The 144,179-nt window shown below is 38.0% G+C and overlaps 3 long non-coding RNA genes across 3 annotated transcripts; 2 read left to right on the top strand and 1 right to left on the bottom strand.

Moving 5' to 3' along the window:
- Nucleotides 1-32,489: 32,489 nt before the first annotated feature.
- LOC311513029 lies at nucleotides 32,490-39,242 on the bottom strand. Its single transcript, XR_014709632.1, has 3 exons — nucleotides 39,079-39,242; nucleotides 38,126-38,205; nucleotides 32,490-32,635 (listed from the first exon to the last, which is right to left on the bottom strand). It is a non-coding gene; the product is annotated as an uncharacterized lncRNA (long non-coding RNA).
- Nucleotides 32,972-34,574, top strand: LOC311513024. The gene is made up of 3 exons (XR_014709631.1): nucleotides 32,972-33,441; nucleotides 33,972-34,027; nucleotides 34,372-34,574. It is a non-coding gene; the product is annotated as an uncharacterized lncRNA (long non-coding RNA).
- Nucleotides 39,243-39,404: 162 nt separating the features above from the next.
- Nucleotides 39,405-126,373, top strand: LOC311513022. The gene is made up of 12 exons (XR_014709630.1): nucleotides 39,405-39,493; nucleotides 63,383-63,486; nucleotides 65,859-65,987; nucleotides 66,413-66,600; nucleotides 74,392-74,489; nucleotides 82,244-82,368; nucleotides 98,742-98,945; nucleotides 101,124-101,306; nucleotides 104,929-105,117; nucleotides 121,503-121,601; nucleotides 125,737-125,895; nucleotides 125,987-126,373. It is a non-coding gene; the product is annotated as an uncharacterized lncRNA (long non-coding RNA).
- Nucleotides 126,374-144,179: the final 17,806 nt, after the last annotated feature.

Here is a 144,179-nt window from a genome sequence, read left to right as displayed (position 1 = left end):
GTGACTGAAGCAGTGGCTGCTGGGTTGAGCAGGAGCAGCCCCCTGAGGCTGGTGGTCAGCCACCATTGTAGGAGCAGCAGTAGGTCTGGAGCAACCCACGGGTCTGGAGCAGCAGCCAGGCTGGGTCCACGCCACCAGGAGGAGCAATGGGGCTAGAGCAGCATCCAGAGTCAGCGCCCCACTCTCCTCCCTGGGTATTTTTAGTAAAAGTCAAGGACAGGTTGCAGGCTCTTTTTGTTTATTGCCTGCGACTTGTCTGTGACTTTTTTACTAAAAATATCTCTTACAAAATCTTAACCTTAACTGTTATAAAGAAACTCAGCATCATGAACATGGTGGCAGGATATAAAGTATCTTGCATTTTGTAGATACTGTTATCCTTATTTCTGGAAGATGATCGGGTATTTTTTTTCAGGATCATGAGGACAGTATAAAGCAAAGTAGGTTGCCAGTGCTTGAAATCTGTACTGAGTTTTGGTAGCACTGAAAGTGATATTGATAGAGTGGATAGATGATCTTTCTTGGTACCAGAAGCCATTAACTAAAGGGACTGAATCACTTAAGGGTTAAATTTTTTTTGAGTTTTTTGAGTCTCGATGGTGTCACTTGGTAGTGCATGGTTACTTGGTTTATATAAATTATTATTATTTAATTTATAGCATGTCATTACTGGTGGTTCTGTTAGATAGATATATGGTATCTCCCATGATTTGTTGTTTGGTAGTATTGGAGTTAATACTAGTGACTAGATCAAGCTGTAGAAAAGTGATGTCTGCATTAGCTTTGGTGAATTCATGTCTGAAACACCAAAAAAAAAAATTGTATTTGGAAAAAACATGGTTTATCATTGTGGTGCTACTAGTTTAGAGCTCAACTTAATGTATCTTCTGCAATTTGATGTTATTTTGGGATATGATTCTCAGCATGAAGCTGATCTTGAGGAAATCAGCAGAAGGGTAGGGGTGAAGAAAGGATTACAGTATTCCGTGGTAGGAAAAAGGGGAACTACCAACTGGTATGAACCAAGAGAGGACCCTGCAATCTGCATGACTCAGGATACAGAGACATCCTGTAATTTCTCCCCGTTATTAATAATACTGGTAAATGTGGGTGGGAAGAGAAGGAATTAGTAGGAAGCATCAACATTCAGTTTCCTTGTGAGGCCTGGTGGATGGGCTCTAGCAGGTTTTTTGCATTTCAAGGAGAGATGATAGACATTTTGCAATGGAAACATCCATTTGCAGGATATGGTAGTTGTTATATACTTTTAAAATGCACCCTCTGGATTTAATAATAATACCTAACACTTAAATAAATTTAAGTTTTGTACAAACATTAATCAGTGTTTCAACTAGTGCATCAAATTCTTACCTCTCCAAAAAAACAAAACAAAAATGACCCAAACAAACTCCAAACCTAGTGAAACTTGCAAAAGGAACATAATCAGCTCAAATTTCCTTAGTAATGTTTCCAACAACTTTTTCCACAGTTTTTCATGACTTTGTAGCCCCCTTCCTGTTAATTGGCCCAATATGAGGTTGCTCATGACACGGCAAGTCTGCCTTGCGGCTTTTTATACAACTTTTCAAAACTGGGCCTCAGGCTCCTCTGTGCGCTCGACATTGTGTGTTCACCTCAGACCAGACCCACTCAGACAGACCACCAGGAAAAAAGTTTTATTCTGTTCTGTTTCTTTACAGAATTATAGTTCAGCAGCCTCCTCTCTGCTTGTTTGCCTCATGCTCCCAGCTTCAGGAGTGCTGAAACTTCCTGCTGGGAAGGCAAAGGGTATTTCCAAGCAGGAATCAGGAAGTTCTCCCAACATGCCGCAGTTTGTAGTCCACAACTTGTAGTTCCCATTGCTGCTGCTGCAGCACACTGGATGTTGGGCTACAACTTAATAAAAGAAAAACAAAACTATACAATCAGGATTTTAAAAGCAAAAATCCCCCTACGTGTTTGCAACATCTTGTTACTAGCTTGCAACATAAATACAGAATCATTGTTGTAGGACATGACAACTTGGAAATGAAGGTTACTAGAAAATGGCTAAAAATTATATTTGTTTTTCATCATTTTCAAGTTGAGAGACATGCCAAATATTCAGTATAAATAATAAAAGGGTGTCAAGTAGGGGTGCTGGAAAACAAGAATTCTATTTGCAAAAAAAGTGAGGTTTCAGCCTTTTGTATTTGTTCCACATTGGAATAAAAAGTAAATCTTTCCAAACAAACAAACAAACAAACGAAAACACCTGAGAGAGAGAGCAAGAGTGAACAAGATTGAGACTGCCTGAGCAGAGAGCCAATAGGTTGTTGGTTAGGCAACTTCCTTAGGATATAGGAAACTCAGGTTCAAGTCCCTGCTCTTCCTGGTTTTCAAAAAGTGCTATCACCCACCATCTGAAAATCAGCCTCTTGCAGTTTTATCTCTATTTATCTTTATGTTGTAATATCTGATGGTATTTGTAACATATGTGAAGACATTTAAAAAAAATATGATATTGTTTTAACCTGATTGTGTTCCTTCGACATATTCAGCCTGTGCTTTAGAGGTGAGCGTGTGGAAGGATGAAAATCATGGATTTTGGTATATGTCACTTAAAGCAGCGCACGCTCATCTACAATTGTTTTCACCTGTGACATTTGCAGACAGGGCTGCAGGTCTGAAATAGATCTTTGGCCTCATCTCAGGATCCAGAGTAAGTGACTATAACACATCCATCAAACTCGACCAGAGATTCTAAGGCTGTGAGTCTTTCAGGGAGGTCACGAAAGTCACGGATTCGGTGACTTTCCAGGACCTCCATGAGTTCTGCAGCAGCTGCTGTGGCTGACCCTAGGGCTATCCGAGCAGCTTGGGTGGCCCTGGGGCCAGCCACACCAGCCTGATCCTGGGCAGCTGGTCCTGGGCGCTGTCCCGGGGCAGTGGTCCAAGACCAGCAGCGGAGCCCTGGACTGTCCCCCTCCCCAGCAGCAGTGGTGTCCGGGCCCTGGGCAGCACCCCGAGCATCAGCATCAGCAGGGCCCCAGAGCACCTCACCCCAGCAGTGGCAAGCCCTGGCCTCATCCCCCGCAGGAGCAGCAGTGTCTGCTGGAGCATGCCCCTCTTCTCAGTAGGAACACCCATGGGAGCACCCGCCACCCCTACCCCAGCACCTAAGATTTAGTTAGGGACATTTCTAGTAAAAGTCACAGGCAGGTCATGGACTGTGACTTTTTGCTTATTGCCCATGTCCTCTCCATAACTTTTACTAAAAATACCCATGACTAAACTGTAGTCTTAGTCATCACTACAGTCTGTTACACTTCGGGAGGGAGGAAAGATAGGGAAAACTTACCAGTGCTTTAATATGAATTAGAGTATTTATTTGGAAGAGCTATTTTGAGAATAGTAAATTATCAGTTTGGAGTATGATTCCAGGTTTTTACAACAAAATATCTCCAGCGGGCCTTAATTCAGAGATGCAAATTAATTTGGCAGTTTTAATTGTAAAACACTAAAATACATTGTCAGCTTCACTTATGAAATTCATCTACTTCTTTTTACTAATTTAAAATTTAGGTGAGTTTGATATTTAAAATGATCTTTTATCTATTTTCTTTTGACTGTCCTTCCTTTTCATTTGCAATTAAACAAGCATGAGTGTAAGCTCCCATGCTGCAAACATGAATAACTCCTCCAGCAATGGACAGGAATTGAAGTAGGGTATTAGCTGTGATGGTAAAAAAAGCTGGAATAATTTACATAAGATATATTCATTAGTAAATTTGTATATCATTTAGGAAAGAGTCTAACTAAGATCCTTATGTTACGTGAATCAAACCATGTTATCACACACTTGTATTATAAGAAAATCTACATAATTAATAAAGTATGTTATTTCATAATTTCAATAAGACGAGGTGACTTACAAGTAATTCCTATATTTTAAGCATGTAGGGCTTGTCTACACTGCCCCACAGTTCGGACTATGGAAGTGTGAATAGCAGTGTGCACTAAACTGCTGAACTATAACTCCCCTGTGTGGATGCTGTAGGTGTGAACTAAAGGTTCCTAGTTCGCATTAATGTAGTCCTGTTTGAAGAAGCAAAGATTTCATGTTAGGGTAGTGAAGTTATTTAAAGTTTATATAGATAAAAGGTATTCTCTCAGTCCCAAAAAGGGCCCATGACTATAACCCTGTGGATCTAATTCTGTGCATCCTGTGCACTGATACAAGGAACACTACCTTAGCATGCTGTCCTATGGCTTCCTTCCATTCTCAAAAGGTTTGGGCATCTGTTTCAGTTTCCCTGCTTAAATGGATCCATGCTGTCTTTTGAGGATTTCCCTTTTGTGAACTGCTTTCTCCTCTCCCTTCTGTTGTGTTCTCTTGGCTTTTTTTTTTTCTCCCTGTGGCAGCAACTCTTCTGGGTAAAGGTTTGGCAGCTCCCCTGCCATCTGTGAGACTCTCCTCAGTCACCCACAACATATAAAGAAAAGGAGTACTTGTGGCACCTTAGAGACTAACCAATTTATTTGAGCATGAGCTTTCGTGAGCTCACTTCATCGGATGCATGCCGTGGAAACTGCAGCAGACTTTATTTATACACAGAGAATATGAAAAAATACCTCCTCCCACCCCACTGTCCTGCTGGTAATAGCTTATCTAAAGTGATCATCAGGTGGGCCATTTCCAGCACAAATCCAGGTTTCCTCATGCAAGGTAGCCTATTTCCTCTTGTTTTTTCCTACCCCCCCTCCCAGATGTTCTGGTTTAACTTGGATTTAAACTTGGAGAGTGGTCAGTTTGGATGAGCTATTACCAGCAGGAGAGTGAGTTTGTGTGTGTATGGGGGTGGGGGGGATGTGAGAAAACCTGGATTTGTGCTGGAAATGGCCCACCTTAATTATGCACATTGTAGGGAGAATGGTCACTTTGGATGAGCTATTACCAGCAGGATAGTGAGTCTGTGTGTGTGGTTTTTGGGAGGGGGGTGAGTGGGTGAGAGAACCTGGATTTGTGCAGGAAATGGCCCAACTTTATTGTCATGCACATTGTGTAAAGAGTTGTCACTTTGGATGGGCTATCACCAGCAGGAGAGTGAATTTGTGTGGGGGGGTGGAGGGTGAGAAAACCTGGATTTGTGCTGGAAATGGCCCACCTGATGATCACTTTAGATAAGCTATTACCAGCAGGACAGTGGGGTGGGAGGAGGTATTTTTTCATATTCTCTGTGTATAAATAAAGTCTGCTGCAGTTTCCACGGCATGCATCCGATGAAGTGAGCTGTAGCTCACGAAAGCTCATGCTCAAATAAATTGGTTAGTCTCTAAGGTGCCACAAGTACTCCTTTTCTTTTTGCTAATACAGACTAACACGGCTGTTACTCTGAAACCACAACATATATAATTTTGTGTTGGGTGAGGAGAGGGAGTATCTCTCAGCCTCTTTCTCAGTAACAGCAGTCACCAATCTTGAAATGGTTGTGTCCGCTTGTCAATTTTGTACCTCTCTGGTTTTCTGAGTAGACATCCAGACGTGATGAAAGAGAAGCCACAAATCACACCTGATTTGGGGCCTCCCAAGCATGCTGTTTCTTCTGGAGTCTACTGGAGAAGCAGCACAGAACAGTGTTAATGGGTCCAGGTCTCCCCACCTAGAGCAGAGGTTCTCAAACTGTGGTCCGCGAGCTCCATTTAGGTGGTCCACAGATAGTTCCCTCTAAGGTGCACGCCTGGGCGGCTGCACATGAGAGAATGAAGGGCCACCCACCTAATTAGTGGAGCCACACAGGCGTGGCTCCATTAATTAGGTGCTTGGACCCTGGAGAAGATGCACATGTAAGATGAGTGGTGGCCTTGCGGGGAATATGGGGTAGGTGGTAGGGGGAAGTGGGGTGAAAAGAGGGGGTGGGGGGAATTTGGGACATGCAGGGCTGCAATAGCCAGAGAAAGAGGCGACTTTCCCCAGCTTCAGGGGTGCGGCTGCCAGGCAGAGATGGCCCTCCTTCCCAGCCCAGCTTGAGGGCTACTGCGGCAGGGGAGAGAGGGCACATCCATTGCATTAGAAAGGTAAGACTACTGATATTAAAATATGAGTTGTGTGCTTTTATTTGTAGAACAAAAAAAGTTAATTATTATTAAGGTTGTTTTATATAGCGCTTTTATCCAAAGCACTTTACAATAGTTAGCTAACGGTACAAACAACATATGGAAAGATCGTTAAGTGGTCAGCCAAAGACCCTCAGCAATTTTAAAGTGGTCTGTGAAAAAAAAAGTTTGAGAACCACTGACCTAGAGGTTATGGAGGAAGCTACCATCTTTCCAAGAGTTTCAAATAAAAGGTTTGGGTTAGGTTGGCTGTGGTTCACAAGAGTGGCAAAGGCTTAGTGCAAGTGCTTATTTTAACCAAATTGGTTCACCCGTGCCTTCCTTTTTTAAAAAAATAAAGGGCCAGATTCTCAGTGGTGGCTGAGGGGTGCGTGGTGCAGTTGAAGTGGGGATGGTAGGCAGGGGATTCACAAGTGCATTTTGCACTCCACAGTTTTGGGGCTGTTCTGCATTAGGCTGTTCTCCCTGCACTAGCTGCCAGAGGATCCTGTTAAAGGAGATGTGGGGATTGTTGGGGCACAAGGAAATCGGTCCCAGTTTTCTGTATGTTAGAATGAAGAATTGAGCTGTAACATGGTGTACTTGCACAATGAACCAAGACAATGCAATCTAACCACTCTGCTTCATATAATGTTGTTATTAGGGTGCTGTAAGATTATGTTAACCTTGAAGGGGCAGGACAAATGCTGACCTAAATTTTGAAAGTACACACTTCCAAGTGGAGCCTGGGCAAGGACAGACTGGCACACACCCAAAACAGAGTTACACATGCAAACTCAGCTGAGCAGTTATGATACTATTCACCAGAGTGCAGTGGCACCAATATATGCCAACTAGTTCGTTGCACTAATCTGTAAAGAAAACACTTTGAATATGAAAGATACTACATACAATCAAACAATATTAGCAATAAACAATTTTAATATTATCATTATATATTTATTAGTTCATGGTTTATAGCTTTGTATTCCTGCCAGGCAACTATGAAAAACATGCTCTATACATGATGATACATACTGATAAATCATAATGTACAGAGATGAAAAAGATTTTTTTAAATGATCTTGCTATATTGAAATATGCCCTGTGACCTCTTACACATTCACCAATATATTAGGAATTTCAGAATGTACTTTGACCTCTATGTTTGCACATAACTTGTTGCAGTGAAAAAAATTTAAAACATTAGGAACTTATAAAAGGACTTTCCTATTTAACATCTCCTTTTTAGGGTATGTGATGGTTTGTTCCCAATACAATAGCAGTACATTTGTGGTTGTATCTTTGGGCAAAAGCTGCCAAATGTGGCAACAGTCAAATGTTTAATTTAAGGCCTGCAAATCTTGCTAGCATTACTCTAAGTTTAAAATGTGTTCTGGTCATAAGATCTATGGAGTAAATTCTTTTTATTTCTATAGCCATGTGAAAAAATGCATTAATTTTGCACCTTTTACATCATGATATACTCTGTTCACTAGTTTGTCTAACAAGCCAAACCTCTGATCAGCTTTAAAGAAGTGAGCTATTATTGAAAAGAAAAGGAAAGGTTAAGGGAGATGGGAACCAATACAAAAATGTGGATCAGGTAAAAACGGTTTTTAAAAATTGCATCTTTTGTATAAGGTCTGGGAGTAGAAATATTTTTAACGTCCAATTTGTTGCAAACCCCCAGGTTTAGAACATATATTTGTAGTGTGTCAGGTTTTGTGTTTAAAACTCAATCTCTGGTGTATAGAAAAGCCATTTAATTTTAGATCACATGTATATATTTTAAAATGTATTCTATTTTTTTTGTGAATTTGAGGCCTCTGCATGTTAACTAAGGCAATCCAAATTTGTAATAAAGGGATACAGAAATTAGTAACAATAAATCTGTTAAAGAATGCTAAAAAAAATCCAAAATAAACTTTATTTGAAGTGTGGAATAAAATACATGATGGACTTCAGTAACATACAGGTTTTATCAGCACTCATTTGAGATAATCTATATAACTCATTCTTATCTTCATAACTCATCCTTATCTTCATCACTCATACTAGAGGAATCCTAAACTGTCAATAAGGTGTTTATACAACTACACACGCATGGATTTAATATTTATCTCTATCTATATGGCATATAATGGGTATGTGTATGCATGTGTGCGTCCACATGTATTCTCCTAAATTAATTTGACTGGCAGTAAAAAATATGGAAACAATAAATGATTGATATTGGAATAGGGATTTGTGAAAATGTACTAATACACAAAGACAGGACTGATTATCGGGCCTGGTCAAAAAGCTGGTATTTGTTTTCCTCCACAAAGATGTTTCAACATGAAATATTTGATTAAAATGTATAGCCAGCTTTAGAATTGTTTAGAAATTAGAGGGGAAAAGGCAAATAAAAAATTGTCAGTGTCAAGGTTCCTCCCCCACTCCCCCACTGTATTTTGCCAGTGAGATTGTAAACACCTTCTTTGAGAAGCCAGGATGTGATGGCTCTAAAAGAAGTATATTTTCAGCCTCTGCTGAAAATTCCATCCCTTGACACTGACAAGCTATCAAACTATTAACCAGTGTCTAATCTTCCTTTTTGGTTAAGATTATGGAGAAGACTGTGGCAAAATAACTCTGACTATCCTGATGCTTCTGAGTCCTAGACTACTGATAGTCAGGGTGTCAGCTGTCTGATGGCACAAAGACAGGTCTCATTTTGTAGGTTCCTTAGAGACTAACCAAGTGCCACAAGTCCTCCTTTTCTTTTTGCGAATACAGACTAACACGGCTGCTACTCTGAAACCTGTCATTTTGTAGGTTGATTTTCTCATGGTGATGGATAGAGATCAGGAGTCCTTGCTGCAGGCTGTGAAAAATCCTAGTGTCCTAAAGCCTAAGACAAATAGATCTGCTGTCTGGTAAAGGTATCAGGTTCCTTGCCCTCTAAACAAGGGCGATGGGGAGGCTAGGTGTGGGCTGACTGACAATTGGGCAAAGTAGCATTTAACAGCTAGTGAAGGGGAGGGGTCGAAGGTGGAGGGACTGAGTAAAATCATAGGGTTCAGCTGCCCATGAGAGGGAAAGTAGATGAACCTACTCAATATCAGCTGAGGATCTGGCCCACTACTTTTTTAATACCAATTTTTAAAAAGTATATTTCATCCCAAAACAGTCACCATAGTTATGTCCCAACATAATTCTAGTTTTCTATCAGTAATCCCAAACACAAATTCTTTTTCTCACAGAGACACACTCAGCTATATGTACATTAGTAACATTGCTCAACCTCAAATACAAATGCATATACCTAGATAACTTTCACATACATATATAATTTGCCATCAATCCATCATGTTGTCAGTTTTTCTATTAAGACACAGCAATTGTAAATACTTTCAAGGATTGTCACTTGGTAAATATAATCATTGATAATGACCGTGATTCAGGAGAGTCTTTCTTAAGCATGTGTCTAAGCACATGAATAATTCCATTGATTTTAGTGGAACTGCTAATGAGTTTAAAGTTAAGCACATGATGCTTGAGGTACCTTCCTGAATCAGGCCCAACAGCATCTCTCAAAAGAATAAATTTAGATTCCAGAATCAAGTTTTTTTTAAAAAAATAAACAACCTAAATTAATAAAAGAATATAAAAACCCATTGGTTGGGATTAAGATTGTTGTTTTCAAGCATATTTTCCAAATGTAGATAAGATTTCAGGTTTAGTTCTAAGGTAACATCATTTTCAGTAAGGCTGTGACAAAATAATTTACACTGCTAGCAAAAGCAGCTAATAAACAAATTTATTTTTCATGGGATATATTGAAAGTAAATATTTCAGTTGAAATACTAGTCCTACTGAAGTCAAAGGGAGTTTCTTGATTTCAGTAGGGTCGCTTGTATTCTTGGATCATTTTTTTAACTTGTATCCCACAAAAAACAATGGTTAACTTGCTGTAGAAATGGTTGACAATTTGTCTGGGAACAAAAGTATTAAAAATTCAGTTTGCTCCTGCCTTCCTAGTACCACAGTAATGAGAGACAGATCTCCAGATTATAGAATGTTGTGGGGAACTGACTACGGTTGGTTGGAAGATGTGCTTTCTGCCTCTTCCCCCACCCCTCCCCTAACAAATAAAATGTGTTGATGAAAATGAAAAAAAAAATAGTTTTCACTGAAATTTGCCATGGAAAAGTTCTACTTTTCAGTGAAAAACCAAACCTCAGAATATTTCAGCGGAACCCTGAAATATTTTGATTCTGAAATGCTGCTGTGGTGGTTCATGAACCCATTCTCTTCTATACGGCCCAGGCTCCCTGGTTGGACTATAACTCCCCCATGGTCTTCCCTCATGGCTGGGGAAATGGTTGCATCATGGGAATTCCTTGCCATGGTGCATCGTGGGAGATGTAGTTCATCTTGGAAGTCCTTCTCACACAGAATTGGGACATGAGGAAACTGACTTACCACTCCCATGAGGCACTGCAGCAGGAACTCTAACTTGAAATAGTTTGGTTTTCAGGTGACATATTGTGGTATTCGGGCATTCGGGGATTTTTTTGACAAAAAATTGAAAATTTTCACAGAAATTAGATATTTTTCACCAAAAGTTTTTGTTTAGTTGAAAATCCAACTATGCATCAAAAAACATTTTAACAAAAAATGTTTAACCAATCTTAATACTGACTCATGAATATGGGATATCAGTTTTCTCTCTTGCTGCTTTCTTCTTTTCTCATGTGCTTTTCTATTCCCTGCCTTCTCTCTCCCCATCCACTTGATTCATATACTTTCTCCCTTCTTCCAGGGCCAATTACCCTTTCTACTTAGTTTTCTGGCACTTTTTTCCCACTTCCTTTGCATTTCTTAGTATAGGTATGCTGCTCGTGCAGCTCTCACACCTGACAGACTGCTGCTCTTTTCCCTTTGTCTGGAATATATGCAATGTGATTACAAAGAGCAGTGTGATATGAAGCATCCAGAAAAATGGCCATAAAGTAGAATGTCTCATAAAAGTAGCGCACTTGAGAAATTAAGTTCTTGTTTGGATGCTTTAAAGGCACATTTGACTGTAGGATTTTAATAAACTTGAAGGGAACATTATGTCTGCACTGCACAGGTTATCTTCCCCATTGCCCTTCTGCTTCTAATACAAAAAACAATTTTGCATAACTTTTCCTATGGCAGCATGTTAAATACCTTTGTGTTTTACCTGAATTTTGTTTTGCCAGTGGCTAAAAACTGTTTTCTAAAAGAGTTCATCGTAAATTGTTAAAATGTTTGTGTTTGTAGCCAAGAGAAAACAAGAGTAGGGTAGAAATTTTGTTCCTACATAAAATCTGTCAGGTTTTTTTTTTTGGCAGCAACATTGTGTTTTATTTAAAGCCTGATTGATTCTTAAAGGATTGCTTGACATGTAATGTAAATGGTGTTATAACCTAAGATCAGGAAATCCTGCTCTCTGAGTGGATAAATGTAGTAGTCATACCTCATGAGGATATTCCTAACCATGGGTGCAGTGAAGTGTATACTGAGTATACCCAATATTTTGGTCACTTTGAATGCTCTGCTGGGTCAAAATATTGAAATGACAGACTTCAATCCTCAGCCTAGGTTATTTATATAAATAAAGCATTCCACCACTCCATCTCTCTGTAATAACAATGAAATACATGAAATGTTCATGCTCCCTTATGGGGCCAAGGCAACAATATTTCTGAAATAAAATTGTGAAAAGAAAAGAAGATATTTTTCACTTCTCAGGTTACATGGCACAGAGAACTGTTATGCCAAAATAATTTGATTCTTATCTCTTTATTTTAGCTGTAGAATTTACAGCATTTGTATAATTCTGGTGTGGTCTCATAAATTCTTTAGTGTTATATATACAACAGCCTAAACCAAGGACTTTTTTTTTTACTCTCACGTACCCTAGGAGCTATATCTTTGCTCTCTGTTTCCCCTTTCTGCTTGTTTTTGACAAAGATGGGATCAAAGAGAGAGAAGACATAAGCTAATAAAAAATTTCCTCTCTGTTTAAGTGAGACAAACACACTTTCTGTGCTTAATGGGAAGCCATTAAAAAGTCAACAGTTATTCAAGCCATGATATCTGACACATGGTAGTTATTTCCTATTTCAGGTATAAAGAAATTCTGTGGTGTGTTAAATACCACAATTTGGTACACATTGACTTTTAAATGGCAAGCTCGATATTCATTACCTATTTTTATATGATAAAACCCATCTCCATGCCTGAGATTTCCCACAATAACAATTGTTATTAATAAAGAACCCTACAAAATGTAACATAAACCTGAATGCTTCACTGTCATTTGGTATGAAAAGTGAGAATCAGCCAATGTTTAACTGTAATTGTGAGGTGCTCAGATACTATTATGATGAATGTGGTATAAATCTGCTTTTGGCAGATTTATCTATTACCTGCTAATAAGTTGTTGTTGTGCCCCAAAATGGCTGTATTCTACTCATGGATCCTGGAAGATTTCCCAAGATGGCTCAGCAAAGCTCCAGTGTAGCATATATAATTGTAATATGTGCAATTCTTAAGTCACCACTACAACATTTTAGTAACATATCATAAGCTGGACCTTAGATCAACAAGTGCACCAGACCATTATGCCAATAGCAATGTGTTCCATTTGCAACAATGTGACTTTTGACTTTCTCCTTTTATTAAAATATTCAGGAAGGCGATGACTTCCCATGGGTTGCCATTCATCTCTTGATTTTTATTTTTGAAAAAATATAAGAAAACTCAGGGAAAGAGCTGGATTTAAATGTTGCTTAGGTCAGAAGTTAGGTATTGTCAGGCCAGTCTGTGGTTAATGCTTGTTTACATCACAGAAAAGAAAATGAAAAACCGGTGTGGTTCATGTCTTTTGGATTAGTTTTTAATAAAAAGTACATTTTCCTGTCACTCAGAAGTTGGGAAATGAAAACATTAAGATTCTTATAGTAATGTTAAGGTAGCCACTTGTACATATGTACTATTTTTTGTTTCTTTTGTTATTTTTAAAACATGTTTATGATGTTACCATTTGTTGGGCTTTTCAGGGCATGAACTTTGTCTTTCTTTGTGCTTGCTAAGTACCTAGTGCATTTTGGACATTATCACAATCTAAATAGTAGTAGTAATAATAATAATAATAATATAATGTAAGAATAATTAAAGTATATGATGTGCAACCTAATTTAAATTAATATGAGAATCATATTTTCACTTCCTAACTTCTGAATGTTGAGTATTGAGCAGTAACCTAAAAGTTTAGTTAGTGTAAGTTTTGCATTTAAATTCAGTAACACACACTTTAAAAAGAACGACTTTGAACTAAATGTGCTAGACTGCAGATCCCTCCAATGCAAAGCATAAAAAGCAAAGAAATAAGTAGTTTAATTAATCCAGCACCCTATCTGCACTCCACTCTTCAGTTCTGCTTCTTAACCTTTGCTGCCTCCCCTCCACCACCCATTGCGGACATATCTCCACCCTCCTGAGCAACCAATGTGAAGTTTGACCATAATTATAATACACCAACACACACATACAAACTGCAGTTCTGTAATTTCTACATTAAAATTACTGCTGCGTTTAGAACACTCACTAAAAATATAAATCGCCCATTGTGCCTGGCAGTGAGATTTTATTAGACTCTTAATTAGACTTTATTAAACTCTTAACTTCAAATAAGATTACTGCTCAAAGCAACCTGTCTTGGCAGCAGTTGAAGGGGGAAAGCAACTGCTGGCCTGAGTTGTCATCTTTCCTCACTTTTGATCCTCAAATCAGAGCATTACCATGCATCCCAGGCTAACCTCAACCTATTTTTAAATCCGAGGCCCTACCTGTCCAGCATCCGTTCCAGGGTGTAACCAAGACTACAGGCCCATGCAGACAAATGCACAGGAGAGCTTCGATCTCCATGCTAATCCAGAACTCTTTTTCCTATTAATTTTTTAAAAAATTCCTGAGAAAAATAACGGCATTTTTACCAGCTACACTGATAACACAAATGCACCCTCGGTTATGCCAATGCATAACCGCATCTGATTTTACCAATTAGGAAATTGATACCCTTTTAATAATTAACCCAAGGTAAGGGACAGAGGGGAGAGGGGTTTTTGTATTGTTTTACAGTGGAGGGAGAGCTTGATACTGCTTTATATGGTCAAGTGCCTTCTGGACTATCTTAATACTTGCTATAAGAACAGAGATTAATCAATAGCAGCTCCCCCTTTGTTAGGTAGGATTGCCTTTGGCTGGCAGGCTCAGTGACTCCACCTGGGAGAGAGGCCTGCTCTCCCAGTTCTCACCCCACAAACAGACTCTGGCTGTAATGATCTTTTCAGCAGTATCTCAGAAAAACCTGTCTTATAGCCTCTGATTAGGAATCTGATACCTAACTCTCTCATCCCAATAGAAACCACCTAGCGAATTATATGAGATATGGCATAATGAATGATTGTGTTCAGAATTATGGCTGAATGTTGTCTACTGCAGCATATGCTGGTGAGATTTATTGCTCTTGGAGTATGCTGCTCAGTCATTTTAAGTTTCCCTAAAAAATAAAATACAATAACTAAAACCTTTGAACGGTATTTGGTGGTTGGTGGTTACACAGTGCACACTCTGTCTTTTTAAAACAAAATGAATTTAGATGGGTAAGAGCAATAAGCAAAAACACCGTTCCCTGGTGTTTTGAATACATGTGTGGATTTTTCTTTGTAATTTTTTTAAAGCTTTGCTGTATTTATTGGTTTTTTTGGCCTTCCTCTTTCCCCCCATAACTCAGCTGCCTTTTCAGCAGCAGTTTGACTCCAGTTACTTTCAATTGGCTGCTGTTTTGCATGTTAAGGGCCAGATTATCACTGGCTCATATGACAATGAGCAGCAGCATAGGGGGAAATCTGGCATCTCTTTTCTTCCTCTGTGGGCTACCTGCAGCATTGATATGACATTTCAGGATGCAATCCAGACCAGTGAGGGGCTGTGTCACCCCTGTCCTGCAAACTTAGATGCCTGAGTATAGCTGCAGCCTGCCAGCAACATTCCAGTCACACTCTGCTTCTGCAAGCCTTGATTACCACTTGCAGGGTAACCCCAACATACTCCCAGTTCCAGATTTTCCCCCAAAACAAGTGTTCTACACTGTCCAGCCTTGTCCTGGACGGTCCAGGTATATTAGGACTGTTGCCCTTCTAAGGGGATCAGTGTACAACAATTTGCTACCATAAATGGAGTTACCCACACAGTACAGTTTAAAGACAACGTTGGATTAATTTTAAACAAAGAATAAAGCAAGTTTATTTAACTACAAGGAGATAGGTTTTAAGTGAGTACCAGCACAGGGCATTAAAGTCAGAAATGGTTACGAGAGAAATAAAGATAAAATGTTTTCTAATGCTAAAATGTAACAAACTAGACTTGGTTCAAGATAAAATTCTTACCACATGCTTGCAGCAACAGGGCTGACCAAACTTCAGGTCCAGATCTCTCCCAAAATCAAATGGGCTAGTTTCTTTTGTTGTCTTAGGTGAAAGAGCTCAGCGATGGATAGGAAGCAATAACTTAGGTGTTTTTGCTCCTCATTTTTATAGTTCAGTCACCCTTGGAAATGCATTTTCCTGAGGGTTAACGCTAGATAATTTTCATTCCTTCTCTGAGGATGGAGGCAAGAAGTCTGATGGTGAAGTTTGCTAAGATGCAGCTCTGTTTGTTCCTGCCCCCCTTCCTTGCCAAAGAATGGCCACCTGACAGGTGATTGCCCATCAACTTTGATGACACCTGGCTAGAGGCGTCAGCTTGTCCTTTGTCTTTGAGAAACTGGTTTACCAACTCCTCACATTTGTCTGGTAAACACACTTCAGTCATGATTTCAGCTTATGTTCATAACTTTACATATAATGTAGCTACATACATTTCACCATGATGATATTGACCAGCAAGTTATTAGTTTTCAAATAATACTTCACAAGGCATATTTTGTACCAATATTATTACAGTGATATGTAGGGTGTGAATACAGGGCTGCATTCCATCACAATGGGCCACTGCATGGGAAAGGGCTGCAGAGTTGCTGTGCCCCATTCTGCACAGGTGGGAAGGACAAATGTGGAATCGTGAAGCATTGACCCTCCCCAGTGAAGCTGAGCAAGCATGTGGGAGAGAGGGTAGGTAATCTGCTACTGGTATAGATTACTGGCCCCCGGTGCAAAAACAGAACCAGAGAGGGAATGAGGATTCAGCTTCTGGGGTGGCACAGTTACCAACTGTTTCCAGTTTACGACAGAAAATGAGACAGAATGGCAGGAGCTCTACAAACTGCAGCTCAAAAATGAAGCTTGGCACTATGGAGAAAGGAGGGCATTTAAAACTGTCACTTCTCCTCCTCCAGCTCTTCCTTCTTTTGCCTTTCCAGATTCCTTTCTTTATCCCTCACCCTAAAGCTACATCTGGTTTTATCTTCACTCGACTCCACCACCAGTTAGCATTCAATTTGATAGAAAGGCTGTGGGAGATTTTGTTTTTCAGTGATGGCATTCTAGCTGTGACCCATTGAGGATTAGTTCATAGGGGTGGCATCAAAAAGGCCCAATCAGTCAATCAGTGTTTGCCTTTGTCAAATGTATTTGCCTATTCTAATATAAGAATTGAGATGTTTGCTGAGTAAAGGAGTGTATTTCTATGGAAATATTAAATATTGCAAATGTTTTTGCAGTAGAATGTATTTGAATTGCTTGAACAGTATTTGCATTAAAATGAAAATAGGACACGTGAGCCCCCTATTGTAATGCACTTATATGGTTGGGGGCCCTGAGCTTTGTTTCAGACTCTTCAGCTTACCCAAGTCATGTGAATGTGTCACAAAGTATGAACTGTCATGTATTAAGGCTTAATTATGTCATAAGTTTACCCCTCAACTGTTCTCCCTTAATCCTCTCATACAAAAAGTCAGCTCTTTCCTGTTGTGATGTATTTTGCTAGCAATGAATGCACTGATGCCAAAGGAGGTGGTGATTGCTATTTAATGAAAGAGTACAAAAAGTAATGTGATAATTAAGTTATGGATGTTGGTTATAAATTACCTTGTCTCATCTAAGCAGTTGGGTTTTTTGTTGTCTTCCCTTACTGCATTATTTTTTCACAATATTGGAAGCTTGGCCATGTTCAGAGATTGTCTTATCTAAGGATACCAGCTGTTTACTGGAGGTGGAAACTACTCGTTCCTTTCTCAATCAGTGTCTGTCATAAGGAGACAGAAATATGTGTATGACTTACATGATTTGTTTTCTTAATGACAAATGTTTAGTTAGAAAATTGATTATGAAAATAGAAACCAAGCTTTGAAAAGCAATTTAAAGATATGATATCCGTCTGTTATGATCATTTTAAGGCTAATGAGTGTATTTCACTTCTGTAGTTAATCTTTTCAAAGTCTAACAACAGTGCTAATGTGGAGAAGCCAATGTTTAGAGTATGATAAACATTTTGCTGATTTGCACCCAAATTATATGCTAACTATTTAATCTATTATTTCACTGGAAGGAGTATGCAGAATGCAAATGCAATATACAGCTAAGGTAATCTTGTTTAGCACACACAAGTATCAAAACAGAATGACAGTAAGCCCATTTACACAGTCTGAACCTGAAACAGTAAGAACAGATAATTTAAAATAATGATCCGTGCTGAGAAATGGGTATGATGCAGTGGACTGGAAGCCAGGAGCTCTTGAGTTAGAACTGGTTCTGGGCCCTTTTTTGAAATCCCAACCTCAGGATGCCTTAAAGTCCAGTGCCAAGAAATAATCCAATGTGCCAAGGAGGGTTTTTATAGTCTGGTAGGGCACAGATGGGGATTGGACTCTGTTCCATGCCATTTTCTCATTCCTAAGAGATGAGAAAGAGAGGCACCTCCACTCTCAACCTCCCTCTCTCAGCTCAAGTGCTGACCTCTAATATTCTCAGCTGGTTGTGAGAGAAATTAAATGGGAAAATGCACTTCTCTCCGTCTCAGGGAGGCAGCCATATTAAAAGTCCTTAGCCAGTCACCCCGATACTTTACACCCAAGATTTTATGGATTTATAGTTGATATCTTCATGTACTCCATCAGCTTCTGAGCAGATAGACCAATTGTATCAAGTCCTCTTTCAAGACGTTGATTACGCTTCACTTCCCACACCCATCATCTTGGTTGGCTTTGCAGCAAATGAGAACACAAGACATGGCAAATATCATAACCTTCCCCTCCCCCTGGAAGTGTTAAGGATACCAGAAAGATGGATCTTCTTGGTCATAAATCATTGTCATCTGCCTCTAGTAGACAGGAGTGGCACACTGTCATGCTCTCTTGGTTTGGTATGATTTCTGTGCCTGGAAAAAAATCAATTCCTAGTTATCTCACTCTCCTGAGAAATACAAGAGGGGGGCAAAAGAGAGAGAGAGTGACAAAAAGTCAAAGGAGGTGGCAAAGCATTCTCAAAAAGTTCCCTATCATGCTTCAGACACAGCTTCTTTGTCTGTAGCCACAGCTGTCACTGTCAAATGAGCAGTTTGATTGAAGTGCTTTAGTCTTTCCCCAGATACACACAGAAAGGTGGAAGAACTCCCTTTTGAAGGCCTAGTTCAGATCTCACACAGATGACATGCTAGAGAAGGAGAAATTCTAGAATCACAATATCTTTTATTGGACTAATTTCTGTTCGTGAGAGAGACAAGCTTTCAAGACACAGAGTTCTTCTTCAGGTCTGGCATACATATACTGCATACGTGACGTCTTTTGGCATATATCAACCATCTTTTAAAAACAAAGTACTCTCAGGTCACAGCAACCTCCTCCAATGCCATACCAAAGGAGAATGATGTCTTTGAAATCATGTTGTTTTGGCAGACAGAAATCTAGATCCTATAATCAAAAGGGAGGTAGGAATTTTGCTGACTCAGGACCTTTCTGTAATGACAAACAGCATGTTTTAAGGTGGAATCAAGAGCCACAGAACAAGAACTTCTTGTTCCTCCAGGAGCCATGGTATCAAGCATGCTTCAGTATCTAAACCATCCTCAGTTCAATCAAATATGATCAGTCCAGCAGAGATTCTAAGCACTCTTCACCAAAGAAACCTGTAACATCCATGGATTCCTCCATGCTACCTTCAGTGACTGCACTGGCATCCCAGACTGCAACACTGGTTCACCAGAAGCTGTCAATAGGTTCAGAACCGACATTGTTGACCAGATATTCCGCTGAAGCATCAGTGTCCTTATTACAAACTCCATCTTCCAGACAGGCTCCACTGAAACAGTTAGCACCGTCAATACCAATGTTGACTGCAGGGCCTTTAGCCTCAGCTTAGATACATTCAGTACCACCGGAGTTCAGATATTCCAGAGGCCTGTTTGCTTCAAACAAGCTAGAGTCCCCATTGCTAATGTCGGTACCAAGATCTGCTGATTGAATTGAAACCTCACCCTTATCTAGTAACTCCCAGCCCCTGGTACCTACCACATAAGGTAGGTAACCATCTTCACCTTCACTGCCCACCCCACCTCTGGACTATGGTGAGGATGATTCCTATGATTCTCAGATCTGTCCAGGAATCTCCTGCATACCACAGAATGGACATTTCCCTTGTCACCTACCCTGAGAGGGTATATCCAAGGGAGAAATAATCTTGTGCCCTCTCATTGGTTTGACCAATGTTGGATGCCCCCTCCTCTACCCTGTGGTCACCCTCAATGGTCATATTGGCACCCGGGTGCTCTCTGTGACCAGCGGTTGTTGAAAGCTCCTAGCTACTCCCATGGGAAGCATACAGAAAGACACTCGGCTGTTCCCTCATTTCCTCCTCAAAAGCCTCAGCATCAGGAGGAAACTTTTGAGGAGGAAGAGGCCAGAGTTGACAAGGAGGTGACACTTTAAATGAATATCTCATCGTCATCACCAGATAAAGCTGTAATAAAGCTCCACCACCTACTTTAGCAGACACCTTCAGGCAGTTTCAGGAGCTGATGAAGTGTATTGCTGACTTGCTCTAAATTGCTTTAGAGAAGGTCCAAGAATTGCAACATAAACTTTTAGATATCTTACACTTGACAGCATGAATAGTGTAATCAGTAAATGAGGCTCTGTTGGAACCTGCCAAGACAATCTGGCAGACCCACAGCACCCTTTCTGTGTAAATGGGCAGACAAAAAGTATTACATTCCACCTAAGAACTCAGAGTTTTTCTTCTTCCATCCACCAGCAAATTATTTAATTGTGGAGGAGATCAATGAGCATAGCAGACGCACCATGCAAAGGACCAAAAGCTACTTGATCTATTCAGTCACAAGAATTACTCTTCAGCAACCCTGCAATTCAGGATTGCAAAGTACAACCACCATTTACCATAAATGGTAATTTCAACACCTTCTGCAGGAACACTGAGAAACTTCAAGCCCATCATAGCAGAAGGCCAGCTCTTAGCAATGACCTCATTGCAAGCCTCCCTAGGTGCAGCTGACATTGAGGCTCAGTCAATCTCCACCCCTATTGTCATGAGCTAAGCATCTTGTTTGCAGTTCTCTGGTTTTCCTAGTGAGGTCCAAAATACCATAAAGAACCTCCATTTTGATGGACTTAAATTCTTTTTGGAATTCAAAGATGAATCCTAACCTACTTACAAAAATTAAAGAGACACACTCAGGTTTTGACTAAGCAATAATTTTGATGGGTTGGTTGAGGGCCTGAAACATCCCCACTTTGAGAATCTTTAACTGCAGCACCCTGCCCATGTCTCACTCTTCAGAGATCAACTTTCCCATTTTTGATCTCCATGGGAACATACAGCTGATACGTGGGTTTTGGAGGTAATAACATCAGGTAACTCCATTGATTTTACCTCCATCATCTCATCTCACCTCATCCCCCCCGACCTTTACTGACTTTTTTTGGGGACCAATCTCACAAACTTTTGCTGAGACAGGAAGTCATTATTCTCCTAAGTACAGGGGCCATAGAATAAATTCTGGTCCTGAACAGGGGGAAGGGTTTCTATTACAAGTATTTTCTGGTTCCAAAAAAGAACAGGGGATGGAGCCTGATTTTTAGATCTCAGACTCCTAAACACATTTGTGAAATCACAGAAGTTCAGGATGGTGACTTTTGTAGCTATAATTCCATTGCTAGATTCCTGGGATTGGTTTTTGATCTTCAGGACACGTACTTTTGTGTCACAATTCAGCCCTCTCACAAAAGGTTTTCTTTGCTTCACAGTTAATCGGAATCACTTTCAGTATCAGGTGCTTCCCTCTGACCTCTCCTCTGCTCCAGGGCATTCTCAAAGATCCTGGCAGTAGAAGCCACCTATGTTGTTGACACAGGATAATCATCTTTCCATACCTCAACAATTTGTTTTTCAAAGGCCAGTCTTCCGATGAAGTTCATTCTGCAGTAAAGACTGCTATGTCCCAGTTTGACAGGTTAGGACTTCAACTCAATATCAGAAAGTCCACTTTAGTCCAGCTTCAACAAATGGACTTTATAGGGGCCTCTGTGGATGTCATAATTGCCAGGGCTTACCTTCCTTTGGACAGGTTTATAACATTGAAAAACCTAATTTTGAAGATTCAAATAATTCCACAGACATCTAAACTGTCCCCAGTTGCTCGGGCATGTGGCAGTATGTACTTTTGTAACTCAACATGCCAGGTAACACCTGTGCTGCTTCCAGAGATGGCTCAAAACAGTCACACAGTCGGTGAAAGGGCCCGTCCAAAGTATGCGAAGGAGTTCCTTTCACCCAACCTTCTCCAACTGTCACCATAACTTCAGATGCATTCCTTGTGGGGTGGGGAGTATATCTAGACACACACACACCATTTAGGGCAAATGGTCTGCCCAAGAGGCTCATCTCTATAGCAATCTGATGGAATTAAGAGCAATCAGGAATGCCTGTCTATATGTTCTTTCATTCATCAAGGGCCAATCTATAAATGTCATCATGGACAATGTAGCCTGCCCATTTTATATAAATTGCCAGCAGGGAGCGAGATCCCTGTCCCTCTGTGCCAAAGCAATAAAACTTTTGAACCGGTGTATACCCAGCCACATCCTCTCTCGGACTCTTCTCTTCCAAACATCCAGACACCATAGCCAACAATTTGATTAAGCACTTCTCCCACGATTACAAACGAGAACTTCACCCTTGGGACTCTCAGATACATTTCTAACTTAGGGGTGCTGAGAAGGGGACTTCTTTGCAAGTGCTGCCAACACAAAGAACAAGACATTCTGCTTCAGGGGAGGATACGGTCATCAGTATCTAGCAGACCCATTTCTTATTCCTTGGAGACAGCACCTCTTCTATGTTTATCAACCCACACCTCTCCTCTTGAAGGTGCTGAACAAGATTAAGCAGGACGAAGCCAGACTCATTCTAATTGCACCAACCTGGCCAAGACAAATATAGTACCCTTACCTGATTTGTCTTGCATCTTACCTGGCATTACTCCTCTCAACCATTCCTCATCTGCTATCCCAGAATTCCGGACAGACATTCCATCCCAATCTGAACATTCTTCAACTCAGGGCTTGGCTCTGCAATAGTTCTAAGGGATAGACACTTTCTGTTTGGCAGAAGTACAACAGGTGGTATTAAATAGCAGGAAGTTACCTAAATGAAACGCTTACCTTAAAAATTGAAGAGATTTCACCACTGATGTGTCTATCAACAGATTTTGCGCGTTTGCTCTTCCCTCTCCATGGTTATTGATTACCCACTGGAATTAAAAAGTCCGGTTGTTCCATGAGTTCCATCAGCATTCACTTGGTGGCTGTCACAGCCTGTCATTCATCTGTAGAGGGATTCTCAGTGTTTTTCCACCCCACAATAGCAAGATTAATCAAGGGGACTGATTAATCCTTTTCTGCAGATTGGAGTGCCAACCCCTGTGTGTGATTTAAACTTGGTCCTTAACTGCCTTATGAAACCTCTCTTTGAACCACTGGCTACCTGTTCCATACTTCAGCTGACTATGAAGATGGTTTTCTTAGTGGCCATTACTTCCACTCAAAGAGTTGGAGAATTGAATAGCAGAACCATCCTTTACAGTATTCTTCGGGGAAAAGTTTCATCGCAACCACATCCTAAGATTTTACCTAAATTATCTTCTGAATTCCATATTGACCAGGTTATTGATCTTCCTTTTTTTTCTTCACAAAGCCACACTGGACCAAGGAGGAAGCTTCCCCTCCCTACCTTGGATGGCAGAATGGTATTAGTCTTCTATCTGGAAAGAACAAAACCGTTTAAAAAGTCTTACAGTATGACATTTTTGTTTCATTTCTGGACGGATCCAAAGAATCCAGTTTCCACTCAAAGACTCATGAGGTGGATCTCTGGATGTACTATCTCATGTTAGGAGACTGCCAACATTCAACCTCCTTTCTAGGGGATTAGCTCATCCTACAAGATCCCAGTTTACTTCTGTGGCACTACTGAAAGATGTCCCAGTTGCTGAGATTTGTAAAGCTGCTATACCTTGCTTCATGCTTCCAGATCAGCTCCTGCTGTTCGAAATACAGTCTTGTCTTCAGTGTTAGATCTGACTCTGAAGCTCCCTCCTCCTTCCACGGATTCTGCTTGGGAGTCACCTGAAGAGGAGCACCACAGGGACACTACTTGAAGAAAACAGAGAGGTTACTCACATTGTTCAATAACTGGAGTTCTTTGAGATGTCTCCCTACAGGTGCTCCACTACGTGCCCTCCTTCCCCTCTGCCTCAGAGTTTTATCTCATGGGACTTCACAGACAAGGAATTGAGGGTGGTTTGTCCACACAGCTCTGTATATCCTTGGTACAGTGCACAAGGATGTCTGGAGCACAAGACATGTACTGAAAATCACCAATCAAAGGTGCATCGGACACAGGTACACCTCAAGTGGAGCACCCATAAGGATGAACATCTCAAAGAATTCTATTTACTGCACAAAGTGAATAACCTCTCCTTCTGTCTGTGTTCATAGTTTCCAATGCCTCCAAGACGTTGGAATGCTCACCTTCAACTTCTCACTGTTTCCACAGGCTGTGGAGATCAGGTTAGGAAGAAATGAACTGGAACTGAGCTTTCAGACTTGCACTCGGAGCTTTCCTTCCTATCACAACACCAGGGCAATATGTTATATAAATCCTCATCAGCTCAGACTCTGTGCCAAGAGGTCATCTGCCTTTAAAAGCTGCATGTATGTATACTGGGTTGCAAATGGCACTTCTGGATTAAGTAAGCAGGAAGAGCAACACTGAACACAAGTGGACATTGAAAGACTTAATAGTCAAGTCACTCTTTTGCAGGTCGGTAAGTAGATCTCTTTGCTACCCAAGGGAACATCAACTGCCTTCAGTTTTGCTTCAGAAGAGGTCAAATTCTGGTTTCCTGACAGATGTCTTCTTACTGGATTGATTCAAACATTATCTTGAAGCATTTCCTCCATTATCTTGAGGCATTCAAACACTATCTTGATGCATGACCTACAGTGTGACTAGGAAAATCAAAAAGAAAATGTCCTGAATTCTGTTGAAAGCCCTGAACTGGACCAGGCATTTGTAGATTGTCACTACTGACCCACGAGCTCTATCACCACTCCTTCAGAGTATATATTGATTTCTGAGGGAATATAAGGAACTGAGGGCATGTTGGTAGCCACTTCTCTCCTTATATAATCTTCTCTGGAGTGTTCCTTGGTTTCAGACTAAGTGTACAGATCCTAGTGATCTGAGTTTCTAGTGGGTTTGGTTCAGAACATACAGGAACATCCCAAGAGTGTGGCTATGTGTTGACAATCTCCTCAAAGAACTCCACATCCAAGTAAGAGATTCTTCTTTCTAGTTAGAGTAGGCAATGTATATAACCCCTCTGTCTACTGTGAGTTTGCCTGTCTGCAAAATGAGTGTTGAAGATTAATTACTGTAGCTAATAAGTGCTAAGTACTATTTTTACTAAGATCAACTGCATCCTAAAAAGATCAAGTTTAAGATTTTAACACATAACTTAATGTGGTAAAGTTTTACATTAATTACTTTAGGTATTCACAAAGTATCACCTAAATTTAATATGGGATTTAACAGAAATACTACTCTAGGATCCACTTGTAGTGGAATAATTTTGTTTTTTCAAAGATTTCTTTCTTCTTTAAATAAATAAATAAATAAGCCAACAAAAAGGTAACAGAGCTTTGTTCATAATCAAAATTTTCTTGAGTGACATTGTCTTTGAAATGCAAATGTTGTGCAGGCTTACCCTCTTGAAGAATATATGCTTATTATTATATTAATAAATGTGAAATGTATTTCTTATGGTATATTTTCTTCAATTATTTCCTTCAAGTTCTAATTTTAGCCATTACTTTCTACTAAAGGAACAGCATCAAATTTAAAATCATACTCTTGTTTGGTAGTCTTTTAAGTATTATTTTTACAAGTAACACATAAGATTGTGACAACTGAAAGGAACTGAAGTAGTTTTTTTATCTTTTTTTTTTTCTTTTTTTACCTACTTTGTACATTTGACAGCACTTTGCATATCATCAGTTTTACTGGTTCCCCTGTGAAAGCACTTTGTGTATCATCAGTTTCACTGGTTCCTCCTTTCTTCAGCAGTTGGCCCTGCTCAAGAATTAAGTTTGGAAGTCAGTGGTGCTCTAGGTGCATGTAGTGGGGTACCCCTTATGAAGCGCTTTGGAGAAATCAGGGCCTTCGTTACTCAGTTACTTAATTACTCAGTTTCCCTTATTATTGTTACAGATCTCAGAGAAACAGGAAAGAGAAAAAATATTTAAATAATACAAAACACATGATTAAAAAACTGCGTAAACTAAATAGAGGCATGCAGTTGGTGGTGAAAAACCTGGAACTACTACTAACCTATGTTTTTAGCTGTTTAGATTTCAAGTTGAATATGTGCATATATATGGATTTCTTTGAGTTCCTTGATTGTATTCCTAAAGCACTAAAACACAGCTAAAAGATTACTTTTGGCTGGTTTGTTTTCATTTACTGTATGGCCATACTGTTTTGAAATATCATCTACCTTCCACGCTTTGAAAGTTGTAGAAGACTGTAGTGTGAGGACATAAACACAAAAGCCATGTTTTAAGCAGCAACTAGAGAACTCCCTAACCAGGAAGTTCCTACATTTTATTAAACTCCCCGCTGCAACCCATCCTGTAGTCCAGAGCAGTATTCTAAAGATCAAGTCTTTGAGGGGGTGTTAATCAGTCTTTCAGACCCTGTTCTCACCTCTGTTGAGTTTGCCCGTGGAGTTCCCAGGGAATTCACTTCCTGACAGAGTACCTGCAGATTCCAGATCTTCTCTTTGTTATGTTGGGAAGTGTGGAAGATGAACCTGACTCCTCCAAAGAAGTGCTTTTGGAGTCTCCGCTCAGTAGGATCTGGGAGTTTCTGCCAAGTTCCCAGCCTTTCTAAATGTCTGAGAGCTTTTCAGCCAAACCTTGTCATCTGGTCTCAGTTCAGTTAGTGATTTTGTTCTGTACCAAACATTTGAAGTTTTTTTGCTGCTGAATCTTTATTTCAGCATCCCATTTTTGAAATTTCTTCAGGTTGGCCCATTTAGTTTTAAGCTGTATTGGTGCCACAGATAAAGGTGTTCGTCGTCGTCTTCCCATCAGACGTTTCTGCTGACAGTAGTCCAGATGCAAAATGCACTACTATGGCAGTTGTGCTTTATATGGTTCCACTGGTTTCTGAAGAAGTGTTTTTGAAGTGTACACTCTCCCAACCCCAGAGCAACAAGGAGATGAATGTGAGCTACTAATACCATGTTCAAAATCAAAGTCTTGTGCAAATGCTAGGAATGGCGCAGCGGTGAATTGAGGTCCATTATCAGATATGAGGACTGCCGTGTCTTGCAAATAGTGACTTTAGTCTCTGGATGATCTGTGCCAATGAAGTTTGCATAAGTATAGTCAAATCAATATATCTGGAGAAGGAATAGATTACAAAAATGTATGTGTGTTCTTTCCAGGAACATAAATCTGTGGCTACACACTGCCAAGATCTGTCAGGTAGCTTTGTAGAGACTAATGATTCTGGCAGTTTATTTCCTTGTTACATATCTCACAGCCTTCTCCTAAGTTCTGAATTTGCCTACCAGGCCACCATACAGATTGTGGTGCTTTTGCCCTGCACTTGTTTATCCCTGGTGTCCCTCATGGATTCTGAAGTAATGTAGGATAAGAATCTGCCATCTTTTTAGTAGCAGGCCATCAGTCATGTGAAGGTCATTTTGGTCCTTCCAAGATGGTAGTAGATTTGTTGGAAGTGGCCTCCTTCACCCCCACCCTCCTTGGCAGAGTTGAATCAGTTTCTGGCAAGTCTCATCCTTTAGTAGTTCATCTCTAATTTGCTGATGTTGGCTGCTAGATGCTAGAATTGCTGCTAGAACAAGGTCAATGTAGACTTTGGCTGCTGCTTCTTCTGTTGGTGGCTGCCTAATAAGGGCTCTAGATAGTGTTTGCTGTTATGAATGCTTTCCCTTGTAGGTGTTCAGTGTGGAAAGAAAATTGCATCAGCTCTGGTTGAAATCTTTGAATCCTAGATGGAAGGTCATCCCGTGATTTTGAACCCAATAATGCCACTAAGGGCCTGTGGTCTATGTTTGTGTTAAAATTCAAGCCCAACAGATATTTCCTGAAATATTCATAAACCCAAGTGACTGTTAGAGCTTCCTTTTCCATTTCAGCATACTGCCGCTTGTTTTCTTTGAGGCTTCTTGATATGCATGCAACAGAAAACTGGGCACCTGACCACCCTAATCCAGAATCATTCAGATCTATGGATCCAGCAACGCCAGCTGCCTGAACTACCAAAATCAACTTCTCTTGCAGAGCTGTTTGTATTATGAATTCCAATGCTGTGCTGAGGCAGGATTAAGCCTCCTTTATGCTGCTGCTTTCACTGGTCTCCTCCCTGATTTTCCAGTCTTGCTAGGATTGCCAGGTGTCCAGTATTCGATCGGAATGCCCATTTGAAATGGAACCCTAGCGGCTCCAGTCAGCACCGCTGACCGGGCCATTAAAAGTCTGGTCGGTGGTGCAGCAGGGCTAAGGCAGGCTCCTTGCCTGCCCTGACTCTGCGCAGCTCCTGGAAGTGGCTGGCATTTCCCTGTGGCCCCTACCACAGGGGTAAACAGTGAAGCGCCGCACACTATCGCAGCCTGAACTCCTCCTCTGCAGCTCCCATTGGCTGGGAACTGCGGCCAATGGGAGCTGTGGGGCGGTACCTGCAGGCACAAGCAGCACACAGCATCCACTGACTCCTCCACCTAGACGCCGCAGGGACATGCCAGCCGCTTCCGGCAGCCGGCAGGGAGCCTGCCTTAGCACCGCTTCATCACCGACTGGGAGCCACCTGAGGTAAGCGCTGCCTGGCTGGAGCCCGCATCCTGAACCCCCTACCTTTATTTATTTTCATTAAATAAGGAGAATTGTGAATACAGTTGCTACATAATGCAGCTATGAATTCCAGTCTGTGCCCCATCAGCTTCCAGTTTTCAAAAATAAATAGGTGCACTCCTCCAACAAATACAACTGGCATAGATGGCAAGCCTGGATCAGAGCTGGCATATTTCTTAACACATCTGATGCTTTCATTCATTAATGAATGTTTCCAATAAATAAAATATCACAATTTCAGATATCAATATTTTATCAAGATGGAATGAAAGTGGAAACAAGGCAGTAAAGAATGTTGATGTGTGCTAACATGGGCCCAAATAATGTATGCGTTTAACCATACTCTTTAGGAGGATGTGGTAAAGATCTAATAAGGTCACAATTAGTGCATATTAGTGGTAAGCTGCATTGCTGTATTTACTGTGTTGCTTTCTTTTCAGTTTGAATGTAAGAGACCATTACTTTATAAGTTCCACTTACTGCAGAACTGAAAAGGCATATCCTTCATCATGATCTTAAAGCTGATCTAAAAGGCTTTTTACCTTCCAAGACCTTAGTGGTGGGCTTTGATTCTTCTGTTTAGAGGTATTGACTTTGATGACGCTTCAAGCAAGGAATTATATTCCTTTAACTCCTTGAGTAGTTAGTGTTGCTGCCAACTGGCAGAAAACCAGAGTCCTGAATCCTGGAACTGATGGGTAAATAGAAGTTATGATTTTGTTTGGAACCGTAAAATGTTGGTTGATAATGCACATTTTATTGAGGTAGGATCTCAAACTTTTAAACATTTTTAAAGTATTACGGTTTACTTTTCAGAGTGGTTTTCAGTCTGAATAAGTGCAATAGCAGCCCAGATGTCATGGTTTCTGCAGTGGTTTCCTTCCAGGGGGGAAAGAGTAGCCTGGGAAACTACACAAAGATCCAAGAGGATCTCAAGAAATCCGCTGTTTAGAGGGCAGAGTCCTCTGCTTTTTCTGGAGAGTGGCAGAATCATGGAATAATTAGGAGGAAACTACTTGAGCTGAAACTAGTGAATTTTCTTACCTCTTACAGAGATTTTCCCTTTCTCCCTGAGAAGAATTTAGCCCCAAGTTATTTTATGATAGTTCAGCAGAATGTACATTAAAGTAAAGAGGAAAGAATTGAGGTGCAGCATCTGAAGTGTCTTTCATTTCTGTTGCAAGTGGGGTTCATAAAGTGAAGAAGTGAATTGTTCCTATAGTGTATTATGTGTTCCTTTTTTTCCTGCTTGCTAGTGAACTGCTGCAGAAAGGACCTGGACCACTTGGCACAGCAAGTGAGCTTCTTAAAAATATATTTTAATTAATAACAGATACTCAGCATGAGCCATTGTTGTTTAGGCTAACAGATAGCTAGGATTGTAAATGTCTATATGGTCTAGTCACTAGAGAGAACAGAGAACCACACTGAGTAAGCATGGGTTACACCTATGTTTCAATTTTGATAAAGAGGAGGAAAGAATGTTTTGAGCAACCTTCAACTATGTGACAGAAGAGGTCACTTTCATGGAAAGAGATGTAATCAAACATATAGCAACTAAGAGTTTCATTATTTGGTAAGTTTCATGATGTTTCAGGTTTTCTGTAAGGCAAGTGTGCAGAAATATGTAGAAGAGAACACACAGTTCTTTTTGATCTGGACTTTTAGTAAAGGGTCTATTTTAAATGCCCTGTTTGCTCCCTACTGCCTCAAGAATTTTTTATTTCCATTTTAATGATGTTTAATTTCATGAGAGTTTCCTGGGTTCAAAAAAGGAATAGACAAACTTCAAAAGTCTTGCATAAGCACCCAGAAAGTCAGAGGTTTTTGTGAATCTTATATGAACTATCTAAACTTCTTAAAGGGTGAAAAGTTGGACTGGAAATCTCATGGGAACTTGATTTCTCTGTGAATTCTGTTACTTTGTTGCTTCCATGAATAAAGTCCTGCAAATCTGCAGATATCCACTTTATATCTGCAGGCCATGTTTGCAGATCGTGGATTGGATGTGGATACAAGTTTTGTATCCACTCAGGGCTCTAGCCATGAGACCATCCTTTCTTAAAGTGTATCAGGATTTCCATCTCTGATCATAGCCAAACCAGGAAGAACAGAGGTGTGTGAAAATGAACTCTAATTTTTGTTTAAAAAAGTGATCTGAAGCTTTAAAAATGTTCAGGTTCAGCTGGCTCTTGTGTTATCAAAGTTAATTTGCTCATTCCTACAGTTTTGGGACAAAGCCATTAAAAATGCTCTTTTTGCTGATTTATTTTTAAACAAGAGTTCTTTCTTAGACATGTGGAAGCTGTCTATAAAATGATTCAAACATGTTAAGGGACCAACATTTTGCTTGTGGCTATGTGGTTTTTTTATAGTCCTAATCTTTAAATCATATGAAACTGTGATAAATTGAAATCCTTACAGGAAGGACAGGAATCTAGTCACCTGTGTTGGCATGGGATATATTTTATAGTTTAGGAAGAGAGGCTGAGAAACCTAAACAATGGCAGTATTGTTGTTCTAAATATTGAGAACCAGAGAGTCACCTGACACTAATTTGCATACAGCACTTCAGCGGTCAACAAAATGACCCTGATGGAGGTTGCTGTGGAAAATGATTATAAAGTTAGGGGCAGATTCTGCCATCCTTCTTCACAGTGTGTGCTGCCTTACTTTGTAAGTAGCCCCATTGATTTCATTGTGACCATTTGCAGAGTAAGATACTACTCAGTGTAAGTAAGTGTGCAGAATCTGACCAATCGTCTGTTTCTATTCTAAATCTGTGTTGGGAAACCACTCAAATATAATGTTTCACTTATCAAGTGGTAAAAACCCTCTTCATGCCAACAACCTGTATTGGCAGTAAGTATTAACATATTTTATGTTCAAAGTTATTGCTTGTTTAATAGATTTGAATACTCACCAGTAGATTTTAATATCCATCAACCAAAGCTGGATGCACAATCTGCCTCATAAATAGATGACATTAAAAATAAGGAGTTTGATAGTGCATCACTAGATAATATATTGAGTTTGCATTTATTTTCTGAAACATATGCAAAACAAAGTTGCCTGTATTTCCCTTTTTAAATGAGAACATCTGTTTTTACTGTTACTGCATTTTATATGTTTTATTTTTTTATATTTGTTCATATGAATTTTGCATTAACTTTTCTTATTTTCATACTGAATTGGCAATCTCATTATTTTTAGAGCCAACTAGAAAATTATTTTCAGTGCTAAGAGTTTATTTGCAATACATTTATCACTTCGTGATATGAATTCAGTATCTCTAAGAAGTTAGACAGTCTTTGACTCAGAAGAACACACATTCTCATAGGATTAGAGCAAACTATGGCTGGAATTAACCATGTACCCTCTTACTGTTAAATGAGATTTGAGAGAGAAGTAGAGAAATACTTTATATACATTTTATAATCTAAAACTCCATTTTAATAGGGCAGGTAACTATAAAATTGTATACTTGATTGAGTTCAGTGTTGTGAAGGAGACATCTACATCAAGGAGTTAAACAGAAACTATTCTTCATGTTTGTTTTGTAAGGTTATTATTTTTTGCAGTACAGAGCATAACATACTTTGCCAAAAACAATATAATTATTTTTTACAGAACACTTTTAAAGAGAATAAACTGTTACGAAAGAGGCAGAAAAAATATCACTGGCATAAACACTGTCTGTAGATGAGACTAAAATAATTGAAGTGAAATTGCTTTCATTTATGGCTAACAAGCTCAGGCATTTTGCATGATCTAAGCTATATTAAAGCTTTTTGGGAAGAGATTATTTTTTGTATGACGAGTACTTTAATAGAAGTATCATAGTTTATGGTAAAATAGAACAGCAGTACAGCTCAAGTTACATTCATTTATTCAGATGAAGTAATATTCTACCAAACTATTCTACAGAAACAGGGGGAGAAATTACTGAAACCTTTTTGCCAACGTTTATCCATTTCAATTACTTTTGATGGTATGTATTCCTTGTGTGCTTTAGCTATAGTACCTTTATATCGACAGTTGGTAGCACAAGTCTTTTAAAGCACAAAGAGTAGCAGCTCTTCAGCCAATCTGTGATAAAAGAGAAAAAAATGAAATCACTATGGAAACTGCAGGAAGAATCTAAAAGCTTTCTTTATAAAGTAAATGTCTGATGTTTGTGACTGCGGGGGCACAAAATTCATAAATCTGTATGATGCTATCATTTCTGATTTGTTATCTCAGCAAATGCCAGGTCTAAGCAGTCTGACCTTAGCTTTATTAAGAGCTTCCTTTTTAGAAACAGTTACTATTCAACAATGGAAAGACTGCAGTGCTGCAAGTGGGGGAAACTAATTTGTTTAAAATGTGGCTTTCAAAAAAAAAATCACAGAGACCTCAAGGCTTAGAGAGTCAGGAACACTGTGAGGTTTTTAGTAATGCAGCAACTAAGGGAGCTGAATGCAATTCAGAAAACTTATGTTTCATTTCCATTACATGCCTGTCTTTGATCTCAAATTGAAAATCTCTGACCTTCCTCCTCCAATCCAGAAGCAAATAAATACTAAAGAAAAGGAAACCCCCTCTTCTTTCAGCACACAGGGCCTCTAAGACTGAAGAATGAAGGTGACTGCTACTATGAACCTGTTTGGACACCAGACAGCAACAAATACCTGTCTCAGTGGAGGAGTTTAAGAGCACTGCAGAGATCTTCAGGCAGTGCAGAGTATCTTGGCTTACACAGGCCACGGTCTTTATTTCAAAACAGTACTAGTCGTGGTTTCTCTGTACCTGCTACTGAAGAATTAGAAGAACAGGAGGACAGCAGTAAATCTTCTAATCCAAAACTCTTCATGTCACAGAAAATACCCTGAAGTCTAAGCAGGATGAGACTCTTGGTAAGTACATCTCTACCATTACATTTGTTGCTGTAAACTTGTATGGATACTTTTCTGCCTTATGTGTCTAGTTCAAGTAAGACCTAAGTTTTTTGGGAGGGAAAGGAGGAGGAGATGGGGACAGCATATTCTTCTTTTAAGAGTATGGCAAATTTCCTGTCAATTTTTGCTTTTCCAGTATTAATGTCCAGTGTATTTCATGTTGTATGCGTGTTCCCATGCTGTTTTAGACATTTTACAAACACTGCTAGCCTGGTGTTTTGAGGCATTTATGAACAAATAGTTCTCCTTGACTAAATGAAAGTGAACAGGTTTGGGGTTAAGTACCCATATTATATATTTAAGCCTAATATGTATATCTCAATAACATAGTATTAAACATGCTGATAATGGCTAGAGAAGCACAAATGTTTGTCAAACCACATGTTTTAAGTCTTCAAAACACACGGTGGGTATTTTAACTTCTATGGATTCAATTTAAAATATTGATACTAAATGTATAACAGGTATGATTTTAAATTATTTTACAGAAAAATAACTGATGTGGGAGTACAGAAAAAAATCTCAAGTACTTTCTGATTTTAAGGTACATTGGTGAATGCTACTGTGGAGTATTATATTATTAACAATAAAGCTTTGTAGATTAGCCATGGGGAAACACTGACAATAAAATTTCTTGCAAAAGTTGGTAAATCTTCCTGTAATAAAAATAAATTCTAAAAATTGGCGTCTTTGTAGCTTTTTATGCATATGATGAAAACTAATTATCAGTGGAGAAAATTTGACTTGGTAGAATGAAATTAAATTGCTTTTTTAAAGACTTCCTTAAACAGTGCTAGCTAGGGAGAAGTCCAATAATATTTTTAGCTCTGAATTGTAAAGCCTTTGCTACATTAATAAATCATGTTGCATTCTGACTTTTATCAAAAGATTAAGAGGAGGAGAACTGCATACGGCACAATGAAGCAACAAGAGAAGCTCTGACTGTTTTGTTTTTTTCCCCCTTCATCCTGCTACTGTACACATGGCCTTTCAAGATGAGCAACTCCCATAGAACAGCATTTACTGCGGTAGGTCAAAACTGGCTGTAAGTCAATGACAGTAATAAATTAATCATCAAATTATAATGTGTAGTGTACTACTTAAACATACTATATCCAATATTTGAGGGGAAAGTGATATATTGTCCTTTGATGTCTACCACATTTGCATTATTTTTAGGAGAATTTTATTTTTTCTTATGCTGTTTAGGGTTATGTATTTATTTATTGACTAACTATTGAAATGAATAAGACTAGAATTGACATGCAAGTGCACGGAAAAGAAACTGTTTCATTTACCCAACAAAGCTGCAAATACAGCCTCCTTGTAGCAATTTATTTGGGGTAACACTTAGCTGTATATGAGCTCTAGGCACAATGCTGAATGAGGTGTTTAAATTTAGTTTTTTACTGTGGCTGAGAACAAGATGTAAAATATATTTTCTGCAAGTAAAGATTCCTAAACCTTGCAAAGAAAAGCTTTGTTTTTTGAAGATGGGGTACACTGTCACAAGTCCTAGAAACTGGCAGGCTAAAAAAAGGATGTCAACTGGAATGAATTTTTACCAACAGATCATGTATCAAATGTATAATTTGTTGATATAGGAATACGAACTGATGAAATATATATTTGACACTAGTGTGCTACATTGTTATATAGAAGCTTTGTAATAGTCTTGATGAGTTCTAATCTTTGACATTTGCTTTTACAAAAAATCTAGTTGATAATTCAGTACCCTAATTATGTTTCTATGAAAACAGTTCAGACGAAAGATGTTATGTGATCTTCAGCCCTGTGTTATATTAAAAAAAAGGTATTAACTTAGTAACATATCAGAAGTGTCTCTTTGATGAGTTTAATGATACTTTTCTTGAATACCTGTTTTTATAGCGTCATTTACAAATATAATTGAACACATTTTTATTCATCATTTTTTCTAAACTACACGTTGTACTTGCCCAAATGCTAAGCAAAATAGGTACTGGCTCCACTCTAATATTTACATATTTTATTTTTGTAGTTGGTATTAATATTTTAAACATTTGCTGCAATAATAAAGACCAATACTTTAAACAAATGTGTGCGTTTTGCAACAAGTAACTTTAAAAGGAAAATAAACAAGTGAAAAGTAAGAGTTCTGCTTTGTATTAAGAAATCAAAGTCATTATGTTAAATGTGAATTATATCATTTGGGAATACTTTCTATTCATTTTTCAAATCAATCTACTAGCAAATGTTAAGTTCATAAGTATTTATGTCCCTGGTAAAGTTAACTTTTTACACATAATTTGTGTACAAACTGAGATAAAAGGTTAATTAAGGTTATATGCTCTGAGATGTTGTATGTATTTCTGCATATATAACATCTACATATAGTTGATATTTTTTATTCTGTTATATTTGGAATGAATAATTTCTTAATACATGACTATTTACTATAAAACCATTAAAACACTGAATCCCTGGGGGGAAATGGATACCTGATACTGGTATGTGGCTTTGTGTCTGAATGTATAACACTCTGACTTAGCTGAAAGAGAATACTGTAGCAGTGTGTCCTCAGGTAAAATTCTCAGACACTAGATTATTATGTAATATACAGTAGGAGTTCTGTTTTATTTACAGTCTTCTTTTGGGAAATATAATTCAAATTTTTCAGATCAAGTCATGTAGATATTTGAGGGTATATAATTGACATTGTGCCTAGGGAATTATAGGTGTATACCTCCTGATTTTGTTAATGGGCGTTGTATACCTAATTCCGTATGTATATTATTGAGAATGCCCTTTACACTTAGAAAAATACACATTAAACATCATTTCTCATATTTTGTGCTTTTACAAAAAACAATTCTCATTGGAAACTACTACAGATAAATAAACTCCACCTTCTCTATGTCACTTTTCATTGATACCCAAGAGTTTGTGTTTTATAGCAAAGTGCATATTATTGGGTGCTTGTGATTGACTTGGGTGGAATTAAGAGCCTTCCTCTGTGTCTAAGGTGGCTTTATGGGAAGTGTAGTAAAACTTCCATAAGAAACTTCTCTCCCCTTTTACTCATAGCATAAAGAATGTTCTCTCCGTAATGGACATGGTGAGGAGAGTTCTTCCTATAATGTCATTAAGGATAATGGGATGGACATTATGTATTTGCAGGAAATGTAGACTGATATATCTAGTTTATCTTTCTATAATGCACCCAGCACAGTGATATCTCAGTACTGAAAATTTTTCTTTTCACATCCCTCCTGCATCCTTTCAGTTATGATATTTTTGACGTGTATGGCTATATAAGCTAAGATGCAATTGTTTAAAACCTACTCTAACAATTCAGCAAGACTTGTTCTGTTGAGGACCCAAGTATTGGAAGAAGTATGGTAGACTTGGTTCAAAATGAAATATTCAAGGCTAATGTGCTTGGGTACGGTCTAATCAAGTCTTGACATCGAATGTGACCACACTCAGACATTTGCCATATGATAAACAGCTGGAGTTTAGAGTGCTCTTTTTACAATACAAAGTTAGTGGTCTTCATTTTGCTTTTCCCAGAAGTAGCACTCACGCTGTGTAGAAAAGAAATTGCCACATTATGGTACATACAGCCGAGCTGTTCTTTGGAATTGCACTGGATGTAAATCAGTGTAGCTCCACTGAAGTCAATGGAGCTACACAGATTTACGCCAGATGAGGATGCCAGCCCTTTATCTTTCCCCAGCAGTTATTTTTCACCTCTTCCTTATGGCAAATTCTCGTTTGTTATAAACTTGCATAAAATAGAAAGGGGAATCATCCTAAAACTCTCAGAAACTGGTAATAAAATGTCCTTTTTAACATGGGGAAAATATTCACGTTTAACATATGTATACAGTAAAACATTCTTCACGTACCCCTGCAAATACTTCAGTTGTTGACATAGGTAAGTTATTTCAACATTTTCTTTATATACTGATATTCTGAAAAACTAAAATAAGACATTCAGGAGTAAACCTTCAGCAGAGCATGAGAATCCACAGTCCTGGCTATGTAAAATGCATCCTGCACTGCAGAGGATTTTCTGCCCTGCAGGGCGAGTTCCAATGAATGACATTGATTCCTATTAAAAAGGCACTCCCCTCCCTTCTTGATGGACAGGGGTAATTGTAAAAGGCCACTTGACCCTTATCATTAATGGGGAAGCACAATAAAATCCTCACTCAAGTAGAAAATATTACTCTGCACCTTTAAAAAATGACCACGGACTGTTTTTCAAAGAAATTTCATTAAGCTTGTGCAGTGTACTTTTATGGAGCACACATGAGAAAACTCTGTACTTACGCCACAGACAGTAACAACCAATATTCTATCCTGTTGAAAATCCATGTTTTTCAAGTGATATCTCTAATTTGCATTTTTATGATCAGTGGTAAAAATTGTTCATCTTATATTTCATATTTTATCTTGGTATGAAAGATTTTCTTTCTGTTCCCCACCCTTTATATACTTTAACTTGGCCTTTTTTAAAAACAAAACAAACAAGCTCCCTCCCATCCCCCAAAGTATTCACTCACTCACCTGTGCATTCATACAATGTTTAAAATACAGTTGAGACCAGCTTAAACAGAGGAAAAAGGAAATTGAGTTTAAAGGCTAAAATACTGACCTGCCCTGAACCCATTCACTGGGTGCCCGGTATGTCGAATCAGTAGTTGTTCACAGATTGTTGTACTGTCTACTGTAGGCCTAAGTGGGTGCATAAAAGCCAGAATATTATCCTTAATTTATGAGCTATTTCTTGATTTTTGTCTTTACAACTAAACTCATAACTTATTTTATATGAAGCTTGTTTTGCTAAAACTTGTTTATGAAAACCTAGGTGACAGAACTGGAGGGGGGCCTAGGATGGCTAATATTATGACTACCTAGATAACCCTTTCTAACATTGTTTCCTTTTGGGATTTCTACATTCACCCCAGATTAAAACTGGGAGCTGACTTCCAGTGGAAAATCTTCTGTATGTTAAAGATAACACATGTAGCACTATGTCACATTGTCACTAGACAATTCACTTTTATTAAAAACTAGAATATTTGCATGTAAAAACATGGCGGTGATTATCCAGAACAGTTTCATTTAGCCTTAAATTATGAACATTCCATAAAGCATAGTACATCAGTTATTGACCTGGTATAATTTGAATTCTTTATTACTACTGGAGTCTAATATTCCTATACCATGTCTAACCATTAGGCTCAGTCAGATTTCAGAACAAGAGAGCCTGAACTGAAGGTAAAAAGAAAAGGAGGACTTGTGGCACCTTAGAGACTAACAAATTTATTTGAGCATAAGCTTTCATGAGCTACAGCGTGAAGGTAGTATTTTTTAAGTTTAAATGGGAACATTTCTATGTATAAGATACCAAGCTCATTTCTTAACCAAAATGTGGTTATTTACAATTCATTTTTCCCCATGGGGATATAAGGAGAGCTTTGTATTTCAGCAAAAAGTAAAGTACTAGTAAATAAAGAGTTAAAGTGAAGGCAGGCTCACTGGTTTGTTGAGATCTGTCACAGTCTGAGTGGCTGGCTACATATCTGTCTCAGGAACAATAGCTACCTGTATTCTGCACGGACTGCTGGGCAGGCACTAGCAATCTGGAAAAGGTCTGTCTCTGTTAGAGGTTTCTTAGTGAGAATCCCTAATGACAGTCCCACTTTTCATTGGGAGGAAAAAAATCCTGTCTTCTCTCTTGATGAAGGACAGAGCTTTGATCATTGTCATTCAGCCTTGACTTGGCCTGAGGTTTAGGTTCTCAGCCTAGAAGACAGTAGGCTATCTTCTCTCTCTCTCCCTCCCCCCCCCCCCCCCCAACACACACACGTACGTTTGCTGGTCTGTGCAGGCAGATTAGTGTCACAGCTGTAACTGAGGCACAGAGCAATAAACATAGCAGAACCAATTTCCATGGTGGCAAGAGGGGGCACGGGAGGTGACAACAATGAGAAGGATCTCTTCTTCTGACAAGTTTTAGGTAAGAGAGAATATTTATACATCACTCAAGTATTTTATATCCTTCTAGAGGACTTAGAAGTTGTTACATTTAAAATGTGCCTTGTTATTAAAATATTTTACTTTACTGCTGTATCCAGGCTGTTACTAGCCTATATACCAGTAATTGCAGTGCTTTGTGTTACGAGAATGACTGGAGAAAATAGGCAAGGTTTCTTCACTGGCGTAGTAGCTATTACAGTTGCTGTTTAATGAAGGTTTCTTCTAATGTTCAACTTTTTTAAAATTCACCATGAAGCTTCATTTCAGGTAAGGTAAAATTATATTTAGTCATAATAAATATAGGGACACAATAAAATGGTTTTGTTGCTGGCAGGACCCATGCAATATTAAAACAGTGCTCCTTCAACCCTAATTTGTAATTATTTTACACTGTTAACTGTACTGGGGTCAGAGAGCTTTATAAATTAATGAGGTTGCCTGCTGAGTTCAAATAGTATTATCTACATGAGCTGCTGCTGCAGAAGGCAGAAATTATTCCAGCATATTTTTAATGTAGGTATAACCTTCTGACTTTAAGATATTGCTTTTGGAACACTTTCCATTAAACAGTAGTTTATATACTCTGCAATGAAAATGGGATACTGATCCATTTTAATAAGGACAAGTTGAGCATAAGAAAAATGCTTTTCCTGTAATGAGACGACGAGAATATTTGATAGAATTTTTTTAATTAAAATTGTTTAGATTATTACAGTTGCAATCAATGATATTGTACACTTGTTAAATGTTTACAAATAACTAATGTTCCAAAGACTGGAACAAGAACAAAAAACAATGTTTCATGTTGAAATAGAAAATTAAAATACTAGACTGTGTAGCGGGTTTAAAAGAACAGATCGAATAATTTAAAGAATAAAGTGAAATAACTACAGCATGAGAGGAGGTTGTGATAAACTGGAATAATGTACCACTGTTTTCAATCAAATATTAACTAGATAGTATTTGGGCACTTAGAAGTAGAATTTGGAACTAATTCTCAAATGAGAGGGGGAAAATCTATTTACCGTACAATTCCCATATTGAAATAAACTTTCATATTGCAAGCTTTAAAGCATTTGTTATATTGATTGTAATCTATAATATATTGGTTAAAGAAGGGAAATGGAAGGCAGTTTGAAGCTGAATATACAGTAATCTGTGCTAAAGATTCATTTTATTCAGAGTCTCCCATTTACAAGACCGATTCTGAGCTTCCTGTGATATATTGTTATGTAAATATGGTGCAGCAAGGGAAAGCAGCACTATGGAGATTCAATTTACTTTGAAAGTTGTTCATTATAAAAGGGATGAATGTTATTTATTTGATGTGATTCAAAGGCTAGAAATGACTTTTTCATTGTGAAGCCTATTGTGATGGGTGCAGGGTGATCTAATCTTTTTAATTTTGGCTTTCACACCAGTGGAGATGAAAAGAGATCTAAGCTCATTTATTGGTTGCTAAGTCCTGCTGGAGGCCTAAGTACCATTCGTGGTTGCTATGGCCAATCTGACCTCAATCTATGCAGTTTTAGGGACTTAAGCAATCCTTTTTTATTTAGGAGCATGTACCTTGATTTATGTCCAAAATTGAGCCTGAATGTCTTTGTCTGCAAGTGATAAATGGTGGCATACAATTCATCAGTTCTTACAAGTAAACACTGCTGTCCCACTAAAAATATGTTTTGTTCTGAGTTAATGGTATGGAACAAGCCAGTCTCCACAAACAGCTATCTTTTATTGTAGAGAGCCACTGAAACTTGGAGCAAAGTGAAGGAAATTGGCATTCATCTTCTTACATTAGCATTTCATTTGTGCTATCTGATGATGAGACTCTATGTAGATTGACAATGAAAGGCTAGCATTCCATTTCCCTATCTGAATATATAATGGATAGATTCTGAATGTATTTATTCTGTAGGGATAGTAAAAAGTCAGAAGTGCTTTCTCTGATAGTGTTTGTCTGCCACTTCATTATCACTAACTCTTAAAGTACATGCAGTCAAACAAACTGTGACTTAGCTCAGGGAAATTCCCAGTTTCAGTTTGAGGCAAGTACCTTGAATTCAAAGAGTATCAGATTTTTGTTACTACCAGAAATGTTCTCCTTGTGTGATAGTTAATGGTGCTTGCACCTTCATGTATTACAGAATCTCTTTCAAAAGAAACTACTGTGATTAAGAGGTTATTGAATGCAGAGTGGGTTTTAGGAGAGGAATAGTAAAACGTTTCTTATATTAAAATTACTGGTTTGATTTGTCATTTGGCGTATGCATGCTAGGCTAATGTGATAATGATCCCAGATTAGCAGCGGCAAAATCATTTTCTGTTTTTAGCATACTTCAAATACAGAATAATGCTTCATAGTACTTTTCTTCAATAATGAGTTAATAATTTTTGTACTAAATTGGCTACCACAGGTTACTACTATGAGGGGGGGAGATGAGACAAATTAAGTGTTGTACCTGGTAGCTGACATTGTTAAAGAAAGGGAAACCTAATCAGTAATTACACATTTTTAAGCTGAAAGTGGGTTTGAGGCTTTTCCTCTCTTTCTTCATGTAATAGCTTAAAGTAAGAATTTCTGAAGAAAGTCATTACTCTTTTTTAAAAAAATCCAGCTTGTATAAGAAGTGTAAGAAAAAAATAATGGCTAAACCACAACCCGTTGATAGAAATTTGGGGCCCGGTACATTAGGATCACTGGGGCCCCATGCCCTGCCATTTCACTTTATTTACACAGACATTAAACATGTTGGGGGGGTGAGCTTGGGACCCCGTTACAGTTATCCCCCTTTCGCCTCCTCTCAGCAGCCCTGACGATGGCCCAAAGAGATGCTACTTGGATAGAACAAAATTAATTCCCCAAACAATTTGAGAATTTCTGTTTATTGTCTTTAAAATATTGTTTTTAAAACAAAAGTAGTGCATGCTGATCTTTTCATGTTACTAAGATCTGATGCATGTTTTTCTCATGTAGCTTAATTGTTTTCAGAAACAGAATAGAATAGGGGTTAGTGTTTTGTTTGAACACATGAAACTATTATTTAGTCTTCCTAATCTCAGCACTTCAAATAAGAATTAACTGCAATGGCAGAAAGTTTTTCAATAGATTAGGCAGGTAATAATTGCCACTAGAATCAATGCCCAAAGAAATGGAATTTGTAAGGTGGAGCTTTACTGCACCATTGAGCTGCTTTTCAGCATTGGATTGATGGTAGAATTTGGCAGGACATTCCTTGGGGTTAGTTTACTAGGAGTAGCACTGTGTTAGTAGTTAATGCTAAAGATGATGTAAAAGACAGGAGACAGAAAATAAACTGGTTGATCTTTTTTTTCAAAGTCTAATCATAACACTCAGGTTTTCATTTATTGGATGTTTATAACTGTAAAAATCAGTATTGCATGGCTCAGAACAAGCTTGCTGAAATGTTTACATTCAAATAGTGCCAAGCACAAATGCCTTAATGACATTTTGATGACTTTCACTTAAGATGTAATAAAAGCAGAATGTAATGTAAAAACATAGTTTAAATAACTAATCTGTAATATTCTCATCTTCAAAACAGGAATGAGAACATCATCCTTTCTAGTTTACAGTTTGCCCACATTGGTATTACAGTATTCATACATTGTTTTTTCAAAAAAGAAAAATACAGCAAGTTTATTAGATGTATGTAAAATTTGTATTTCACTCGTCCACTGCAATTTAACAGAGATTAGAATAGTTCCACTGAATGCTTCTGATGTGTATTTGTGACCACACCCAAACCAAGTTGTGTGTCAACTGGACTCCTCTTGTGGGTAACCATGACTCACAGGAATAAGATTTGCAGCATCAGGCCCCACAGTATATCCTTACTCATATTTTTATTCTGCAACTTTTATTATAACTGTAATTCTGCAGTGTCACTTAAATACAAGTATTCATTGATACCACTGATTCAAACTTCTAGATTTCTACTTAGAATTCCTCCACTTTACACTTTTATCTTCTTTCTTAACTGATGCCAAATACAGCAGTATTGATTAATCAGAGGAGATGCTGTTTAAGTGTTTCAGTTGTCACGCTTCCGTTGGAGACTGAGTGCATCATTTTCACCACTGACTCATCTTCCACTGGTCCACAGCAAGAATTTTGATTTCTGTGCTTGGGACTCCCTTGAGCTTATGAACCAGGTCATATTTATTTGGTGTATGGTTTTAATATCTGTAGCAATATACTGACTTTCTACTTTGGAAATATAATGTAATTAAGGTATGTTTCAAAGGTGCAGATAGTTGCAGGAAAATTGGAAATATTTTTAAAACCTCATAAAATCAGTGCTGCTCTGTTAATACAGTTAATCATTGTTCTTTTCTCTCTCTGACTAGATTAACTGGTATATTAAGGGTCAGATTTTGAAATCTGGGTGCAGCACTGTAGAAACCTGTATTTGCTTTTTCAAATCATCTAGTTATATATGTAAACAGGTAGGCACTTGCAAATGTATATAACCTTTAGCTTAGACACATGGATTTTTTTTTGATACACCCATTGTGCTCTCCTTTGAAAATCTGACTCTGAGTCTGTATTTTTAGAAGAGAAATTTAAGAATATACAAATCATAACAAAATAATCTTACTGAAAATTGTCAGTTACGTAGTGTAGTTCATATTTATCCTATGACACATACATGTGCTATTGGGTGATTGCCTGTTCTTTAGACTCCTCCCCTGAGTAAGTTCCATAACAGAAAGTTAACTTCTCTGTAAGAAAAATAAAAAACTTGTGTGAAACAAATTTCTCCTAAAACTTACTGGAACATGGTAATTTCCGGCCTGGATTCTTTTACACTGTAATAGGATATTTTTGCAGAGGATTGGGTGGCTCAAGTGATTGGTATGTCACATGTAGATAAATGCTTGAACTTGGCACAGGTTGGTAATAAAGATGTATTGTATGGCTGTATGGCTACAGCATCACCAGTCTGGTTCCTATCCCGCTCTCTTCTTGCTTGCTGTAGATCCTTGCCCCTTCACTAGCATGGGTGCTGGATTTGATTTGGCTTCAAAGCCAGGCCCGCTGCTATTACACTGCTCCTCCATTCTCCAGAACAAAACCCTACTCTCAAGGTCCTCTGTTTAAAATATCCTTCAGTACAATAGCCCTACCATATCCCCACCAATTTAGCACAGGTCTATCCTGTGCACTAAGTTTGGTAATGGGCTTCTGGAAATACTGACATGATTACATACGGTATAAGACCGTATCATAATGCATACATACAAGGGGGCGGGACTAAGGTTGCACAGGCACCCTTCATTCTGGCATTTCCTATCTTGAATGCTTGACTGCCCTTGGTAATATTCTTTTAATGTCATTTCTGTGTGTTTTTACACACACACACACACACACACACACACACACACACTGCAGCCAATTTAGTTTCCATGATAATTATAGCTTTCAATATCATGATTTTTGTGCACTTAAAATCTAAACTATAATGTTGCACTGTCAAGGTTCTTTGTGTTTTGTCTTCCTAGTTCTTTTTTTTTTTTCCTTATCCCTCTCACTGCCCATTCTCTCCTCCCCCCTCCACCAGCCAATATCAGGTGACTCTGCCATTAGGCTGCTGGCTGAGTTTGGGCAGGTCACTTTGGCTCTCTGTGCCTTGGTTCCCCCATCTCTGAAATGGCAATAATGACACTAACCTCCTTTTTAAAGTGCTTTGAGATCTACTATATAAGATCTAGATATTATTATTCCATGGCAACAATCCTTGGTGAATCTGCATCCCTGCTCACACTTAATGTTTGAGTTTTTTGTGGGGGAGGGTGTTAAGGGTAAAAGCTGCTACAATGATTTGGATGGGCACTTATTAGTGTCCATGTGATTTATAAATTGAATACATGTATAATTTTATTAGTCAAAAATCACAGTTGGCGAGCAGTGTAACACAGTACTGCAACTTTCCTCTCATTCCCCACTTATTTAGTATGTGCTGTTGGTGAGTAGGAAACACGTTTTGGCTAGTGACCTGCTGGATGGTTTCTCAAGTGCTGCATGACTGGTGACTATTCAAACATCGCCTGCTCTGAGGCTGTGTCCACAAAAGAAAAGGAAGAAATAATTCTGACTGTATTTGCCTTCTGGCGTTTGTAAGTTCTTTTGATCCAGAGATGTTCATGTTAACAGCTCCTGAATCCATCTGTGCTTAGCTCACAATTCCTTAGCCTTAAAGTATCTGTAACAGATGATGTGAAAACTAAACAAACTCCTTACAATACTTTAGGCCCTAAGACTGAAATTCACCTCTTCCTGCATAAAGGATTGCCTGCACTTCAGCCTATGCATACCCAGGTGTCTCGCCTCAAACCTCCTGGTGATCCTAGTGTCAGACAGCAGCAGCAGCACCCCTCCTCTTGCTCTGTGTTTTCGATCTTGAAAAGGATCTGATCAGATTTCTCCCCATACAGTGTACTGAGTTCATTTATCACATTTAAAACGTAGATCCAACCACAATTCAGTCTTTTGGATCAGAATTTCTTTCCCGTTCATACCCCATGCATATAGATGTGCTTGATGTGCATTCAGTTATTTGCATATTCAATGTGCCATTCTATATTCAAATTGTGAAAACACTAGTAAAATGGTTTGGGTGAAATTTCTAGTCTCTCTCTCTCTCTCTCTCTCTCTCTTTTTTTTTTTACATCTTGTGGTTTTTCCTCCAGGCCATCAAGGCATTTCCTTCAGCTTCTTTTGCTCTCTTAGCCTGTGTGCTGATCATGGCTGTATTGCTTTCAAACCTCTCCTCTAGAGAGGTAAGAGAAGTTTGCAGTTTTTCATTTGTCACTCGTAATTCCTGAAGCACTTCTACAAAATAATCTTTATCTTCAATAGCAGTTGCCATCTTCCTCTGGGCCTACAGCAGCAGAAAATTGTAGCAGCGTGCTCATTGCTGAGGGCATAGACTTGAATATAAAGAAATCAATGTTTTATTCATGCCTTTTGGCATTTTAAATGCTTGAATCTACGTCTCAGAAATTGCACTATTCTGAGAGTAAAGGGAGGAGAACCTGTACCAGTAAAACATGCACATGTGTTTCTGAGAGAAAGCGAGAGAGTGGCTCTGTCTATCTTAGGTACTTATATATAGCCCCCATAACTGCAGTATCTGAACGCTCCACAATCTTTAATTCATTTATCCTAACAACACTCCTGTGAAGTAGGGCAGTACCGTTGTCCCCATTTTACCCTTACCACTAGACCATCCTTCCTCTCTAGGACTCATGAAAGGTGCTAAAATTGAGGTCCTCTGGTCACAGAACAGGTGTGACATGGCAGCAGCAGAGTAAATTTTTCTGTTTCTTCCCAACAATATGCCTCGAACCTGGCCCAAAGGAGCCACCATTGAAATACGAGGACAATTCAGACTTTATACTGTTTGATCCTAAATGTTCCAACCAGGGTGTCACTTATGCCAATTGTGATGCAGACACCTCTCTGCTCAGCAAGACTAAGATAATTTACTTTCACATAGGATACTAATTTATAAACAGATCAAGTGGTGACAACTTTCAGTCCTAAGCTAGTGATTGGGCCCCCATTCTGCAACTGACTTCAGTGGAGAATGGGGCCCAGTCACCAGCTTATTCATGGCACAGCAGTACATCTGCATGCTCTCAGCCGCAGGACTGGCACATTAGAGATTGAAAGATCTATGGTCTGTCAGCTCAAAGGCAGGCAGTCCCTCTTCTGCTACAAAGAGAAGACAATTCCTCCATACTTTTCACTCAAATATAGCAAAATCTACAATAGAGATCACTTACTCACTTCTTTTAAATAGTTCCCAGACATTAGTGGTGGAGAGTTGCTCCTCTTCCCTGAGGATTCCCACAAGGATGGTTCTTGCCACCTCTTATTCAACATTGATTGTATGTAAGAACACTAGTAAGGATTGTGAGCCATACAGACTCCACTGTTATCAATAGGCAGATGATACCCTTTGACGTTCAATGTCTCTGTTTCGACAGAGAGACAGTGCAGAACCCCTGAAGACAGACTGCCCGAGAGAAAATGCGACCTGTGCCAAGAGTAATTGGCTCAAGTTTAATCTACATAAGATGGAAGTGATGTTGGTTGGCGGAGGAAACCATTTTGAGGCACTGGCTAAAACAGTAATCTCACTGAATGTGTCTGCTCCTGTTGATCAGAGGGATGTAGTCTCTGCATCCTACTGTATTCACTGCTGCTGCTGCTGAAATCCCAGGAGGGACGAGTGGCAAATAAGGCCGCCTTTTACCTTTAGCTACTCTGCTGCAGTCACTCTCTGTTGTTGATTTAATGACAGTGACTCATATTTGTCAGCTCAAGACTCCACATTCACAATATATTCATTTTTGGGTCAACTCTAAAGGCAGCTGGAGGAGAATGCAGCAGATTGAAGATCTGTGTTTAAGCACCCCCCCCCCCCAACACACACTCTAGTGTAGTACACTCTCTCCCTCCCTCTCTCTCTCCCCCTAGCCCCTTTCAGAAAGCAGTTTCTTCTGGAAAATTGACCACTAGCACCTACCTCCTCACTGTGTAAAAAGTGTCTTAAACTGGAGTGTCTTTCTAGGGGTAACTGATGTAGAGCAGCTAGATACAACAGTAATGAGTGCTTTAGAAAGATGTTTTACAATAATAAAGTGCTATTACAAAGCACGTAGGAATGGCCAGCCAATCAGACTGCTTGAGTGGGTGAATGTCCCTATGTCTCTTTCCATGACTGATCATTGTTCTCTTCAGGGGATGGGAGCAATAGTTTTTAAAAAATCCCTTTTCCTACTGCTCTGACTTAGGGAGCCACAGCGCAGCTGCCTTCATCGTGCTGGCCACCAAGATACTGTATTGCATTTCTGTCCCCTGTGCTGTCGGTTTTGGAGGAGAGCAATGTGCCATCTCTTCCCTCTTGGTCACTCACTCCAGTTGGTTGCTGCCACTCAGTGGGGAGCAGTGGAAGGGAAGGAGCAGCTGCTGTGGCAAGGACTCAAGAGGTGGCCCCTGTTCTGAGCACCATCCTGTCCCCCTGGGCTCGCAGAGTGAGAGGAAGAATCCCTAGTTGACCTCCTGTCTGCACAGCGTGCCCTTGTGGGGGGAGGCCAGCAATGCAGACTTTAACAGAGTGCAGCAGCCATCATCCCCAGGGTTATGGCCAGGCTGGATCTGGAAATGACCAAATGTGCAAACTCCAGAGCAGTCCTGGTGAGATTGGGAATGCTGCTGCTATGGTTTCTATGGAAACAGAAGGGTATGATGGAAGCCAGCTGAGGCAGCTAACAAGAGCTCAGACTCAGCTGCTGGATGCTGATTTGATAATATGGACTTTTTAAAATAACCCTTTACCTTATTCCCCCACAACCAATCTCTGTTTCCATAGAAAGGGATCAGAAAGGCAGTGGGTTGCCAGCAGCAGTGAATGAAAACTCTTGCTTGTCACTTTCATCAGCTGTCTGTCATGCGAGACCTGCAAATACCAGTTTGCTAAAACCAGCTGCAGGCTCATAAAGTGTGTAGTAATTGTAATTTCAGAAGGAAAAAAAAGTGTGAAAGGCATTTTAAAGGTATTTTGTCCCTTTGTTGAATGGAATGACTTCAAGAATGGCATATTAGCTCTTTCCAACCTGTGAAGTTACACCAGATACCAGCACGGTCAGAATATTTTTCACAGATTGTGAAATCTCTTCTTTTATAATACAAGCATTTTATAAATAGATACAGTTATAACATATATTCTCAGAGGAAACCCAGATGTATCCATGCTCTAAACTGTTTATGTGGCTGGGTGGAAAAGAGAGAATATGGTTAATTTGTGATTCCTTTTAATTTGTCTTATTCCTTTTCATCTTTGCCAATATCATCCCTGCATTAGCATGTCTTGGTCTCTTAGCCCCAGTTACATAGTGTTTCAAGTTAATTTTTCTGGAGTTTTTCAAGTCATATCTCATGTGAAGGTCACTAAGTATTGATAAAAAAAGAGAATTCATTACTAAACTTTTATTATTTAATTGTTCTGATTTTTTTATTTAAGATATTTTTACAGTGGGGGGACTATAGTAATAAAATCTTCTGTATAAAATTAAAAAACTGACTATAGATTAAATTCAGCACCCATTTAGTTCAATGAGAATTATGCATCTGCATATGACAGGGCTGAATTAAGTGTAGCAACTGTTTCTAGTTTGGTAGATTGCTTCTGTTATTATTTTGCTAGTTGAGTGCTGCTAAATCTATTTTTTTGTTTACTTTTAGAATGTGAGCTCTGGATTGAATTATGATGGAATTTCCTAATGGTCAACCTTCTTTAATAATTTAGTCATTTAAATAGAGATTTTGAAACAAAAGAAATCAGGACATATGGGGGGGGGGGGAGAGCAAGCTGTCTTTCTCTCCCCACACAAAATATATCAGCAGCTTAGTGTTAAGGTTATTATTGCAGAATCCACCAGTGAAAACCCTAAAACATAATGAAATAAGCAGCTGAGTGATGCAACATTTTGTCTGTGCTACTCATTAGTTTCGCTTCTCAGCCTCAACTACCTCCATTACATCAGCCATAGTCCATGTATCTCTAGCCTTATCTGCTGCCTTGATGTGCCAGAGGTACCTTGGCACACAGCTACTGGCCCCCCAGACCTCCCCAAATTTCCACTCTCCCTGTCTCCCATGTCGCACACATACTTTCCTGCTCACCCCACCTGTGGCCATGCTGAGGCCCATATCTTCTTGAGACCACTCTCAGATCTTCTGCTTCCCAGCCTGCTGGGTTATTTCCACAGCATGGCTATCTAGAATAGAACTGGTGAGAAAATGTTGACAAACATGAAAATTAATATTTTAGGTTTTGTTTTTCAAAATAGCCAGTGGAACTTGACAATTCTGTCAGCTAATCTGGCCGAACTCAGGTTCAGAGGAATAAATCTTTGTGTCTAATTAAAAAAAAATGTCAGACGTACCTATGAGCTAACATGATATCTGACAGGTATCAGAGGTTTCAGAGAAGCAGCCGTGTTAGTCTGTATTCGCAAAAAGAAAAGGAGTACTTTAGTCGCTAAGGTGCCACAAGTACTCCTTTTCTTTTCATGATATCTGTGTGTGTGTGTATGTGAGAGAGAGGGAGGGAGAAATGTTTGGAGATGGTGGGGACTCTGGTGGTTTAATTAGAGGAACCCAAAGTATTGTGGAAAAAAACAGAGCAAAATTTCAAAAAGTGGCATTTAAAAATATTTCTTCAGCACAAGTTAGTAAATATTTTTTCTTAAAATTTTACATGGAAAATATAGTTATCCTCTGAAGAATTATTGGACCAAATTTAAAGATCTTCAGTGTATTCACTGAAGTGTGAAACACAGGAATTTTTGTTCCATTTTCAGTGCAAATTTCAGTGCAACCTTTGCTATGGAGACTCTACCAACACCTCCAATGATACAGATAATAATTTAAATTTTTATTTTTTGGAAAAAAGCTTAGCATAAATAAAAGTACAGTTTTATTGTAATCATTTTTCAGTGTATTTAGCATTTTTCAGAAAAGAAATAATTGAGTTCTGTTTATTATATTAACTTTATTTTTACCTTTGATTTACTCCGCCTTCCTACTGCTGATTATAATATATTTAGCTTTTGCTGTGCTTCCAGTTCTACATACTGATTTGTCTTCCCAGAGGCACGGGAAATTTGACATGCAGTTTTTGAAATATTGTACTTATAGCTGTTGAAATGCTTCTAAAACTATAAACATCATTAGCTGCTAAATAACACATCAGTTGCTATAGCGTAGTGTGTTTGCATACACACAGGTATGATTCTAGAGTTCTCTGAATAGCATCGAGTGTGTCGTGATAATATAGCTATTATAATAGATGAAAGTACCTCAAAATCTTACTATGTGTCTGCTTTAAAATAACCTTTACCAAAATTGCGACCTTGCATACTGTCCACAAAAGGACTTCCTTTTATATTTTATTCCTTTCTCAGAAGTGTTTGCATAAAACTGCAGCTGGCCTTATGAAAATACTTAAAGCTACAATTTCCTCCGGATTCTTTCAATGAGACTTAGGCTTCTAAGACCCAAATCCTCAAAGGTATTTAGTTGCCTAATTCCCATTGGTGAAGTTAGGCACTTAAATACCTTTGAGCAACTGGGCCTTAGTGCCTGTCACTTTTGAAAGTGGGACATAGATTCTTCAGTCCCTTGGCCACTTTTGAAAATTTTACCTTACTGACTCTGCCCAGTTGGCTTTTAAGGCTCCTGCAAAGTGGCAATGATGGGACTAATGTCAGGGGAGATTGATAGAAGTACCTAAATCCTGACGAATGTGGTCTGGGGATCTATATACCTCTCTAGGTTTTTTTATATTAGCACCCATCACCATAATATCTGAGCACCTCCCATGACCAAACTGCACTCTTTTATTTCTTCTTAGTGTGACTCATTCCAGCAGGGGTAGTTTTAAAATGAGTGTATTTATATGTGAAGTGTGATAGTGTTGCAGTGTCAGCATATAAGAGAGCTATTGCAGTACAGTTGATCATTCTTATTTTAGCCAGGAGTGGGTTCCTAATGCTCCTGCATCTGATGAAGTGAGCTGTAGCTCACGAAAGCTCATGCTCAAATAAATTGGTTAGTCTCTAAGGTGCCACAAGTACTCCTTTTCTTTTTGCGAATACAGACTAACACGGCTGTTACTCTGAAACCTGTGAAAGTTCTGTCTTCCATGGATCTTAGCCTCTCTCTACTCCTCAACCATTTCATTGTTCCAGTGGAACGTAGCCATCATGGGAGGTAATGGTTATGGTGAATGAAAGAAGAGGTCTTTTAGATTTCTAGGATAAATCCCATGCACCCTTCAACATCATTTCTATTGTGCTGGAGCCATATACAGTGCTATATGTATGGTAACCAGTCAGACTCTGTAACTCTGCTGAGGAGGCTGTCTAAGGCTAGTCAGCTATTTATTACAGAATCATTGGCGTTGGAGATGGAAACAAACCTATTAGCTGGCCTATTCCACTTCCAGTTGCCAATGCATTTTAATGCATTTTCTCGCATTTAGTTTTTAATATTCCCAGAAATTGAGCTTTTATCATGGCCTTTTACCTGGTTCCGCACCTTAATAGAACCCGCTGTCCTAATATATTTTCCCCTTAATTTTCCCTTTCTTCATTTCATCCCATTATTACTAGTTATATCTCCCTGTACCACCCTAAGTAATTCTTCACTACTCTTTAAGTGCTGAATCCCTTCAAATATTTACAGACTATTATGCTCCACCCAGTCATCATTTAGACAAATGATGCATATTTAGCACTTTTACTTTTTCCTTATAAATTAAACATTCCAGTCAATTTCTTTGTTTCTTTCTGTACTCTTTCCCTGATGGGGGAAGGTGTGTGTGTGTGTGGGGGGGGAGGAAATACTTGATTTCTGAGGAGGCAATACCACTTCAGACTAAGCGTGGGACAGGACAGATGTCTAAATTATTTTAAACCAGAAAAACCAAGTAACTGGTGAGGTAATTGTACCTAATTAGTAGTGACAACATCTACAGTTACTATAGTTAATTTTGTTATAGTAATATCTAATACATCTGTCAGTCAAGTCAGGAAAAATATTAAAGCCCCATGGCCCAAAGAAATTCTTCATTTGACAGCTCTTTCATGGGGCTTTGGGAGGGGAGCTATCAAGCAGCTGATTCCCCACCAACATGACACGTATGGCAATGGATGAAGTGGGGAATGAGGCAAACTAGGAAATGGACAGGATCATCAAGTTCCTCATATCATGAGCTGTTCAGAGACACCATACATAGGGCCTCCTGCCTCCAGTCAGTTCTTCTCTCCAGTGATGGGAGATCTCCACTTCACTCTAACTGCATTTTTTTTCAAAGAACACACCAAAAGAACTGACCAGGTCTTCTCAGTCTTCCACTCCTGTGGTTTGTGTGAGGAGAAAATGCACAGATTTGAGTGGGGAGTAACACTAATCATGGAGCTAGAATTCCCTATATGAGCTCACTCCCTGAACAACTTTGCAACTCTCAGTCATGGGGTGATTTGATTTATTTATCTGCCATTACACAGTCTGTCTCCTGTATAGGTCAAACTGGTCCAAAACTGACATAGACAGATGTCAAGATCTAATGTGCCCGAATAGTCTGTGCATCTTTTATGGTGGATTAAATCCTTAAAAAGTAACAAATCATAAGCTGCTGGTTTGTTTTGCTTAATTGTGTAATAATGTAGTTACTCTTTTTTTCTCAGAAAGGACAATGGGTTTTTTATATGATGTAGAAAAAAATTACTGAAAACCTATTTGTCTATAAATCTGCTCAGAAAGACTCAAAAAAAAAGTTTTACCATAAATAGATTGTGGATTTCACTTCATTTTCTCAGAGAGTATCAAATACTGTATTGAATTAGAAATTTGCTACTTATTAATCAACTTCAAACAATTACTAGTCTAATTTATTACTAGTCTAATTTGGAAAAATAGAAACAAAAGTTGTTTTGAGTAGCCAGTGAAGAATCATTATGGTTGCACGCTGACATGTACTTTCAGAAATATGTATATTTCTGATTCAGATTCCACTATTTCCAGAGCTAGATGCCTACATTTGTGCAACTAAGTTCATATGTATTCAGTCCACCTTATAGAACTAAGTTTATACTGATTTTCAGAAGTGCTGAGCATCCTGCAGCTCCCATAGACCGCAGTGGGAGCTGCAGGATGCTCAGTGCCTCTGAAAATTACATAGGTGCTGAAAGCCCTGTTACAGCATCTGGTAGTGTAGATCCCCGTGCCTGTACAGAGTCTCATGGAAGTCACTGGGACTCTGCACAGGCCTAGGGGGGCATACTAGAAGATTCCCAATGCAGTAATGGATCCAAACTGTAGATTTAGGTGACCAACTTTAGGCACTCATGTTTAAAAATGTGGGCCTGAGTCTCTTGGTAGACTCACACTGTTACATTTTCATCACAGTTGTCTTTGCTTTGTGCCATTGAGGTAGAAGATACCACTGAAAGAATCTGTGTCATAACAACAACTTGGAGGAACAGAACAATAGAGGTGGTTGTTAGTTTATTTTAAATGATTTTTTGGGGGACGGGGTTTCTTAAGTATATTTTTAAGAGATTTTAGGAAGAAATACTCAAACCAGTAGGAATCACCTCTTCTAAATTCTTTACTTGTTCTGTAAATTGTTGGTCAATGGCAGGTTGACATGGTTGGTCAATTTTTATATGGTTGGTCAATTTTTAAAAAAAAATTATTAAAGTGTACTTAGTGCAGGTATTTTAACATTTGTAGTAATTCGTTGGCTGAAAAAATCCTCCAATGTAGACATGCTACAACTAAGTTATACTGATATACAGCCAAAATATGATTAACCTATTCAGTTTGCTGAGATAAAAACAAGTAAATGAATGTGCTTTCATCCATTATTATATCGTATGTCCCTAGTGAAATATGTTACATTCTACCAGCCTATTTAAATAGGAACTTAGAACACATTAGAGGAACATTGGAAAGAATATCTTGTGTGTGAGTGCGTGTTTAATTAAGAATACTGGAGAAAACAGATGGTTTATTTGCTTTTTCTTTAGATGTTCCAATCTCCCTAAAATGTTTGATAGCAATTTAAACAGTTTTGAAATGTGGTATGTTCAGCACAGAATGATGATAGTTTTCAGTTTGGGGAATTGTATTTCATGTTACCTTTTACCAGTGGTAATTCTGCTTTTGGCACAGTGCTGGGGCACTGTACACTCAGAGAAATATAAATCCAGGTTTACTTTCAGGTTTGGGGTTCATGCAAATCGTAAATTCAAGGGATGTGAACGTATATACATCAAAACTGAAATAATGGTTCACATGAATCCCTGAAAAACAAAACTACTGAGTTCTGTATGATTCTTCCTTTACCCTTGCATTGTGCCTATGTCAGCAGATTTGGTACCATCCACCATTTGGAAACATTTTTCAGTTTGAGCAACCTTTCATATTATGTGTGAGCTTATTTTTGAGTGTGACTGTTAAAACTTTCCTCGAGTCACGAGTTGTTCACAATGTTGGAAGTTGTGCATTGAGTAAAAATTATTTCAGCAGTGAATACGTGCAACACTATTAAAGTCAACGGAGTTATTCCTCCTTATTCCAGTGTTGAATTTGGGCCAAAATCTGCTCTGGTTTATACTTGTGGAAATTTAGAGTAACTGTTGAATTTCCTTGAATTACTTCTGAATTGCACCAGTGTAACAGAATACAAAATTGTCTCTTGTTCCTCAGAGGTCTGCCATATGTATTTTAATGATATTAAATGGGGTAGAGTTATGAGATTTTTTTAAAGGCCCAGAAAGGCTGTAATTTTCCTCATTTCTGATGTCAGTGTTGAGACATGAATGTATTGATGTCATCTACGTCCAATGACCTGAAAAATTCTAGTACTGTTATGACTTGAATACCATAATATGGTGCTTAAGTTAATTCTGCTATCATATCTGCATTGTGTATCTGTTTGTGATGTGGGTTTTAAGTGAATGTGACTCTGAAAACATATAAGATTTAAGCTTGTCTTACATACTGCCAGGTTTCCTCCATTCGTCAAAATACTTGTATCTACCTGTGGGAGCAGATCCCCTAAAAGAAATATGTGTTGGTCAAAAATGGAAAAAAATGCTCAAACACCAAAGGTCTTTGTATTCCGTAGTTCTTCCCAGGTGGATTTGAAACCAGTTTTGGGTATCTGTTACAGTTGACCTTTGATAGAATAATTTAGATGTTTGAGCCTACTCAGACATGTAGCCAAAAGGGAGCTGTCTTGTTGCATGCATTTTTAAACATTTGCAAGCTGAATCAAAGATCAGAATGCAAAATTTAGGACTCGGAGATACCTGTGAATTTGTAATATTCTCTTCAGGACTTTGGGGAGCTCTGAGCCTATGAACATACATTATTCTGAATACTGTATTTTCTCCACTGAACATTGTTTTTGATTCTACAGTGTTTGCCTTAATTTTCAGTAACTCAAAAATATGTAAAATGGAAGTAGCTTAGCAAGCATGTGGCAGTAAGATCTGAAAACTCTATTTTATGAGCTAAAGTAAATGTTGTTTTACCTTTTCAAGTAGACCTCTTCAGAATTTGAGAAATTTAATACAAGTCCTATAACTTCCATTTCCACAGTTATAAAAGAATGATATATATTTCTTTGTAATTCACATTTGTCAAAAACTTTAGTATTGTAGCTGATGCATATTGTGTGACAGAATAATTTCTGACCATGTTTTAAGTATAAATAGCATTCTTCTGATGATCTCATTATTTTCATAGAATAATAAGATCCCAATAGTAATATTTAGAAGAATGAGAAGAGGACTGGGCATTAGGAGCTCTTGAGTTAAAAATCCAGGTTCTGTTACTTGCTCACTCTGTGACATGGGCAAGTCAGTTACCTCTCTGTAAGATGTAGATAGTAAAAGCTTCCCAGCTCACAGGGGTGTTGTGAGGTTTAATTAGCTAATGTTTATATAGCACTTTGAAGATATAAAGCTAAGATGTATAAGTGCTAATTATTTTCCAATTGATTGAATATTCTGTGCTTTATTTACATAATATCTGTTCTATATTTAGTGTATAATGATTCTTTAAATTCTTTTATAGTTTATTCCAATGAGTACATTTCTTTAGAAGTAGCTGCTAGGATACTGGCATTTCAGCATAACATTGATTATTCATCAGTTAATATTGGAGGGAAATGCTTAGTGGTCTAAGAATTACTTTTGAACTACCTAAATTCCCTGCAACCATGAGTTTGAATCCCAGAAGGGACCATTCACTCTTTCATCGTTCCATGGAGTGTAATATGAGCTCTATTAAACTTTCTTTGTGATGGGCATCTGGGTAAAGCCTTTGTAAACCAAGGTCCTGGCTGGTATTTGTGGACATGAAAGAACTCCATGGCCCTTTTCAAAACAGTAGAAGTTTGCCTCTTGCATAATACGTTTGCAAGCTAGCCAGCTGGCTGCCATCAACCACCCCAAACATGGTGGCATTTCAGCATTCAAGTGATTCCTATATGCTATAGTTTATGTGGTGCTTTGTGATCCTCCAGCTTGAAAGATGTTGTATGAATGAGACCTTATGAGCATTAATCAAATCTAAGATGACGATCAACATTTAAGGAAGTGGAAATACCAGTGACTTTATGATCAAGTATCTTTCACCCCATGCTCCGCTCCAGAACACCCATGTTCAAAACTCAGTCTCTTCCTGGCTTCCTCATTTGGCTTTTATTAACAATGTAAACTCCAACCCTAGCCATGTCCCTAGACTTGGCTGTTCCTACCGTTCCTCCATGAAGATTGCTTAGTCCCAGACCCTACATTCCTCTGCTCTTCCCTTATAGCCAGGGCTGCAAGTAGCTACACCTGCCACCGTGAGTCAATAGACTCAATTAGCATTTCTCTGCAGAGTTCCAGCATCTACTGACAAGGTGGGTCTATAGAACTATCAAGAAACACTGTTAGATACCGCAATAATTCCCTCTCCCCTTCTCCCCAGGATAAAAAAAAATTTAATATAATGTGCTATCCTTTCCAAAAAAAATGTGCCCCTGTCAGGGATAACTTCTCTGGGTCTAATGTAGAGGAGAGAGGGTAGATCACAGAGGCAGTGACTACCCTGTCTAAAATGTAGGATAGCTCAGTGGTAATTTCCCTCCTTATCACCTCCTATAATGATAAGCACTTTAGGAAGTTGGGGGTCTGATTGACCCAAGCTATGAACTTTTCTGCCTTGTTTAGCTGGGAGAAGGTTCACAAACTATTTGGTATTGTAACATTGAAGTACAACTGCATGACAGCTCTCCCAATCAATTTAAACATTACAGCTAGGCTAAGAGCTGTGGTTACAATCTCCTTTTTCCCCATCTGTGGCTTGGAAATCTTCTGTCTTTTCCAGGTGCTCCAGCAAATTGTCCGTTTTTTGTTGTGGGGACCTCTCATGGATCTAAAGGGAGTTAAATCTTTTAGCCCTGCTCCTCAAAACAGAAAATGGAAGAATCTAAATCAGATAGGAAGTAAAGTTTACTCCTTAGCCATGCTGTTTATGGAGATAGGAGTTGAGGTTTGGTGTATCACAGAACCTCTTTCCAGACAGGGTCCAGGATCAAGGTTACACAAACTCTCTCTTTTTTTAGGTGGTTTCTCTGTTTATTTTTTTCTGATTGTTGTGGGAACTGTTTAAAGAGCAACAACTCTTAAATTTATAAAAAGATGAAAAAAGGCAGTGTTCACCTGATTTTACCTTCCACTGCCTTTTGCTGACCTTTCATTCATATTTATTCCCAGAGCCCTTAAGTCTTCAGGAGTATGAATCTATTTTATAGGGTATTTGTAAGGGAGGATGACTTCCCTATAATAATTCTCCTCTGAACATCATAACAGATCAGCATTCAACTACTCCTTCCAGAAGAGAGCTGATGCTTTGAAAGCCTGTTTTATCTTTATCATTCAAATCCCTTTAATACCTGTGTGAGTAACTTCACATCTTGCTTTAAAAGGAACTGATGACTAAAGTACGAGGGAGCGAATGCCTTCCATTGCAGTGGTTGGCAAAGCATGCCCATTGTGGGACCAGAGCTTCAGAATGTTGAGCTTATGGAGTTCCCATCTTGGCCTTGTTGTAGGGATGTGGAGGCAGGAGAGAGTGATCTTTTATGATGCATTTTCTCAGAGAACAACAATTACAGTTAACTAATACTCTTTCATAATTGTGACTCCTATGATGACATCAGAATGTTTCTGCAGAGTTTCATCATAAGGTAAACTGCTTAGCATTTTGAAACTTGTAGAGTGTTCAAGACTTAATTTGATGATAAAGGGAAGTATAACGTAATTTATCATTTGAAATGAAGCAACACTCGCTCTGGCAATAGTTAAGCAAGAAAATTTCAAGTCAAAGCTTTATCATGAGCTCAACTCACAATATAAAAATTAAAATAGCACACATTAAATGGTTTACAAGCTGGCTAACTGATAGGTCTCAAAATATAATTGTAAACTGGGGGTCATTGTTGAGTGGATGTTTTTCTTCTGGGTCCTGCAGGGGTCTGTTCTTGGCCCTATGCTATTTAACATTTTTATCAATGATGTGGAAGAAAACATGAAAACATCACTGATAGTTAGTGGATGACACAGAAATTGGGGGGTGCGGTAAATAATTTAGAGGGCAGGTTGTAATACAGAGTAACCTAAATCGCATGGTAAACTGGTTTCAGAGTAACAGCCGTGTTAGTCTGTATTCGCAAAAAGAAAAGGAGTACTTGTGGCACCTTAGAGACTAACCAATTTATTTGAGCATGAGCTTTCGTGAGCTACAGCTCACTTCACGAAAGCTCATGCTCAAATAAATTGGTTAGTCTCTAAGGTGCCACAAGTACTCCTTTTCTTTTTATGGTAAACTGGGTGCATGCAAACAATATGCATTTTAATACACCTAAATGTAAATGTATACATCTAGGAACAAAAAATTTATGTGATACTTACAAGACGGGAAAATCTATCGTGTGAAATAGTGACTGAAAAAGAAGTAGGAGTCATGGGGGATAATCAGCTGAACATGAGCTCCCATTGTGATGCTGTTTTTAATATCTAACTAAAAGAGCCAAAAGGACTAATGAGATCCTTGGATGCATAAACAAGGGAATCTCAGGTAGGAGTAGAGAGGTTATTTTATCTATTTGGCATTCCTGTGGCTGCCGCTGGAATACTATGTCCAGTTCTTGTGCCCACAATTCAAGAAGGAAGTTGATAAATTGGAGAGGATTCAGAGAAGAGCTATTAGACTGAATAATAGATTATAAAACATGTCTTCTTGTGAGAGACCTAAGGAGCTCAATCTATTTAGTTTAACAAAGAGAAGGTTAAGAGAAGGACTGATTACAGTCGGTAAATACCTACATGGGGAACATATATTTAATAATGAGCACTTCAGTCTAGTAAAGAAGCGCATAACAATCCAATGGCTAGACATTTTTAAACTACACAAAATCAGACTGGAAATAAGGTGTAAATTTTAAATGGAGAGCGTAATTAATCATTGGAATAATTTACCAAGCATCATGGTGGATTTTCCATCACTGACCATTTTTAAATCAAGATTAAATGTTTTTCTGGAAGATCTGCTCTAGGAATTATTTTGGGAAAGTTCTGTGACCTGTGTTATACAGGTCAGGTGACATTATCACTGAGGTCCCTTCTGGCCTTGGAATCTATTAATCTGTGGATCTGTATTTGGCAGGTTAGCTGTTCTTATGGGTTTATTATCTGTCATGTCTTAATATAGGGCTTGTCACAGAATAACATGAGCTGTGTCATTTCAAACTAGGATGTCACATATATTGCAGAAAACAACCTTTATGCTTTCTCTCTCTCAGGATTTGCTGACCGAGCTGCAAAGTTACCAGAAATCATCTTTCTCTCACACTGCATTTTCATTCTGCAGATACTACAGGCTTATTGAACAATCCATTGACCCTTCTGTAGTGAGTCTGCTTAGTGCAGAATGGCTGCAGGGAAACTACTCAGACTTCCCATTAGAACACTGCACCAATTGGAACAAATCCCTTCAGGATTTAACACAGGTGTCTGAAAAATGATTGGAAGATGACTCATTATTGGTTTTACACTAATGTTTGACAAGTACAGTGGAGGAAGTATTCTAATGACTATTGCCATTGAGAAATGTACCATTATATACAATAATGGTCATAGCTTAACCCTCTCTGAAAACACTGAGTTTAAAGGGACATTGTTAACCTGAAGTTTTTGAAATGTGAAGTTTTCTGACAGAGCACATGTTAATTAATATGTCCTGAAATATTTAATAAACCCTTTAACGTATAAGGTTTTCTTCTGCTCAGGGTAGATGTTTAGAACTAGACGTATCTTGGGTGGGCTCAAGAGCAACACCAAAATGCTCAGATCCATTTCACCCTACTCTCTCTTTGTACGCATCTGTCTGTTGCTCCCTTCGTTTCAGTTTCCCTTTCAGCTTCGCTGCTGCCCTTATTGGTCAGTGCCTGTTGGGGGCACTTGTGACTGGAGGGGTAAGCACCAACAAGAGAACAGTGGCCAGGACCATATGTCAAAGTAAACAACCTGGAAAAGTAGAGAAAATATTGTTTCACTTGCAATAATCACAGAGGACACTCATGTCAGTAATAGCTACAGACCATTGCTAAACCCAAATCATGAGTCAAGACTCAAAAAACTTTTGAGATGAAATTTAAAAAACATAACAAAAGCAACACCAAATTTATTTGCCTGCATGTTTGAGAAAAATGCCAAATATCACAAGATTCAGCATAATATTGTGAGTTGCTGCAACGCTGGGTACAACATTTTCAGTGGAAAACCTTGGGTGGGATTTTCAGAAACATGCTTTGTGTTGGCCTAACTCTGCTCCCATTGAAGTCATTGAGCATTTTACCATTGACTTTAATGGGAGGAGAGAAAGGTCAGTAATAAGCACTTTTGTAAATCACACCCAGGATTTTCAGGTTGACTGTGGCTCTTCTATAAGTAACTCTCTAAGGTGCCATAAGGACTCCTCGTTGTTTTTGCTGATACAGACTAAAATGGCTACCACTCTGATCCTTGTTTGTTGCCTTTCATAGAGGAAAAACCTGCACACATATTTCCCTTTAATTGTTTTTTATGATTTTTACATGTGAATTTAGTATTAATTTAAAGTGTCTACTTAGCAACTCGAGAGAGTGATGTCCCCCATCCACAGAAGATGTGAATCACAGAAAGGAAATTGGCAAGCTTCCCTACTCTACTTTGCCAGTGAACCTCAGATTTGATAAAGGACCCGCATTAGAGTGGGGAGAGACCTCCATGTCGATTCTCTTCCAGTTCCTTTCTAAAAATCTCTACAAGGGTGACAATCAACACCAATTTTGTGGTGGAGACACATGTTCAGTGACAATGGATCAAGGCATCCAACTGGTTTTTCACTGCACAGCCCCATCAAATAGTAAAATATTTTGGTCACCACTGGTCTTAACAAAGTTGAGCCCTCATAGCTTTTTACTTCTAGACTCCAGGTTAGAATGAAGTTAAGTGCTGAGTCCACTTTGCTTTCATTTAAATCAGCAGGAGTTGTGAGAACCGGGCACCTCAAAGGAATGCTTGTCGGATCAAGACCTAAATCCCATTACCTCTTCTCTAAGCTGTCCATTCCCCATTAGTAGTCTCTAAATTTTTTAGAATAACAAGATTAGCATGAATGGGCAGTAGCATTGCATTATTAGGCTTTTCTTTTCCCCTGTGCATAAGGTGCTCTTGAAGAATCAAGGAAAGAAGTGTGATATTCCCTTGAATGTAAATATATTCATTTTCGAACAGTGTCTCCTTGTCTTGAGGATAAAGTTAGATTTCAGTGTTTTACTTTTCATCTAAATTTCTTTTGTGTTCCTAATACACTAAAAGGTTTACACTGAGCTGATGATGTATCAGTTCTTTGAACACTAAGCAAGTGATTATCAGTCCAATTGTGTGATACAATCTGAGATGACAGATTTAGAGAATTATGATAAATCTGAGCTAATATAGAAACATAGGAGATGTTTGCTTAAAACTAAGCCCGAGTTGTTATACTTTGGCCTCATATTCAAAGTTTTGAATAAAAGAACTTAAACAACAAAGATTGTGTTCCATCATTTATTGTCAACAAATTCTGAAAGGTTAATACACACGTTATTTTGTGATATAGTAAAGTGACATTTATTTAATGCTTTTAATGACTGCATGTTCTTTGTTGCTGTATGTTGTTGCATAGGAAGCACAGGACGTTTATGCAGGTACAATAAAGAAATGAATATTGGACTACATCACATAGGTCTCGGAGAACAAAAGAGGCTGTGCATTGAAATACCTCCAAAGGTAAGTAAAGAAAATGTTGATCCTTTTCATGCCTGAAGAAATAAAATACAAATTACAATTTAAGTTTATTAGAAATAGTGAGCAGGTTTGCTTGAAACAGTACAATTCCTTTACTTTGTTCTTGTAAGTTGGTCACACTATAATTAACACTGAGTGGATAATTGTTTTTTCAGTTTGGTAACCAAACCAAAATAATTAAACAAAAAAACCCTTTAATTTGATCTGAAATGAATTTTGTAATGTTTCTTTATTTTATTTAGTTTTTGGGTACTTTTGCCCGTTTTGTTTTGTTTGTTTGTTTTAAATAAATCTACATAAATTTCTAAACAAAATATCATTACTAAATGAAAAGTCAAAACATTTTGTTTTGAACACGTTAAAATGAAATATTTAGACTTTTTTAAAAAATCATTTTTTGGCTGAAACTATTCAGCAAATTTAACCTGAATTTGTGAATAGTTTCAGTCAACTTGAAACCACATTTTTGGCAAATAAACTAGTCCTCTAAAAACCTTTGCCGAGCTCTGATCATAAGGCATTTAATGAAAGCAAAATGGGACTGAAAACTTGTACACATTTTGTACCTATTAGGTTTTTTTTTAAGATGATTGGAGGTGTTTTAATTTTTTTCCAATCATTCTCCCATTCCTCATAAAAAATAATTTGGTATAGAATATGTAATTTCTGCATAAGTTTTATATTTTTTAAGGCTGTTGATGAATCACAGTTAACTCATGCGATTAACTCAAAAATATTAACTGCAATTTAAAAAATTTAATTACACTGTTAAACAATAGAATACCAATTGAAATTTATTACATATTTTTGGATGTTTTTCTACATTTTCAAATGTATTGATTTCTATTACAACACAGACTACAAAGTGTACAGTACTTACTTTATATTAGTTTTTATTACAAATATTTGCACTGTAAAAATGATAAAAGAAATAGTATTTTTCAATTCAGCTCAGACAAATATTGTAGTGCAATCTCCATTGTGAAAGTTTAACTTACAAATGTAGATTTACAAAACAATGTAAATGTTTAGAGCCTACAAGTTCACTCAGTCCTACTTCTTGTTCAGTCAATTGCTAAGACAAACAAGATTGTTTACATTTATGGGAGATACTGCTGCCTACTTCTTATTTACAATGTCACTTGAAAGTGAGAACAGGCATTCACATGACACTTTTGTAGCCAGCGTTGCAAGGTATTTACGTGACAGATATGCTAAACATTCATATGCCCCTTCATGCTTCAGCAAGCATTCCGGAGGACATGCTTCCATGCTGATGATGTTCATTTAAAAAAAAAAAGTGCGTTAATTAAATTTGTGATTGAACTCCTTGGTGGAGAATTGTATATCTCCTGTTCTGTTTTACTCGCATTCTGCCATATATTTCATGTTATTAGCAGTCTCAGATGGTGACCCAGCACACGTTTGATTTATGAACACTGTCACTGCAGATTTGACAAAACGCAAAGAAGGTACCAGTGTGATATTTCTAAAAATAGCTACAGCTCTCGACCCATGTTTTAAGAATCTGAAGTACCTTCCAAAATCTGAGAGAGACCAGGTGTGGAGCATGCTTTCAGAAGTCTTAAAAGAGCAACATTTTGATGCGGAAACTACAGAACACAAACCACCAAAAAAGAAAATCAACCTTCTGCTGGTGGCATCTGACTCATGATGATGAAAATGAACATGCATTCGTCCTGTCTGCGTTGGATCGTTATTGAACCGAACCCATCACCAGCATGGATTCATGTCCTCTAGAATGGTGGTTGAAGCATGAAGGGACATATGAATCTTTAGCGCATCTGGCATGTAAATATCTTGTGACACCAGTGCCATAAGAACACCTGTTCTCACTTTCAGGTGACGTTGTAACCAAGAAGCCGGCAACATTATCTCCTGCAAATGTAACAAAATGTGTTTGTCTGAGCGATTGGCTGAAGTAGGACCAAGTGGACTTGTAGGCTCTAAAGTTTTACATTGTTTTATTTTTGAATGCAGTTATTTTTTGTACATAATTCTACATTTGTAAGTTCATGATAAAGAGATTGCACTACAGTACTGATATTGGGTTCATGGTAATTTCTGCTGTTTTTACAGTGCAAATACTTGTGATCAAAAATAAATATAAAATGAGCACTGTACACTTTATTTTCTGTGTTGCAATTGAAATCAATATATTTGAAAATGTAGAAAACATCCAAAAATATTTAAATAAATGGTATTCTATTATTGTTTAACAGTGCGATTAATTGCAATTAATTTTTTGAATCGCTTGACAACTCTAATTTTTCCTATGGTTTTCTAGTAATATAATTGGGTATTATACTGAATATATCATCATCTTTTTTTAGCTTTCTGAAAATGCTAATAGAGAGAAGTTTTCCTGGCATTAAAGAGTAAATCATGCACAGTTAGTTGAAAAACATTTTATACATCACTCATCCTGTTATATCCATGAAGCTGTGCAATTTCCCTACAAGGTAAGAGACCGATTTAGGTTCAGTTACATACAGATGAAAAGATATAATGCTCCTTTATTCAAATTATAAATTTTAATGAAAAAAGTGGGAGTGTCAAAATGTTTTTCTTCAGAAAACAATATAAGGAATAGCAAAAGGTGTGAATATTAAGCACAAAGTGCTTTTCTACTCTCAAGAGATGCACATGCTGTCTATTTTAATGCAAGTATGTCAGTAAAGTCTTGTTCTCCCGTTGAGCATTCTAGTTAGTTTGCAGCTTCCAGGTATAGAAAATTGTCTTATTGAAGCCAAATAGGAATTAAATTAGTAACAGAATGGTTTTGTTATATTATGAGCAAGAGAGCAAAGTTCATATTTCTAATGTAATGACTTTGTAAAAGTCCCCTTTGAATAGATACATAACCCATTTATTTCTTCTCCTCTAGGTACCAGATGGATAGACTGGTAGATATTGAGAACCTCTGTCAGGTTTTAGCCTATGAGCTAGTTAATCACATTCTTTAGTTGCCAAAAAAGAGCATTTATCCTGCAGGAAGAATGGTTGAAAGACTATTGTTGCATTATTAATAAAAACGGAGACAACACAGAATCCCTGATGCCTCAGGACGATAAGGTGAGACTTAGGAAACAGTTTTATTTTATTTATTTTTTCAGCTAGTTTTGCATTTCCATATTTCCACAGGCAACTGTAAAGTGTGGAATATGAAATGCATACAGCAGCTCTGCAGTGAAAAATGACTGGAAGTGTTCCATGTCATATGAATACATTATCTCATTCATATTTCTGTTTTGTATTACATTCGCATAGGCTTACTCTGCAGCTTTGACTAGTAGCGCACAATACATGATGCTGTACATAATGATCTATGATCAAGTGAAAAACAGTGTAAGATAAAATAGTTTAGAGGAAACATCAAGCAAGATTAACATTATTCTTGTGAAAAAATCACTACTAATCAGTAGCTATAAACAAAAGAATGGATAGTGAATTAAATATGAAACTGATAAGTATACATATACTATATGCCTGACAATGACATATATGGAGATGTTTTAAAGTTAACATCAAAACATCATGTAAATGTACCTAGATTATAATGTCAGGCTGTCTATTTATTGAATTAGCATTTAAATCTGTAGTGGCCAAGCCTGAGAATAAAGGCTAGCAAATTTGTCCAGTAATATTTAACGGGCAATGGAGCAAGGAGACCTAATGTGTGCAAGATATAAAGCAAATGAGAGTCCCTAGGCCTCAATATTTTTACCCTTCTAACTCTCACTTACAAGCAATCTATTTTCACTAACACATCTCTCAAATGGGAATGATTATTTTTGAACTATAGTACATTGTCTTCATATTTACTGTTTAACATTATATGGCACTAATATTGTTCAGAAATATTAACATAGTAAATCTTCATATTGTGTTACTAGTATGTTGTCTAATAGTAATAGAATGCAGTTTATTGAAATTTCTGGGCTATGATCATAATGTCTTAGGTAATTAGGTAAAAAGTGCACTTTAAGAAAAAATATATATCTTTTATTCAGTGTAATCATGTAATATTGAAATGAATCACAATATTGTTTTTAAATGACACATTTTTAAATCACTGAGGTTTTGGGGAGTTTCCAAGAAGGGCCATGGTTGTACAAACATTTATTTTTACCACTCAGTCTATAATTACTGGTCATCAGGATATTGAGACACAGCTTTAGTTGCAGAAACAACATAATTTAGAAAGGTTTCAGAGTGGTAAATGTGTTATTCTGTATCAGCAAAAAAAAAAATGAGGGAGGTTGAAGGTTTAACTTCCCTGGTCACTTAGATTCAGACCTAAAAGTCACAATTCTCCAACAACAAAAACTTCAAAAACAGACGCCAACGAGAAACTGCAGAATTGGAATTAATTTGCAAACTAGACACCATTAAATTACGCTTGAATAAAGACTGGGAGTGGATGGGTCATTACACAAAGTAAAAACTATTTCCCCAAGCTAATTTTTCCCCTACTGTTACTCTCACCTTCTTGTCAACCGTTTGAAATGGGTCATCCTGATTATCACTACAAAAGTTTTTTTTCCTCCTGCTGATAACAGCCCACCTTAATTGATTAGTCTCGTTACAGTTGGTATGGCAACACCCATTTTTTCATGTTCTCTGTCTCTATATATCTTCCTACTGTATTTTCCACTGCATGCATTCGATTAAGTGGGTTTTAGCCCATGAAAGCTTATGCCCAAATAAATTTGTTAGTCTCTAAGGTGCCACAAGTACTCCTCAGGTTTTTTTTTTGATAATTTAGAAAGGGTCTAGTACAGTAGGTGAAATTTGGGAGTGTTAGTAGGCAGGTTGCAAGTCATTTAGGATTTTATAAATCCAAGGCAATGCGTTAAAAATCCACCTAGAAACCAACAGATAGCCAATTCAGAGAATTACATCACTTAATAAGCAGGTTGCCACATTCCACACTAGTTTCAGTTTCTGTGTTGATTTAAGATAAAGTTGGAAGAAGAGCACATTGCAGTGGTCTAATCTCCAGGTAACAAAGACATGCATCAGAGCAGCAAGGATCTACATCTGAAAAAAGTCATATTCTCCTGGCCGAGTGATGATGAAAAATGGTCATTCTTGAAACTGCTGCTGTATGTTAATCTAGCAGCATTTTGAAGTCTAACAATCCCACCAGTTTATGAGTTCTGTTAACAAATGCCTGAGACACATCCTCAATATAAAGTAGGCAAACATCCTCATTATAATATGGAAGGTATCTTTGCCATATCTACTGGTTGCTTCCCTCAAGTTACCAGCATTACTTTACCATGACCAGTTTTATCTGGATTGAGTTTCAGCCAGTTGCCAATGATTTCAACCAGCAGTTTCATTCATTTCCTGATCTCAACCAAACACTGGACCAGACATTCAACAGCAGTGTCTTGGTTAGGTGAGATTGATACACTTTGACATCATCACCATATTGATAACTCTGCAGCCCATACCTCCTCACTCACCCTTTCAACAGGGGAGACAAGATGAAATGCTGTGAAAATCCAGATGATAGTTCTCCTAAAGATGAAGAGCAATTGCACAAGGTCTGGAAAAACTACCAGGAAGAAACTGAGCTGTCCCAGAGCAGTTGTGTCCAAACTTGGTATGCTTTTCATGTGAGTTATCAGAACTTTGTAATCATTGCTATTATGTGCATCTGATGGATCTAAAAATAGCAGCGTGGACACCCCAATCTTCATCCTTACCCAGGCTGCAGGATCTTTCATTTACACCGCACCTCAGTTTCTGTCCTCTTATTCCAGTCATACTCAGAATGACAAGGGGTCATGTGAGGCATCTAAAGGCTCTAAGAGTTATCTCACCACAGTTTTCTCTGTAGTCTTAAACAAAAATAGAAGATTAGATAGTGGAATGTTATCAGGAGGGCCAAATCGCACCTGGAGCTGCAGCTAGCCAGAGATGTCAAGAGTAACAAGAAGGGTTTCTTCAGGTATGTTGGCAACAAGAAGAAAGCCAAGGAATGTGTGGGCCCCTTACTGAATGAGGGAGGCAACCTAGTGACAGAGGATGTGGAAAAAGCTAATGTACTCAATGCTTTTTTTGCCTCTGTTTTCACTAACAAGGTCAGCTCCCAGACTGCTGCGCTGGGCATCACAAAATGCGGAAGAGATGGCCAGCCCTCTGTGGAGATAGAGGCGGTTAGGGACTATTTAGAAAAGCTGGACGTGCACAAGTCCATGGGGCCGGACGAGTTGCATCCGAGAGTGCTGAAGGAATTGGCGGCTGTGATTGCAGAGCCACTGGCCATTATCTTTGAAAACTCGTGGCGAACCGGGGAAGTCCCGGATGACTGGAAAAAGGCTAATGTAGTGCCAATCTTTAAAAAAGGGAAGAAGGAAGATCCTGGGAACTACAGGCCAGTCAGCCTCACCTCAGTCCCTGGAAAAATCATGGAGCAGGTCCTCAAAGAATCAATCCTGAAGCACTTGCATGAGAGGAAAGTGATCAGGAACAGCCAGCATGGATTCACCAAGGGAAGGTCATGCCTGACTAATCTAATCGCCTTTTATGATGAGATTACTGGTTCTGTGGATGAAGGGAAAGCAGTGGATGTATTGTTTCTTGACTTTAGCAAAGCTTTTGACACGGTCTCCCACAGTATTCTTGTCAGCAAGTTAAGGAAGTATGGGCTGGATGAATGCACTATAAGGTGGGTAGAAAGCTGGCTAGATTGTCGGGCTCAACGGGTAGTGATCAATGGCTCCATATCTAGTTGGCAGCCGGTATCAAGTGGAGTGCCCCAGGGGTCGGTCCTGGGGCCGGTTTTGTTCAATATCTTCATAAATGATCTGGAGGATGGTGTGGATTGCACTCTCAGCAAATTTGCGGATGATACTAAACTGGGAGGAGTGGTAGATACGCTGGAGGGGAGGGATAGGATACAGAAGGACCTAGACATATTGGAGGATTGGGCCAAAAGGAATCTGATGAGGTTCAATAAGGATAAGTGCAGGGTCCTGCACTTAGGACGGAAGAACCCAATGCACAGCTACAGACTAGGGACCGAATGGCTAGGCAGCAGTTCTGCGGAAAAGGACCTAGGGGCGACAGTGGACGAGAAGCTGGATATGAGTCAGCAGTGTGCCCTTGTTGCCAAGAAGGCCAATGGCATTTTGGGATGTATAAGTAGGGGCATAGCGAGCAGATCGAGGGACGTGATCGTCCCCCTCTATTCGACATTGGTGAGGCCTCATCTGGAGTACTGTGTCCAGTTTTGGGCCCCACACTTCAAGAAGGATGTGGATAAATTGGAGAGAGTCCAGCGAAGGGCAACAAAAATGATTAGGGGACTGGAACACATGAGTTATGAGGAGAGGCTGAGGGAGCTGGGGTTGTTTAGCCTGCAGAAGAGAAGAATGAGGGGGGATTTGATAGCTGCTTTCAACTACCTGAAAGGGGGTTCCAAAGAGGATGGTTCTAGACTGTTCTCAATGGTAGCAGATGACAGAACGAGGAGTAATGGTCTCAAGTTGCAGTGGGGGAGGTTTAGATTGGATATTAGGAAAAACTTTTTCACTAAGAGGGTGGTGAAACACTGGAATGCGTTACCTAGGGAGGTGGTAGAATCTCCTTCCTTAGAGGTTTTTAAGGTCAGGCTTGACAAAGCCCTGGCTGGGATGATTTAACTGGGAATTGGTCCTGCTTTGAGCAGGGGGTTGGACTAGATGACCTTCTGGGGTCCCTTCCAACCCTGATATTCTATGATTCTATGATTCTATGAATGTTGTTGGCCAGATTGCCAGCATGAAGTGATGGTTTCTTGAGCAAAGGTCATACAACAACTTCCATAAGACAAGACGATGCCCTACCCTCCCTTAGGAAGGAATTGACAGTCTTGACTAGTGATGAGCCACGTTCTTTCCTCACTGACCAGAAACCAGGAAGGACACTTGTTCCAAAGGGAGGTTGTGGAAAGGAAGACTTGTGACAATGCCTCAATGAACATCACTGACTTAAATTCAACCAGAGAGAATTTATCATTTGTCCCTTCCTGCATTGAAGACCTTGCCAATGAATTTTAGCTTGGACGTGGAAGGCTTGCATGGTCAGCATTTAGATCTGACTTAATTCATTGTGATGTAAAGCAGTCAAATGGAAACCTAGAGGTACTTGGTGAGGATATTTTCAATACTTCCAACTATTTGTTTATGTATTATTGCAGGTGCAATCAAATATGGTGTTGATTTTCTTCAGCTGAAGAGTTTGTCATTACCTTGGGAAAACAAACTCTCCATTGCACACTCAATTCCCTGTGGATAGCTGAGGATTGCTGTAATTTTGAAACCAGTGTTCCAATTGAATGTCTGTGTGGGACTTGACCTATATGCTATATCTCTTATTATTCTGGGCTGAGTCTGCCCACTTTCATGGTAACTAGTAAGAACAAGTCTATGGGATTTCCTGTTAATGTTTGGCGCAAATGACTTGGTACTAATGTAAAGGAGACTATATCCTTTTATTTATCTAGCTTGCCATGCATAATATATTCATATGGATACTTCTCTTTATCTTAACGGTCCTGGTTTGGCTGCCTGTGGTTCACCATCTATTTGGTTTTTCCCTAACTCTCCCATATATTGTCTGTGGAAGGGATTTCAGCATTCAACTGGAAATATGAAACAGCCTAGGAATTAGTGTCTTTCTAGTTTAGAGAATTTGTTTGTGGAGACTGTCCTTCATACTTCTTAATCTTCTTTCCAAGAACCGGAATATTTTATCTTTAGACAAGGAAAAATTATTTGCCTGTTATTTTGCTCCTCTAAACTTATAATTTGACAAGATTCATAATTGCCCTCATGCCTTCTCCTCATACTTCATACTTGAATATTTTCCAGTGACTGACTTAATGCTCATTCTCTCTCTCGTGTGTGTATTTATTTATTTGGGTTCTAAATTATGCTCAGGGGATGGGGAGCTCTTTACCTCTCACTCATGAGGGAGCCAGGCTCATGGGGAACAATTCTAATCACTTGTCCACAGACAGTTACACCTTTACATTCAGATTTCCAATAAGAAAATATGGTTGTGCCAGTTTCAGGATGGGGAGTACTTGTGGCACCTTAGAGACTAACAAATTTATTTGAGCATAAGCTTTCGTGAGCTACAGCTCACTTCATCGGGATGCATCCGAGACCTGTCAAGATGGGGTTTCTCGTTCTGTTAAGTAAATTTAAATTATTTTTTCTGCTGTGACTGCCTACTAGTATTTTTCTATATTTACTTATTCTAATTGGGATTATTATGCGAGGATTTCTCGCTATTATCCTTTTATTTTTAATGTGTATGATAATCACTTGACCTTATGTCTAACTTTATCGTTATTGTAATTTAATTAAAATGTCACGGCCACCATCAGTCTCAGACAGACAGTTAGAACACGGACCTTGCCGTAATTTATTTCCTATTCAACTACAATTTTTAATACGTAAGCAATAATATAAATAATAATCACCTATCTTGAAATGTAGATATGATCATACAGAATACCACCAGTCTGGTCCTCCACTGGTGCTACCTGTTGCTGAGGAATGCTCATTGTGACTCTGACCACAGATAAGGTTTGTTTCTGGTCCTCCTTCAAGCCAGGAGCAAAACATAATCTTCCAAAAAAAAATAGCCTGATGGTGCTGGACAGTATCACTCATATCTGCATGAAGTCCTGGCCTGTGCTATTCTGCATACATGCGTGGTCATGAGACCATAGTTAGGGTTGCAGCAGAGATTTCAGTTTAACAGGAAATACTTTGGGATCTCTGCTGAAAGTCTGGGAACAGAAATAAACAAAACATAGATAACCTAATTTGGAAGGGGTTTAGTTGTCTGTATATATAATATATGGGCCTGTTTTGACTAAATTAATTGAAGAAAATGGCATATTCTACTATTTATTTAGTTTAGTGAGAACAGTATTTACACCAACAGCAATATCTCCTGTCAAGTGGATGGGCTGGTATTTAAAAGCTTTGTTCAAATATGTTTATGTACTGCGATTATTTTGTGGATTTGGTGGTCTTTAAGTAAATTTTAGAGGCCACCATGGACATAGATAGGGCATTCTTCCTTTCCTCCTCATTCAGTACTTGCGTAAAGTGACCTAGCAGATTGTCAAGTTGCATATTGCCATAATGAGCAACGTTTTAATCACTGGAGCTGCTGTTGCTATAGCCTGGTGACTCAAGCATCCTGGAGTTCAATGGCAGCTTCATGCATATAAATCTGATTTTTTATTCACCTTTGCTACTAAAGACCCAGAACTAACTAAGCACTCCAAAGGGCCAAAGTACTGTAGGAGCTTTCTTCTATCACACTAAATGCGCAAGACCCAAAAGCATGGATCCAGTGAAATGATAACTTCAGAGAAGCAAAATTAGAGAGAAATAATTTTCCCATATGGGGGGCATTTTCAGAAAACTTTCAAAAAGAAATTTGAGTTTTTTAAAATTCTGACACATTTGTAAATTAAATTTGAATCTCATTCTGCACAGGTGAAAGATGGCTGTCTTAAGTCACTGGTCTTTTCCTCACTGAGCATTTTAGGTATTTTCAATCAGCATGCCAATTAGATCTGCCCTGACTAGAGTTAGATGGCACAGTGATAAACATGCCTGTGATCAGTCTACTGTGTCACTCCCATTAGTGCTAATACCGGAGGATCAGCATCAGTGATGGAGCAATAGTGGGAGAATTTCTAACAATGCTCAGTTTATACGCAGTCACTGCACCACCTAACTCCTGTATGTTAGCTGTGTATATACTGTGATACTGGTGAGCTGTAGCTATCGTCATAACTAACTTAAATTTTGTTTTTGTTTGGCTTTCTCTGCTCTCTTACAGAAAAGATCAGGAATGGAACTGACTGGGTTGAAAAAAGCCAGGATTTCTTTCATGTATTGGAATTATTAGATTTGCCAAATAATTTTGCTCCTTTACTTGTGAGTACAGAAGAAATCGCTGCAAAATATTTTCCCTTATCACTGCTGCATCTTTAGTAACATGAGTATGTGTAAGTTAGGCTAGTAGTAGCTCCTTCTTTCCATTCTTAGTTTTTATTTTTCCATAGTCATTTCTTCCCTCTTTTCTATTTCCACACCAGTCCGATATGTACATGAGACTCAATGTTATTGAATATAGAGACAGAATCAGCAACTCCAGACATTTGTGTATATAATGGGTTATTCAATACAAGGGACTGGCTAAATAAGAAGTCATGTCAAAAAAAAGCCAATTATCTGAATTCGAAACTGTATAGCACAGCATGTTTACATTAAGCTTTAAAATAAAGTTTTCCTTTTCTTGAACTCTATTTCCATTCAGCTTCTTTTAAAAAAAAATCATCCAATTTGACCTTCTGTATAATACAGGTCATGAAATTTCACCTAGATAGTCGTGTGCTAAGCTCAATAATTTGTGTTTGACTAAACCATATCTTCCAGGAAAGCATTCAAACTTGATTTGAAAACATCAAGAAATGGGAAATCTACCACTTCTCTTGGTGGTTTGTTCTAATGGTTAATTGCCCTCACTGTTAAAAATCAGTGCCTTATCTCTGATTTGAATTTATCTGGTTTTAATTTCCATCCCTTGGTTCTTATTGTGCTTTTTTTGCCAGGTTAAAGAGCCCTTTAATACCTGGAATTTTTTTCCCTGGGAAGGTACTTGCACACTGTAATAAGTCTGTCTTTTTTTTATAAGCTAAACAAACTGAGCACCTTAATTTTCTTACTGTAAGGTATTTCTTCCAGTCCTCAAAATGATTTTTATGTTTTTTTTCTGAATTCTCTTCAGTTTTTCAAAATCCTTTTTAAAATATAGACACCAGCACTGGACATATTATTCTAGTTTGTCTCACCAATGCTGCATACAGCAGTAAAATCACCTTCTATTTCCTACTCATTACTTCCCTATTTATATATCCAAGGATGTATATGCAAGCCCTTTTTGCCACAGCCTCACAGTAGGAGCTCATGTTCAGTTGTTTGTCCACTAGGTCTCCTAAATCCTTTTCAGAGTCACTGCTTTACAGGCTACACCAAATATGATGTCTTTTTTTTTCCTCCCAGTTTTACCACCCTCTGTTTTCTCTGTTTTCCCATCATTTCTCCACATTTACAATATCTTGTCCCTATCTTTTTACCTTCTCTGTTATCTCAAAATCCAGTTTTTGGATGCAAGTTTTCTGCATTGAGGTGGTGGGCAGGGCTCTACTCTGCTACAACCACTTAGTTACATTTAGTGGAATATTGATTTTTCAGCATGTGCTGTAAAAGTCAATATTTCAGTAGACAGAACAAAATGGAATCATTATTACATGGGTCAGTCAGTCATATTACATATATGACTTCAGTGCCATGCTTAACATAGATAATTGGCCTTCTCCAGTCTTCTCCTTGTCTGTTCTCTTCTTCACACTTGACAGAGAGAGTTCCAGTCTCTCAAGCAGCTTCTCTCAGGGTGGTTCTCTCTTGATGATCACTTTTTCATCCAGATTAGCCACCATAACTTTCCTCTGTCATTCAGTTTTTTTACATAACAGTTAATTTGGGTTCTTCCTTCCCAACCTTGCCCATATATATTTCTTGCACATGCTTCCATATTGCTACTTCTATGGCTCGGCCTATGACAGCGCAGATTCTGGGTTCCTACTGCTCACTCACTCCAACAGGTGATGACCAGTCACCACCCAGCATTTTCTTGCCCTCTAGAGCTCGCCTGCCACTTCGCCAGTTTGATTTCATCCTCACTCAGAGTAACACACAGGGATGCAACCTCTATGGCCTCTTCTGGCTGCCATTTGATCTCTTCTTAGGAGGTGTTGCTAAGAAACAAAAGAAAAACCCTCATCTGCGCCTTTTATCCCTGGTGTCATAAGCATTTTTTTAATCTCCCTATGAGTAACATCCACTACCAGAGTAAAGCAAGCCAGCCATTTCTGGAGCTGGGAGCAGTTTCTGGAGCTCGGGCTGGGGCTGACAGACCTTTTAAGGAAAGAGTGGCCCAGCCAACAGCAGTGATAGCAGGCGTGTCATCATCCCAGGCTGACCCGGACTGCCCCCTTAAAGGCAGTCATGGTGTTGCAAGTGAGCCCTTACTTGATTTTTCCCTCACCCAGGGTATCAATATGTCCAGACTGACTGTTAGATGCTAAAGAGCACCCCAAGTTGGAGGGTTTCATTTCTTAACAGAAAAGCCAAGGCAAGCCATAAACAAAACGCTGACTCCCACATCTTAGCTTGGTGACCTGGTCATTCTGTGTTCATTTGTCCCCGAACTGAGTCTAGTGTTCACCTCTATCCAGACTCTTCACCAGGGGTTCTCTCAGTTCCAGTCCCTCCCCTGGTATTAGACCTCTTGCTTCTTATGGAGTAAGACCCTGCTCTGGAGTCAGGGGTCCAGGCAGGTCCATCCACTGCGACTCTTCCAGGGACAGCGGGTGATCCTTGCCAGGCTGGGCTGCTGGGCAGAGTCTGGGAGACCTGTGGCTCAGACCATGCCCTCTTGGATGCCTGCCATATGCAGCCCTCTGTCTAGGAGCTCCCCCCCCAGAAGCACCTCTTATAGACTCTCCATTCTAGTGGGTTACCTGGAGAGCTCACCCTCCAGGTTCCCTGCTTAGCCTTTTGACTCAGGCATCTCTTGGGATCTTCTCTCCACAACAGCCTCCTGTTTTCCTTGGGAGTCCCCGCTTCACTGAGCTTGGGGTAAACTTTATTAGTTCCAGGGGCTCATTTGCTAATCAGCCACCTGTGGCAGTTCGCTATCCCCAGATGAGGCCTTCACATGGCAGACTGATCCCTAGCTCCCCATAAAGGCAGCTGCCCCATAATAGGTTGTGTGTTGTGGGAGGGGGGGAGGTATTAAATGTTGTTTTTTTTTTAAAGAATATATTTAGATTTTTTTAAAAGGGTTTAATATAGAGGAATAATATAATTAGCAGTTTACTAGCGCAATCGTATCAAAAGTTGTCATGAAAGATAAGTACAGTATACCAGGATTTCAAGAGTTCATCACAAGCACAGTACATAACTTCTAGCAACCTTCTCCTCTTTGGAATAAATTAAACAAACCTGTAGTGCAACAATGAAGGACATATGTCAATGTAATGACTGCTTTTTACATTAAGGGAATGCAATAAAGTGCTATAATTGTATAACATCTCTGCCTGGGTAGAGCTTTTTTTCACTTACAGATTTATGTATGTGCTCTGTTCGTGTTGTTTCATGAAAAAGTTTTTAAAAACTGTTTCAGGTAAATCATGTTAACAAATATTTTATTATGACTTCTATTTTTTTCTATTCCAAGACACACGCCTGGGCGCACACCCAGCAGCAAAACCCCAAAACAAACCTTTAAAATGGCATTAAGGTTAAGTGTATGTATCAGTCATGTAAGGGTTAAAAACATTAAATAGATGGTGTAATTATCTCAAAATCAAGCATTACAAACCCAGGAAATTCAGAATTGAGGTTATACTTAAAAGAAATCCAAACACTAAAGAGACACTTCCAAAAATGTAACTCTTCTCTTTACTGATGCCATGCAATTATCATATAATTATAATTAAGGCATTCAGTGGTTGTGGTCCCAGAATAGGTTAAACTAATTCTTAAATTTGTATTCATTTTTTCATATTTTCCTCTTCTGGATATCACTTTAGGGCACAGTTGAGGTTGTTTGATTGTGTTTTTCTTAACCTGTTTGGATTTCTTTATTTTAACTTAAATTAACTCTGAATTTCCTGGAATTATAATGCTGGGTTTGGGGATTATTATTACATCTCTGTGTTTTTTTTACTTTTACATTTTTGATATGTGCTCTCAACCTTAACTCCACTTTAACATAGTTTCCGTCTTTTAGATACCGTGGGGGAGTGTTTATTAATTGTTAAAAGTTGCATAAATGAGCACTAAACAACAACCCGAAAAAGAATACTATCATGTGACATTTTGAATGATTTGAAGACATGTAATACCAACCTTAAATTCTTTATTAATTTTAACTTTTAAGAGCAATTTCACCTGTAAAACAGAGCAGCACAAAGCAGCCAAAGTGAACTAATGAATACTAATACTAATGATACTAATGAATCTTGCAATTGGCTTGTTGGCTTAGAGGACTTTCTGAGTGAGACCAGTGCTATGTGAAGGAAGGGCAGAGGGAGCCAGTTCCCTCAGTTCTAATGTCTTTCCCCAGTGCTTCTGTCTCCGTTTCCCCAGCAATATTGTTGGCAGCACACAGTGGAGCCAAGGCAACAGTGCCACGAGGAACCTTTCAAACACTGATGTCCAAGCTAGCATGCAGTCATGGAACACTTAGGGTATGTGTACACAGCAAAGAAAAACCCATGGTTGGCCTGTGCCAGCTGACTCTGGCTCGGGCTGTGGGGCTGTTTCACTGCTGTGTACCCTTCTGGACTCGGGCTGCAGTTTGAGCTCTGGGACTCTCCTACCCCTCAGGGTCCTAGAGCCAGCCACGGGTTTTTCTTTGCTGTGTAGATATACCCTTAAAGAGCAGTGATGACTGGGCCAAGTAATTGACGAGTGAGAATCCTTGAGTCATAAATCCAGTCTCTTATACTACTGACGCATTATAATCAATAGAATTGTTGCATGCAAATTAGCAATAGAGGAAGGGTGGAGATTGGTTCAATTACCTATACTGTCACAGTGGTTGTTGACCAGATCCTGTCTGGAGCCTAAAATATCATGACAAGTAGAAAAAATAATCACTAATAACTTTACTTACAACTTATTTTCTTCAATATAGCCTTTGCACATTACAGTTATTTTTAACTATATGGAAGAAAATTCCTAAAAGACCCAGTTTTTAATTAACTTTAACTCATACATTAATTAGCATATGGTACATTTTCAGAAAATTCATAGTCAGAGTATTGATGAAGCAAGTGGGGGGAGGATACAGTGTCTTTTCAAAGAGTTCGTATCACTTCTTTATCTCCAAATCAGAACTCTCCTTGTGTGTCATTACTGCACATTACTTCATTTAATAATAAAGAAGGCAATGGCTTTGTCAGACAGCTGTATTAACCTGTGATTTTCATCTGGCTGCCCCATTTTAAAGGGTGTGGTTAGGATTTCAATCCGTGTTGTTCAAAAAATGAAACACAGTGAGAAGTGAAAGGTGTCAACTGTAGTCGCTCATACTTCATTTGGGTTTGGTTGGTCAGCATCCATAGGCAGCATGAATAACAGACTGGTCCTAATTTCAGCTGTATACATAATATCTTACTCTTTCAGTTTGTGGATAAGAATGGGAGCGGTTTGTGGGAGAGGTTTTCTTATTTCAGTAGTCAATACCAGCAACATTAAAAAGCTCACCTAATGTATTCTTTGGCAAGCCACAAGGAAAGCGGATTTCCAGGTTTGCAGTTTACTGGAGCACCTAATGTAAAGTTTTGCTGCTATGCCATATGTAGGGTCAGGTTTGGTCATGTCAAGTTCCCTGTAAGTCCTGAAGTGAATTTTTTCTATTTAGATTTGGCTCTTCTTCCTCTGACTCTGGCCTTCTCCCAGCTTAGTAGTGCTGCTGTTGCTCAGGCAGATGGAGCAGCCTTATAGCGTTCCTACTGAGGCCTCAGAAACCAGTTTATGGCATGGTGCATGAAGGCCTACGCAAAGGCTGACGTTGCTGCCCAGCCCCTCTTTTCTTCACTCATGGTGATGGCAGTTCTTTTAGGGTCCACCATTCTGTCCAGCGCACTGAGTCCTACCACAGGAAGAGATTAAAGCTGTACCCTGGGGGAAGAGTTGGGAGCTGGTTTTTTTTTCATATTAGTGACAGGGCTTGTGACTAGATGTAATATCTTCCCGCATCTGGATGCCATACTGAAGGAAGAACTGAGGTGGCAATGGAACCAGGTCTCTTAAGAGCCACAGCCTCAAAGGAGGGGTATGGGGTTGTAGCAATGTCTCTTGAAAGCTTGCCCGCTTAGCTCAGTGTTGCTGGCCAATTCCTGTAGCCACTGTGAATGAGAGAGCCTCGTCCTGCCTCTTTGAGCAACAGCACATACCAGAGAAGGAAGGGAGGATCAATTGTACATAGAGAAACCCTATTTCAAGTCTTTACTGAGTGCCAGGAAGAGATGTGGAAGGAAATGTGCGCTCTTCTCTGTGGGTGATGCTCATTTCTCCACACCACTGGCACTCTCCGCAATCACCATTCTGCATCCTAACTAGTCTGTACTGGTATGTCCCCTGCTAGCGTGGATGAGTGAAGTTCTGCTGTGTGTGTCATTGCAGTGAAATATCAGTGATATTGCATATCCATCTTTATTCTTTCAGTACCCCTTGGCCTCAAGCCAGTGAATTGAGTTTGCAATGGACTTAACACAAAATGACAAAACATAGGAAAAGAAGTATCATTCTTGACTATGAAACTTTTTGATTGGGTGGAATGTGTAGGAAGAGGAAAACTCAGGCTGGGGGAAAACTGAGTGACATTTATTGTCATAGTCTGAGATGCAGTCAGCCTAATATGGTTTGGGTTATGCTTTGCTAGGGATTTTATCACCAACATTTCTTACTCTCTGTTTCTGTGGGTGGAATTACACAGAAAATGACATTCTGTCACCTTTACTCCCCTTTACTCTGTAAGCAGTCACATTTATTTCACTTATTTGACTTGTGGTGGAGCAGAGCACTTTTCATTGTGGGTCATGGTCACAGAACCTGACCTTAAATGGGGAAAGTCATACATTGCTCAAATAAATTATTAAAAAGGACTAGTCACAATTATACCTAGCTTCATATACAATATGTAAAAAGAGTAATAGAAAACAGTTTTCATAGGTTTTCATTTTATACATAAAGTACTCTTTCTACCTGTGACTAGGCTATGTTAATAAATAGTAATCAAAGGGGAAACTAGATGACTCAAGGATAAGCTACAGGAGTCTTTGATTTATGTATCACGAGTTCAAATCCAACCCAGACTGATAGTGATCAAAAGTTGTTACTAGCTGTGACTAGGCTCTAACTGGTCAATAGCAAAATGGGGATTAAGGACTTCTCGACAGAATAAAATAGTGAGGCAGGGCAGTTGTTTTCAGCAGGAAAACCTCCATTATGGGAATATTAAAGTCACATGAAATAAATAGAGTATTTCTCCATTGGAAATAAATTGAGCAGGATGAACTCTCTGAATCTGTAGCTTGCTTGCTGTTGTAAATTGAGTGGGGCTGGAGACTTTGTACGGTACACGTTGTTTGGTGATCACAGCTGCTGCTCATTTAGAATCAAGCCAAATGTTGCAAAATGTAAATTTAAGCTTGAACACTTTCTAAGCCACTTTGGCTGCCTTTTGAAAAACACTTTAGGCCTGAAGTCTGCTTTATTCATATCAATGGGAGTTTTTTATTAACTGTAATGGAAGCAGAATCAAGCCCTTATGTTGTAATTTTATTGCTGTTGTTGAGAAATAGTTGACCTAGAAGTTGAAATAATTTAATAATACAGAGAAAACAAGGTATATTAGATTCTCTTATAAAAAAAGGGAAGAAAACTCTTTAAATAGATTGTAACTCCTGCAGAGGGTATTTGCATTGTTACCTAGAAACATTGCAATGATATCACATTTCACTGTACTGCTTTATACCCAGGGAAAGATGAGGAACAAAGATGAACTACTTCTTTGCCTGTGTTGTTGTAACATATGTATCCACTCTACTTAGGAAGAATCTTTGGCTGACCTTGTTGAGGTGAATGAAGAATATGGCAGATGAAATGAGAATGAGGGGATTATGCATCTGAAAACCAAGGACATCCAGTTAAAGCTCATCTTATTTTAATCTTCATGGTATGTTCAAATTTATTTCACTTTGTCAGTAAGCTCATGTAAGATAGTTTAATTGAAAAATACCCTTTTCTCAGTGGGATTTATGCTTTCAAACAGGTAAAACTCAGTTATCAGTAGTGTGCAAATTATGTCAATAAGCCCAAGGAAAAATCAATGAGAATATTTCCCTCAGGGCCTAGCATACTGATTATAAAAATATTAATACTTAATACCTTTATTACTCTCATATCTCTGCAACTGAAACATATAAAGATCCTTCTTATCCATTTATAAGGAATATATGATGTGTGCAAGTCCTTCAAATGCCTGTTTGTTGGAGAAACATTTACATTTTGGACAAAAGTGCAAGAGGAAAGACAGCTGAATGCAAATTCATGTCTTTGAAGGCATTATATATACATGTATACATATATATATAATGTAATATAATATACATTTTGTAACCATATGTGTAAATCTGACACACATCAGACCTGACAATGTAGACAGGAATGTCTTACGTTTTGAACTATCTGTAGTAACACTTTGTCATTTTCTGTAATAAAACTTCAGCTTTCCTAGGGATGAATTACAAATGTTTGCTCTCACACAAAGCATAAATATAAATGTTGACAGTGTCATGCAACACTAACTTCTGTCATCCTTACCAGTACTTGCCACTACATGTACAATAGCCGGTAAAGCTCATTTGTAAAATAGAAACGACACAGATTGCTTGGGGGGAAACATATGTCAGTGTTGCTGGATTTCTGTTTAGTTTGACTTCTGTTGTTTAAGAATGCAGAGATATTTTTAATTGAATTCTTTTTAGCTTCCTGCGAGGACTGCACTGTTTAATGGTCAATTATCATGTTCAATGTAAATTGATTTTCAAGAACTTTTTATTACTTGGCTACAAAGAAACTTGACCGATGTGTTTTCAGCCTGAGGATCAAATTCTTTTACAAAATGAGAAACTAGCATAAAACTAGCTTTAACAAATAAATAAATATGAAAAAAGGTCATATCCATATTGTCAGATACTTTCTTTTGGCCAATCTTATCCCCATTGAACTCAGAGGGAGATTTTTCCATTGATTTCAATAGTAGCAGGGCCTAACATGTAAAGGTGTCTTTGAGTATTTCTGACACAAGGGTGAAGGGGAGAGGGGTCATAGGAGACTCACATTTAAAGTATTCATTCTATGAATATATTTTTAAAAATAACAATTAAGGACTTTTACGATGTCGTTTTAGCACTAATGTCTCTCGCCCTGCAGACTTGGAGGTGCGGGGATTTGTCTGGGTCAGCAGAGGAAAGAAAACTTGTTCCCTTAAAGGATTGTGCCCCTGTTTAGAGTTGAGGAGTGGGATACTGTGGCTCATTGGCTGGAGCAGCACAAGCCTATTGACTCCCACACACTCAAAGGAAGGGCTAATAAACCCTTCCTCCGGCCCCAGCAGCACCACTTGCACAGGGAAGAAAACCTCCCCCATTGGATTAGAATAGCACTGGGTTTGGGGGCCTCACTGAATTTACCCCTGGACTGCCAGGTTGGCCAGAGTGGTGTGAGGTTTTTTTCATCTTCCTCTCAGCAGCCCAGGGACCCAGTGGCTCAGTTAGGTTGTAAAATTTATTTTGTTGCAACTTGGTAGGTGCCCAGTGCAGGTACTTGTTCAGAAGGGGGTCTGATTCCCTGAACTGGAATTGGAAGCAGATTAGAAGATATCTCTTAAAGAAAGTGGGGAATTGGGTTCCTAATGTCTGGGTTCAGTAGGGAGACAGCCTGCTCTTCCCCACCCTCCTTAGACCTCATAGAAAGAGAGGATAAAGGGGTCTCAGCAATATCATTGAGACCAGGTTAGCTGCTGTCAGCTCTCCACCAGATGAAATAGATTACAAAGGAATTACCTGCATTGGGCAAGTTAATCCCAGATAGCTCCCAGATGTGTTACTTAAAAGTTGCAGCCTGGTTAAACCACATTCCTGGTGTCTTGTCTGTCTTCCTGCGGTGTATGGGATAATGCTTCAGATTTGCCATAAATTGGATGCTTGCACCTTTTAATGAGTTTTGGCACAGTGGCCACAATTTTTGCAGAAGGAGATTTAATGACAAAAGAAAGACATAATACAATTAATTCTTACCATAAGAATAACCCTGGTCTATCTCTCAACTTGGGTAAGTTGTCCAAATCAAGCAATTAAAGAGATCCTCAGTTCCTCATAACAGTCTGCCTCATGCATTCAGCCTACTCAGGCCTGTATGGCTGATTTAGGCCTCAGTCCTGCAAGTGCACGTGCCTAGGCAGACCCCCATCTCTACACTCAGAAGTCTGCCCATTTCCCATTTTTTGTAACCTCGCAAATCATCACCATTGTAGAGGATATTGGGTTTGCCACCACTCCAACTGTGGCAGTATTTTCTGGTAGGTTTCTCTATGCTGTCTCACAAATTCTTCTTCTGTCGTTTTGTTGGCCTTATAAGGAGACACAAACATTTTCCTCCAAATACATTGCTAATTCTACTAACATTTAAAACACTGTACAAACTTATCTACAAGGTACAAAAATCTCTAACATGATTGCAACCTGAAATACACCTTTCAATATTAAACAGAATGTCAATAATTGCCTGATTGAGTAAAGCAAAGGATGGGACAGATTAATATACATTGAAAATCAAATATTATTTCACATAAATGCAATGTCCCAGGCAGTTGCAGTTTTTGCTTTTTATGCTGCAACTTTAAACATTATTTATTAAAACCAACAAAACAAGGGAATTAAACAGACTGGCATAATCAAGGCATAATAATGACGTGTTTTTGACAGTTCTGCCGATGGCAGTAGAAGGGAGGGAGGAAGGGAGACCCCATTCCTAAAGTAGTTATTGATACCTTTGTTAAAATTAAGGAGTGTTTTACATATTGTCTTTTGAGAATTTGACACTAGTTATTATTAAACTTACAGCTGGACCTTTTCTAGATCTTTTAAGTTACAACAATTTTACTTGTGCATTTTTCATATGGTCCACCTGAAATCTTTGAACAGTGCCACAGTGCAGAATGTTGCTATTTTGTGAATACGCAGGCCTCTCTCTGCTTTATTTGATGCTTTACAGTGCACTCCAAAGCGTTGAGATATTCAGTGCCACCACACAATCTTTGTATTGTCTTACTACTTAAAACTCAACAGTGCTTTTGATACTGTCTCTTGTCTGGAGCAATGCTTTAAAGTAGAGGAGACTATTTATTCTTCCAGTATAATATGAAAATGATAACAGAGTCAAAAATTCCTTTTTTGTACAAATTTTTGGGGTCTTGTCTTTAAAACCGAAAAGGGTTTCTTTTGGGATTTGAGTGTCTAAATCTATGGTCTCTCCAACATATGAAATGATAGACCATTCAAAATGCCCAAATATTAATTTTTGTGGCATGTCTGTTGTATATTCATCTGTCAACCTTGGGTGAATTTTCTGGATTTCTATTAGCTTGTCCCAAACTGCTGGCAAGCTAAATTTCTCTAGCAGGCATCAATTCATTGTATTAAATGCCTGTTCTGCCCTGCAAGACATATTGATTATTTTTTTCTCAGCAAAGTGACAAATACCATTTTCATGACTATAATAGAGATTGATTACAATTTTATGGAACACAGAGGGAGCTCATCTTGCAGAGACAACCTTGGGGCATATAAAAATTGAAAAAAATCATTTGAATTAATAAAGAAATTAATGAATTCATCTGTTGCTGATGAAGCCAAAGCATTTTTGAGATAATGAAAATACTGTAGATGCATGGTCATTGCTGAGTGGGGACGCGAGCTTAAATGTATTTATAGCAGCTGGTGTCTGAAATCATTTGCAAAAATGCTAGTAATCAATCTTTAGGAGCCCAAAGTTAAACGGGACTTCAAAATCTTCTTTGTCTATTAAAGCACATGTAATTATATAATGTATGACCAAAGTCATATCTTTATTGATACAAAATAAATCTGAAAAAGGGAGGGAAGAGTTTGAGCTTTTTGAGCTGTGTGATTCGTTTTAAGCATAAAAAGAACTAATTCCTTTAAGGCTTTTTCCATTTACCATAGACAAATGTTCCTAGATACTGATTTACTGATTGTCATGTTAACTTTGAACCAGATTCTTATACCCTCACACTTCAGCAGTTTACTCCACTATTAACTTCAGTGGGGCCACAGCGGGGCAAGGTGTGTAAATGACATTGAGCATCTACATCTGACACAGAGTTAGCTTATTCATGGCACTGATGCCACAGTAAAGTGAATTATAATAGCAACAAAACGTATGCTAGGCATTTAGGTTAAGACAGGATTTTAAATTCCGTGTGTGTATTATTTGTTTGGTTGTCTTAGTCCAATAATGTAGTATTTGCTGATAATATCTTATTGATACCTTTTTTAATATACATATTGTAAAAGTAAAAATGTGTTTAAAATGATTGCATATTCATCCTTATTATTTCCATTTTCGAAAACATTTTATCTTTTCCTATACGTATACATTTTTTTTAAAATGAGGTGTGAATAGCAGTTTAGCAGAGAATCACAGGCAGGCTGAAAATAAGACAAGGGGAAGAAAAGTCACACTAGTTAATGGCTATTTCCCCCTTTATTAAAAGTGTTTTTTAGAACTGTAGTTTGCAATAAACTTTATTCTTTTATTGCTGAAAAAATGTAAAGAATAACAACTGTACTTGAATAAAGTTTTACATTTAGAAATCTAGACACTGAGCAAAAGGATGTGCATGATATACAGGTGCAAACTTGGTCACAGTGGAAGCAAATTACGAAATTTCACGTTTTGCCCCTATGACACAGGAAAACATGAGTTTTCAAAAAAAAAAAAAATGGTCATGCCTGCCTAACAAACTGAAGGCTAATCATGGCTCTTACTTTCTGTCAAACAAAATCAATGTGCATTTTTAAAAAAACAACTGGTACATAGAGGGATTATAGTCAGATACCAAATATAAAAAAAGAAAAGCCTGCTATGGTATATGGGTGGACGACGTTTCTCCAATTTGTAGTATTAAAAAGTGGATTCAGATTTTCTTTTTTGTTGTTCAAAATATAGTCAAAACATAATAACTTTAAAACTAACAAGTTCAAATTCTTTCCCTTTAAAGGAACCACCACTGAAAGAGTCACATGTCAGATTTTCTCCATCTGTTGAAGAAATTTAACCATGAATATAATTTTATAATGGAAAATTTGGTTGTCCATAAGTAGCAGATACCAAGAGCTGAACACCCCACAATTCCTCACACCCCTCTTTGGGACTTCAGTAGTAATTAAAAATAACAATGAAGCCAATTTATGTGTTTAATCACTCTTTTCATGTATTAGGTAGACATTTTCCCAGCCTGGTCTCTGCCCAAAGGGGATTTTTTTTTTAAGTTTAAACAAGAAAGTCCTGCTGTTTTCAGAGGAGAGGAGAGTGAAAGAATGTATCCATTGTCTGGCTACACTGGAAGAAAGATAGGATGCAATGGATGGATATTTCAGTGGTAAAAGTAGCGAAATATAATCTTCTACTGAGCCAAAATTGGGAAATTTTTTTCTTTAAAATACACCCCTTTCCCGCCCCCAAAAAACATAAACTAGTCAATTCTATGATTATGTTAAGAGTACATGAACATTGCAAGTTTACACTCTGAAAACTCAGGAAATGATTATACTGAGGTTGCAGGCACAAAATTAGTTTATTCCTCCTTAAATATACATGTTACTATGGAGTCTGTAATAACATGATCACCTACTGTTTCTCAGATAATGCAGTATAATATGTTGTGTGCCCTTATTTTATTTTAGTAGCCTCTTAATATAATTCTGTAAAAACTGTCTTCAAAAATATTGCACAGCCACACCATTTTGTGAAGCAATAAACTTTGGTGGTCATAAAATGGCCACAGAGAGTGAAAGTTAAAATAAGTTCTATTACCCCCCCTTTAAAATAGAGACTTTGGTTTTTTACAGAAGTAGTGCAATATTTTTAGCTGCTTATGGCTCACTGACAATTTTTAAGTTATTTTTTAAATTAAATTTCGAACCAATACCTGCAATGAGGAAGCAATACATTAAATGGCCAAAAAAAAAAGGCGGCGGGGGGGGGGTATTTACTACCCATAGAATCTGACCCTTGGAATAATTTACCTGAAACTGAATAATGTAGGTATTTCAAAAATAAAAGAGGTGTAAAAAACATATTCTATGTTTAAAGGATCTGATAGAAACGTACCCTAAAACTATTGAAGAATGAGGATAGGGCCGTCTAATCCTTTGCAGCTGTTCTGAAGGATTTCATACAGAAACTGTTTATTTTTACAGCCATATTTTGAAACGTGTTGAAATTTTGGAAACGGCAAGTCATTTATTTTCATTTGTTTTGTAAATATAAATCCATTTTACATAAGTAAAGTTATTAATAATTAATGTGTGTGATTGATAATTAACTTATTGTTGTATTCATTCTTTCTTTTTTATTAATTGTGTTTTGCATTGGAGTCAATGGGAGTTTTGCCAGAATAGGGACTGCAGGATCAAGCCCCACATTCATGCAGTAGGTGAAGCACTCTTAAATCAGTCTCGATGGAGTTATTTAGCTGTTACCAATTACTCTTGCATTGTAAACAATCGAAGTGCTTGTATCTGCAGGCAGTAGATAACCTGGAAATCAAATATATCAGCTCTACACAGATCCATGAAGAGATTGTCCTGTCAGCTAAAACAAGAGTAAAAGATGTGATTGTAAATAACACTCATAGGCCAAATAGGTTAGTGACATTATATAAAAGAAAAAAGGGAGAGAAGCCACCTATGGCAACAAGTTGAAATCTAATTGAAAAGTTGGTGAAAATCAAATCAAAGCCTTAAAAAACTTCAAGTTTATTGTAAGTTTATTTTGCTTTGTGCAATACTCACTTTCAGTGTATGGACTGCAGGCTTGCTTTGGAGCTTGTTTGATCCATTACTCTGAGTAAGACCTGGAATAGCATGTTGATGATGTCACAAATTTGTAAAGCCTCAGCAATTTACCCTTTGTTTCAAGTACTGAAATTATTGTTACTACTGTACTTAATTTTTTATATGTAGGGATTGTGTTTGGAAATAAAAGTTGTGGACAATATAGGAAATAGTTTAAAATTAGGTTTTTAATACTAAAATTAATCTAGCTTCTATTCCAGCATCACTTGAAAAACGTTATCTTAATTGGTTTGTTGTCATGACCACTACTTAGCATTATAATATTTTTCCTAGTTTTATTTCTCATTACCAATGAGAAAAATAAGAGCAAAATAATGGGTGTCCTATGCTGGGATTTTTAATTTTTTTAGTCTATCTGATGGTTAAGACAAGAAAGGGAACTATATATGATACTATTTAAAATGATTCCTTTATTAGAAATTGTCATTTTTTCAGTGATCTTGAAGTTTCATTCTGCCCCAAAGAAGTCATTGATAGTTTTTCCAGTTAGCATCATATTTACAGAGTAAGCAAATGGATTCTAAACCAGAAATATTGTTGCTGATATTTCTGTACAGAGTTCTAGGCTGACCTTATTATGTGCGTTCTTAGGCTTCTATCAGAGGAACAATTCTTAGTAGGCTTTTGTTTCCTTTATAAGTGAATGTGAAGATGATGGTAATATTTGCTTTTCATCCATGTTTTAATGAAAATGTTTGATAAACCAACTTACTCTAAGGGTAAAAAGAACAAATCTATAAATTGTAATTTTCCTGAACTGAAAATTTCTTGGAAAAGTGTCCTGAATGCACGCTTTTGATTTCTCCTAAAGATAGCTATTTAGTCCATTAGTGGATTTTTTTTTCTGCCAGCCTGGCTTCCTGTTGGTTTGACTGTGGAGTAGCAGGTGTACAATTCCAGAGTGTCTTTAAAAGTGGCTCAGCAGGGCTTCTCCGCCGTGCGTTCACAGGAGACAGCTCATCTGTTTAATCCTTATGTTTTAGTCAACCTTTCTTATTATGCGGACAGAGCTCTGATGCTCAGCTGGATTTTGACTCTCAGAATGAATTGATGGAACTCTTTGATCTTTCTGTGTATTGCATCTGTTTCATCTTTCATCTTAATGCATGATCTTCACAACTCCAGCTAGTGCTTTATTTATTTATTTTTCCACTTGAATCCATCAATTTTACTTTGTTCTCCTTTTTTGGCATTCCTTTTTATGTGCAATGAACTAGATTGCATAATTTTAATATAATGATAATTAAGTTGGTATGTGTATTTAAAATAGGGTGACCAGACAGCAAATGTGAAAAATCTGGACAGGGGATGGGGGGTAATAGGAGCCTATATAAGAAAAAGACCCAAAAATGGGGGCTGTCCCTATAAAATCAGGACATCTGGTCACCCTAATTTAAAAATACAGAGGAAGACCAAGACAGCCATGTTTATTTAAAACATTTCCAGAGACTTGATCAGAATCTTTAAATGAGACGTACACATCTTTACAAATTTGCAAATTATTGTATACAATATGTGTAATTAACAGACCTGATACTGAAAGGACAGAAGGTGTAATTTCATACATATTTGGGAAAGCCCACCACTCGAACTAAAAAGTCTCATAAATTCAGATTTCTAAGAGTATTTAGCAGTAGACTAGAACTAATATATAATGCATTCTTGAGATTTCCCATTAACATTTCAGGCTATAGGCCCTAATTCAGTACAGCACTTAGATGTAAGTCCTTCCCTATTCAGGACAGCACTTAAACATGTGCTTAAATTTAAGGAAGTGCTTAAGTGTTGTCTTGAATAGGGACGCTTTTCTGAATCATGGCTTTAATCTGCATCCGACAATTCTGATTAAAAATATTCATAGAACCATGTAGTAACTCTGTTAAATTGCATATAATCGATAGCAGGTTTTTAGCTTCAAGTACAACAGACAATAGGGGATTCCTTTTGTTGTTTTAATGAAACCAAGAAACGTGAAATTTAGATTATTCTTTAAATTCAACTAAAAGACTGTAGAAGTGTAGCATTTTGTAATTGTATGTTTGATTCTTATGCTTATACCAGAGAGTTTGTGAATTCTTTTGTTTTCTATAATATTTAGTCAGTGTTCAGTTGTGACAGTCCAGTTGTTGTGTGCGTGGGTAATGTACAGTGCTGCAAGAGCTTTTACAAGTGAGCAAAGAGCTGTTGGGTTTTCACAGCCAAAAGCTCAAAAGTGTTATCAAAGGGTCTTTCCTCATGAGGGGTTTACTGGCATATTTGATTGTCATGCACTGTCCTGGATATGTATCAGAACAGCATATACAAAATGTTTGAATGACCTGAAGTCAGGTCTCACCTACAGGAAAATGCACTTACTGCTTTTGTCCACCCACACAGAATGATGAACGTAGTTTGATTTAAGAAATCTCTTGGAAATAGGCAACAACTGGGGACTGCATTTCTTAGTGGAGTGCTCTCAACACTGAAATTCACTTCCTCGGTTGGTGTGGCAAAGCCTGAGTCTGTTGGCCATCAGCGCTATCTGTAAAGTCCCAGGCCCTTGTCTGAAGGAGGATTTTTTTTTAGAACTAATGGGTTAGTCCTTCAGTTATGTTGCCTATAGTATAGTATAGTATATCAACTGAATATTGATACTTCTTTAAATATTTTTGTACGTTAGATATTGTGAACAGTTCATTTTTAACACCACAAATACATTAATTCAATTAAAACTTTTACTGTTTTTTCAGATATGTTTTTCCCTAAAAATATAGCTTAAAATTTTCAAAGCCACCTAACTGATTAGGGTACCTGTTGCTTTAGTACTAATGGACGTCGGCTATCCAAATCTTCTAGATTGTTCTGAAAATCTCAGCCATATAGTACATACGTATGAACCATCCATTATGTGTATGCCAAGACCTTGAATGCAGCACACACATTTATAAAACTGGTCAGACATCACAAATGTTTCTGAATGCTTATATATATAAGCTTTTTTAGATAATCATATTTTGCTTTGTGCTTACTTGAGGTCACTGTGTCATGGATAAGTACAGCTGATCATAAGTATAGTTGTCTGTAGAAAAGTGCTGTAATGTGGTTATTTTGAAATTAGATACGCTTAAAAAAATGTGTATTTTCCCACAGTATAATAAACATATTTTGATCAATTTTGTTCCTTTTATGGTTTGATCATCTTTTGTTACTGCTTGACCGTGGAATCTTACAAATGCTTGCTGTCCCTAGTCACTAAGAATAACTTAGATGTGTTCATTCTCAGTGAGCCTCATTTTAGAGTTTATGAAAAGGAAAATGAGGCTTTGAAGAAAATAGCTACTGAAATTGGCCCATTTGATCGTTGTTGAGCCTTTGGTGCTGCTGCTCTAACGTCTCTGAGATTAATCAGGTGCAGTATATTATCTTTTAGGAAATTAAATAGTAGACTTAAAATTAAGAAGCCCATAAAAACAATTTGGCGAATTATTAAGTCCCTGACTGGTCAGAGGTGGACAGTTTGATGCTTTCATTGAGATGCAGCTTTAGGTGCATCCAGGTCCTAAATATTAATAGTTGGGCTTTCTTGACTTTCTCCTCAGAGGATAATCCTTGTGAACAACAGATGTGCTGTTCTAATACTTCTTTGTTTCCTGATGGTTTGGATATTTTAGTTTATACTGATTTGCTTCAGAACACTGCAGATGTGTTCTTTCAACTGTTTTATTAAGAGTCATGTACTAGCACATGTTCCTGTTGTATTATTATGCATGTTCCACTTTAGTAGAGATAAAATGTCTTCTTTGAGAAGAGGCTTCTGTTGTAAATGCACCTTTATTTTTGGAAAAATATCAAATGCTGCTTTGAAAATTAAGTAATTTATCTAAAATAAAATACTATGTTGCTTGAACAGCTCAGTATTTTTTCCCCAACAAACTGGGTTATGTTCATTATCTCTGTAAAAATATTCATTTAATTTAGGTTAGGTGCATCTATCATTCACCGCACATATTTACCATCACATAGTATAATTCTTTCCAGTTTTCTGTGTATGGGTGTGGGTCTGGCCTTTAATCAGGAGAGGCTCACGGGTTTCAGGAAGTGTGCCAGACCCAAAAGTTGTGGGGAACGGCATGATAGAATGACTCTCCACCTACTAATCCACACACAATGGTGTAAGCCCTGCCATTATAGGAAGAAGTAATGCCAATGCCTACGGTCATAGGACTGGGACAAGTTGACTTGGACTGATGCTTGATTCCCGATAAAAGTTTTCCCTGTGTGGAAAGCATAATTTCTTCTTCCAGAGGATGATGCAAATCTTTTCCATCCACTCTTCATTGTATAAGGCACAGGTACCATCTCTTTTGTGCAAGACTGTTGAGTGTCTGCAAAATCAGAAGTTAGAGTTCCCCTTTCTGGCTTGTGTGTGTTTATTTTAGTAGGCATCAATTCATTTTTTGTATCACTTGGAATCTTCCCATAACAGAGGTTATGAGCTGACTTGTCTGCTTTTTTGTGTGCAATTGTTACTGAGTTTTGTCTTTCTGTGCCATGGTGAGGGTTTATGAAAATTCTTCTGGCATTATGCAATGACTTAGGCAAGAAAGTGGTTCTGCAGATAGCTACAATGGGAGTGACATTGCTTGTTTTCCCTGTTGGGGAAAAGGTGCACGTTGTTTCTACCTGATGAATAGACATCAGCCCATCCACCTCCTGGACAGAGGGGGCCTGTCCCACGCCTGCAAGCCAGAAAGGGTAGTACAGTTGGCGCTGGTAGTCTGCTTCAGTGTAGTAGAACTTGATATTGTGTCTGGTGCAAACAGTGTTTGAATATCCAGAGTATTTTCCACTCCATGCATCTGATGAAGTTGGTTTTAGCCCACAAAAACTTATGCTCCAATACGTCTGTTAGTCTACAAGGTGCCACAAGACTCTTTGCCACTTTTACAGATCCAGACTAACATGACTACCCCTCTGATATCAGAGTAACCAAGGAGATCTCTTCAGCAGGTTTATCAGTACAAGAAAAGGGCAGTGGCTGACCGAGGCAAAGGAAGCTCTTCTTACCACTCTCAGGCTCGTCTCTTCCTTTATCGTCTTGGCTACAGCCCAATAAAATCAAAGCCCTTCAAGCCAACAATCTTCTTACTGAATAAAGTTGAGTCTTTTGCCATTATAAAAACAAACCCTAGAATGGATGTATTACAGTAATGCCCTCAATGGGCTAGGTGCTAGCTAAACATATAGTCTCCCTCACAGTGCTTATGAGTGAAGATGCCAAGTGTGATTTATTTCAGAGGTGATTGAGTTTTGTAAAACATTTGAAGTTTTCCTTCTGTTCAATAACATACACATACATTTTGTCAGGCAAGATGATTCATGATCTGCAGTACTAAAAAACAATACCCATTTCTATACTGTTGTGTACCCTCCCTCCACAAAAAACTCATTCTTGGCTCGCTCAGGAACCAAACTGCCATTGGCTCAAGGGCTGGCTGAAAAATAATAGTTCTCTTTTGAAAAAAATGTCAGTTTCAACATTTATTTTTGTTCTAGAATGAAACAGATGTTTTGAAATTTTTCGTGAAAAAGTATGTGCATCTGGGTGTGTGTGACACACACCCACCCTGGAATAGCTACAAGGTACAGAGCAATATAAGGGAAATATGAGCCCCTGAGAGCAGGGACTTAAATATGGGTCTCCCACATCCCAGGTGAGTGCTCTAACCACTGGCTATTGGCTATTTTGAGGTGGGTCACCATCTCTCCCCCATTTTGACCAGAAATTCTATCCTGGACCTGAGAAACCTTGCCTATGAAAATTTTGTCAAAACTAATACATTTCTACAAAACTTAGTGATTTCAGTGTATTGGCATTTACTGACAACAAAACACAACTTTTGTCAAAAAAGTCCAGACCACCTCTAATAGGCTGCCTCTCTGCAGTCGCACACAGAGGATAGCAACTTTGAAGGGGGGAATTAATGCAGCACTGAGCTGTACTAACTCCTGATGGGTTTGGAAAAGCATTTACCATGAAGAGATGTTTCCTTCTCAGATCTATCTGTGCTCCTGCCCCATATGTTCCTCCAAATCTACAGAGTTGTGCCATGCTTCATTGGCTTCTTGCCCTTATATTGCTCCTGTGCTCTCCTCTGTACCTTGTATCATAGTCAAGCATTTTAGGGCACCTATTAATTGGCAGACACTTGACACTAAAAGACATAATTTTTAAAACTACTGTGTTTGAATATTTGTATTTAATCACATTTTTCATTTTTATTTAAATTTATCATGTACATACTTCATTTTATATCATTTACATTTCACTTAATATTCTGCAATACAGTGTTGAGTTGTAACAATGGAAGTTTATTATAGTTGTATTTTTACAGTTAAACCACCAAGTAAATTTATTTCATTTAAAAGTAAATGAGCCTGTATTAAACTGGCTTACGCAGTGCAGCTTTGACAGTATTTTGATCCAACAACTTAAAATACTCATCACAGCTTTTTTTCTTTAGTTGGTTGTTCCTGTTCCTTCATAAAGTTATTTAATCTTGTTTTGCCTTTTCTTTGTGATCTGGGATCTTGCTTGCTACAGCAATCTCTGTGGAAAGTTGGGAATGTGTTTTGCTCAGAACAGGTGTCTCCGTTGGATGTAGGTGGTCACAATTATGGTCCCTGTGAGATGTTAGTGGAGGTGTCTTCCTCTCTCTAAACCTGGAGCTGCTGCATAGTAATTATGCTGTGGGTTTCTTCTGGTTGAGGATTCTTTCCCTAGAGTCTGTTCTGTAATTCTTTTCTTACCGTGCATCTTCTGTGCCCTTTACTCCACCAAACTTCTTTCTCCTCCTGTTCTAGGCATGATGTCTGGCACCTTCTACTAAGCGCTCTTCCTCTGTTTCCTCCTTGTGGATACCCTCTGTGATCTCCCCCCAAGCCCCATACATTCCTTGCCAATTTTCTATTTTCCTGAGATACCATTTAATATTAGATGTCAATAGGAAGAACAACTGAGACTGGGATTTTCAAAGCCTCAAGGGAGTTGAAAGCCTAAATCCCACTAATTTTCAGTAGCAGTTGGGTGCCTAACTTCCTTTGCCCCTTTGAGCACTCCAGCCTCAGAGTCCAGTTGTGTAGTGAATGAAAAAAACAAAAAGTTTGTCACATTTATACGCAATGGCCAAACTTAAATGCCGGTGATGTACTACTTTGAACATTCTTTCATACTGCCCTTTATGGATGGTACAGCTCCCCCAGATTAAGCAGTTAAACCACTACCTATTCTCCTTCACATCCCTCCTCACTTCTGCTGTGATGCCTACCGTATACAGACAGCTGACAAAGCCTAGGAAAGTAGCCAAGTGGGGATGACACAACCGATATGTTTGTATATTTCATATTATTAAAAATGAGACAGTCTTAGCTACCACCATATGGTGCATAAAGCTCATCTGTGCAAAGAATAAACTAAAGTAATATTATCGTTGCCTCAGCCTCCCATCACTCCCCCTGTTTGTTTGTTACACTCGCTTGTTGCATCTGGTCTGAAACCCAAGTTGTGTGCTGGGTCTAGCGCCTGTCTCATCTTCATGTTTGTACAGTGCCTAGAACAGTAGGGTCTGATACTAATTAGGACCTATATGCAATAGGAAATACATATAAATAATAAAAGGCATAGTGCACAAATGGATTCTTAAATATCGAGTGAAATCCTGGCTCCACTGAAGTCAAAGGGAGTTTTGCCATTTACTTCAAGATTTACCTCTATAAACAGAGGTCCCTGTTTCAGCATTTTGTATGGCTGTAAATATTTTCCTGCCTACTTTTAGTCCAATAAATAGCAGGATAAAATTCTATTACAAGGATCAATTTGGGCAATTTGTGTTTTGATTATTAAGATAGATCTAAATGATCATTACAACCAGACCCCTTAAACTCTCCACATCAGACAGTTGCATAAAAGCAGAATTTCACACTTAGAAGGACAAAGCAAGCTCTGATAACATTGTAATTTCAAGGCAGCATAACCAGATTATACCTGATATTCTCATAAACTGTTACATTTTCTATCTGCAGCTATTTTCTCCCTAGTGTTCAAAAGTGTGTGAAATTCTTATCAATCTTTTTAAATTTTAAAGAAAAAGAAATGACTTTCAATATGATAATTAAAAGGGAATAAACAAAGCTAAGTACCTGAGCTCTGAAAGGATATGTTTTTTGGAGAATAGGCTCTGAACCAAATAGTCAAATGTTCACTGCAAACGGTTCGGCCAAAACTGAAGTCCACCCTAGAGATTTACTATAGTTCCTGTGTAAATGCTACAAATTAGAACGTAAAAAGAAGAGTCCAAAAAAATGTTTGCATGTCATTATGAATTGACCATCATCACGGATGGTACTTATGCCTAATTTGTTAAATGTAATATCACCATACCTTTATTATTGTACAACCGTGTTTAGTATTAGTTTTTTATTTTCACTACTTGTATGCTGTTGACTTTTTCTATTCCACTTTATTTAATTCACTTTTTAGTACCTCACAATATGCTTAGTTTTTAACTACAATCTTGAAGCCAGGATGCAAAGCTGTCCAATTTTCTGTTAAATAAAAAAGGTCAAACATAGTGTTGCTTCCTAGAGCAAGGCTGAAATTAACTATCAGATTAAATTTAGTTAGGATACTTTTATATTATGAGGTTATAATTTATTTGCATTTTTTAACCTTCTCACAGTGTAGGCTCCACTAAGCAGAATTTATAGACGATCAAACTAGTTGAGAAGGATGATGTCTACAGAGAAGCCTTTAATGGCAGCTAACTGCTTCTATGGGCCCAATTAAGGCTATCCAACTGTGAAACAGAATCCCTTGGGTAACAGTGCAGTCATCCTACACATATTTTTGGGGAGGAGGATGGAAGGGAATATCCACTGTAGCTGTAAAAAGAGAGTTTTGTAAATTTTCAGATTATTTTTTTCGATTCTTTAAACTTTCAAGATGCATTATTAATAAGGTCAGGGTTGAAGTCCCTCACTACAGCTTTACATATGCACCACAGTCAGAACTTGAAGCCCTAGTCACTGTGCTAGAGATATGGATGTGCTTTTGGTCCCAAATCAATCTTGTCACTCCTCAGAAAGCAATGAAAGATAATAAGTACTATTCACCTGATTGCCTTCCTGCTCGGAGACAGCTGGTGACGCTTGTCTTCCTGATAGCCAGGAGTTTCAGATCTAAGGCAGGGATAAAGAAAAGCTGGGAGCTTGCTGAATCTAAATTTGACAGTCGATGGCTGTGTAGAGGGTCAGGAGGGATAGAATCTGTGACACGTATAAGAAAGGAACAAAATTTATCTGCTCTGGTTGCAATGATTAGATGTCTCGTTGTCTGGCTTTCTTACAGTGGATGATTGATCATACCCGCCAGCTGGCTAATATCATAATTAACAAAGTTGCTACCACATCTGAGAAGTATAATCGAAAAATTTACCAGCAGTGTGATGCCATTGTCACAAAGATCATAAGCATTACAGAGTCGACTTTTGCAATCCTGGAGCTGCAGAACTATGTAGATGTGCTGAGAAGGGGTGCACTTGTACAGCTAAAGGTATGTTTGTTCTTTTCACAATAGCACTTGCTCTAATTGTCTCTCGTTAATTTAGGCAAATGTTCTTACGACTTTTAGGTTTCATTTCATGGTGCCACATGGAGAAATTTGGTTGTTTTATCTGGATTTTTAAAGCAGTTATAACAGAAACCAAGAATAAATTTTACCTAAGAATAAAAAGATTAATAATCAAAAATATAGTTTGGCACTGTGCACCTTATTTTTGTGTCAAACACTGTTTGTCAAAACTGTGAATGTGGTGGTTGTCATTGCTGATTTTCTCAGTTATAGGTATTACAAAAATGTTGGCAGCTTATCATTTAGAAACTAAAAATATTGTTCAATTTGTATTTTGTGATATTTTCTTAGGGTTTTTAGTTTAGTTTGAATCTGATTAAAAGATTAAAGGAAACAGTTAAAGAACAGGGCTCTTCCATTTGTAATTTAATGTTAAGGAATGTTGTTGCTAAAATATACATGTTTGTATTTACGTCTATATGTAAAAACTGAGAACAATATCTGAGCTGCTATCTAGAGACCCAATTCACATTGCACTTAGAAAACGTTGTGTAAGCATTTCACTTATTCTTTTCTATATTTACTTGTTTCTCAGAGTTAAAAATTATTCTGCTGAGCCTTTTCTTCTTTGCCACTGTATTTTTATATTTGTGTGCTCTACTTGGTTGTTCAGTTATGCGCCGGAATATGTGTTGAAAATGCCCGCCTGACATATTGCTAATGAGTGTGAATATTGACAGTGACAGGAGTGTTTGTGTATGTGTGTCTGTGTGCCATATAAAAAAACCAAAAAGAGGAAGAGAGAGAGACAGAAAAGGAAATACTGGGAGGTAAAAGATTATATTTATATTAGTGTGTGACAATGCTATTGTTATAGTTAAACAATACATTTGAAATATAAATGGGGTAGTATACAAAGGTTCCTCCACTTCCTCTCAGGGATTAGTAAAGCCAGTGTGGGAGCCTTTTGCTTATTACTCTTTGTGTGCACAAGTAATTGTAACTTTTCAACGTCAATTTCCAGAATTTTGGAAGCAAATTCCTTGTGTTGCACTCTAGTTTTATATCAAGTCTTCATCAGGTGTTCTTTTGGACTTCTAGCTATTTAACTATAAAGGTAAAATTGTTAGGAGCATTCAAATGATATTGTTTGACCAGAGGCTGGAAAGATTGTATTACAAATTAGCTAATATGATTGACTTTTATTTTGGACAAAAAATGGAAATATCTATGCAGACCCTTTCTGTTAGCAGCTAAGTCTTGTATTGTTTTCAAGATATATTAAAATCATTAATAATGAAACGTAATTCTGGATAGTATTTTACAGAGATATTTTGCAGTCCTCAGCCAAATTAAATGCAGTAAGATATTACTTTTATTTAATAGACAAAATAAGAAGTGGTAACTGAAACCCTCATTTTTAATGGACAATGCCTTTGTATCAAAATAGGACATTGCTCTGGCTGGAAAATGTTATTCCTATCATCAATTTCCTATTGTCAGTGGTTTTAGCATAGCCTGGTATTTCTATTGCTATTCAAGAGCAGTTTAAAAAACTTATAAATCAATATTTTGTTTCGAATAGGAAATGTAGTGAATAGCAGCGAAATAGATTAGTGATGTAATTGCAGACAATAGGCAAGATTAAGTTACTACAACAGTGTATTGTTGTTTTAACCTAAACCCCATAATATTTTATGTAATTGAGACTTTGTGCATTGTTAGAACTCAATTGGAGTATCAAACCTCTGTGAGGATTAGAGGGGTCCACTAAAGCAACTGTCACAGCAGATGTGCCTGGTTTTTAACAGGATTATTTCCTGAGATGTGAAGAAATGAACTCTTGTAATAGTTTTAGAGGAATTAATAATGTTAGTAAAATGTTAATGGTGAATGTGCTAATGTAAAGAGTTAGAAGATTAGTAATGCAGTCTTTTGCATGGAAATAAGGATATAATAAATGTCCTGCAGGTGATTGGAGCTGCAACAATTTTATTGGAGATTAAAGTTTTATTGACTTTTGCTAGGGTGATTAACCCTTCTGAAATTAAAAAGCATGGCTAAATTATTCTGTCCAATTTAAATGCAAACACAGAAAAGAGTGGTTTGTCATTCAGGATTTAAAAAAAAAATGTTTTAATTTTCATTTTTGCATGTCAGTGAGATACGATTGCAGAAAGAGGAAGATTTAGTTCTGGCAAAACTAGTCCAGTGGCAAAGTGAAGAACTGATGTGGCTGTCATGGTAAAGGAATTCCAGAATAAAGAACCACTGTCCGAAGCTAATCTTTACACACGGGAGCTAGATGGTATCAATGGAAAAAAATGGGAACTCATTAAAGAGGTATGATATATAAGTCATATTGATGTATTTTGTCTCCCTTAGAACTTGATCCAACAAAGAATTTCTCACAAGTGAGCAACATTACTCTTGTGAGTAGTCCTATTGAAGTTAACAGGACTACTCACATGAGTAATGTTGCTGACCTGCACAACCCTTTGCATTTGGAGCTTGATCCTGCAGGGGACTGAGATCTCTAGTTTTGGATCAATAAACCACATAAGCACCTGTTTAAATGTAAGCATATGAGTAGTCCCATTGAAGTTAAGATCTACTCACATGCTTAGATGCTTTGACTTCAGTGGTACTACTCACATTGTTTAATATTAAGAATACGCTTAAGTGCTGAAGAGGCCAAAATCACCTGGCAGGATTGATCCCAAAAGTACATTTGCACCTAACCACATGTGTGACTTGAGTAGTTCATTGAAACCAATGGGACTGGTCACATACGTAAAGTTTTTTGTGTTTGCTTAACTGTTTGCAGGATTGTGGGTTGGGTTACAAGGACCACTGTACTGCCTTAGAAAATTTCAGCAGTCTCCAACATAATTTCTGATAGATTTTGGTTTTGCATTGCATTAGGTTTACATTAAAATTATGTTACAAAAAGTTTTAAACCCTATTAATTTATTTGTATAAAACGATAATGTCTTGATTTGTATAATGTCTTGATTTGTATAAAATGGTAATGTCTTGATTTTCCTCAGGAATTCTTTCTTAGAAATGGCTTCAGAACTATCTAATTTGTTCTTATTTAGTTTTTAAATAAAAAGTATCTCCAAGTTAGTGAATAATTTTGTAGTCATTTATGGCTAAATTGTGTCTTCACAATTCACCCAGGGTAAGGATCTGTGTATTGCTGGTCTGCCCCGAAGCAGTTCAGGAGGAAGATAGTGACCGTCTGAGGGCTTGGCTCCACAAAAACTGAACCAAAATAATTCAATCCATTTAAATTCATACCTTCCATTGTTTCGGTATAAATCTGCGTGTGGGATGTTCACATGTTGGATAAGAGGCTTTCACCAAAATATCAGTGTGTGTGAATTAAAACCAGTACAGTTCTTTTTTATCCAGTTTGTGTGTAGACAAGCCCTCAAAAGGTCACTGTTTCCCTCCCAGTTCCCCCCACTCATCTGGAGAAGGAGTAAACTATACCAGGTTAACATCTTTCCCCATTCCCTTCCCTATTCTGTCCCCTCCTGGCCACCTGCCTCTCCTCCTGCATGGCTAGCCACAGTGCAGGTATCTGGATCAGCTGTAATGGCCACTTCACTGACCCAGCCCTTAGCGGCTCAGTGCATAGTAAAAAGTTCCTATCCTTTTCTATAGCTCTACACTATTAAAATGATAATAAATGTACTATCTCCATTCCATATTCATTTTTTCCTCTCTTTCATCAAAGAAGAATTCATACTGAATTTACCAAGGTAAAGCAGTCCAAGGCATTGTAGTGCAGAAATTAAGGAGCCGGAGGGTAGCTCACTGCTGCCTAGTCTTTTCATTTACACTTTAAACAGCCTTCAGAAAGACAGTCTTCTGCTTGTGGGACCCAAGGAAGAAAGTGAGGTAGAGATGAAAACTATACTTGTGGTGGAGTGACCTAGATGGAACAGCTGGCAAAAATATAGAGGGGATCCTCCAGAGTAATGAATTATACCTTGAGGCTTGGATTAGCAGCATGTTTAACTAAGAGATCCATTTGCTAAAAGGATCATTGCCTGATTCTTAATTATGGGACTTGCAGTCCATTCCACATTTATAAACAACTCATTGTTTCTCTTTTGTGAGGGTGTAGATTACTAATGATTAGCTATCAGCTTTTGCCTCTGAAGTTCTCAAATCTTAAATTTACTGTATAAAAATGATAATTTTTACAAATTATACAAATAGTTTACAAAACTAATTTGTATTGAAATATCATGCATAATCAAATCCACACTAGGTATACCAAATAAATATTGAAATTATAATGTCCAAATTAATTTAAATACATAGAGTATGATATTTAGTACTACCTACTGTAAATTAAACAAGCTTGGTCTTCTCAGACCTGAGTTTCTTTAATAAGATTTCCTTTAACACTAGGTATCCATCACATTTTGCTAATAAAGGGTACCTCTATAATCTCATGCATTTTGTCTCTTCATTACCATTAAATATGCCCATTCCCTCCCATATTGTGAAGTGAAGTGATAAATGAGCAGTAGATGAGTTACATGTGTGTTTGAGAAATTCTTCATGTACTAATCAACTTCAGTGTGAACCTCTTTTAGTTATTTAAATATGCAATAATTCTTTGATCAATATTAGTTAATACCATCTTAAATTTCCATAAATCTCAATAACAATTAATAAATGCAAAATTCAACAAATATTGGTATTCTAAGAGAGTATTAAATTTTCCAGCGAATGGTGAATTGTGCCGTGATGGTGCTTAGTGAAGAGAAGCTCTGAACTACATTTGTTTATATTTACTGATGTAGTAAGGGTATAACAGCAAACCCAACTATGTACAGTACTTGCCCACATTCCATTAAAAACAGCTCTGTAATTACTTTAGGGTGGAGGAAAGCACCAGCTGGGTTTTATGCTGTTACTGTAGTGCTTTTGCTACAGTGTGTACTGTTTAAAGCAGCATTAGTGACTGCAGCTTTTGTTTTGCTCTCTTAAGAAAACATTAATCAGGCAGAAGGAAGTTCTTTCAGAGACAGGTCAAATCAGCTGTTTTGATGAAATACAGTGTATGTCAATGTAAAGGAATTATTTGACAGACTGTGGACAACTGCTGTTCAGTTTAACATTTACATGACAAGTGGGTGAATGTCCCTCTCTTGTAAGTCAATGCAGAGGAAGTGGAAAAGGGGTGAGATTATATTGTTGCTTCATACTGCCTTCAAACAGGATGGCAGGGGGAACTTTATATGCTTTTAGTTTGTCTTGGTAAAAGTAAAAATTGCCTTATCCTAAATTTCAAGATTTGATTATAGTAACAGCAGTCAATGTGGCTAATTGATATTTTAACAGCCAAATGCTTCAGAATACTATTTTCTACCATACACTTTAATTTGTTTTCTTTTGAATTCTTTGTGAGGTGGATAAGGTGCACTCGGTAATGTATTAATACATTTTAGTGGTATTCAACTCAAACAGCTAAATTAAAACTGGAGGTTTGTTAACCCATTTAACTACGCTACTGGAAACTAGCATTTTCATACATTCTACACAACAGCAAATTACGCAGTACAGTGTGTGTGTGTATTTCTTTCTGATTCAAATAAATGCTATGCATTTTCAAAATCTTTATTGGGTTAGTCACTGATAATTACAAAGAGTTAATATATTAACATAAATATTTTAGTAGAAATGAGTAATTTTATTATAATCATAGTACACAATGTGGATATTAAAAAGTTTATTTGAAAGTGAGTATTTCTGAGCTATGGGACGGGAGAGACCTGCTGTAGTCTAAGAAAAGATAACATGCTATTTTGAAGAGAAATCAATTTTGCTTTATATTGTTCTCTTATGAGAACAAGAATTAGCCTGAGGTAGGCAAAATGGTAGATTAATTTTAGACATCTGTTAAAAATCAATAATTCCCTTTGTCAATTTTTTTCATCAGGTTCAGAATTTATGGAAGACTATCTACAAACTGACAAAGGTATTTTGTCAGCTAGACTTGCATAACCTTTTGAAAGTGCCCACAACTATGAAAACAAAAGCTGAAGAATTTAAAATCAACATGTCACTTATAAAAGCTCTATGTACACCTGGGATTTAGCCAAGACCCTGGAATATGATGAGTCAAAAGGTAAAAGACTATGTGTGTGTTTGTCATGAGTGTTCCTACTTTGAATGTATTGTCTAATACAAATTAAGTATTGCCTTTGATATTAATGTACAGTTGTCCCTGTGCTTTACTAAATGTTGTTCGGTGAAAATGTAGAAAAAAACCAGGGGAACTGGTATTTAGTAAGAGGCTTTGAAAACAGAGCTGTAGAAATTTAAAGTTAAGTAATTTGTAACCTGGAGTATTTTGGTGTAATTTGGTATTTACTATTTTGCACTGTTAAGATGAGGTGAACATGGGAAGAGATCTCTTACATAAATGGGAGAAGAGAGAGACATTTTTAGTGGTGGTTTCTTGAAGATAGCTAACATATGCCTTCTCTGAAGAAAAGAAAATGAAAATGCGCTGAGGGCATTTTCATTAAGAAATTGCTAGACAGGATATGAGAGCATGTTTGACCAGCATAGCCCATAAATACATAAATATTTGAAGAAACAACCTTGTAAGTCCTGTCTGATGATATTAACCCTCTATTCAGACATGAAACAACTGTTCTATATGGAAACATTGAGGAATACATTTAAACAAAAAATACAGTCCAATTTCTGAAAATACAGGCCAATTAAACAGTGAGATTTAATTTAGATATTTTTCACTGAGGCTACATCAGGTATGTATTAGTGCTGATTTACACTTTATTTCCTCATCTTATCTGCAAAAAGAGACTCATGCTTATTGGAATATTACTGAAGAATCTAGCTTTCCCCCCAAATTACACACTTTTTGCATAAATGTGCCTAATTACCTGAATTCAGTTTTGATTAGCAGTGTTAATTGATGCAGCTGTGGATGGGATCTGTTTACCTAAATTACCATGTGCAAACAGCAATACGTCTGAAAGTGAATATGCTAAACTGAAAATACTAATTAACTAAGACAAATTGTTATTCAAGTCACATCTCAGAGCTTTTTAATGAAAGCCTGGATGTGTCAGAGCTTTATAATATTCAGACAGAAATGTCTATATTACATATGATTTCTAAATTTAATTCCTGGGAACAGATGGGATGTCGGCCGGGGTTCTTTTGAGTTGCTTCCAGTATTAATGTGAAAATTTTACTCTATTGGCAACATTCATGGTGGGTGTTTGTTTGTGTGTGTGTGTGTGTGAGGGAAAAAGAGAGAAACTCACTCTGCTTTGACAATGTGCCAACCCAGTGCATCGAGACTGGTCTATTTTTTGACCAATATATTTGCAAATTTTATCCACACACTGTCCCCAAAATGAAGATAAATATACTATCTTGCAAATTTAATAAAATCAGTTAGTAAATTTAATCACACCATGTAACAGAAAGGTTAAACAGGCTGCTCTCAATGAAAGATTTTTTTTCATTTTTTGCAACAACAACCTGTCAGCTTTCAGTTTAAGAGGAGGAGTGGTGTGTGCTAGCAAATACACATTCTTTGCCTTTAAATTTTGCTGTTGTCATAGGACAGAGTATTAAAAAATTAATAGAATGACAAACAAGTAAAAATTCATTATTTCTGTGCTTACCTCTTGTATGAAGTTCTCTTCCATTGATAATGAGAGTAACTACCATTACTGTTAATAGGAGTTAAATAAATTGGAGCAGAGACCCCTAATATTATAAATATGAGCCCTTTTCTTACACCACAGTTTGTGTTCCTGAGAAACAAAATGGTAGAATATCAGTAATGACAACATGGGTGACTGTTTTCAATTGTAGACCTTGAAATGGAATTACATTAAACTATATTCCAAAAGTGTCACACAATGGTCTTTTTTTTAATATGTTATTTTATTTTAATTTCAACAATGCAGAATCTGGTATACAGACAATGTATTGTCCACTAGTTAGAGTGGATATTACAATGTAAATATGCTGCAGTCTAGCACCAAAGAGCATTAAGCACATATGGAATGACTTAAACCAAAGTGAAGAATGAATGTCAGAATAATATGTGTACTCTATATGTGCATTCTCCAACTTATTTATTCTTATGTTTGTGTGAGAGTTAAAATTTCAGCAGGTCTGTAACGGGGACCCATCAGCGTTAATGCAAAGCCCAATAATTTCTTCATAAGCTTTCTGTACTGTACTGTGAAAATGCAAAGCACAGATTACAAATATTGTGCCTAATTATTAATATGAAAAGAATTATTACAGTTGTAATCGCTTAATTGACAGATTTTGACATCGCTGCCATAATTTTCTCAGTTTTGATAATAGGACTAGTAAATTTAGACATGTAGGGTTGTATTTTTTAAAATTGTTGCCAAATTATTATTCCTGGCGAGTGAGCCACATGTTGTTCTCTGTTACACCAGGGTAAATATAGAGTAGCTCCATTCATTCCAGTGAAGTTACTCAGATTTGCAACAGTGTAATGGAGAGCAAAATTTGTCCCTAGTATTGTATGTGTATTGGATGCACAATATTATTTTCAAAGGTACAACAGTCTTGCTTTTGCACAAGTAAATGTGTGCAACTAATTATGTTGTCAGCCAGGCAAGCATTATCTATGTCACTGTAAGTTCTAGTAATTTACTAGATGATGTACCAGGAAATTTCAGTCAAGCCTTCTTTTACTTAGGTAGGCTCTCCTCACATGAAAACCAGCATATCTAATGATTACTTCCTATACTTTTCCTCAGTCTGTGCTTAATATACTCAGTATTTTACAAACAACTTAACAATAAATGTGTGTGTTTGAAAAATTAAGAGACTGAGTTGGAAGATACTACTCTAAACATGTCTGGCAGGTTTAAATATTATACTTTCACCTTGTGTTAAAATGCATACAAAAACCAAAACCTGTAAACCACCAGAACATTGTTCTTGGTGATTGCCACTATGTAGACTATAGCATCTGATCTCCTCTCCTGCATGGAGCCAATAGGGTTCACACAAAATATATCTGGTCCCATATGTTCAACATGCTAGATTGATCTTTTAGCCTAGGAATGAATGTTGTAGACTTAACAAGCATTCCTCTCCTCTGATCTGATCACTAGCTCACATAGGTGGAGATCATTACATTTCTCCTTCCATTAGGAGAGCAAATCAACAACGCTGGTTCACCCTGAAGGTTCCTGAATCTATCTATCTTATAATATTTTCTAGAAATGCAAATTATCCAGCTGCAAGGCCCTCCTTTCTCACCAACCATGAAGATTTCCACTGACAAATTACTGAGGCAAAAGAGTAGAACACTAATGAGCAAGCCAAGTCTGTGCCACTGCAGTAATAGAAGTAAAGCAACAATTCTACTCCTCCACCAACACAGCTGCAAAATCATGACTGGCTGACCTATTCTGTATAGTGAAATGGCTCTTCAATCCAGACTCTATATCCCAGATACTTCACCCAAGCACTAACTACTGCAAATTCAGATATTTCTTGGGGGGGGGGGATTCCAGCCCTTCCCGTAGCAGGGACCCCATTCCGGTTTTCGCTTGTGCCCCCCCTGTACCTCCCACAAGAGCCCCGGGAATCTCTTACCCACACAGTGTGTGAGTCTGTGCCTCCTGGAGTTGAGTTCTCAGAGGGCTTCCCTGTGCTCTGCTGTACAGGAAAAGACTCCCAGTGTGCCAAGTTGCAACATCAGTTGGCCTAGCTGTCCCTCCATCGTCTGGCCAGACTGGCAGCCAGGCCAAATTTAAGTGGTGTTGAGATCCTGTGCACCAGGCTGCAATGCAATTTAGCTTGGCCTCCCCTCCCTCTGTCTGGAGGGGCAGCTGAGTCAAATTTCAGTGGTGGTGTGACCATGGAAGACGGAGTGATGCTCTGACCATTCCAGCAGCAGCTGCACAGATTTAGCAGGGGAACGCTGCTTTGAAGCGGTGGGCCTTGGCCCCCCGGCTCCGCAGCCTGTGGAACTTTGAGCAAGTGCAAAAACTTGGGGGAAGGTGGGACATTTGCCCCAGCCTCCCCCAGCCTCTTCACTGGTGCCACTGCTGCAAAGTGCTCTTATGTTACTTTGCAGGGGAGATAAGTCAAATATGATGGGATTTTACAGAGCTAGAGAAGTCCATAACTTCTCTAACTTGGCAATAACCAGCCACCATCCCCAGTGCAGATTGCGCCCATCATGCAAGGTGAAGCTCAAGAAGATTTAGGAATATTTGACCCACCACCTTAAAAACACATCAGTGCTCATCCAGGATGGTGAATGCCAGGAAAGAACAAGTGTGTACATTGCTAATGGAAATTATCAGAGAATTCAGAGAATTGAACCTGGCAACTTTCCTGTAAAGTGCAATCCATTCACTGAGCAATGTGCATTCTCAGAGGCCTGCTTGACTCTTCATATAGTGCAGGAGACCAGCCTGCATCAGCCTTCTTCATCCATTCTGTGCACAGAAGGATCTGACCATGATCTGTATTTGTCATCTAGAAGCTGCATTACTGTAACTGTGTTCTGATTTCCCCCACTGGATCTCAGGCTTCTTCTGTGCCAATTCACTCCCTTGGTTGTGATTTTCAGAACTAGAAATGGGTCAGTACCCTGCTATATCAGTGACTATTTTCCATCCATGGCTCACCAAGACATACGCACCTCACAAAGCTTAGGATGAAATGTGTGAGTATTGTATATGGCAATCAGATAGAAGTACCTTTATAGACTAATTTTGGGGGATGTTTCCAAATGGTGAGGTTCGTTAACCTGTGAAGAAGTCTTTTGAGGGAAGCGTTGGAAGCATTATTACAAGAGTCATTTCAAATTAGATTGAACCAAAGAACTCAAAAATATACTGTTGGAAATAATTATTCTTTGGCAGCAGGATAGACAAAAGTGATAAAGGCTTTTCTGTAATGAATTTTTAATTAATTACAGGCCCAAACCTTCAAGGTGCTAAGCACTTCCTGAAGACAATTAGAGTTGAGAGCACTCAACACCATGGAAAACTGGGCCCTACAGCTGTTCATTCAAAGGCTATAGGCACTGAGCTTTTGCTTTTATTGGTAACATACAACATAGAACAACTCCTCTGTTTTTAACCTTTCAGATCTTCAAGACACAGGTTAATCCATCATTATCTATTTGTTGTAGATTTATTCATAAATTGTTCCATAGTGAAGTGTCAAAAAGAATAGCTGTGTCCCTGTGGATTAATTTTTCCATGGGATTGTCTCCTAAATTTATTTTTCCAAAGCAAACACATAGGTTCTTCTTGCTAATGTGAGGGAATAGAGATAGTCCTCCTGCAATTTATATAATTTTAGGCACTTCCATGTTTCTTACTCTTGGATTTAATGTATAAAATTACATAATTCAAAATAAGGACTTTTAAAATTTTATTTCCTGTCTGTGTTTTTATCACCATCCTTTCTCCAAGTATGTTTGAAAGGTGCATAATATTGAGTATTGCGTATTACTGAGTATGCCTGTTTAACAACACTTCTCCTTCTCCCTCCATGGAGTTCTATGCCTTCAATTCCATCCTCAGACCCTGTGCCCCTCCCTCTTTCCCAGGATCTCACCAACTTCTTTAAGAAGATTGGAAACATCCTTCAATACTGTGCTTCTCCTTTCACTCCAGTTGCTAACCTTGAGCTATCTCACAATTACTTTCACTCCATTTCCTTTACATACCCCTGACCTTATGTCCTCACTAAATAACCACATCTCTCTCCTTCACCCTAAACCTCTCAGTATCTTCTCATCTTTTTCCTTACCCTCAGTGTAGTATCCCTCCTCCAAATGCTGAGTTTTGAACGCACTTGTCTGTTAAACCGCTGCCGCTCCTCCCTTCATCTTTAAATTCCTTGGTAGGCAATATATAATCTCTGTCTTGATTTACCAGTATTACTGCTGTTTGTTTCTGCTAGCAACCTAATGGTTTTAAAAGAAGGCACTGACGTTGTCACAAGGCATTTCCTTCTCTTCTGATTCCCTCCTGGTATTCCTTATGTTCCACTGAAATTTCTCTCAGTGAAATATTTGGTTACCTCTTCCTGGACAAGTCTGAGGGCCTTTACTCTGTGGTCAACCTCCTTAATCTTTCTGCAAAGTGATCTGAGAGACTGGAGAGTAAGGGGCCATGAAAGCAAAGGGAGATCAGAGTATCAAGGAGGAAAGAGTGGCCTCTGTTCTTGGTACCCTCCTTTACCCCCAAATCCTCCTTTCTGTCTGTTCTATATAGGTTCTTATGCTTGCCCCATCACCGTAGTCTCTGGGTGCCTTCCACTAGTGAATTCAATGGCATGACTAACACTCTTTCTCTCATCCTCTCCCCAGGGGAGTTGTTGGCCATGGTCTTCGTGCTGGAGCTTTAGGCTATGATTTAAAAATGCTGGGCCCAGGCCATTGATCACCTTGAAATTAAGGACCAAGACCTTGAACTTGACTCGTTATTCAGTGTAGGATGGGTGTGATGTGCTTACGATAGCCTGTATTGCTGAGGTTACTAACTGCAATATTTTGGACTAGTTGGAGTTTCCGTGGGCTGATGGCTTTATGCCCAGGCGTATTGCATCTTTGTAGTCCAGATGGGAGGTGACGAAGGCATGTGTAACTGAGGCCAAGTCATTATCTGCCAGGATCGAACAATCTCTTGGCCAGATGGAGACGACAGAAAGTGTTGTTTTGGGATGCTGCCATGTGAGAGCTTAGCATCAGTGCTGAATTCAGGAACTCCCTTAAACTATGGACTGAATTGACCAGCTAAGAGCATGTGCCCTCAAACGGAGGAGACTGCACCATGGCTGCAAACTCTTCCAAATGCTTTTCTCTGTCTATTGGTGTAACCTGCATCTTGTGCAGGTTCAGCTTCAACCAACTGTTCTTGATCCAGGAGCTGATCTTGTCCAAGCTTTGGGCCATCTTGGTAGTATGGTCATATAGAGTGAAAGAGAAGTAGAGCTGTACATCATCTGCATAATGTTGGTCCAACTCTGTGCAAATGAAACATTTGTCCATGTCCTGGTTATCTCCCATCTCGATTACAGCAACTTCTTCCTTTCTGTCCTCTTTGACCTCACATTTATCTCTCCCAGCCAGCTTTTAGTTTCTAAAATTATCTTCTTCAGCCTTTGATTGGACCACACCATTCATGTTGCATTTCTGTACACAGAGGAAAACATACGCTTTCAGTCAAAACATACATTTATTTTATATTATGGAAAACAGGAAGAAAGAACAAAAGTAAAGTCTCCATAGGAGAATGTGTCTCCTAAGACTCTGCATCAACTCTGCCTTTCACAGTGGTTCCCTGTGTCTGCAGGCAGCAGTGTTCATATGTATTTAAAGTTGTAGTACAAAGTACACTAGTCATGTAATTAAATGTGCCACAACTCCCCTCTTTAATCACTCTATTTGGCTCTCCTTTGCATACCATATTAAGTTCAAACTTTGCATCCTCATCTTTTAGACCTCACCTAACACCACTCTAGTCTTTATCTTGGGTCTTGTCTCCTATTGTTACCCATTTGTTCCCTTCACTACCCCCAATTTCTTTTTCTTTCTTTCTTTCTTTCTTTCTTTCTTTCTTTCTTTCTTTCTTTCTTTCTTTCTTTCTTTCTTTCTTTCTTTCTTTCTTTCTTTCTTTCTTTCTTTCTTTCTTTCTTTCTTTCTTTCACTGATTCAGACATCAATACACTGAAATGTCTAATAATGAAACACTTGAAATGTTTCCTCTGTCAGCTCTGTGAATTGAGATTAGAGCTGGCTGTGTTTCTTAGCATATGGTTTGAATTTTCATTTTAGTAGCTGATCAGACTATTGAGATTTACATACCATATCTCTGCAAACAACTGCTTTTCAGTTGTGAGCAAGTTCTGGTGTAGCATCTTTATACTGTGATAGGCTCAGACTTTTCCATTTTAGTATAATTGTAATTTTCTGAAATGACAGATTTTCAAAAACAATATTGCATGGATAGATTGAATTATGCTATGGTGTGTTTAGAGTGATGAAAGAATTATCTAAGTAGTTTCGCTATTTTACACTGTGTACTCTCTCTCTCTCTCTCTCGCTCTCTCTCTGTGTATGTACATGTTCGCGAATGTGTGCTTGCAAATGTCCTCCTCTCTCTGTGATATACCCATGTGCACCCCCACCTACCTTCAACATATATATGACGGTAGTAACCATGTGAAAAATTGCTTTTATGCTGTCCCTTTACGCACCTCACCTGCCCTTTTTACTCTAGTTCATCTAATTAGGACTACTAATGTTCCAATGCTCTGAGCATCCTCAAACAGCAGCCATTTTTTTTCACAAAATAACCTGCCAGAGAAGTGTTTTTCTTTCCCCCTTGCATGGGGATTTCCCCCGCTTCATTATATTGGTCTCAGGAGCAGGATGAGGCAATGTTCAGGTCTGAATCAATGACACTTTTAAAATCCAATATCTCTCCACACATCAGGCCTACCAAGTGAGAATTATACCTTTAGAAAGTAGAAAAAAGAGATTCCCAATGGCATGCAAAATACTTGCTTCTAACCTTATCAGACCCTGAGATGTCACACACAAAATCTGGGCATTATAATGTATAGACAAACTATTTTTGTTAATTTGTAGAGATTTGTAAATGTGGTTCCTTATAATTGTCATCTCCTTCTATGGCCTGTACAATTGGACTGGAGTGTAGTAACACATAATAAACATATGCAACCTTAATTCTACCCCCTTGTGCATTATATGTCTTCAGTTACATGATCAGATACTTTTCAGAGTAACAGCCGTGTTAGTCTGTATTCGCAAAAAGAAAAGGAGGACTTGTGGCACCTTAGAGACTAACCAATTTATTAGAGCATAAGCTTTCGTGAGCTACAGCTCACTTCCTCAGATATGCATCTGAGGAAGTGAGCTGTAGCTCACGAAAGCTTATGCATCTGAGGAAGTGAGCTGTAGCTCACGAAAGCTTATGCTCTAATAAATTGGTTAGTCTCTAAGGTGCCACAAGTCCTCCTTTTCTTTTTATGATCAGATACTGTTTTTCCCTGCAGGGTGTCTCCTTCATTCAGTTAAAAAGGGACTTGGGCAAGTCACTTCACCGCCTCTCTTTTTCAATTCTGTCCTTTCTTTGTCTTGTCTATTTAAGTTGTAAGCTCTTTGGTAGAGCTGGTTGAAAAAAAGGATATATTAATGAGTTTGTACACTTCTACCATGGGCCCGTAATCTAGGTAGGCGGCTTAGGCACTACTGAAATACAAATAATAGAAAAAAATGATAATTCACCTAAAAGGGGAGATCTAGGACAGAAGTATAACTACCTTTAAATGCCAACAGTAACACTTTAAACTTCATGCCTGTGTGTCAGCAACAAATGTACTCTACATGAACCAATAACGGAATGACATGAGAATAGCAAGAACAATAGGAAAATTATCTAACAGCATCATTTTAAATTTCATTGCAAGCTCTTCAGGGCAAGAACCATGTCTACTTCTGTTTGTACAGTACAAAGTACAACAGTTCCCTGATCCTGGTCATTGCCTCTGGGTGCTGGTGTAATACAAATATTGTAAATAATGTACTACGAGTAAAGATTGGAGGCTGTGCATGAAGGAAAAAGGATGGCTGGCTAAAAGGAAATAAATATTACAGTTATTGAAATAATGATGCAACTAAACCAGGAGCCAATTTTTATCAGCTGAGAAAGCACCAAGAGCAATGTATTTCAGCAGTATTAAAGAAATGAAGTAATCAGTATCAAATCCCACCGCTAATATTAGACGATAGAGAAAGGTTGGTTCAAAAAGGTGTCTCTGCCACTGCTGCTGGGTAAATGGTTCGACAGTTAACTTCTAAATCTTGAAAGCAGTGAGATTAAGTTGAGAATCTGAGGGTTGAACAAGATTTCCAACTTGCCAGTATGTAACTTAAGAAAGAAATGCAAGACATCTGCACCCTGTGATATGAGCCTTAAGTTGGATAATATGATCATGGACAATATCAGAAAAACTAGTAAATAAATAATAAATCTGAATATCATCAGGATTTTAATGTTACCTTAATCCCCCAGAGTGAATGCAGTAGGAATTCCATTTTGGACTTGATAGTGCATTTCACATAAAATGTGACGGAATGGCTATTTAATATCTCTGTGTGAAGGTTTGCATATTCAAACTTGTTTTATCTGTAGTGGTATGCGTTGTAAAATCCATAACCTTTACAGCAACAGTCTTATTTCAAGAAGTAACTTTTAGCTGCTGTTCAGATGGGAACTAGTAATTCTCTGTCTCGTTTTTATGTTCTCTGTGGTGGTTTTGCCTGAATAATGACTGCAGGATTTGGGTCTTTCTTTGTTTTGATAAATGTACAAAACTTTAACAGCAAGATGGATGCTCAGATGCCACCTTGATGGACATGGCATAAGAATCTAGATTAAAAGTAAGGCTCAAAAAACATTATGCTATCATATAATTCCAGGAGTTATAGGCAAGGGTAAGGGTTTGATCTGCATACAGAGTTTCCTTCCCCTACCATGGGCCCTCTCTTTGGGTTGGAAGGAACTGGGGTCTGGGGCTCCCTGATTCTCACCCTACTCGGTGTCTTGATTGGCTGCTGCAGGGATGCAGGGACCCTGACTGGTTTGGTGCTCTCCTGTTCCCTGAGTGGGGTCTTGAAATTTTTTCCAGGCCAGCAGCCATTTTGAGTTTGCTGTTACTTATCCTCCCTCCCTGTGGTTACTTTAGTCTGATCTCAACTTCCTGGGATGCAGAGGGCTTTTGCTAATTGTCTTTTGGGGTTATGAAGGGATTTTTTTTAATCTCCTTTCTGACTCATGAGGTTTGGTTTCCTGAAGTTTTATATAAAGTGTTTCTGTCGTAATATTTTCAGGAGTCCAGCATATAGGAGTTTGCAAAGTCCAGCTGGCACGTTGACAGTCCCGTAAGGCTCTGGCCGGTGGAGGGGCTTGGTATAGTAAGCAGGGTATGTTTCTCTAGGATTTGTGCATTCTAAGGCCTCCCTTAATCAGTTCAGCCATCACTTCACTGTGAGGTAGGAATTTGGCTGCAATGCCAATTTCCTTATCATTGCAGGGGTGCAGCTGGCTTACATTTTGATGTTTTATAGGTCCTGCAGTTGGTGTACAGGCCAGTTTTGGAGTGCAGTGGTATTTACCTGCTTGATAGCATTGGGGTGATTAAGCATTTTCTGATTCTAATTGTCTGGTCAGAGTTAATAAAATTAGGGCCTCATTTTAACCATATGTATTTATTCTGCGCCCTATTCAAGGTGCGTGTCAGTCATGTGCTCTTCTCCCGGGGTAAGAATTCTGCTGACTTCAATGGGAGCAGAATTAGGCCAATGCAGGGAGTGTTTGAAAATCTGACCCATGAATTTGAGTCAAAACTATGCAACCACGAATGATTTTATAAAAGTCAGGCATTTCAGGCTGCACCAATGTAAATAATACTATATGTGTTGTAAAATATTATTGTTTGGACTTTGATAGAACTAATAACCCAATTCCAGGTAGTTAAAGAAGGCTTAGAATTGGAAAAATGCATTTTTAAAAACATCTGTAAGGCAGTGGCAGTGTGAGTGAAACATATGATAATGTAAGAATAATTTAGAATTTATCAGTTCAGGTTCCATCACAATATAACACTAAGCCCAGTAATTTCTATCATTTTTGAAGCTGTAGATTTTTTCACATGGTGAAGATGTAAACCCATAGCCCCCAGAGATAATTTTTAAATGGCCTCTAAATGTTCATCTACTATTATTCACATTCACTTGCATAGGTAAATAGAATTTAGACATACAATCTAGATAGAGGCATACAGACTGGGTAGCTGAACATCCAGTTTGCATTTACAAACTACATTATTTACCTGTATAAATAACTGTGCAAGTTTGGGTGCATAAATTTAGAGGCTGATTTGAGGTCTCTGAAAATGTGGCCCACAATGAATGAGCAAAATGACTCACCTGTTAGTTCGTCAAATTTAGGGCCAAACTTCAGATCTCCATATAGGATTTTTTTTTGTTAGCCAGTCTTTTTTCTTGTCTTACATTTTGGGGGTTTCTTTGCTTTCAGAAAAGCAGTGAATCTCTGAAGTTTTTTCTCTGTCCATTGTATTTGGTAGTAACTCTCTTTTAGATTGAAGAGTGTTTCAATTGTTTTCATGCTAAGACATTATAGTTTCAAATTGTGCTACTTAGGTTGGATTCAACACATGACCCTCCAGGAAGGATCTTCTCTGGAGGAAGTTTTAGAGATTGCCCTTGAAAAGTATTTGGAAGATTTAAGCTATGTTAGCTCCCAAGTCAGTAAAGAACATGCTTTGGAGAAAGTCCTTAACAAAATGAAAATGGATTGGAAAGGTGTTTATTTTAGTTTTTCATCTTACAAAGACACAGGAATTCTTGTTCTAACAGCTGTAGTATGCATATAAAAGCATATGAATCTTAAATTGAAATGCTGAAGAAACTGTGTACAAAATCTTATTTTACCTTGTTAGAAGAGCTTTAATTAGTTCCTTTAATGACTGGAGGAGAGTGGTTTCTCTCGGTTTTATTTTCCCCCTCTAAACATGCATGAAACATTATCATCTCCCGCTGAAGCACATACAATATTTTAATTGCATTTCATTGTTCCCAAACCTAATTTGTTGAAAGTTAATTCTAATGATATCAGTGCCTGAGCTGAATCAGTGCTCACATGAGAGATTTGGTAAAATGAAATCTTTATACACAGTAAGTCCACCAGCTTTTTCAAACTACTTTTATTATCTGTCTTTAGGAAGATCTAATTTATTTTTAAGGGTGAGCTGCTGTTTAAAACATAAACATTACTACCAGTGAATGATAACTTTTTTCAAAGTACTCAACTCTCATGTATAAAAAATAACAAGGGATTCAAAAAGCTGTGTTTCTCAGAGTGATTTTTAAAATAGAATGGTTTGGTGATTGTGAATATTGGAATGGACATATTTTGAAGGCATCAAGTCTGGTTGAGCTATCCCCAGTATAATACCCAGAGTTGCATGTCTCTTCTGTGCTTTCCTTGAGCACTTTTCATTTTATTTTGAAAGGGTTTGCCATTTATTTATTTCCATCTATAGGATTTTAACAAGAGACAATAAAACTAGCACCTAACAGCTAACCCTGCTCATGAGAATCAACTCTCAACAAAGATTCTCCACCCCCACATAACCCTCATCCTCCTTCTGCTACATGCAAAGTAAGTAGATATTCTTTGTAGTAAGCCATGCAAGTGAACAACATTGGTTGGGCTAGAGCAGTGGAGGAAGTTCGTTCCAAACCACAGGTCTCTCATAGAGGATGCTGTAATCAAGATGGATCCAGCTCAGGCATCTCTACTGATCACAAAGACAGAGGCACATCTTAAGTAGGAGAGTCCCAAGCCATTTAGAACTTTATAGGTTAAAATCAATGCCTTAAACTCCATCTGGAAACCAGTAATCAGCCAGTGCAGATGGCCAAGTACTGGTGTGATGTGTAGCCAGTAGGAAGCACGCTTAAACAGACCTTCACTTTCACCACCTCCACCTCTACCATTTTAGGTTTATGGGTTGATTTAATGTGAAGTGCCATGCAGTGCACATTTCAGTAATCCAGTCTTCAGGAAACAAAGGCACAGATCACAATAGCACAAGGCCCGCATGTGAAAAAAATGGTTGCAATCTCCTGGCCTGACAGGTGAAAAAAGCATGCCTGACCACTGATCCTATATGATCATTTGGCAGCATCTGGGGATCTAACTTTGCTCCCAGATTCACAGATTTTAATTTGAGAAGGGACCAGTCTGATTTCTGCATTGGAGTTAGAGCATATCTTTCTATCCCAGTGATGGATTAAGCCCACTGTTAAACAGTCACATCTTATTTCCGGTTTCAGCTTTGAACTTTGCTGAGTTCAACTTCCAGCCCTCAACACTGGGATCACAGTATGAATCACAAATGTCAGGCAGTGTTTCATCCTCACCATTTCTTCTGGTTGCTTCTCGCAGCATGGAGACACTCAGATACAATGGCGATGGACAAGTATTTAAAAACCTAGATAGACGGCATCACTTCAGTCTTCTCTGGATCGAGCTTGAGCAAGATAGCTCCCATCCATGTCTCCCAATGGCTGGCTCGCTCAGTTGAGAAAGAGCAAGATGGGTGCTGTTAGCATACTGAAAATGCCATAAGCCTATCTTGTGGCAATCACCTGTGGAAATGGGAGAGATGGGACTGTATGCAACTCCATATAAAAGTGCCCTTTTGGGAATAGGAGCAATTGCCCCACACTGCCTTCTAGGGAATGTTCAACAAGAAAAGAACAAAACTATAAATGAGCAGCACAACTCACTCCTGCTGAAGGCCAAAGACAAATCAGTACCTCATTATTGATGGTATCAAAGCTCTCAAAACAAATAATTCTAAAAATAGTGAAACAGAACCTCTGTTAATGCCATTGAGCTCTTTTTAATACATCTAGTGCATGGAATCGCTCCTCTAGAAGTTGTTGTTCTTTGCAGCTATTAACACTGCTTGTTGGAGGAGTCAAGACAAATGTACAGGAACCAGAAGTACTAGGCTAGAAGAAGGCCACTTTTGCAAAGAGGAAACTGAGTAGGGACAGACAAAATATGGTGTCAAAATATGTAGACAGGACACTCTTTTAAAAAATTGAGACCTGGCTCCTTAAATTGTGATATATAAATAGTCCTCATTTTCAGCATGCAGGAGCTTTCCTGTGGAGAAATTTGTAGAACAGATGAGCTCATCATTGGCTGAGCTCAAAGCAAGAGAGTAACAGAAACTTAATTTCTGTGCCAGTCCTTCTGTTTGCAAAATAATGTTAGAGAAAATCAAAATATTGTTGTTATGTAGCCCACAAAGAATGTTGTGGGGGCTCCCATGTCTTTACACATCTCTCCCATTAAAGTATTAGATTCTCATTGTATTCCAAAGACTAGAAGACAACAGCAGACAGCTAATAAAATACTAATCTAAGTCTTAAGGCTGAATTTGAGGAGTCCAGTTAAATTGGTTTAATCCCTCGTATGTGATTTGTTTCCTCCAGTATATGCAAGAGTGTTTGTCTTCCTTTGAAGCTTCCTAAATTATTGAAGAAGTGTTGTGTTTAGGAGCCCAGGTGTCTCTTTTCCTCTAAGGAACAGCCCCAGTTCAGCTGAGAGTATCAACTGCCATTAACGGAACAATTCACAATCCTTTTCATTCCTTGCTACAGCTAACCCTTTCTGACTTGCTTTAAAGGCTTTGTTGGTCGGAAGATGTATGTTCCTCTCACTTGCAATTTCTTGTTGTTCTGAATGTTTTGGGCTTAAGGGGAGGGAATATGGCCATACGGAAATATCTTCCCTATCAAAGTGGAAACAGTTTTAGTGAGCCTTTAAGCAGGTCCCATAAACATAATACAGTAGATGAACTCTCACAGCCGTACTTTAAAGCCTGTTAAAAATGTCTATGCAGTGGATGCAGAGCAAGTGCACAGAGAATAGTGTTTGTGTTATGACTGGAAGATGAATGACTTCTTAGTGAAAGAAAGTCTAATGTTAATTAAAACTTTTTCAGGGTTTGGGTGAATAATACCACATTTGTGGTGTTAAATCGCCTGTCATTTTAATTGCATGAAAAATGGACTGTGTAATGTTAGCAAATGTTCATATTGATTACAAGCCTCTTGTGTATGCTAACCCAAAGAATTAAATGTTTTGATTGTTTTTTTTGCAAAACAGCCATATTGATTATAAAGCTTGTACTATGAATATGTTGAAGGTCATTGTTACAATCTTTTACAGGGAGGACTGTCACCTTAAAGCAAAAACAAACAAAGATAAACAAAATCTACCTAAAATTGTCCAGAAAATCTTATTGTACTTACTGGGCTTCAGATGTATATTTCCAATTCATAGGGAGTTCACTGAACTCCCAGATCAAATACAAAAAAATTACACCAGGTTCTCTAGGAGACATATGCATTCTCTCCCTTTTTGTCTGCCATAGAGAAATAAGGCATATTCTCTCAATAAAGCAAAGGACAAGCTGAAATGGTTCAAACTAAAAAGTTACCGAAAACTGTAAGATATTTTAGAATAGGAAACAAACGGTAGGTCCTGTCTGATCCATCTGGCTTGCCTCCTCGTATGTCAGTCTGTCTCTCTATACCAAGTCGATAAAAATGATTAGAGCAGACATCTCACAAATGTACACCCTTAAACCATGAAGCGGTAATGCTGTGCAGGAAAATTTTTTCTGACCTTTTCAAATTACATCCAACTGCCTGGGGAATTTCGCAGTGACTAGAGGTAATAAAGTTCAATCCGTTTTGCTGGTTGGCTTCAAATTTAGCTCCTCAGAAGCCCTAACTTATCTGTTCTTTTTATCATGGCCTTGGCATCCATTCAGTACTGTAATCCATGCATCTAATCTTTTTTTCTCCCCTCTCAGGTTCTGCTGGAGGATCACATTGTGAAAACTATGGCCATGAAAGGCCCTCCATTTATTGCACCCTTCAAACACGAAATATTAGCATGGGAGGCTAAGCTGGTATGTTGCCTTTTGAGAGGCTCTTGTTGAATTTAATTAGCTTTTAGATTTCATCTCCATGCTACATCTCAGTTTTCAGCACCCTATGAGATTTATGCTTCAGTAATTTTCATTATATAAAACTTTTCAAAGTTTGCGGTGCTACTTGCACTGTGTAGAATGTTAAAAAGGAGGGGGGGAAGCATAAAGTTCTTTATGTTAAATTGATTTCACTTTAGTTTTTATTGTGTGAGCCCAAATGCAATAGACACAGTCATCCGGTAAGTAAGTGAATCATCCAAGTGAGACTCACAAACAGGCAGCTGTGCTGGCCCATTCTTCATTGTGCTTCACAAAGTAGAGCAGAAAACAGAAGTTGAGACCACTTTCTTTTAACTTTGTAAGCATATAGTGGTGTTGAGTGATTTGTATCTGGTAACAGCTCACTTTATTTTTAATATGTGGTATAAATGGCATTTATTGGATGTGGTAAGGGAACACGTACATTCCTCATTGCTTGCAACAAATGAAATTTCATGTTTGTTGTCTCCAGCATGACTAATGCAGGAGATTATGGAAACCTGGCTGCAAGTTCAAAAGGCCATGGTGACCATGTATTGCTCACACGATATATGTAACCAAATATCAGTAGAAGGAAAGCACTTTGAAGTTGTCAGTAGGAACTGGTAAGTTTGTTGTTGTTAGCTAGTTAGGGTCTGATTCCCTCTCCACACCCTCTTTTTCCAGAGCTGCTTTTTGGACTCAATGAAAATTCTGCATGCAAGTGGGTATGAAGAACTGGGCCCTTATTGCAGTAGGTTCTCCTTAGCTTTGCTTAATCTTTAATTGTATCAGTCTAAAACAGTTACTACTTTTACCTTAATTTTCAGTAATGATAAAATTTCTCTTGAATGTAAATATAGCTAGATCTATATATGCATACTATAGAACAGTAGTTTTCTAAACTTTATACCATGATTTTTTCTGAGGTGTTCTTTTGGCCAATGGTTCTGAAGTGAAGGGAAAGATGGTCTACTGAATAAAACACAGGACTAGGAATTTGGAAATCTGTGCTTTGTATATAGGTCTGGCATACTGTGGTTGTGCCTCTTAGTTAAATCATTTAGTCATTCTGTGCCATGGTATTTCCATCAGTAAAAACAGGGATAATACTTTTACTGATGTATATAGTTATTATTATCACTACCGTTGCTATTACTCTTATTGCTATTTTTTATTATTATCATGCTCCCATGCCTCAAAGGGATGTAGTGAGGCTTACTTATTTAATATTTTTGAAGTGGTTTGAGATCCTCAGTTGGAAGGCAATATAGAAGAGTAAAATAGTATTATAAAGCATTCTTGATTTGTAAGAAAATATTTTGCATGTCCAATTGTTTAATCTACTTCCCTTTTTTGCAAACAAGATACCTTAGAAAAATGAGAATATCAAGTAAAAGTTTGAAGAAAAAATACGAAGTCACTGTAAGGAAAAGTGTGTATTTTTCTTTGAGGAACATGATTTTTCTGAAGCATTTCCCAGGACATTTTTTCTTAAATTAAAAACCAAAACCCCTTGCCCTAAACTTTTCTTCACTATAACAAATCTTTTGCTGGCATCACATAGTTCACTCTCCTTATGTGTTATCCCCTTTTTCCCCACACTGTGTCTTGTCTATTTAGATAGTAAGCTCTTTGGGGTGGGGACTGTCTGTTGCTCTGTGTTTGTACAGTGCCTTGCACAATGGGACCTCATTCTTGGTTGGCCCTGAGGCACTGCCTTAATAAACATAATTAATAATCAATTGTGTTTTGAAGCCCCTTTTGACATGTCAAAAGAGAGGGAGAGAGACTGAGTACTCGTATTTCACCATTACAACTGCAAGTCTAATCTTACTATGGTTTTATGTCCTATAACATATGTTTAATGGTCTCAAAATGGAATCTAGTAAACTGTGGTCAATATCTAAAAACTGTCACTGCAATGAGCACTCAGTGTTTTGGCATCTGTCAGTTTCTACTAAATAGGGTGTAGTCTGGACTAGTATAGAGTATAGCCTAACCAGTTCATTCTCCATAGCTTAGCTGAGGGTTTGTGCAAAAATTGGAGATTTTACATCTTATTTTTAATCACATTGCTTCCATACTACTGATGTTTGCAATGTTAGAGATAGTGGGGTACATTTTAATCTGTAGGACAGCCATATTTCCAAATTACTCTGGAAAACAGTCATAAAACATGGTGAGAATAGTCCACTCGCACTGATTCTTACATTTTGAAAGTAGTTTAAACAAAATAACTGCCCCCCGTTGAGTAAAACTTTCTTCTTTACATGGTCATTGTTTTACTGCCTTGATTTCCTGTCCACGGAAAGCAGGCTGGGTACATGGATAGTCCAAAATTATTTTGTAAGGAAACAAGGTTACCCAGTGGCATCTTTCTTTTTCTTTCGCTGCAAAGTTTATCTCATCTAAATCTAGACTCTATGGTGAATATCCTTGCTACACATATAACATCAAATACAGTTATTATATATACACACACACACACACACACACACACACAGAGTAAATGTATTTTACCACCCTAAACTAATTGGTACTAAACTGGAGCTTTTAAAAAACAATACATTTAAGATAATATTTGCTCAGTGCAGTCAGCTAAATTGATTTTTATATTGATGTGTTTGTTTAATCTCACAGTTTTGAAACTTCTGTAATACACTTAGGTTTATTTCTTCATGGAAAGTCTTTACTAGTCTTTATTTTGAGCAAATTAGGCTTCTCTTGGTACTACAGCATTAGATTTGCCTCCTGATACTGAGATCAGCAACCTAAAGGACACCTTGTTTGCCAAGAATATCAGAACACTGAGAAATGCCTTATGGCAGTAGCAAGCTTTAGAATCTCAAAGTAAGGTCACCAGTGTTGGCTGTATTTATATATCATCTTGCAGTATGCGCTTTGAAAAACGTAGGCAACATCTCAGTTATTTATTATGACCCCTCTCATAATATTTTAAATGGTAATACATCGGGGTGGTATTATTTTGAGTTGCATATAAGATTTTAAGACTGTCACAATATGAGTTTTCTTTTAATGCACATGTGTGTTAACAAGCTTGTTTTTATATTTATAACCATGAATGTTGCATGGGTACAGTTCTGAGGGGCCTTTAGCTTTTCCTACCACTCTGAAAGTTTTCAGCCTCATAAGTATTTAAAATAAACTTACACTAATAAGTAGAAAGGATTTCTCATTCATTTTCACATCGTTCATCATATTTTGTCAGTTGTTGACTGCATCTGTTGCATAAAAGAAACTTGCGGTGATGTCTAAATCTGTAAATTTCATTTTTTGGAGGTGTTTGTGTAGCGGCAGCTTTGACTTATTGCCAGTACTAGAGTAGAATGTATTTTTTCATTCCTGATTTACAATATTGAAATGTTGTGATGGCAGCGGTAAACTGGTGGACAGTTATACATTTTTGCAAAATAATGCATTTCAGTTTTACCTCTTTGCTTCAGTCCAGAGAAGAACATACATAGTGGATCAATATTTTATTAAAAGAAAATCCTGTAGACTGTGTTCAAATAGTACAATCAGTGATGCTAAAACATGAGATTGCACTGTGCACAGCAAAGGACTGATGTGTTGTCTGGCTTTGTTGTTGATAGAGCATTCTCTATTGTCTTATGTTATTTCTATTTTTATCATTAGTCCATGAAGTCTTAATAATTAGCTCTGTAATTTGCCAGAAAAACATGTTGATTTATTGAACTGGCTGAAGCAAAAAATAGCAGATCAATCTGGCATTGTAGGTTAATAGTACAGAACAAAGCACAGTCATAATTAGATGAGAAAAGGACTTTCCTTGTTCATTCCACTTTATAATAAAAAGTCCCTCAGCAAAGTGTCTTAGAAAATAATGCATTCAGACTGAGTGGAATTACCGCCTAGCAGATTCTATTTATCTGTAGCTTAAAAAGCAGCTGCGTTTTTGTAAAAAGCAATGAATGTGGCAGTCCTACTTAAAGGTAGAAGAAAAAGAACACCCCTTGTTTTGTAATAAGGGGATTTTCAATTTAAAAGAGAGAGAGAGCCTGTTGTGTGAAGTATGGTTATTACATTCACTGTATTCTATCTCACCCACCAGGAGGCTAATAATGAAGGAGTCAGTGAAGGAGGCCAATGGCATGAGGGTTATCTCACAGCCCCAGATGCTGGATAAGTTGAAGGAGGCAGAATCGCTTTTGGATGACATTCAGAAAGGCCTGAATGATTATCTGGAGAAGAAAAGACTATTCTTTCCAAGGTAAACAGTCCATTTCATCTGTTGGCTATGGGCATTGATATAAAATGTGTTTATATAAATATCTATAAAGTTCATTTTTTATCACCTTCAGGTTTTTTCTTTCTGTGCCACGATGAGCTCTTAGAAATCCTTTCTGAGACAAAGGATCCACTCCAAGACCAACCACACCTAAGTAAATGCTTTGAAGGAATTGCCAAGCTCACTTTTAATCAAGAGAAAGAAATTACTCACATGAAGTCAGCAGAAAATGAAAAAGTAGAGCTCGTGCTGCGAATAATTCCAGCAAGTGCCAAGGGGCTAGTTGAGAAATGGCTTCATGAGGTGAATATCTTTAGCTCTTACTTAGGGTTTAGTTACTGTATAATCATTTTCTCTTTTAGGAGCAAGGAATATCATAAGCATATTTCCTAACTAAATAGCTCTCTGAGAATTTACCAGATTATTTAACAGATTGAATATCAGCCTTATTGTTGTTGTTTATTACACCTAGTTGACATGTGCAAACATGCAAAAATTAATTTTAATAAAGAGGTTATCAGTGTGTGAGACAGTTAATAAAAGTGTGTGTGTCTGAAAGCATATATGTGACTATATGTTCAAGTCTGTATATATGTATTTTTGTTGTCTTCTCCCTGTAATTTTTGTAGTTTGGAAAGATAGACTTTTTTTTTACAAAGCAGTTTAAAGGAACGTGAAGAGATTTTTTGCACACCCCTCTCCCCCAAAAAATCTTTATTTTCAATACATATTAAGCACAGGGAAGAGAAATATTTAATTAACAATATACTAACCTTTCTCCTTTGGGCCTATGATCCAAATCAATCCGTTTCAGTGTGAAATTAGTTTGATGACCTTTTTTGTTGGCTTTATTTTTACCTTCCTCTGTTACACAATCAAAGTGGGTCCTTCCTCTGATATACAATTCTAGGCCAAGTCCACTTCCAATCTCTCCTCCTTTCTTTCAAGACAGAATCAGCCCCAGGTACACATCTTTCCTTTCTGTTGTTATTGCAGGCACTGCTTTTACCCCATTAAATCTCTACCTTTACCTCTTGCCTCTCTCTTCACTTCAGGCTGTCAGCCAACCAGGGTATACAACTGAGAAAAGCAATACCATATACTAGAAAGGGAAAAAAGGAAAAACAAAACAAAACCAAAAAACACACACAGAATTTTTTTCCAAGATGGACTCTGCTGCGGGGGGCGGGAATTTGTCAAAGGAACTGAGAGTGAACTTTAACTGAGAGTATTACTTCTGTTATGTGCCGAGTTTCTGCTGGCCGGGTGAGCAAAACAAAACAGCTCAAGTCCTCTCATGATTCCATGTTTCTCACATAACTGAGCCACATATCACCATGCCAACTTAGAATTAATCTTTTTTAAAGTGACTGCACGCAATTTAAAACAGTTCATCACAGTTAGTCAGGGGAGGATAAGGACAGAGCCTGCTTAGGCACAAATACTTCCTTCCCTACTCTCCAAAGAAAATTATTAAACTTTATTTTTGTACTCATTTTCAGCACAATGTTATGTTCTTCGGAAAAACATTGGAGTTAGAGAGCTGTGATAGGTATGAGATATGCAGTTATGAGGAGCCTAGGAAAGGCAGATCTCACCATACCGGAAAACCTGCTGTATGTTGTTTAGTTCTCTCTCTCCAACAAAAGAGAGAGAGAGATAGGGAGATGAGCAGCTGTGTTTATTTTAATACATCTCATTTAACCCTCACCGAAAAACAAATGGAAAGGTTTGGGAGTGCATTAATCTGGACCCAATTAGCATCTCTTTCTCCCTCAAAAGTGCAACCTGTGATTAATGAATATAAAGTAGAGTTTCATATGCAGTCTTTAAATCATTTGCATGTTTTATGCATGATAATTGAATTTATTTATGCACTTCCTTTCATTTAATGATTTCCTGCTCTTTCCTGTGCTATCCACATTGTACTACCCAAGAAACAGGATTTGATAGGCAAGCAAGGATAGGAGTAGATAAATAAAACCGAGTAAATTTGTAGGTCTAATGTCAACTGCAAATAAAAATTAATGGGTTAATGTAAAATATTTCAGTTAAAGTATATGCTCTTAGCCTTTTCAGACACTTTGGATATTGCTTAGTATGCTTGTAAATGTACAAGCAAAATTATTTTCAAAAGGCCATGAAAGGCAGTTAAATTATTGTATTGACATTTCTATGACCCTGGAGACTTGTGTTTCAACTTGGTCAATTAGTAGTAATAAGATAATCAGAAGATGAATAGTAATTACATTAATAACTAATGGTATTCAGCCCAGGACCTAGAGAATCAGTCTGGTTTAGAATATAATAGTACATTATAATTTGTCTTATTCAGTATTTGATCAGTAGAAATATGAGCATTGGATGCCTAGTAAATTTATCATAGGCAGGATGTATAAGTTCTAGAGATCAGTTTGCCACATTACTGGCCCTGTGATTGTGCCTGTAAAGTGACATAATGGGGAAAATTGCTTTTTTCCCCCCATTTAAGGTCAGATGTCCTAGTGATTCCATGGTGCTGGTGTCTGAATTCTTTACAATGCAAAGTCCATCCTTGCGATGGTCATGCCAGGAAGCTACTTTGGGAAAGGTTTTTTTTTTTTTAAAAAAAGGATTCTGGTAGTGTTTCTCATAGTTTTGATTTGTGCCAGTGCTTCTCTTGTCTCTTGTCTTTCCTTCTGTGTTTAAAGATGTATGTGGAAGTGATCTTTTTCTGTGGTGTCCTGTCTTTTTCAGTGACTTAATTGGTTGTGTGTTGTGATTGTTTCCTGATCTTTGTAGGTAGGAATGTCTTTAAAGGCTAAAGTTCTGTTAATTTGTGATGTAACAATTTCAGTGTGTTTCTTGTCATTGAAATGTAGTTTAAAATGTTCAGTAATGTAGCATGAAATTATTGGTTAGTTTTGAAATGGTTGTGAAATCATGTGAAGAAAATAAGTATTGCATCTGATCAAGATAAATTCACTCTAGTGTTTTATGGCTTTTTATTCCTATGTGATAGTAATAAAGTCTCATGTAGGGATGGAAGCCATGAAATACATTGTGAAAAATCATCAACTAAGATGGGGCCATGAGTATAGAAAATGGTATAGTTGTAGAGCTACTGAAAATTGTTGGAAAATGATTTAGTATGTCACCATGTTGATTACCATGTTTGCATTTTATTTCTTCATCCCTCACCCATGTAGTTTGGCAAGTAAGGAAATTAGTTTATAACAGGTTGATTCACCTTTACATAAATGTTAAATGTTTAAATTGTTTATACATTTTTTTTATTTTCTACTCAAAATAACACTGTACATGAAACGCTAAACTAATTAGTTAATACTGTTATAAAAAACAACAAAACAAAACAAAAACCCAACTTGTGAATTTCCAAATTCACATTATTGCTACCTTGATTAAGAATGAAACAAACTAAGGTATCCCATTAGTCCAGGGTCCAGGTTTTTTTACTCCCACACTCAATAATAGACATGAATGATGAGCTAGCATGTAAATAATAATTCTTTTTCTATTGACATGTTTTTCTCAAAGTATACATTCTCTTCTTTTCCTCTTCTGGAAATAAGACAAGGGATTATAGCTCTGAGGGCAGAAAAAGCACCTGTGAGAATGTTCATAATAGTGCCAACATCCCATATATTGCTTTACTATCCAAGTTTTGTCAATCTTTGTATATCTTTCTGTCTTGGGTGTCATTTTGTTTGTGGGATACTTCTGTGAATGTGAGTCATTCTTATATAACTAATTTATTTTTACAGCCTTCTTTCTGTATTCTTTCTCAATGCACATTAATAAAAATATTTTTGTTACTTTGCCTCTTTTATTTCTCTGAAAAACTGTGGATTTCTTGTCTGTTTTCAAAAAAGGGATACACTTCCATTAATTATAAATAGGCAAATCCTCTTCTGATATAAAACCCTGGAGACAATTAAGTAGAAAAGATATTTCCCCCTGTATTTCAATAGGTTTCTCACTTGTAACTTACATGTTTTTTTAAAAAATAATCGTTAGTGTGAATAAAATAACACCCCAAATATTTTAACCTTAATTAAATCACAAGTGCAGTTTGAATTTGGTAATTATTGTTTTGGTTTACAAAGATGTTAGAGGTTGTTTATATCATTACTGTCTTGTGGAGCAATAGTTGCGTAATTTGCAAAGCAAGTTACAATCAGACCTCTATTAAGAGGCAAAATATTTGCTTCCTTGTGTTTTAATGAAATTGCTTCCAAGATTATAGAGGTTGTACTACCTAGAGAGTAAACTGAGCTTGTTAACCAAAATAGAAGAAAAATGATACAGATAAAAATTGTCTTCGTCATTTGCCCCCAAATGTTTTCAGAATGTACTTTGCATATGGCAGCTCATTTCTGGTAATCTGTGAGAAGATTGTTTTAAATAGTTTCAGATGGACTAATCATAACATATTAGTCTCTTTTTCTCTCTTCCTCCCTATTCCCTGCCTAAGAATAAATTTTAGTTGAATTCCATTTTTGTCACTTCTAAATAATATGCAATTTGAGGATTCCTTTTCATTTTCAGCACCACAGGGCAGACTCTTTTAACGTATGTGTGCTTATACTCTGAAAATTAACTCTATAAATTGCATTATAGGGCTCTATGTTTATTGCCTCCAAATGATTTCCAGATCTAAATGTGCTCAGTTTTCAAGTAAAAATATATTTTTTTTCTAACTGCCAACGCTGGAGACTGAACTTGGGATCTGAAAATAAAGCGGAGTATTTCCCTTTTCACACAGCACCACCAGTAACAAAGGGTTTTTTAGGCTAAGTTATGCCCTCAATTACAGCAGTACAACCCCATACCACCATTGTCTTCACATTATATCCTCAGCAATGCTTATGCAAAAACATTGCTCTCAGTGGGTTTGCACAGGTGTGACTAATTGGAACTTCGTAAATAAACCTGTTGATGACTCTCACAAGAATGAATACAATCCAGATCACACTCTGTTTTGGCTCAGTGGGGTGAAAAGTTGTGAACTCTTATTTTTGTCATTAACATAAGTACATGTGACTCTGGAAACACAGAGGGTACAGATTTGTTGAGTAAAAAGATGTCATTTTTAAATAGGCAATCTGGTGCAGTGCAAAACTATGGTAATCCAAGGTTGACCCTTTCTGCTTTGAATGCAGTATAAACCTCACTACATGCAATGGCCTCTCTCCATCTTTTGTCAACAAGAGGGGCTGAACTCAGGACTTCCAGAGCTGAAAATACCTGCAGCTTGAGCTAAGGTGCAGGCTGGGGCCTATAACAGACTCTTATCCTCTGTGGATTGAGCACAGAAGGGGATACAAACACTCTTAGAAAAATGCATATACATTTCTTGACACATGGAGCAGGTTTATGCAATGGGGAGAAGCTGGTGTTTTCCCTATAAGTGGTAGAAGGTTTCACCTTGCCAGGTTTGTTTGTGCCGTTTGAGATATAGCAAAACATTAAAAAAGTAAGAGTGGTGGCTTCCTGGATCTACCTAAAGAAAATCTATGGTGTGTTCCCCCAAGTTAAAGTTACAAATCTGTCCACAGAAATAAATACAGAGAAATGCCAAGAGAGTTATAAAATGATGAAACAACATTAATCTTAAACTAGTTCCTGTGACCAAGCTACCAGAATGACCCTATGGTACCTTTTCACTATGTCGCCTTCCCCTCCCGCTTTCTGTAAAATACCTGGGCCAACTTGTCTGCTGGCATAACTCCATTGATGTCAGCGGAGTCTCTTGTATTTATTTGTTTGTGCCTGTGGTTTATAAATAACTCACCTGTGGATAGGGAGTGAAACTAATCTTAAGTGACTGTCCCAGGGATTAAAAAATATTGGTTGTCTTGTAGATATAGGTTTTAATTAAATTCAAACTGGGCAATTTGGGGATACCTTAGTGATCCATTCAGGGGGGATTATGGGGAGTGGAAGAGAGGAAGTGGGTAACTACAGTATAGAAATCACTTCTCACCAAATTATTTCCCTCCCACATCTCTGGCAAGGATGTGGATATTTGTTTGGTGCCCCAGTGGAAGGGATTTGTTTGTTCATGAATCCTGTAAGCCTTCATCAGAATCCATCTTTTAATTTTGCACTCTAAGGGTTCAGTGTTCCAGTCCAAGGTGACACCTTGCCTGATGACAAATAAAGTATTTTTCTCTGTGTCAATTTGAGTAGCAAGTCAATTTTCTGAAATGTGGTCTCTTGTCAGAAAAAAGGAATGTTTTGTCGTTGGGGTGAAATGTTAAATTCAAAGCTGACTGAAAGTTGTTCCTCCAGTAAAGTGTTGAATATTGTTTTTTATACCATAAGTGTACATATTCTGTCTGTTCCATGTAGTTTAATTGCTGAGCCTGAACCTAGGAAAAGTATTACTTAGGCTAGAGCTTCCCAGCCTTCTCCAGTAGAAACACACAGTTTAATTTAAAAAAGTTTACTGTGGATCTGAAATATAAAGACTTTTAACTAGATTCTGTATTTATTTGGCTCACAGAAAATCTGTTGATGTAAATGCAAGTTCTGCATGCTGACAGAGTCCAGCATGTGTTTCATACCTAGTGTGATGATTAATGATTTAATATCAACAATATTTCATGCTGTTCAAAATATGCATATAGATCATGATCCAGCGTTCATGCTAGGTAATCTTACAGGTATCCAGGATTTAAACACTATCCTGTAGGTCTTTCTAGATCACTAAAAACAGCATGAAGTTCACATGGAAGTGAAGAATAAGCCATTAGAGATCTCTGAAAGAAAGTATAATGTATTCTCTGAGGCCAACACCACTAAATAAAGAGCAGTTGCGTTCTGCACTACCTGTCTCTTCAGCAAAAAGAAAAGGAGTACTTGTGGCACCTTAGAGACTAACAAATTTATAGCAGCCTTTCAGGGTAACCTCATATAAAGTACATTACAGTTATCCAAGCTGGATGTAACAAAGGAATTGTTAATGGCTTGAAGGACCATACTGGGAGAGGGGTGTGTGCACTGCAAATATCCATATAAATGCAGACTGAAGGGGCCACTTCTGGCCATTGACACTACCTTGTTTTTTCATTGCCCTACTAGCATTACCTGTATCTTGTCTGGAATGATTTCCATCCCCCCTACCCATCCAAACCCCTACACTAGCTGGATACTGGAAACTAGGCACTTTACTATATGACAAAATGTTTATATGGTATCTCAATTATATGACTGATAATAAAATATATATATTTAAAATACTGATCTGGAGTTTTATGATTTGTTTATTCAGTGACTTTTATTCATTAATGGGTTTAATTTGAGTGGTGTTGCTACATTGTGAGCTTGGTATGACACTGCTTTTGGCATTATTTAACTGTAGCTTTCTGTTCCTTAAATTATTTTCTAAAATAATGTTTTCGGTATATAATATGTATATCGACTCTGTAATCTTTGTGAATTACCACTTCACAGAGTGGATACAAATCAATGATTTGTTTAAATCAATATTTTATTTAATATGTATATAAAAATAATCCCATTTAAAATTAAATTTGAAGTTATTTTAGGATCTAAATTTACCATAATCTATTAAAATAATGTAAATAAATAACAATTAAAATGCTGCATGAATGAACCATCCTCAAATTTTAATGAGCTAAGGGGTATTGCTTTTTTAATTATATACAAAATCAGAGGAAAACATCTTTTACCTTTGAGAACAACTCAAGCCTTATAAATATTTCACAATGTTATGTATTGTATTAAATATATTTATTATTTTCCATCTTTACAATGGAGCGAATGTTGGTATTTACATCTTCCCAAATTTAGGTACTTTCAGTTTCTGTTGTGCAGAAAATCTTTTGCCTCAACTGCTTTTAGTTTCAGTTTAGCTAGCAGTTTTAGAGAGAGTATTTTCATTGTTTGGATTAATTCATTCAAAGTTGAGAAACCAATTTGGAGGTGAAAAGGCAGGAAAGCTTGTTTTCTTCTTCCAGTTTATGAATAAAAACGATCTGGTAGAGGATGAAAACCAGTAATTTTGAAAACTTGAAGGACATGGGGCCAGATATTCAAAGAGATCTTCTTCTTATTGACATCTCTATTACTAGAGGTTTGCAACTATGGTAGGCCATTCTGTACAATTCTCTGTAAAGACTTGTGGATTACTAGTCGTTTTGATCCACCCAAGATCCTACATGTCCATCCAAGACCTTATTTTTCTGCCTCGTGCTCTTCTGCCATCAACTTTCCCTTCCAGTGCCTGTAAACATTCCTCATCTGCTTGAACTCCTTAAAATGTTCCCTGCAAATCAAATCTTTCTTTTCATAAGATCTCCAACTAGCATTTGCCAAGTCCCAAACATCTCCAGTACTTTTTCTTTGATTATTTGTCTCTCCATGATATTTTCAGAATTCTGCTATAACATAATTCAAAGGATTGTAATTTCTTTCTTACTGATTGTTTGAATTCTGAGTTTCGCAGTCATAATTTAACACAGATCAAATGTAATTTTTAAGAGTCAGAATGTAGTCTTTGGATTTATGTCGCTTTTCATCAGATGCCAGAATGTGTCTTTCTCTCTTGCTATTCTGGGGCTGATTTCAGTATCTGATATCTTTTGTAATGGAAGATGGAAAGAAATATAGGCTCGTAAGGATGCAGATAGGTGCCTAGTGGGATTTTCAAAAACACCTAAGAACCAGTGTAGGCACCTAACTCCTGTTTGTTTCAATGGGTGTTAAGCAACTGTCTGCTATTTTTAGACATCTAAAATCATTTGAAAATCTGGCCCATAGTGACCAGAAAGAATTTGTCAATTCACAAACCATGGTTAATATTTCTTGTGTTTAATAAGTCAGTTAGTTTTAAACATAAAATGTTTTGATAAACTTGCTATTTTTAAATACTTTTTGTTTTTCTACATTTTGAATTCCAATTTCCATCCAAAGGCGGCTTGACATAAATCCCAAGTAAAAAATGATCATTAGTAAATAAGAAATGCGACATTGACCATTTTCAAACATTAACAAATGTATTCAGATTAATTTTACATGTATTTTAAGCTAGGTGATTGCTTAAAGAAATGTTTATAGACAAGGTATAGTCTAGTTTACAAAAAGAAACATCAAATTTAGTGTAAATGCTATATTTGATTGCAAATCAACATGTTTTAAGGCTTATTCCAGCCAATGAGAATGAGCCTTTCTTTAGGGAAATAACTAAAAAGTCCATATGCAAAATGAGATTAAAATCAGTTGTTTAAATCATGGCTTCCTGCTTGTTGATTTAAATCAATCCACCCTGCTTATAATTTGACGAGTTAGCAAGTATTGCAGTTAGTTTTAGTATTTCCTTCCTCGGAATAGAGATGTGAAGCTTTTATTTCTAGATTGCCACACCTCAGCTATCTGCTCATGTATCACATAAAACTAAAACTCTAGCTGTGATGTCATTTACATTATAATACTTCTAGGTTACTTCTGAAACTGTATCAAAGTACCATCAGAACAACACCTGCAGATGACTGGTTAGCTGGTAAAGACCATAAAACTTCATTTGGGATAACAGATATTGTTCTTACCTGCTCTCATTGATGGGGAGGGGACATGATAACAGTTTTCAAGTACATAAAAGGTTGTTGTAAGGAGGATTGAGAAAAATTGTTCTCCTTTACCACTGAGGATAGGACAAGAAGCAAGCTTAAATGTCAGCAAAGATGGTTTAAGTTGGACATTAGGAAAAACTTCCTAACCGTCAGAGTGGTTAAGCACTAGAATAAATTGCCTAAGGAGGTTGTGGAATCCCCATCATTGGGGTTTTTAAGAGCAGGTTGGACAAACACCTGTCAGGGATGGTCTAGATAATACTTAGTCTTGCCTTGAGTACAGGTGACTGGACTAAATGACTTCTCAAGGTTCCTTCCAGTGCTATGATTCTATGCCTCATATTCAATATGTTAGTTTTCCAAGTAATTAGAATGAGGAAAATGTAAAAGTGCTTCTTGTTTGTTTTTGCTGTTCTTCCAGCTGGAAACAAATATGCATTTGAAGAAAATTGTCAAGCTAGTGTTAGGAGATTTTTTTGTGTCTATATGTAATCAAAGCAAGAACAGGCCAAACTAAACAAATTTGGCGTGAATTATTGGAAAAGTTGTGGTGTGTAAGTATGACAGCCCTAACTGACAGCTCTCAACTTGGATGGACAGCTTCAACAGATTACTGTAGGTCATTTTTGATATCATCAAAGTAGTGTGCTTCCCTGGTGGAAGCCAGACTAGTCCAAAAGATGAGGAGGATAAATGAGAGAGAGCTGTAGGGACGTAGGGCGGAGGAAAGGAGCAGTGGAGTTGGGGAAAGCTGCATGGCTCTGGATCCAGTCCAGCTGGCCCCTGCAAATGTGCCCCTGTAACACTCACGGTGGCTGCTATGGAGGACCCTAATAAAACTAGATGCAGGAGCAGATCGCATTATGGGGCTACAGGATCATGAAGCAGTTCACCAGCCTGAGCTTTGTATCTCTTCTCTCACAATGCACAGCACAGCTCTGAGAGCACGTAGCTCCAGGTAGAACTACCAGTGAATGCCACCCCAGCCTTGAGCAGCGCGAAGCCGGTCAGGAGAGAATCGGTGGGGAGCGGGAAGCAGAAAGAAAGACATTAAAAGTGAGAGGGGGGAAAACATATAGAGACGTAAAGGGAAATGAGAGGGTAGGAATGGACTTAAAAAGGTAGAGGCACAGTAGGAGGATCAGATAAGAGTAAGGGGGAGGGGGATTCTATAGATGGAATGGGGGAGCAACCATCAACCAACCTGTAGCAAATTTGCTTCCAACTAAAACGGTTTAGGAACGACTGTAGTTAATAGACGTTTTTGCTATTGACTTCAGTGGAGCAGGATCAGTCACAAATATATTTTCACATGATCATTGCTTAAGTAGGCACGAACAACTTTTATCCCCATGTGTGCATTTGTTATTCTTCAATTAACATTTATTTTGGCTTTTTATAGAGACAATCCCATTCTCCATTAACACCATAGGAGGGGGTAATATTGCTATTAAATATGTTCAATGCATGTATTTTACAGTTTTAGGTTCACTTTCATCTTTGCCATTGGGACAGAGTATGATTTTGCTATGAACTCAGGTCAGGCTTTGTTTGGTTTTGAAATGGTTTCCCTTAAAAATTCAAGCGGAGTTATGCAATTGTCAGAATTTATGGCTCCTTTCTGACTGTCATGCCATTTTGGTTTTTTTGTGTGGGAGGAGGGATTGATTATACCCATCTTGTTATACAAAGACAATGTGTATTCCATGCAACTAACAAATACACATTCAAATAGAAAATCCCTGGAAATATATATAGAAATGTTTGGATAACAAAACCTAATTTAAAGTTGAGGGGGGGAGAGACCTGGGAAAAGTAGGCTGGAAATTTCATTTCGAGGCAATAGTAGCAGGGTATTTGGGAGGTCAATAGTTATGATAATTTATCTATAGTACAACATTGAGTCTGAACTGCTCATTGACTCTTTTATTTAATAGACTATTTGTATTTAACTAAACATTTGACAAATTAGAACTGTAATTGTATTGGGGATGTTGGAAGCAAACGTTCACTTTCGGAACCAGTCTGTACAATTTGCTCTTTGCGATAGTGCAGAAATAAACTAAAAAATACATCTGAAAATAAAAATGGTCTATATGCCAATAAATTTATTTGAAGCTAGTTCCTTTCAGGAGAGTTCTCATAATTAAAGTGTTACTCGGAGTATTGTATAAAGGCTAGTTTAGGATTCTGAGCATTACAAAACTCAGAAATACATTCTTTCTTAAAATAAATGAGTAAATTATTTGGAAATGTAAGCATTCAGAGAGGGCCTGGTTGTAGGGTACAATGAGTGTTTTACCACTGATTTCAAAGCGTGTCAGATCAAGCCCACATTGACAAAACAGATTATGCCTCCCTTCTGTAATATGATCACATGAAGCTATGTTTTAAAGAATACTTTTCTTGTTCTCTTCAGTTAACAAGCACTTCTGATAGGTGTAGTTTGCTAATAAAAATAAAATTCATTACAGCAGTGGTCCAAGCAGCTAATGTTAACTCTCCTTAGAGTAGCATGTGCTGGATTCAAATATGAGCACAGCTGCAAATAATTTGGAAACTGAATTGTATTTTTACATCAGTGCTGTTAGACAAAAATGAATTATTAAGTAATTGCTATTGTGACATAAGCTTGATGCAAGTAGTGGAATTATTTGGCAGAGCTATAACCTCAAGCTACCTTGAGAATTTACAACATTTTTTTAATTTTCTGATTGATTAAATGGATTATTTGACATTTTGGCAGAGCTTTGAAATCACTACATAACAAAGACTCCTTTCATTGCTTATTATTTCCTCTCTTCAGGCTTAATGCAGATTCTTTGAAACAAAGGTTATAGATGCTTCTTTCTTGAGTAATTTTTGTTTCAGTTCACATTTTTACTGGTAGTGTCACATTTCCTTCTAAACCTCCCCTGGTGTATCGATGCAATTCTCTATCATTGCAATAGAACATAAGAAGAGAGGTAGTCTTAAAATGCCCAGACGTTTATATACCTATCACTCCATGCTGATAGAAGAATTTAACTTCATTATGATATGTTGTCAGAAATGTTCTGAACCCTTACATCGCTGGCATTTTGCAGGCTTCTTGTCAAATGAATATTTGGGGGATGTGCACATGTGTCTGTTGAACCCAGTAGGTTAATAACAATTTTTAACTTCAATTTTCTGCTGTCCTTTGTTGTCACTGGAAGAAGTAGGTGACTTAATGTCAAGTGTTTATGTAGACAATGTAATGGGCCCAGGTTAGATGTTCCAAGATGGGTTGAAGGTCACTTGTTTTTACCAGCTCAACACTGATGAGCCAGTGCATCATCAAAATACATTTAACATCAGGTAATGAGGAGCAGCTGGGGAAAGAGCTCCTGCTTTCACTTTGGCTGTGAAGTCTTGTTCTATTAAAAACTTGCAGATACTGAGGATACCTAGCTGTACACACTGCTCTCCTTCACAGTGCTGCTGGGAGACAGGCATATTGGAGCTCCATGGCAAGCGCACAAATTGACACTAGAGTCTTGTTAGTGTGCATTTTAATGACGAAACTCCCCGGCAGTGGTGTGTAGGACTAATCTCAGTCTCAGGAATTTTCTAACATTAATAAAGTATTTGAGTCTCATGCTTCACCCTCATGAAATTGCCTCTGCACTTCCCCACTGAGGGAGTTACCGGCCATGACTCATAGTCTTGAAAAGAATTCTACGGGTATCACTAACCAAGTTAAGAACACGCCTTTTTTTGTAGTGAAAAGATATCCCAGCCAGTCGGGGCCACACAAACGTAACCATATATAAAGTGATTTGAAATCTAAGGCTGAAAAGCACTATACAAGACCTAAGTCTTGTTATAAGGAGAAGCGGCACACGTAGCAAAGCCTTTCGTTAAGGTTGCCTGACACTTTACATTATAAGACCCTATTTTCAGTTGCTAATAACTGCTAACTTTTACCTGTGTAGGCTGAAATTGTCCATGTTCAGTGTCTGCCTGATGCTGATTTATTTTTAAATTTATTTCAGTTTAGCAAAAATGGTTCAGCCATTTCAAAGAATGAGTTTAGGGGCCAATACATTGTTTCCTCCCATCTTAAAAATGTCTTACAACTATTTCATTCAGATGCTCTAGTGCTTCCATGCTTTGGAGCATTGATTTGAAATTTGGCAAGGTAGGAAGGGGCACCCTGCTATCAGAGACATGCCTTTTGCTGTCTCAAAAAAAAAATTCCCAAATTTGCTCAGGTAATGAGCCTCTGAAAGTCACAGTTCACATATTTTCACTAGAGATGTGTTTAAGTTTGGCAGCTAAATTCCACAGAGGTTTGTCTTCACTGACTGTGCTTCAGCCCCTCACAGTCCCTATCTGCCCCCTGGGCTGTGCATGAGCCATTCCCATGGAATGACTGAGCATGTGGATACTTGGTGCTGCAGGGGCTTAGCAGCACGTTCCATGCCATCATTCCTCCCAACAGACAGAGGCCATTGTGGCGCATGGGCACAGGAACTGAGCAAGGAAATGGTTTCTGTTGGGCTCTCAGTGCTCCTTGGCTCGTGCCCACTGCCCAGACAGCAAGGAGGAGAAGGCGAAAGCAACCTAACTTGAATGCAGAAGTGTTGGGAACCAGTACTAGGTCAGGAAGTTGGGGGGAGTGGAATGAGGATCCAAAGAGGCAACAGGATGGGCTGGTTTGAGGGGGAAGTGGAGGATAGGAACGGAGATGGAGAACCTCTCTCTTATGACATCTGCAGAGCAACATTCTATATATGCAGTTGTAGGTCCATAAACCATTTCAAGGCCTCCTCTGTGACGTTGTGGATAAATCCAGTTCACCTTTGAATCCATATTTGGGGCACTGTGCTATGATGTTTTTGATGGTTTGGACGTTCTCACCATGGGCGCACAAAGGGGCGTCTTTAATTTCCACTTGTGCATCAAGTAGCCACATCTTCCATGCTTTGTTCAGATGTGGTTCAATGTGGTCTAAAGTCTGCGGGGCAGGTTGAAACTGGGAGGGCAGCTTGTTGGGTCAGTAACAATGTGCTTGTTTGGAATAGGAGATGAGTTTCAGATACTTTACCCTTCCTGGCCGGATTCAGAGAAATGTGGTCACATGTGGTCCATAGTGATTTTCACAATTCTGGGGATTGTTGGAGTATGTTATCCATAATCTGCCAGACGGGAAGTTCTGGGTCTTCGACATATTTAGGTTCTTGTGCTGTGACTACATCTCGATGGAAGTTCAATGTTTGCTAATACAGAAAGCCATGGTAGAGGTGTTGATTTTAAAGTTTCTGTGTTGATTCACGTGGTCTGATTCAGCTGCCTAGCCACAAGTTGGATATGGCAGCTTCTTGTCCACACTGGCACACAGTACTCTGCCACTGAGGACACCAGGGCCAAAGCTGATGTTCATAGCACTGGGGCAGTTTATCCCCAGCTTGTTCCCTCAAATTCTGAATAATATTGACATGAGTCTTCACTTTAGAGGCTGCTCTCTTGAGGTGGTCATGAAAGGTCAGTGTACAGTCAAAAATGATACCAAGATATGTTGGCTTTGGGTCATAATGCATAGCTTCACCATAAAACTTGACCAAGTGTTTTGTGTGATTCTGTTGTCAAGGTGGAAAGTAGAGACTGCAGCTTTGCTTGGATTTGTTCTCAGCTCCCACTTTTGGAAGTACTCTTCCAGGATCTTATGGTCTGATGTAAGGGTCACGTCAAGTTCTTTAAAGCTATGGACCTGAGTTACAAGTGCCAAATCATCAACATACTCAAAGTACTGACAGGTTTCAGAGTAACAGCCGTGTTAGTCTGTATTCACAAAAGGAAAAGGAGTACTTGTGGCACCTTAGAGACTAAGCAATTTATTTGAGCATGAGCTTTCGTGAGCTACAGCTACGAAAGCTCATGCTCAAATAAATTGGTTAGTCTCTAAGGTGCCACAAGTACTCCTTTTCAAAGTACTGAGCTATCATTTCAGACATACATTGAAGAGTGTCAGAATAAGTACAGAGCCTTTTGGTAGCCCATTATTCAAAGAGCGCAGCTTGCTGGTTTGACCTCCGAGGTATATGCACATCCTTCAGCCTCTAAGCATAGTTTTCAGAAGCCTTAGAATCCGCACACAGGGGATCACTTTGGCCAGTTTTGGTGGCAGACCATCCTTCCAGACTGTCATATGCTGCTGAGAAGACTGAAAGATGTAGAGCTGATGGCAGGGGATTGGAATAAGGAGTTTGGAAGGGTTGGAGGAGGACTGGGATGTGGAGCTGAGGAGCAGACAAAGACTGAGAAGAGGGACAAAGGATGGGGTCTAGGTATTGCCTCATTTGTTGAAGAAGTTGGAAGGAGTGAATGTGAATGAAACAGGACTGTAGGAAGAGAAAGACTGGCCTCCTGGTTTAGACGGCTGAATGTTGCCCTGGAGAATGGATTTTAACCCCACCTCTGCCAGTGGGCTCTTATTTTCTGGTTGCCTCACTTGAGGCATCTGAGATCTGATTTGCAGAAGTGCTGAGAACTCACAGCTGTAGCTGAAGTTAATGGGAATTGTGCTTTCAGAAAGCTGAAAACAATTACGAGCCAAATCAATTGCAAAGAATTTAATCAGAAAAACATTCATTATAATTGGGAATCATTTAAGAACTACTTACTAGATATCCAAAAAGCCACAATCCCACAACTGAGGAAAAAGGCCATAGTGGTTAAAAAAACCCAACCTGGTTAGAAGGGAAGTAAAGTTAATATAGAACAAATGAAAGAAAGAGGAAATACATAGTAATGAATATAAATCAGAAGTTGTTCATTGCAGAAAAATGATAAGGGAAGCAAAAGTCACAAGGAGACCTCTATGGACAGCAGAGTTAAGGACAACAAACTGGGGAGTTTTTAAAATATATTAGGAACAAAAAGAATCCTGACAATGATATAGATCCATTACTAGATGGAAATGGCAGAATAAATAATAATGCAGAGAAGACAAAAGTGTTCAATAAATATTTCTGTTCTGTATTGTGTGGAAAACAGACGATATGGTCTCATATGGTGATAACACTCTTTCCATTCCACTAGTATCTCTAGAGGATATTAAGCAGAAGCTACTAAAATTAGACATTTTTAAAATGAACTGGTCTAGGTAACTTGCGCCCAAGAATTACTAAAGAACTGACTGAAGAGCTCACTGGACAATTAATGTTGATTTTCAATAAGTCTTGGACCACTGGGAAAATTCCAGATGACTGAAAGAAAACTAATGATGTGCCAACGATTAAAAAGGGTAAACAGAATGACCCAGGTAATTTTAGGCCTGCCAGCCTGACGATCCTGGGCAAGATCATAAAGTAGCTGATACAGGTCTCGATTAATCAAGAACTAAAGGCAGGTAATGTTATTAATGCAATTCAACATGGATTTATGGAAAATAGATCTTGTCAAACTAATTTGACAAACATTTTTTGGTGAGATTACAAGTGTGGTTGATAAAGATAATAGTGTTTAGACTTTTTAGTTGATACCACACAATATCTTGATTAAAAAAACAGAAAGATGACAAATTAACATGGCACACATTAAATGGATTTAAAACAGGCTAACGAATAGCCTAAATGTAATTGTAAATGGGGAATCATCAATAAGCAGGTGTGTTTCTAAGGTTGTCCCAGAGGGATCGGTTCTTGACCCTATACTATTTAACATTTTTATCAATGACCTGGAATAAAACAAAATCCAGAGGATTCCCCACTGCTGGCCATGGGGGCTTGGAGCTGTGGCGGGTGCCACTGCCGGCAGTGGCTGGGCTGCTGCAGGGCCCTAATGTCACGGAGGTCTCTGGAAGTCACGGATTCTGTGACTTCCACGACCTCAGTGACATATTCATAGCCTTATATATATTCATAGCTCTTCAGTCTAGCAGAGAAAGATAGAACACAATTCAATGGCTGGAAGCTGAAGTTAGACACATTCAGCATGGGAATAAGGCATAAATTTTTAACTGTGAGAGTAATTAACCACGGGAACAATTTACTCAGAGTCATGATGGATTCTGACTCACTGACAATGCTTAAATCAAGATTGTATGTTTTTCTAAAATATCTGCTCTAGGAATTACGTAGGGGAAGTTCCATGGCTTGTGTTATACAGGAGGTCAGACTAATGATCACAGTGGTCCCCTCTGGCCCTGGAATCTATGAAATGTGAAGTGATATAAAATGCTAAATTATCTGAAAAATCAGGTGTGAGGTGTCTCAAATAGGGGACCCAAAATTAGTGGATGCTTTTGACCTTAATCTCTCTGTGCCTCAGCTCTCCATCTGTCAAATGGGAATAACAATACCACCCCCTCACCTCCCAGAAGTGTTGTGAAAATCAATTTGTTTAATGTTTGTGAAGCACTCAGATACTGTAGTGGTGAGCACTAGAAAAAATCCCATGAGGAAGTTAATAATTCTGCGTTCAAAGTGAGGCTTGAAAAGTGTGAAGTACATAAAGCGTAGGGTCACACATCAAACAATCGGGATGAAGTGAAATACTGAATAGCTGCTCATTCAGTAAGTGTAGTCCACTCAGTGCACTGAATGAGGAAGGGGTTCTATGAGAAAAATAGTATGTGATTTTAGTATGTGGAATTAAGGACTGTATCATAATGCATACACACAAGGGATGGTGCAGGGTATGTGT

The sequence above is a fragment of the Lepidochelys olivacea genome (assembly GCF_965140295.1).
Source record: "Lepidochelys olivacea isolate rLepOli2 genome assembly, chromosome: 1".
Lineage (NCBI taxonomy): Eukaryota > Metazoa > Chordata > Testudines > Cheloniidae > Lepidochelys > Lepidochelys olivacea.
Note: the sequence above shows the minus strand (reverse complement) of the source record. Positions and strands in the feature narration are given on the sequence as shown.